The sequence below is a fragment of the Caretta caretta genome, chromosome 25 (genome assembly GCF_965140235.1).
Source record: "Caretta caretta isolate rCarCar2 chromosome 25, rCarCar1.hap1, whole genome shotgun sequence".
Classification (NCBI taxonomy): domain Eukaryota; kingdom Metazoa; phylum Chordata; order Testudines; family Cheloniidae; genus Caretta; species Caretta caretta.
The window spans coordinates 10,947,377-11,088,225 of NC_134230.1; the positions used below are offsets into that span (position 1 = coordinate 10,947,377).

Genomic DNA, 140,849 nt, shown 5'->3' on the forward strand with positions numbered 1-140,849 from the left:
TAGCTATATTTCAAAATTCCACTTCTTTCCTTTGAGGCCCTCCTGCTGGTTGCCCACCAGCTAGTTCTCATTCTCAGGCTTCAGGGAAGCCTCAGGGCATTTCACAACTCCCCTCTGCGAGGGTGGGATGCAGCTAAATCTTATTTTATAGAGAAAGGAGCAACGCTGGCTTTTTTAGATAAGCCAAAAGCCTCTTCAAGGGCTGGAGCCTGTAGCTGCCCTTTGTAACTGGCACTCCTGAGTTACCCTGGGTTTAACCATTGCTTGAATGTTCCTTGATCATTCACCCGCACAGCAGCGTAGATTGCAGCAGTGCCAAAGGTCATTGCATCCCCAGGAAAGACCTCTGTGGCCATTACATTTCATGCTCGGCTCTAAGGCTTTAACTGCAAGGCCTTCCACGTGTTGTGGCCGAATCTCAGTGTCTCAAGAACAACCCAGTCACAGGAGCGGGGGAGGGAGAAGGGACTGTGTCAGCCTTGTCCTGGAATCAGTGTCATGTGGCCCCCTTGCTGTTATAGCACGGAGGAAACTCTCATCTTCAGGAACTGCAGCTTGCTGGGGGGCAAGACCATTTGCTGCAGATGTTTCCTACTGCAGAAGATCTGAATCAGGGTCTTGGGAAAGTCCTGCTTACAAGCATGCAAAGTGCTATGCAAATCTCCTCCCAGAAGCGTGGCAGGGGACTCGGCCAGGGAAGTGGTTTGCAACACTGAAAATCCATTCAGGTTTGTCCAGGGTAGCAGCTCTCAAGTCATCAAATCCCATCTCTATTTAGATCTCATCACTTGTTCCTGGTTTGCTGCTGCAGGCGATCAGCTCTCCACTCACACTGTGCAACAAGCAGCTTCCAGTCTGGGACTTCCCCACTGTCACACGCTTGATACTGAAACCTTCGAATTCTTTCAAAATAGTTTGTGTGCGCACAAGCAGTAATAAATCTGTGCTGCCATCCTCAAAGCATTCTGTACACAAGTGGCTGTAGCCTCACAACCTCATTACCCCCTTCTTATACAGATGGGGAAACTGAGTCACAGAAAGAGGTAACTTGCTCAAGTCCACGGCAAAGCTGAAAATAGAACCCAGGTCTCTGATACAGGGGATAGAATTCACTAGAGGTGAGTTCTATTCCCAGTGCTGGCACTGGCCTGCTAGGTGACGTTTGGCAAGTCACTTTGCCTCAGTTTCCCCCTCTGTAAAATTATGATACTGACCTCCTGTGTAAGTCACTTTATTGCTAAGAGCCAGGGATCATGGCTACCACCCTAAAAACCACACACACACACACACACACACAAAGCAGGGACACTGATTCCGACAGGACGTGGGGCAAAGCTGAAGAGATCTGGCTTGACACTTTCCTGCATTTCCTCCTCTAACACTTCTTTTTTTTTTTTTTTAAATATTAGACTCCCTTTGTCTTATTTCAAAAAGAAAAACCCAACCAAAATGCAGCTGTAAAAAGCAGGGGTGGGGAAGGAAAACCAGGCATATCTAAAGGCCTGGATACACTAAGAGACCTTGGGGGTGCAACACCTAACTACCTAGCCACTCCATGGAATCCACAAATCCTGGGTTAGGCTCCTGGGCTGCCCATTCAATACATGGGGAGAGAGGCCCTACCCCTGGGCTTAGAGTTATCAGGGAATCCTCCTCCTGCACCGGTCCTTTTGTGCAGAATCAGGAGTGCTCAGAGACCACCACCTGTTAGCGTTCCCCTCTGGCACTAGTTTACTCCTGACACCATATCACGTGCACCTTGTACACGCTAGATTTCAGGGCTGCCTCTAGCAGGTCCGGCTTCTGCACCACATATGGACTGGCTACAGAGCTTCCTTCGCAGACAGATCACACCAGCCGTGTTCACTACAAGATCTTTGATGGACGGCCAAGTATGGCCGAGGTTAGCTTCAATAAGGGTTACTCACACAGTATCACCAAGTGGCTGAACCACAGAATACAGTCGAGCCTTCCATTACACCTCTCTGCACCTGCTCTGTGCTGGGAGGCAGGCACTGGGCAGGCATGCCCAGAGGTAGAAAATTTAGGATTCTAGAGAGATTTTTAGAGCAAAAGTTTAGGTGCCAAGTGAATTTAGGTGCCTACAAGGTTAGGCCACAGCTGAGCAGGGGTTTTGTGGACCTCCGCGGTGCCTAGACCTAGGAGCTAAGCTCTGAAGACCCTGTGTGGATCTAGGCAAAAATACCCTTTGGAAAATGGGACTGGACAGCCTGTGGCTTCTGCCAAGCCAGCTGCAAAGGTGAGTCCTCAGCACCCTCTATTGGGTGTTTGTCCAACAGGAGATGAACTGGCTCAGGAGGAGCCCAGTGGCATTCGGGGACGCTGCATCATTGGCCACAGTGAACAAGATGTTCCGAGTCAGAGGAAGCTTAGATGGTGAGAGTGTTGGCTGCCTTTTCACAGATGTAGGGGAAAAATTCGTAGCACGGGACATCATTCCAGTTAAGTGGCAGGGGTTGTTTGGTGGTCAGAGTTGCACAGTCCTCATTGTGATAGTTATCTGGCTGGGGAGAGAACCAAAATCTGGAGGGGAAAAAATAAATGGAACGGTCAGGATCTGCATTTTAGAAACTAACGATGCAGATTTCTCTGCATCTCCGCTCTCCTTCCTGTGATGGGCCCTCCCCCCGGCTGCTGCACCCAAGGAAAAGTACGGCCCTGGCCCATCCTACAACATCAGGGGTGTATTGACTCAAGAGGCCTCTGTATGTTCGCACCCATGGGACTGCACAGACACTGCAGCCTGCCCCATGAGTGGGGATATGCAGAGCCCATCTCAAACAGCTTCAGTTACAGGTGAGCAATCACAATTTTCTGGGTCCAGATCACATGGATTTAGGGTGGCTATCAGGAAAAGCTTTCGAACAACAAGGAGTGATAGTACTGGAGCAGGTGACTTAGGAATGTTGTGGAATCCCCCCCCCCCCACTGGAGGGGTGGGCAAACTACAGCCCGGGGGCCACATCCCGCCCTTCGGATGTTTTAATCCAGCCTTTGACCTCCCGCTGGGGAGTGGGGTCCGGGGCTTGCCCCGCTCCACATGGCTCTCAGAAGCTGAGGCATGTCCCTTCTCTGGCTCCTACACATAGGGGCAGCCAGGGGGCTCTGCACATTGCCCCTGCTCCAAGTGCCGCCCCCGCAGCTCCCATTGGCCAGGTACCGCGGCCAATGGGAGCTGCAGGGGCAGCACCTGTGCACGGGGCAGCACGCAGAGCTGCTTGGCCACTGCCATGCCTCTGCATAGGAGCCAGAGTGGGGACATACTGCTGCTTCCGGGAGCTGCTTGAGGTAAGAGCCACCTGGAGCCTGCACCCCTGACCCCCTCCCGCATCCCAACTTCCAGCCCTGATCCCCCTCCCACCCTCTGAACCCCTCAGTCCCAGCCCAGAGCATCCTCCTGCACCCCCAACCCCTCATCCTCAGCCCCACCCCAGAGCCCCCCACCCCCAAGCTGGAGCCCCCATCCTTCCCACACCCCCCAACCTGCTGCCCCAGCCCGGAGCTCCCTCCTGCACTTTGAACTCCTCATTTCTGGCACCATCCCAGAGCCTGCACCCACAGCCAGATCCCTCACCTCCCCCCCCCCCGCACCCTAACCCCCAATTTCGTGAGCATTCATGGTCCACCATAAAATTTCCATACCCAGTTGTGGCCCTCGGACCACAAAGTTTGCCCACCCCTGGGTTAGACAAACATCTGTCAGGAATGATCTAATTATACTTAATTCTGTTTCAGCACTTGGGGGGGGTGGGGGGCTGGAGAAAATGGACTAGCCGACTTCTTGACATCCCTTCCAGCCTTACATTTCTATAATCATATTCCTACTTCTTCCTCTTCACCAGGATTATTCCAGATTTACACCAACATAGCTGAACAGAATCTGACCTGCAGCATCCTAAGAGATCAGGCTGAAATTCCCCACCCTGCTCCCTCATCAAAAGATAAAAGATGTCCAAAAAACACCCCCAAACCAAAACACACTACTGTTTGATTTTGGCCACATTTTATATTTTTCAACAGAAAAAAAAAAACAAACAAACAAAGACCAAAACCAAAGTGAGCATCTTTAAATTCAAAATGGGCCAATTTTCATTTAAATTTTTTTTCACTCAATTTGCCATAAAAAAAAAAAAATCGAATGAAAGAGTTTTGTTTGAAATTTTTAATGGAAGTGACTTTGGATTTTGCCGCTAGCCCTAGCGTCAACCCAGCCTGCGTTTGGCTCGGGAGCAAGCAGCTGTGTCCCATTCTGGTGCCCACAGCGCAGGAAGGAGGTTGATAAACTGGGGAAGGATCAGAGAATGAGGAAAGGATTAGAAAACCTGCCTTATCGTGATAAGCTATAGACGGAGCTCCTAGAGTCTAACAAAGATACAGGCTGAGGGGTGACTTGGTCAGTCAATATGTACCGACATGGCCAACAAATATTTGATATTGGGCTCTTCAAAGTAGCAAGCAGAGGTAGAACACAATCAAACGGCAGGAGGCTGAAACGAAGTAAGTGCAGACTGGAAATATGGCATACGTTTTATGAGCGAGGGTAATTAACCACTGGAACAATTGACCATGGGTCATGGTGGGTTCTCCATCGCGGACCATTTTTAAAATCAGGATGGGACGTCTTTCTAAAAGATCTGCTCTTATTCAAACAGGAATTGTCCTGGGGCCAGTTATACAGGAGGTCAGACTAGATGATCTGGTGGGGGGCGAGGGCAGGAGGAAGAAAGGGGGACAGGTTATCCTGTTTGTGTAACGCTGACAGACCCCAGTCGTCAGCAGGTGGGATCGAACCTGGGGCTTCTGGAGCTTAGTGCATGAGCCAAAAGCCAACTGGCTGTAGAGCAGACTCATTTTCTCTCTCTCTTGAAGTGGTCTCGGTGCCACTAGATGGGACCGAACGCCACCCCCAGAAGGTGTGTGGGTGACATTTGTCCCCCTTCAGTGCGGCTGTTGAATCAATGCCTGCTCCCTCCTGCTCCGCTCTTAGAGAGCTGCTGTACGGCTGTGTGGGGAAGACATTCAGCGAGTGTCCTTCAGCCAGAGAGAGCACTACGAAGGACCCTGCTGTATTACACTTACTTCTCCATTTGGTTTAAGTCAGTGCCATCCACCCACTTCCAGGAGCCTTCTTGGGCCACATCCGTCAGGCCAATCCAATAATCCGCAAAGCTTTGCTGCTTGCTGAGAAAGTCCTGGAGAAGGTTACAGACAGCGCCGCATGAGGGATGCTTCAATGTTTCTACAAAGAAGCTCCACTCTGCTCTCAGCCACAAATCGCACCAGGCCACTGAACTGACAAAACAGGGCCCTTTCCCAAAAGCAGCAGGGGGAAGGGATCCCAGCTGGCCCTGTTCACTTGGGAGAGGAGGGGTCCTTCACTGTGGTACGTGAGCTCCCCACTTTTCATCCCCAGAGATTTTAGCCCTGTTTTAGTTAGTGGTTTGTTATGGGACACCAGGGATCATGGAAGTCAGAACTGGCTCCTCTATTGCAGTGGTTCTTAACCTGGTCACGGCCACCCTGCCCTTCCCATGTCTGTCAACGAGGGAAAGGGCACGATCTTGGGGGTTCCTGGTATGGACAAGGTCAAGACTTCCACCAGCAAAGTCCCCCAGCGGCCTCAGTTCTGAGGCCATTTTGCTGCTCAGCGCCTGGCCTGGTGCTCGAACGTGGCATCCCCCCACCTATCTCCCTGTGGGGCCTGAGCTGGTAGGCATTGTTAGAGGCCACCTCAGAGCGCTCCGATCGGAGGGGGCCCACAGAACAGTGCTGGAGGAGTCCAGCTTAGTCCCTTCCTTCAGCACTGGGGCCATGTGAAAAATTCAGCTAGAATTTGGGGCCCACAGGAAAAGCTCCTATTCCTTAGGCACACGCCCCGCCATTTGGGGCCATTCACTGCCTTCTGGAAGTGGGTCTGCAGTGTCTTGACCACTACCCATGCACAAGGCAGAATGGCCAACTAGCAAGCCAGGCATTCACCCCCTAGGCTGGAAGGAGATTGAGGCAAGAAGTGAGTCAACCCCTTGCCCCGCAGGGGCAGGGAACAATCCTGCAGCAGCTCTTAAGCGCTATGCAGTAGCTAAGGAACACACAAGCCCTGTGCTAAGGGTCATGGGACAGCTCCGGTGGAAATGCCTTGGGCCAGGGCAATTGACGTGGGGGTCCTCAGCACTTCCCAGAGCATGGGCTTGCAAAAAGAGGCATTAAAAAAAAAATAAATAAAAATCTACGGCCCTAGGAGGCTCCATGATAGTAAGAGGCTCACGTTACCTGCTCCTCCCGATCGGAAATGACCACTAGCTCGGCCTGTTCCCTCTGGCAGCTTCTCCTGCTGTCATTCCATGATAAAGGACTTGGAGAAAAGTAGTAACACCTCCCTTTGTTTGAAATCCATTGGTAGGGGCAGAAGGTACAGCTGATGTCTGAGGAGGGAGGAGAGGGAAACTGAGCACACCTTGGCTCAGAACAGGGGGCCGCGTAAGAACAACCAGCGCCTGGACTCGGCGCTTGTGCCCCTCCCGCCGGCTAGGCAGCTGCCATCTCCGCTCCGGACCTTTGCCCGAGGCAGCAGGAGAGAGCGGCCTTCGCAGCTGAAGCGGGCAGCAGCACATCTGCCCTTTTCTTGAGGCCCATCCGAACAGGTGGGTGTTCAGAGCTGAGACTAGGAACCTGGACTCCTGGGTTCTACTGCCAGCCCCGCCATCTTAAGAGTCACTTCCCTGCTCAGGGCTTTCCTTTCACCCTCTGTGAAACGGGGACAATGGCACCGTACTCACTGCGGGGCTCTGAGGTGTTGGAGGACGGGGACTCCAGGGCGCAGATCTTTGTGTGCAACGCCAACTGCAGTAACTGGGAGTATCTCCCTTCCGCTTGCTGCAGTTTGCTCTTGGCTTGCTTGGATTCCTCTAGAAGCTGCATGTTGCCAGCTAGGAGCCGGGAATCTAGCAGAGGGAGAAGATACCACGTCTGAGTGGGGCGGCCCCTTCCCAAAGGCAGTCTACTTCAGCATCAGTCTCACCATTGACAATGAAAGCTAGGCCAATTGTGGCCTCAATCGATGGTCTCTCCTGGCCTTTAATCAGGAGGCTGCGCAGGTCTGAAAGGTCTGTGTGAACAGTGTGGGGACTCAGGCTGCCAGAGAGGACATTATGGGAGCTGTCTCCAAACCCCAGCCGTCACACCGGCCATCTGGTTTTTCTGTTGCATTAAACTATTTTCTTTAGGTTGATCTAACTGACCCCTCCAGCCTTGGGGATTTGAGGTGCCCATCATGCTAGGCACGGATTGGCCACCCTAGAAGCAAGTCATTAGGGATGAAATTGTGGAGAGTGAGTGAGGGAGGGAGGTGGAGGAGATGCTAAGGGAAAAGGATGCATTTGCTGGAGGTTTAAGATCTCAAATCTAGGGCTCGGGGGCAGAGATCTTCCCGATGAAGTGAGCTGTAGCTCACGAAAGCTTATGCTCGAATAAATTTGTTAGTCTCTAAGGTACCACAAGTCCTCCTGTTCTTTTTACGGATACAGACTAACATGGCTGCTACTCTGAAACCGAGGAAAGGAGGTTCACCTAGAATAGAGGCACCCCACTTTCCAAGTCAAAAAAGTACTGTACAACTATTTCACTACCGACAAGTTGTTCCCACATGACCCGTGTTGAGTCACCGTTGCCAGCTTCTGACACAATAGCTTCCTGAGTACACTGCTCAGAGGCAAGGATGTCCTGCCATCCACTAGCTGACTGTTGGAAACGAGTTTATTATGAAATAGCGAACCAGAGGACTTAGGAGGAGTGTTTCAGGGAGGCCCAGTGGGCTGAGGATCTCTGAGCACACTTCAGCTGGGGAAAGCATTGTTCTCTCCATTTAACAGGGCGGCGGGGGGGGGGAACCCCAACCCTCGTCCTTTCCATCAAAAGTACTTACACAGGATACTCAGGGAAATTAACGCCACTAGGAACAGCACACAGAGAATCACCACTGTTGCTAGCCAAGCCCACGGAGACGTCTTCTGGGCAGGGGGCTTTGATTCTGGGTGTCCAGGGAGAAAGGAAAAAGAACAAACACACACACATCACACTGGTGTGCATTTGGTACAGACCCTACGCAGTATCAGCAGCAGAAGGAAGAAAGTCATAGGCCAGATCCTCAGCTTGCGCAACTCAGCACAGTTGCTCCAGCGGCATACGTTAATTTACACCAGCTGGTCCTTAGCATTCAGAAATAGCTACAGCATCCAGTGTCCTCGTGCAACCGGCTGTGCTTGGAGGCCCGAAGAGAACGTTTTATCTGAGCTTATTATTAGTGTTAGGTAGAGTCTAGAGACCCCCCCCCCCCAAGCCTTGGGGCCCATTGTGGTCAGCACTTTACATGCACATTTTGAGAGGCAGTCTCTGGCCTGAAGAGCTTCCAATCTAAATAGCCAAAATAGGCAGAGGGTGGCAGGGGAAACTGAGGCAGAGAGAGGCAAAGGCACTTGCCTAAGATCATCCAGCAGGACAGTGGCAGACCCAGGAATAGAGCCCAGTCTCTTGGGTCCCAATCCAACTGGGCCATGTCGTCTCTTTATGTAACATGTAACACATGGGGACGTTGATATTCCAAGCCCCTCACTGGGGCTCCCACCTGAGAAGCACCTGTCAGGGTCTTTCTGTGGCAGACTGTTACCTGCTTTCTTCACATCCGTTTCCTGCGATCTGGGAAGAAATTTCAGATCCGCGTAGGTGACCTCAGCTTCCGGATCCATCTTTCCTTTTCCCCACAGATCCGCGTTTCAGCTTCCTCCTCCTGCCAGACACCCGGCCGTGGCTAAGACCAAGCACCATGTATCCCTCCAGAGCAAACAGTGAACTTGAATCAAAGTAAGAGATGCAGTTAAAGAGCTGGGGTTGGTTATTGAATAAAAAGATTGGCCACGTAAATGACTGCGACCTCCAGGCTAACGGGCACTGCTTGGGCCAGGAAGGATTTTCTGAGTCTGGGAGTGATTGGAACAGGCCAGCTGGTGGACCCAGCTGGTGGACCGGTGCATATGTAAGACAATAGGAGAAACAAAGTTAGCTGAACCCCCTAATTGCTCATCCTGGCACATCCAGATGTGTTAGTAAAAAAGCCAGCAAACATCAGAGAACTTGATTTAACACCACCACCACCTCTTAACTAGTGCTTTCCCTCAGTCGATCTCAAAACACTTCACAAAAGGAGGCCAGAGACAGAGCCTCCATTTTACAGATGCGGAAACCGAGGCATAGAAAGGGGAAGTGACTTGCCCCAGGTCACCCAGGAGGCCAGTGGAAGAGCAAGGAATGGGACTCAGAAAACCTGGGTTCTAATCTAGTGATCTAGCCTCAAGGCCATACTGCTTTCCCTAGGACTAATGGGAGGCCAAGTGACCCGGTGCATAGGGAACTAGACAAGGACTTGGGAGACCCGAGTTCTGTCCTGGCTCTGACCTGCTGTGGGACCTGGGCCAAGTCACTATGCCATTCCATGCCTCAGTTTCCCCATCTGAAAAACAGGCAGAATAATATTTACCTACTTTGTAAAATGCTTTGAGATCTCCGGATAAAGAATGCCAGACAAGGACTAGGTAGTATTTCCATGATCTAAAACCAGACCAGAGAAGAAATATTACAGCAAGAATCCCAAATTGCTGCCCCCATGACGGGGCAGGAAAAAAACAAGCCAACCCACAAACCCCCTGCAAAGAAGACACACAGGTTTAATTCTGCACTCCGCACTTCCCCGTAGATCTGAGGAGGGTGGGAATGGGCAGTCCCGAAGGAGGAACAGAAGACCTCCAAATAAAACCAAGGAGGACAATGGCTCCCCTCTTTCTTGAGGGCCCCTAGCAGGCGGCTGTCAGCGGAGTTGCCACCCAGCCACTGACAACCGAAATCTTGCATGTGGCAGCTCTGCCTCAGCAGTGGAACAGGCCGCTGGAGAAGGAACCCTTCTGAGACCAGCGTCACCATCATCGTGGCACCACCGTTAGTAACTGGCTGGCATAATTCCCCCCCGCCCCCTTTTTAAGACGGTATTTCTGGAGTCAGTTGATCTCAAGTCCTGTCACATGACAGGGACATTTAGTCACATGACTGGAGCCAGAAAATAAAGTGTTGGCTTCTTGCCAGCACACCCCAGCCTTAAGTCCTTATTCCACATGGCAAATCCTGCCATCGGATGGTCACTGCTAACTTCGGCTGGACAGGAAGCAGTGAGTTAGCCAGAGAGAGGCATAGCCCATCTACCTGGACACTCTGTTAATACAAGACACAGGAAGTAGCTGTTCCGCGCCACTCAGCACCAGCCAGGCCTCAGCTGTGTCCAGCTTTGGGCACTGCACTTCAAGAAAGATGTGAACGAATTGGACACGGTTTCCGGAGGAGAGCAACAAGAACAAGAAAAGCTTTAGCAAACCTGGACTCTGAGGAATGGTTGAAAGAAATGGACCCGTTTAGTCTACAGCAGTGTCTCTCAACCTTTCTGATACCAGGGACCTGCTTGGTGCCTTCCTAAACTGTGTCAGCGAGATCTCAGGGACCGGTGCCAGTCCACGGGCAGGCCGTTGAGAAACACTGGACTAGAGAAGAGACGGCTGGGGTGGAGGGACCACATGATAACACAGTCTTCAAATATGGACAAGGTTGATATCAAAGAGGACAGTGATCAGTTGTTCTCCATGTCTACTGAGGGTTGGAGGAGAAGGAATCAACTTAACTTGCAGCAAGGGAGATTTAGGTTGATAACAGGAAAAACTATCTAGCAGGAGAGCCAAGCCCTGGAACAGGTTATCTAGGGAGGTGGTGGAATCCCCATCTCTGGAGGTTTCAAAGAACAGGTTGGACAAACACCTGTCAGGGAGAGTTTAGGTTGACTTGGTCCTGCCTCAGAACAGGGGGCTGGACTAGATGGCCTCACGAGGTCCCTTCTAGCCCGGCATTTTGAGGATCACGAAATAGCCTGTGTCTGCCAGGGCGGGAGGCAGTTCAGTGATTGAATCATTCAAGGCAAGGAAGGAAGGAAGGAGGGAGGGAGAACTTTAACTGTCAGTTTCCCTCAGCCCCGGAAACCCCCTGCCACCCAGGCTCAGCCAAGCATGGAAGTTTCAGTGACAATGGGTCACGTTGTGGGTTCCTCGTGCACCGTCTCCACAGCTGCAGCAAGGAGATTTCCTCCTGTAGACCTCTATTACTAGCTAAATAATAAACATATACCTACATTCTTAAAATATAGGCCTTTACAGGCAGGCCTGGATATCTATATCCTAACACCTCTTTCAGGAGAGACCTGTCAGGCTGGTTTGCACAGGCCCTTACCGAGGGAAAGCCATCACATTTCCGACTCTTGGAAAAGTGAAATCTTTCTTTGCCCAAATCCCATCTTGGAGCTGGCTTGGTTGGAAGGTTTCACCTCAGTTTTGTACATTTTCTTCAGGGGGAACTAAAACGTGGTGCTTCCCCACCCCCACGTGTCCTGTGAAGTCAGGTGGCGTGGGAGCATCTCAGACACAATGCCTCTCAATCCTGTTCTGCAGCACCCCACTCTGCTCTTCCAGCCCTGGGCACCCCATGTATGTACAGCTCAGCCCAGGAACCTCAGGCCTGCTCTGTAACAGCCCCTGCTCATCCATCCCCCCCATACAGTTCTGCCAATGCACTTCAGACCTGAGTTGCAGCCCTCTGCTATTCTAGCCTTGACGCCTCTCCAACAGGACCTAAGTCCTGACCCACAATGCCCCCAGCTATCATCCCCTCGACCCACAGAGCTTACATGAAATACCGCCCCAGGCTTCATCAATTTTGCTCATGGGAAGCTGTAGCAGTCTGGGTCCCCCTCCTAACATGGTTCGAATGGAGAGGTGCTACCAGGGAAAAGTTGGGATACCAGGGGCCAGAGCTGCTGCAGGGCTGTATGGCTTGTGTGCACATGGCCATGGCATCACACTGATCCTGGGGCCTCCACCAGGGGTGGGGGTACACACAGGCTGTGGGATACTGCTATGTTCATGGCATACTTACAGAAAAGTTCAATACATAACTACTCTAGCTGCATGGTTGCAACATAACACTACTTTATTTCTTAGAACACGGCACCATTACAGACAAGAACCCCAAAACAGAGAGAGAGACAAAGCAGGCTGTTCCCTAAAATAGAGAGGTATAACGCACCCCACCTTACTAGCCTGGCTGTCTGCAGACTGACTGCTGTTAGCCCAGAACACATGCTTCCCTACAGAACCCCCTAAGCTGCAAGCAGGACCAGGAAAACCCTCTGAAATTTAAAGTGACAGCCTACAATTTTAAAACAGTTTTCAATGCACCTCAGGGACAAATCCCCCTGACAGCTTAAGGTGACGGAATCTGTTTCTTCATGAGGAGTCCTCGGTCACTGTTTTTTAACACAGGAAGGGGCAATTTGGGCCATGGGTTTTTATCTCAAGCCTTAGTGGCAACGCTGTGGATCATCACTCCTGGGTCCTGCCCTGAGCCACATGAAAATACCAGCATGGCCAATCCTTTCCATTATGTTGCCAGGGTGAGCATTAGGCAGGTAGTAAACAGTGCAGGCTGGGCTTTACCTTCACCCTCCTCAGATCTAGGGGGAAGTGAAGAGTGCAGAATTAAACTTGTCTCTTCTTCGCAGGGTGTTTATGGGTTTATTTTTTTCCTGCCTTGAAGTGACACCCAGGTGGGGATCCTTATGCTGACAGCTAGCTGGGGTCTCATGACCCCGTCTCCACCAAGCAGTCAGTAAGACTCTACGTCGGCAATGGCAATCCCCCCCAGACAGCGCTTCCTGACAATAGTTACAACGGGAGGAAGCATCTATTCACTCAACAGCATTAGGAGAACGGTTATAAACATGGACCATTGAAAGCCGGGGCATTAGTATTTAGGTCCCATCAACAAGCTGAACTCAGACTCCATATCTGCCCCTCCCACCCACAATCCAGCTTCACCCTCAAGCTGGGTAAGTCATGCGTCCATCGCCCAGCCTAATTCAGATCCATTACTGCTGTGGTCCAATCCCCACATCCACCGTGGCCCACAGACTTCCCTCCCATCCCAAATGTACAACAGTGCCATCTTTCTTAGCTGCCAGAAGCTACCACAGAATCAACTCAGCTTTAAAACTCCCCAGCCAAAGGGAGTAAATCTACAAAAGGGTTTAAAAGAGGGAACGACTTGGGGGGAGGAGGGGGAAGGGAGGGGCAAGGGGATGGATGGTTTGGTGGAGGCAGCCTTGTCCAGTGGTTAGTGCAGAGGACTGGGAAGCAGGACTCTTGGGTTCTATTCCCAGCTCTATTAGAGGGGGGGGGTGTGTGTGTGAAAACAGGACTCCTGGGTTCTATTCCAGCTCTGTTAGAGGGGTGTGTGTGTGTGTGTAAACAGGACTCCTGGGTTCTATTCCAGCTCTGGGAGCCATGGGTTAGAGCAGGGGTTGGCAACCTTTCAGAAGCGGTGTGCCAAGTCTTCATCTATTCACTTTAATTTAAGGTTTTGCGGGCCAGTGACACATTTTAACGTTTTTTAGACGGTCTCTCTCTCTAAGTCTATACATTATATAACTAAACTATTGTCGTATGTAAAGTAAACAAGGTTTTCAAAATGTTTAAGAAGCTTCATTTAAAATTAAATTAAAATACTGATCTTACGCCGCCGGCCCGCTCAGCCCGCTGCCAACCTGGGGTTCCGTTCAACTAGGCTGGCAGCGGGCTGAGCGGAGCCGACGACCGGGACCCCAGACCGGCCGTGGGCTGAGTGGCTCAGCCCACGGCCGGTCTGGGGGTCCATCCGCCGGCTCCTGCCAGCCAGGGTCCTGGCTGTCAGCCCCACTCAGCCCGCTGCCGGTCTGGGATCTCAGCCCTGCCCACATAGAGTGGGTACCTACCTTCTCCCTGGTTCTAGCCCATTCTCTTCCTCTGTCTCTGCACTGAGCTGGGGGTGAAGGAGCAGGCTGGGGGTTGGGGTGCAGGGGCTGGCCAGGAGCTAGAATGAGGGAGGGGGCTTAGCTTTGGGGCAGGAGGTTTGGGTGTGGAGTGCTTACCTGGGCAGCTCCCATTTGGTGCGAGGGGTCCAGGTAGGAATGGGGAGGGGGGGTGCAGGAGCTTCCGTTTGGTGCTCACGGTGGGGGTGAGAATGTGGGGGGTGCAAGAGTCAGGGCATCGGGTGTGGGGGGCCTGGGTATGTGTGGGGGTGCAGGAGTCAGGGCAGGGGGCTAGGGGTGTGTGAGGAGGGTGCAGGAGTTGGCATGGGGGGCTGGGTATGTGTGGGGGGTGCTGGAGTCAAGGCTGGGGTCGTGGGGGGTGCAGAGGTCAAGGCAGAGGGCTGGGAGTGTGTGAAGAGGGTGCAGAAGTCAGGGCAGAGGGCGTGTGAGGGGGGTGCAGGGGTCAGGGCAGAGGGCTGGGGTTGTGGGCTAGGGTTGTGGGGGTGCTCCCAGCCCCCTGTCCAGAGCAGCTCACAGCAGGGGGCTGGAGGGGCTATGCCCTGATTCCACCCCCCTTCCCCAAGGCCCTGTCCCACCTCTTCTCCGCCTCCTCCCTGGAGCAGCAAGCGCAATTGCGGCTCCACTCCGCTTCTCCCCCTTCCCTCGCAAGGGCCATCAGCTGATCAGGGGCAGGGAGGGAGAGGAGGAGGGGCAGGACTCCAGCAGGCTGGGGGAAGAGGTGGGAGAGTGGGGACCTTGCCTGCCCTGCAGCAGCCGCCGGCAGGACCAAGCTTCTTCACCCTGCCCCCACCGGGGGGTAGAGAAGAGCGGGCCGGGGCGGGCAGGGTTTTTAATGGCTCGCTGCTGCCTGCCGGGGCCCTGGCCTGGGTTCGGCAGCGGGCGCTGAGCGGGGCCGGCGGCTGGGGCCCGGCAGGCCACAGCCTGCCGTTAAAAATTGGCTCGCGTGCGGCCTTTGACAGGCCTGCCATAGGTTGCCGACCCCTGGGTTAGAGCTTGTTATTCTGGCTGGTTCTGCAACCCTGTGTGACCCAGCCCACTTCCAGCCTTGGATGTGCTCAGCCCCAAATCCCCAGCATGAAGATCCCTCTCCTTTGGCAGAGCTCGAACCAAGACCTACCTGGCTTGGACTCAGCTCTACCTTTTAACTGTGGCTAAAATGCAGACAACAGTCAGCCCCTCCTGAGGAAGAGTCCTTCTCCCCATGCCCAGCGAACCCCAGCACTTACTTGGCAGTAGCGTTCTCCTGTCTTCTGCTGTTGTACGAGCCGTGCAGAGCGAGTACTCAGCAGGGCTCTCTTTTCTCCTCGGTCAGAGGAACACCATGGGGCTGCGGCTGGCTCTTGACAAGGGCAGGCCGGTCACCCCAGCATGTGTCCTCCTGCTCATTGAGCTGTATCCAAAGCACTGCGGGGAAGACATTGAAGACAGGAGTTCTTGTTTTTTCAGCAGCACGGTTCCTCTTTTTGGAGGCAGCTGATGTGGAAAAGCCCTTGAGTAACAAGCTCTGTCAGACAGCCCAAACGAGCGCCGAGGCCCCAGAGACCGAGAGGAGAGAGCCAGGGTCACGCAGCTGATCCATCCACCACCAGTCCCATCAGACCAGTGCACATGGTTCCCCTGTGGTCCGTTCCCCCCCGCTCCCTTGTTCCACAGCCCCCCGGAGCTCAGCACATGGAACATTTTCCTGAAGCGCAGCCTCCGTGTTCCCGGTCCAAATTTCAGTGCCTCACTCCCAGTTCTAGCCCCTTCTATGCTCCAGCTCTGATCTGTTCTGGTCCTGGCGTCCGACAGACAGTTCACACGCCCGGCCCCAGCAGGTGGTTACAGCTACTTAGCTCATTTTGTTCTTTTTCTGTTAATACACTGTCAAAAGCGAGCAGGCGGACAAATGCACTTGTGTGGCACCTGGGGACAGAGCTCGCTGACTCGGAATTCCCCTGGCATAGGGATGGGGAAGTCCAGTCTGGCATACAGCGAGCCTGGCTGGCATACAGGCAATAGGGTGCCCCTGGCATGGAGGTATTATCAAGGAAAGAGGGCCTGGTGGAATTTAGAGCAGCCTAGGGGCTGCTCTGACATGCTGGGAGACCAGCCTGGGGCAGAGGATCCAGGGAGCACATTTGTGCCATGTGATTGACACAGGTCAGACTGGGCCCACAATCGGGATTGGGGTTGTGTTTTTTGTTTTTCCCCACCCCCTTTCGGTATGGATTCCATCCCAGGGTTTCCCTCCAGCCATCTGCGCCCAGGACAGGAAAAGGCACCTGGTTCCCATATCTTCACTCCCTGCCCATTAGTTCACACCTTCCCCAGCTGAATGCCAACCCCCCCAGGCAGGGAACTGGTCAAAGCAGGGAACTTCCTGTGACAACAGCATCATCTCAGCTCTAGGAGCTGCACGCAGGCCTGGCCTTTGTAGATCTGGGTAGAAACCAGCTGCACCCAGGTTTTATTTAGGTGGGAGGAGACCCTGCTGGAGCTATCGGAGCAGTGTCAGCTCCACTCCCCTGCTTACACAGCTAGAGCACAGTCCCTGCAGTTTATAGCTTGCCTTTAACAGACGGATAGCTGCCTGCCCCTTTCCAGACAGTTCACGTGCCAGAACCGTGCTCCCACCAGCCCAGGCAAGTGCAAAGGAAGTAGCCTTAGAACTTGGGGTCCTGATTCTGGCTACCAGCCCCTTTCTAGCCTGCCCAAAGGGCAAGAGGCAGCATTTCAGCAGCTGATCTAAATTAGTAATTTTATTATAGCAGGCGATGCAAAAGGACCCCCCAGAAAGTTCTCTGTCCCAGCAGAGTCATGGACAGGGCTCACCAACTTTTCCCTGTCTTGAGCTCAGGGTCCATAACATGCCTACAAAGGGAGAGTTAACTCCGCAATTCACCCACTCCCCCTCTCCCATAATATACCTGATGAACTCCATTAAAAGCCCTGAGCAGAGCATGGCTCAGCTCCCAGGCACACCTGCTAGGAAGCCAAAGGCCTCTCCTCAGGCTGGAGCGCTGCCCGATTTCCTGCAGGAGTCTCATGCAGAGCAGGTGAAGCTGTTTAAACTGAGAACGCATTTCACCTGGATGCTCGTTTGCCTCCTCTTAGCAGCCAGGGCAGCCCCCAAAGCTCTGCTGTGTGGTTTCCTGGGTGGCTCTGGCTTCTATTATAAGCTAGTGGTCTAGGGGATTCTCTCTCTGTATTGTTAGTGGGGCCAGTTTGTGCGCTGGGGGGAGGGAAAGGAAATAACTTAGGGGTCTCCACAATGTAGCAGAAGGAGCTGGTGGGCTCTTAGTGCATCTTCACCTGGTGAGACAGGTAAGCAGCTGGTGTTTGCACCCGCTTTCTCCTGCTCTTGGGCCCAGCCCTTTCCTAGAGCCCATCATATGCTTCTTGGGGTGTAGTGTTGATCCTCGCTGGGGGGAGAGAGGGGATATGTACTGTGGGCTCCCAATTACACTCTCCTTATACTGCTGAACTGGTAATGAAAGAAGTGCTGGGGCTTAAGCAATTGTTTTACATTTATAACTGATGTGCCAAGCCCAGAGGTACTTGGGCTATGAACTCCCAAGCCCAGAGCTGTGGGGGCGTAGCCCTGTTGCTAATTAAGCACTGTCTCATTCAGTAAGAGGCATTGGAGATGCTTGTGACTGTTCTCTGTATTTCTTATACCTTGCTAGATGAAGCACCATGTCGTCCCATGGTTCCTTGGTGGCCCTGGGGCTTGGTTCCCAGCCCAGGTGTAGCACCCCCATGCAAGTGCAAACGACCCCCTTTTCTACTCTGCACTTCCTTCCACACAAGGGCCAGCCTCTCCCCCCACTCAGCCAGGAAGACTTCTTTGAGAACTTTGATGGGTATGTGTCTACTATCTATTTATTGTGGGGCTGCCCCTCCCTGATAACTAGGGCATTATCTCCAGGAATACCTACAGATTCCTAGTCGTGCAGGCAGTATGATGCATCTCCTAGAGGAACCCGCTCTAGAAGAGAGAAGGGAGTTCAGGGCTCCCTTCAATTCTCTGTCTCTGCTGAGACTGCAAACAGAAGGGGCAACTGGTGCCCAATGACAGCTGCTGGGGGTTAGACCGAGACCCCAGCTCACTTTATGTGTGCCTCCAAAAGGGCCGTTGATCTTCTCCGCGTCTGTTGGCCGCTGATCTGGACTCGAGCTAGCGCTCTGGAGTTGAAAGTTCCCCTCTAACCTAGCGCCAACAGGCTGGAGTCAGCTAGTTCCCGGCAGGCTTGGCTCTGCAGTGTCCTGCCACGTGGGTAGCCCTTTACCCCAGGGCACAGCGGGTGTATAATGCTCTCATGCTGAGTTATTATTGGCTTGCGTAGCAATAACACCTTGAGACCATTGGGGGCCTGCTGGGTACTGTCCAAATGCACGGTGAGATGGCCTCCGGCCTGAAGCGCCAACTGTCTAAATGGATGAGAGAGAGGTGCATAGGGGGTACTTGCCTTCGATCCCACAGCAGATCAGAGCTGGGCAAGGGGGACTTGACCCCCTATGACTTTTAACCTGTGGCTAAAATCCATACTCTTCTCTCCTGGCTCTCGCTTGGCTTTCTCACGCAAGCAGGGAGCTACCCGCCCAGTGCAGGCTGGGGGTCTCTTTTTAACGGGACCCACTTCCCTGCACTAGGCCCGAGAGAGGCCACTATGTTTGCAACTTGGAAGCTATCAGTGGAGCCGATTCTCTGTGGGCCTCTGGTCCCCCTCTATTGTATGTCTGCTGGCCAGATGCATGGAAACGTGGGAGAATCCTGGGAGTGGGGAAGGGAGTTGGTATCAAATAGAAGAAACGTCTTCCCAGCTTCTCCCTTAAAGAGCTTCGCCCCACCTTCCCCCAAGGTGTCTCTGCCAGGGAGTTAGATAAAAGCAAAGAAATGGGAGACTGGAAGGGACATCAACAGGTCATCTATTCCAGTCCCCTGCACTTGAGGCAGGACTGAATCTAGGACAACTCTCCCATCGCTAATTAAGGGGCTCTCCTGTTCCCAAGGGTTCTCTTCCTACTACTGCAGCAAAGATTCCCCCCCCCCTGCCCCCCAGTGTTTCAGGGTGAGCACTGTAACGTGGGAATGAGATCCAGGCCTTATCTCATTCCCCACTCTTTCAAAGTGACCCAGCTTCAGGAGATGGTGGGGGCAAGAGGGGGAGTTAATCAGGAACTAGCTCTTCTCGGGATTGTGGAAGGGAGCCTGACTGACCCAGCACGTTGTCCCTCCCAAATGTACCATACCTGGACTTCCTTCCTTTATCACTGTAATGTTTTGGCACCACATGACTATCTTGCTCGCATGGGTATAATTAGTGGGCAGCAACAGAATCGGGGTGAGAACAGGCCTTATGGGTCATACACTGAGTATTTGCACCGCAGCTGGCAAGCAGCATTTCTTTCAAGAGCTAAATGCTCAAATGTCTGGTTAAGCAAAGCTTAATGCTATTTAGAATAGCACCATCTGCTTGCATCCTAATGTTGCAGTCATTCCAGAGACTGTTCCGTACCCTCTTGAAACAAATCCTGGATATCTCTTGATCCCCTGTCTAGGGTGTTTGAACAGCCTTCCCCCAGGTGAGCACCTTGACAGCCAATCTGCACAAGCAGTAATAATAATTGGAATAGAGCCCTGGTCTCTGGTGTCCCAGTTCTGTTCCTCTAGCTGCTGCACCATGCTCTCTTCCTCAGCCTTGTAGCCCAAATAGGTAGGGACTCGTGGGTATCTTTCCATGCCCAGCCAATATTGGTACTTCCAATCCAGAGCTGCACTCCTGGTCTCTAACCCAGCCACCTCCCTCTCCTGAGTGATGCTGACCCAGTCTGCAATGCAGGTCACTTCCAGGAACAGCAGTGGGGAAAGTGCTGTGTTTACCTGCACTGAGGGCTGGAAGCTCCTCTGGGATTTCCTTGTATTGATGAATCCTTAAAGGCGTTGCCTCAATTGCAGCCACACTGGGGTACCTGGGTGTTTGTCTGTAAGTGGGTAACCCAGCTAGTGACTGGTGCCCACTGTAAGTGATCCAGGCCTGGTGCAATTTCCTAAGGTGTGTGCAGACCCAGCTCAAGGCCTGTGTGCTTGTTTATCCCAGCTGCAAGTGCAGTTAACCTTGGGCGGGATCCTGGCTGTCTTGCTTGTAGGAGCTTCTATGACCTGAATGACATTTTTGCGGCTGACTCGTTCGAGTGCGACTCCTCGGTGCCCGACTCCCATCTGATCCAGAGGATTGTGTCTCAAGTGGAGTTCTACTTGTCTGATGAGAACCTGGCCAAGGATGCCTTCCTCCTGAAGCATGTTCAGAAGAACAAATTGGGCTTTGTCAGCATCAAACTGCTGACATCTTTCAAGAAGGTGGGTGGTGTTCTCTTGCCACTAACATCCTGGTACACGTGACTAGAGCAGTGTTTCTCAAATGCGGCCACTGTGGCTGCATGCGGCCACCAGGGGCTTTTCTTGCAGCCACAGCCTCCTGGGCTGTGATTGCCCTTCCAAAGTAGGGACTCCTCTTTCTCTCCCCCACCCCCACCCCAGCCCCCTGTTGCTCCTGGATGCCCCTGTTGCTCCTTGGTGTTGGTTGCTGGGGCCACCATCAGGGGTTGGGCCCTGCCACCCTCTGGAGTCACCTGGGGCACAGCGCTGGAGGAGCAGGCAACCAGTGAGTCCCCAACCTTCCCAGGGGTGGTGGGGCAGCCAGCTCTGGCTGTGGGGCTTTGGGCTCCAGTCCCGGGCACTGGCTTTGTGGTGGCAGGCCCCAGGTCTGGCCCGTTGGCTTCGGCCTCCATCCTCTGGCCTTCTCCTCCAGCTGCAGGACTTCTGTGCAGCCTCGCTCTGTTATCAGTTGTGCTTCACCCCAGAGGTGGCTGCATTTCAGAGGTAGACAGAAGTGGGCGGTTTGTAAAATCCTTTAGGATCTTTCAGGATGAAAAGTGCTCGATGTAGATGTTAAGATTTTAACTGTTTGTTTGGTGCACATTTTCTAAAAACAGGGGCCTCGAATTAGGCTCTTAAATTGTGTGATAGGCTCTGGAAAAGAAAAGCAGTCTAATTTTCAGAAGTGCTGGGAAAGAAGCAACATTCATTGGCTGCTCCTGGAGGTAGTGATTGCCCAGCACTGGTAGAAATGGGGCCCTTTACTTGGGAGACTAACCTTAGGTTCCTATTTTGAGAAATCTTGGCCTAAACAGACACATCAGCGGCCTTTTATGGAATTCTACATATTCAAGCTCTGACTCATGTTTAGCTGTTCTTGGCTTGTGGGAGAATATTGCGTGCGCTCTGACAGTACATGATCATTCTGCTCGAACACACAAAGGCCTATCCAAACTGCTTCAGATTTGGTCAAACCATCCTCTGCTGGCCACAGACTGGACACGCTTCACTTGAAGCAGGAAGGACCTTGCTTTTTAAGGCGAAGTGGTACATCCTGCTGGAAAGTGAGTCTTCACCTTAGCCATACCAAGTCCGCTGTCTGTCCATATTCAAACCAAGCAAAGGCACCTAACAGAGTGATTACCCATTGGTGGAGGCGAGGGGAATCTACCAAGGGAAGTGTTGGGCTCTTCATAGCCTTCAAATGAAAACTGGATAAATTTCTGGAAGACAAGGTTTACCCAAACACATTACTGGGTTCAGTACAGGTGTAGCTGGATGGAAGTTTCTGAGCTGTGTTACGCAAGAGGTTGGACTCCATGATCTAATGGTCCCGTCTGGCCATACCATCTATGAAACCTCTTCTCCCTTCCTCCCCTTGAAAATAAGTGGGAACCAAGGTTCCCAAACTGTGCTCTGCAGACAGCTGAGCTCTTCTCATTTTTGGCTGGTGGGGGGAGCCCAAGTGCTAGCCTGGACTTCTGTGAAAGCAGCTGAGGGCAAAGAGGAGAAGCTTCTTTCCTAGGGGTCACTGTGCCATAATAGGGAAAGGAGACAGATGATGGGCTTTGGAACCTGAGGACAGCAGTAGGAGAAGGGAACAAGGAAAGCAGAGGAACGGGAGCAGGTGGGGGGAAGGAGGAGGACATAATGGTATTAAGAGACCAATCAAAATACATCAACCCGGCACATGTCAGCATCAGGTGGCGTTTCCCCAGAGATGTAACCCGACAAACGGTGGGAGGTTGGGGCAATCCTCTCTTGGGCGATGCATGCTATGGAAAAGTTAGGAGAGCACCCAAGGCTGAATATTTTGTAGCTGGGAAGTGTTCTTCCCCCTGGCCCCACCAACACGGCCTGTTTCCATTACTGGTGTAACCGAAGGGATTTGCCAGCTTCCCAATAGGAGTGGTGGCAAACTAGTTTTAAGATGAAGCTTGATTAAACCTATGGGATTCTATGATGGGGTTGCCTGCAACGGCAGGGGACTGGCCTCAGTGACCCAAGAGGCTCCTTTCGGTAACTCTCTGGGGTCTCCGGCCCTGTTCTGTGGAGCAGCGTGCGCTTGTAGGCCTCTGTCTGAATAACCGAGGGCCAGGCAGCACACTGGACAGCGTCCATGCACGTTCCTCCCACGCAACCCGCTTCAGCTCAGAGCAGGAAGCTCCCCTCCAGCAGGGAGAGGTGAGGAGTTGCTCTCCACAGAGCATTTGGATCAGGGCAATTTCCAGAAGCTCCCACCAGAGCAACATTTTTATTCATATCTTCCCCTGGTGCTTCCCTCCTAGATCTCTTCCATACGCAACTTTCCCACTGCCTGTCTTCTCGGAACTGGGAGTGAAATCCTGCCCAGGGCTGGGATGGGGATAAAGGAGGTGGGAACATCATTCTGACTGGCTGCTTGGGGGGGATGAAAGAAACCGGGAGCATGTGGGGAACTGTGCCCCCTTTCCATGTCCGCATATGGACAGTACCAGAGCTCCTGGTGCATGGGGGCAGAGGGTTCTGTGCAGGTACATCCCAAGAGTAGGGAGAGTCTTTGATATCCTCATGGCAGGAGAATATTGTTTCCCTTCTCTCTTGCTAACAGGTGAAATACCTAACCCGAGACTGGAGGATCACTCTCTATGCCCTACAGTTCTCGGAGCTGCTGGAGGTGAACGAAGAAGGGACTAAAGTGAGAAGGAAAATCCCCATCCCGGAGTCTCTCCTGAGCATCCCACCAAGCAAGCTGCTCCTTGCCTGGAACCTCCTACCCCAGGAACAGGGAATGTCGCCACCGCTCCAGAAGAGCTTCATTGAGACCATCACTAAAATGTTCAGCCCCTTCGGCGCCATCGCCTCTATTCGCATCTTGAGGCCAGGCAAGAAGCTGCCCGCTGACGTGAAGAAATATTCCTCCCGCTACCCTGAGCTCCTGACCAAGTGCTGTGCCCTGGTGGAGTATGAAAACCTAGAGAGTGCTAGGAAGGCTTATGAGGAGCTGAACCATGGCCAGGGCTCCCCCGGCAGAGAGAGCATCAAGGTGGTCCGTCTCTCTGGGAAGGGCTCCAAAAAGAAGAGCGGGGATGACGTAGAAGAGGTGGAGCTGGTGGACCAGCTGGCCAGGAAGCAGCAGGCGTCGGAGAGGCTGGCCTATGCCACGGGAGATTCTTTCTTCTGCAGCTCTTCAGAGTCTGACAGCACGCCGGCTTCCCCTCCCATCCTGATGCAGAAGTATCTCTCCACTCCAGCGTGGTCCGCCTGCAGCCTGGGCATGAGCTTCAAACCCTCCTTCTTCAGCAGCCCTCACGCCAGCCCTCTTCTCTCCAATAAAAGCCTGGCTCACCCCCACTGCCCTTCACCGCTGGCTGCCGAGCTGGGCAATGGTGGCTCCTCCAGCCCAGACACGAGTCCCGAGTTCCGAAGATTTTCCGATTCCTGCTGGGACAGCGGGATTGGCTCTGGCAGCTCATGGGTCCAGCGGCGACGGGTGGCCGCCCATAGCCAGTCTCTGGAAACCAGAGCTCTACCCTGCTGCTCTCTGGAGTTAAGAAAGATGCCAGATCCCTTTGGCCTTCGACCTGGGGTGATGCGCCTGCCCCGTGGTCCAGATGGCACCAAAGGCTTCTACAACAGCATCGGGAGAGGAAAGCTGGTCCTAAGACACTAGAGTGTCTCGTTGTGGTTCTTTTTTGTTTTTGTTTTTCTGTTCTTCTCTCAAGTAAATTAACCTCTTTCCAGGGTCACTGGGATATCTGCTAACGACATAAGCGCTGCCCTGCAGGAAGCTGGAGTCTGAAGTATTAGAAACTTAGGGGTTAAGAGGGATGTTCAACGAATAGTCGGCTTGGGAGGTGAGATGCTGAGGAAGAGGATGTACCAAACCACCGCCAATTCTCTCTCGCTGTAGTGGCCACTTCTGTCCATGTGCTGTCTAGTATCTAGACTTTCTAAGCTGAGCCATGCTGCTGAGATTTTATTGTAGCTAAGGGTTTTATTCCACTAACTCCCAAGCTATCCGCCACCAAATAGTTACATGTATATCTCAGCCTGCACCTATCCCTAGCAAGATTCAGGGACATACTCCTCTTTCTGATCCAGTAATGTAGCCTTCAGTTCTCCGAGCAGTGTCGCCTGGGGTGAGTTTGTACCCTTTCAGAACCAGGCTTTCAGGAGGTGGTACTCTGTAACAGCACGGCTGGGCAGCAGACGATGTAAATAGGTTGTTTCTAAATGGAGCATTATCTGTGTTGACATGAGAGGTGATGCAGGTGGAATGTTAAATAAAGAGAGTTGAAGTATTCCAGGCACCTGTTGTACCATTTGAGCCGTTGCTTTCTCCTTGCACATCTTTCCTGGGTGATCTGCAGGCTGCAAAAATATCTCCCTCTTTTTGAAAACGTTCCGATTTCAGAATGAGTTTCCTAGCAAAGGGATGCTCATTTCATCCTGTACCTAGGCTGTTTCACTGCTTCCTGCCAGGGATTAAATTAAAGTCCTCCTCTCCCCAAGGAATAGACATTTATTCCACAGACTCAGAGAATCTTCACTAGTGGTATGGGTTCTATGACACAATTAGTAGGCCTGCCTCTAGAGGATGGAATCAGGACACTGTTTCATTTCTGTATCCATCCCTGGCAAGGTAATTTTGGGGTGAGAGTCCCTTCCCCACCCATATAGACTTTTGTCTCCAAAGCAGCTTGTTTTGTTGGCTCAATAAAAGGGTGTCATGTTCTCTTCCCTAGAACCCACATGGTTGTAGACACAACTTCTGTGTCTGCTCTGAATACTGGTCTTGGTAAAACTTTAAATAGGAGATCTGCAAAGGAAAAAAAGATGGGGGAGGGATGTATGGGGGGTTAGGCTCCTTGATGGGGATGGATAAGTACTTAATTATCTACCCTCCAGGACTCTAGTAAGGTTGAAATCATTAGTTTTGCAATCAAGGGTTCTGCATCGTTTTACAAAGTGCTTTCTATGGGCTAGTCAACACTTAAAACTTAACTTGCCTGAGCTACATTGCTCAGTGGTATAACAAATTCACACCCCAGAGTACTGTACACCCGGGTGTAGAGGCGGCCAGGCCCCCAGAAGAATTCTTCTGTCAATCTAGCTCCTGCCACTCGGGGTGGGGGGGTGGATTTCCTACATTAGTAGAAGAACCTCTTCCATTGCAGAAGGAAGCGTCTACCCTCTGGTGCTTCAGCATCATAGTGTAGATAGAACGTATGCACAAAGGACAACTGTGCAAATAACCACGTGATTTCCCCATGGAGTCCTAATGCGGGTGCTTAATGTAATGGCATCCCCGGCTGGGATCATCGGTGGGGATCAAACCAGGTCATCTGGAGCATGAGCCTCCACTACTTCTCCAAAGAGGAAAAGTCCATTAACTCAGTGGTTTTCAACCTTTCCAGACTACTGTACCCCTTTGTCTGGCATAGCCTAAGTTTTACCTCACTTAAAAATCATGGGCACTGGAACAATGTGTATTGTGGGGGAGCTGAGAGCCAAACTATAAACCCTCTATATGATGGAAACCACTTCAAGCCAGGGGGTGCTGCTGCACCCCCTCAACCCTGAGTTCTAGCATCTCTGAATGATAGTGTCACCTCCTGACTCAGAGTGAGGCCCCAGGCTGCTCAAACACAGAGAGAAACAGTCCCTGCCCTACCGAGTTTACAGTCCAAAGAAGACAGGCACAGGAAATATTAGTCAAATGGAGCCTAGGCTGGAACACATACAACTGTGTTTACAAACCCACCCTATGAGTGCAGAAGCCAGGGTGCACGACACACGTGCAATTGCTATTGAAATAATTATTGGATTTTTTTTTTTGTTTATCAAAAACCTGGTAAATTATAAACAGGTATGTTTGGGGGAACCAGAACTGCAGCTGTTTCAAAGCCTGCGACTTGGAAACAACTTCCCACTTTCAACACAGTTTGTGAATTAATGTTGTGAGCAGCCCGACTACAAACATGACAGTAATGGGACTCTGTGTATCTGATGCAAATCATACAAAGGTACCTATTTAAGGGGCAGCTGTAGGAGAGCTGGAGAGGGGTAAAGAAGCAGAGGCCATCTGAAATGCAATGTTGGGAACAGGGTTGAAAACAAGTGATTTTATTGTATTATACAGTTTTATCTGGCGTTATAAGGCACCTCTCCAGGGTCCTAGGTGCTTGTAAAGCAAAGCTGTATAATGTACATATGGCTATAGAAATAATCTTCACATAAACACTTGCCCACTGACCCCATCTTTTGAAATATAAATCACCCAGTTCACTGAACTGCCCCAACTTAATTGGCTCCTCCAGCCAACCAACCCTTATCCCTTAACTTGCCCCTCTGGGGAAAAGCTGGGGCACAAGATGAGTCTGGAGCTCATCCATTCTGGGCTGTTTTGGAACAAAGGAGGAGGAGTGAGTACCTACATCTAGGCTCCCTAGATGGAAGATGTCCCCTGCCACCGGCTTAAGCTGGGGGCCTGTTGGCTTCTGGGCCCCTGCAAATTGCAACTGTGATGGCGTAGCATGGAGATGTAAGGAGTAGCGAGGTCCCAAACTGTTCAGGGCTTTATGGATCAAACCTGGCACTATCAATCCCACCTAGAAACCAGTCGGGAGTCTGCACTGGCTTCTGAATGGCGATGTAACAAGGTGTCTGCGTGAAGCAGTACTCTAGGAAGGAGGGAACGTCAGACCTGTGGTCCATCTAGTCCACTATCCTGTCTCCAGCAGGGGCTAGTTCCAGATGCTTCGGAGGAAGGTGCCCGTGAACCCCCTGGAAGTGGACTGGTTCCTTTAATCTCAGAGGATGGCCCAGGAAACAGGCTCTCACCAAGTGAAGGAACAGTCTGCCCATGGCCAGGATGTAACCTCCACCTGCTCTGTGACTGCCAGCTTGTGGCCTGCTCTAAGTGCAGAGCCAGAAAACAGCTGGCTCTGCCCCCAGGTTGTGGTGGCAGCCCTGAGATACTGAACTAACCCCCACGAGTCATTGTTTGCATGGACTGCGAAGTCACCAAGGACAATGATCCTCACTGGCTCCAACATTGCAGCAGAGAGAAGCTGAGTCACCCCGGCCAGGCTCTGCAGTGGGGTGATCTATGCACCAGGCCAGCACAGCGTTCACACCTTAAATGCATGATCGGTTGCACCCCAGAACCAGCTAGTAAGAAGCAGGAGGCAAACTCCGGCAGAGGCACCTGCTGCCACCTGCAGACTCTCCCCCAGCCTCCAAGCAGTAGCGGCCGCAGCTACTTCCTCTTCCTCCTTTTCCCTTGGCCCCCATCTTCTCAACTACCTCTGTCCTGCGTCGAGAGGGGAAGAAGGGATATCCTCTCCCCACTGCACACACCAGACGCTGCCGCCCGGCCCAGCACCAAGGATCTGGGGCCTCGTTGTGTGCCCAGGGCCCATGATGTGACCAGTTGCATCCCAATTGTGGGGCACGTGGGTGAAGGGGAGTCACAGAGGAGGAGATCCTAGGGGTGGGCATAGAGGAGCTGCTGAGAACTAATTTACACTCTGAGCAGAGTGGGATGGAAGTGGGGGTTACATCGTCTCTACCCAGCTCCTCTAAACTTCATTCGAAGGGAGCTCTGTAATAGTTACAGCGAGTCTAGTCATCATGCCCTCTGAGACCATACTACTGTGCCTGGTGCTCCATTGCCATCTCCCCACGATCCGCTTGCTGGATCCACACTCCCATGACCAGCGTGGGTTAGAACCCCCAGCTGGCAATCCACTGCCATGCATTCCGGGCTGGGCAGGACTGCCGGCTTCAGTGCTTTCACTGAGGGCCTCCTTTTCCACAGCCCAGCACCTTGGATGGTCCAAGGGGGTTGTCCAATGGGGGTGTCTAATCTCACCATCCTGCACTGTACTTGACACACCCACTTTGCAGGCGCTTAAGGCACCCGCGACTGGAATAAATCCCCCCTTTGCACTGACTGACGCCGGTTTTTGTTGAAACCTGCTTTCTTTGAAGAAGGAAAGCCAATTAATTTCCCTAGGGATTTTCTGCACTTCTGGGAACCAGCCCTGAATGCATCCCCGAAAGGCAGTTAAAGAAACAGTCTGCATTAGTCATGCACAGATACATATATATATTGTCTAAGAGACCTGTAACTCATTGACCAACTGTAATATCTGGGAATGATGAATGCCTGATGTTGGACTCGGTCTGCGGGTTTTAATGACCCTTGCAGACACCTGGCCCTTTTTCATCTCCTTCCCCTCTACCGCAGTGTGTGTGACACACTTAGAACCTTCTTGTAAATGCGGGCACAGATTGGGGTTCCGGATAGATCGCTTTTAATAGAATAACAGTGGGATGGTCCAGTCACCAACTGCAACCACCTAGCCCTGCTCCAGCCCAGTTGTGCTTCCGCACAGCTGCTCCGAAAGTGCTAGTCAGGTGCCTGTCACCGGGCACTCCTGCCTGTCTGGGGTGCTGCTACCCTGTGTAGAGGCAGGTTTATTCTTGCTGTCTTTCTGCTTTCCTTTCTTAGTGGATGCATTGCTGTGCTTCCTTTTTCCTTGAGGCTCTTGCCTGGGGCCCTGGAGCGACCCACTGGTTTGGGGAGGCTGCAGCACCAGCTCCAAATCCCACTTGGGGTCCTCATTGAAAGTTTTGAGGTCATAGAAATAATCCACGCTTGTCACTGTGTTTAGGATCTCGGGCACGCTATAGTCAAAAGACAGCAGCTCATCAGGCAGGTTGAGTGACCGTATGTCGCTGGACGAGTCGTCACACGGGAAGCTGCAATCTTTGCTTTCGCTCTCGCTGGACGCTAGGGTGCGGCTCAGGTTGTCTCTGGAAACCTCCGAGTCCGAGTTAGCTGGAGAGCAATCAAACAGCTTCATCGCATCTTCCAGCAAAACCTTCTCAGGCAGATCGAAGGGCTCCTCTGTGTCCAGCACTGTGCTGGCTTCAGCTCCGAGGCTGTCCTGCAGAGGACAGGACACTGCCTTCACCATCACCTGCGCGTTTGCAACACTGGGACTGGAAAGAGGGTTTTGATCTTCGATGCAAGTGTCTGGGATCTGTGTATTCAATAGGAGGTTCTGGCTCATGTGATTTTCTTTGAGTTCTTCCCCCTCCACCTGCAAACCATCAAACCCTTCACACTTCGGGTTGTGGGGACTTGGCGTACCCTTAAGGTGGCTGTAGGGGCTTATCTGGAGGCCCTGCTCATTCTGGCTGAGTCCAGGCAGCGATAGAAGGAGCTGGGGCAGTTTGCTGTCATTGTTCTGACCTTCTTCCTGGGGCTGAGGCATCTCAAGAAATGGAGAGTCATGGAGTGGGTGAGGAACCAAATTAACTTGTTCTGTCCCATTAGCAGGGCCCTCCTGATTGAAATAAGGCATGATGTACTGGGGGTTGCTTGGGATCGGGTGGAAGGGTGGGTAGGGGACTGTCTGGACAGGACTCTTGAGGTATCTGTGGGTGTCCAGAAGGTAAGCGTTTGGTGAACTTGATCCACCCGTGAGCTTATAAATGGACGGTTGCACGAAATTGGTCGTTGCCCATTCTATGCGATATATCCGGGGATCGAAAAAGCACCCACAGGGTGCCATCTGGAAACCTGGGCAACGGAGATAAAAACATCATTTGTGGCGACCCCCAGAGACGATGAGTAAATAAATCCTCCGGGAGCATGTGACTCACCCCCGGCCAAGACCTGCCAAAGGCCAGATCCTCAGCTGGTGTAAATTGGTGGTGTAGTTCCGTTGACTTCAATGGGGCTGTGTGTGTGTACCAGCTAAGGGTCTGGCACAAAGGATCAAGTTCTGCTGTGGCCCAGGTAGGAGAATAAGTTACACACAGGGTACACATCTGGTCTGAAACCGGTGCAAGTGGAAACATAGCGTAACTTGCACTGATCTGGGATTTGGGGCAAATGCAGTCTGGAGTCAGAGGTGCAGTTCCCATGGAATCTCTGGGCCCCAGTGAACAGTGTAAGTTACATGTTTGGTGTAAACTGATCACAATGCAGGTGCCGTTGACATCACAGGGTGTGTCTAGGCTACGAAGATGAGATGGGCATAGCTAGGTTGCTGTATCTGTGCCGGCCCAACCCCGTAGTGTAGACACAGCCTACGCTGACGGAAGGGGTTTTCCCATGGGTGTAGGAACACCCCCACCCTGAATGACCATTGCCCATTGGTGTAGCTGCATCTCCACGGGGGGGTTAGGTTGGCACAGCTCTGTTCGTTAGGGATGTACTTTTTCACACCTCTGACTGATATAGCTACCTCGACCTAACTTTTCAGTGTTGACTAAGCCACAGTTTTACACTTGCACTTTAGCTTGCACTGATTTACCATTCAGATGGTGTGTGTGCATGTGCAAAATGAGGGGAGCTTACACGCCAGAGAGGGTGTACAAGAAAGAGCAACCAACAGGAGACCGTAAGGGAAAGCAGACCTTCTCTCCAGATACCAGGTAGCTGACTGCCCAGCACCCTTTGATATCTTTTACAGATGAGATCTGCAAAGGGCATTAGGTGCCTGTGATGGGATGTCCACACCAGCCCCTGAAGGGGTTAAGGTGGCTAGATGGGCCAATTAACTGCCTAGGCAGCACCTGGAGGAGGAGCCAGGGAGCAATGAGGACTAATTAAAAGCTGAAGCTCACCTGAGCAGAACAGCCAGGGCTTATATGAAGTCAGACAGCTGAAGGCAGCATGGGGCTATAGGGAGGAGGTTTGTAGTCACTTTCCCTGAGACTAGGAAGAGAAGGGAGCTAGGCTTGGAGAGAAGGACATGCCTGGAGAAGGGTAGACAAATAGACTGATAGAGGCAATATAAGAAGTAGTCCAGGGAAACAGCAGCAAGGTGTGGGACTGTGCAGACCTTAGCTGCTGAGTGTAGGGTCCCTGGGCTGGAACCCAGAGAAGAGGGTGGGCCTGGGTTCCCCTACCAGCCAGTGGAGAAGTGGCATTATTGAGGCAGTGAACTGGAAGACTGCCTGGGACAGAGAGCCATTCGTCTGCACTCCCAGAAGGGGAGAACCAAGCCATGAGGAGGGAGCAGTTGAGTCCTGAGAGAGAATTGGCAGGAAGAGGCATCCGATATGCAGAACTAATCCTCCTCTGGGACCACAAGGAGGCGCTCCAATGGTGAGTAGTGCACCCCTGGACAGTGCCCAGCTCTTATGAAAATTCCAGTCTTAATTCTTATGTCTTTAAATTGTATGTGCCCTAAACATACCTGCAGGGGGTACTGTGAAAATGTCTTTCTCTTGACTTGGGGGATGGTACAGGTTGGATGGTCCTGAAATAGTAGCACAGAAAAGTCACAAGGTCCCCTTTATGAAGTGATACTTTATTTGATGAATATTTTGAAAGGGTGTAACATTATTAACTTTAAAGGATTAAAGAAAATTGGAAGAGAATGAAAAGGAGAGAACCCAGAAGTATATTTCCTGAAGAGAATACCCAGGACTGATGAATCTGAGGGGGAGAATTTAACAGAGGAATAGACAGAAGAACAGAGAATTAGTTATCTTACCTACGGATACAGGGTTGTCTGGAAGGACAAATGTTTGAAGTGGCTGGTTTGACTGGCTCTCTGATTGATCTGAGGGTCTGGGAACATAAGCATCGTGTTGCTGGTAGAACAGTTTTGGTTGCTGCGTCATTACTGTGTCAGTTTGAAGGACAGTCGGGTTACACGACTGCTCTTTGGATGTATCTAGGACACTTGGCTCTAGTGTTGCCATGGCTGAGAAGTTCTGTTTTGGTGGTTACTCAGGACAGAATTCCAGGTAACAACTGAGGTTCTAAGTCCCCTAAAAGTGCTGAGAGAGGTCACTCCAAAGGTAATGACTATCTGAGTTTTATATTAGGAAACTTTTTTTAAAAAATCCGGGAGTAAAAGTTTGATCCTGGGATTGCCTTGTCTGGGGAGAATGGGTGGTGTTGCCATGAGATGTTTCAACAAGGGTTGGCGAAAGTGTGACCTATGGGGCATGGTGATGAGATGAGAACGGGTGCCTCGGCTTTAATGTGGCACACGCAAAACGCTAGCTCTTGCCGCTCGGCATAAAACGAATGTGTTGCATCTTCATTTAATCCTTCAACACCTCAGCTAGTTAATCAGGTAAAGATCTGCCCCATCTTCTCACTCCGGCTCACCTGCCTCTGCAAGCCCCCATATGCACTCTCTCTCTAGCTTCTCTCTCAGCGGTATCTGGCACAAGCTTGCATTCTTCCCACGGAACTTTTCCCCAAGTTCCCTGGGAGTGCAGGACGCCAAAGGGGTTGGTGGGTGCTAACGATCCTCCATGCTCCCCAAGAGCTCATCTCTAGGGGTGGGATAGTAACCCATGTAGATCACCCCTGCCCTTGGGAGGGAGCAGAGGCCAAAATGGGCTTAAGCCACTTCTGAATGAATGCTCCGTAGCTGCCATCTCCGTTCCTTTGCTTTGCCCAAGGCAGCAGGCAAGAGCTTCCTTCCTGGTTGAGGCCACTCGGCGAAGTGGGCAGTGAGATCAGTGGCCCTGACCCTGAATACCAGGGGTCTGATTCTCCGTTAGTTTACACTGATGCACCCACTGCAGTCCATAGAGTTGCCCTGGTGGGAGTGGATGGAGAATCAGCTCCACCCCCCCCCCCCCCCCCGAGTGTTTAGTATTGCTCTGCCTGAGGTCCAGCAGGCAGGTGGCTCTGCTGTGTTAAGCTGGGAGCTTCCCCACATCCCAGGCCCTCTGGAGACCTGGCTCACTCCAACATCCCATAGACCTGTGACCTCACAAGGGCTCTGCTTATTCTATGGATGGAACTGAATGACTGCGGAGGGGAAGGGTAGTGGAAGATCCTTGCAAGGCTGGGAGATGGTGGCCTGACTGGCCAGGGTGAGAGAAGACTTTGGCATAGGAGGATTTAATATTATTACCTTTATGTCATTAGGGAGTTTTTATGATGTCTTACACACCACACAACAAGACCTTCTACCAGCAGTTCCAGCTTCCTGTGTATTTTGCACAGATAATCGCTCTTATGAACTCTGCTGCAAATGTTCTTAAATGTGTACTCCTACTTGATCCAGCGAGTCTTAGACGCATCCGAGAGCCTGCCACCAGACAGCATAGAGGTTTGTCGTCTTCACTGAGGGCACCTTGGCTTCACTCCCATTGACTGCAATGGGAGGAAGCGATCATCTTAACTGAGGGCAACTTCAGGTCTCCCTCCACTGAGAGCATTGGCTGATGGTGGCCATTACAAAATAAGGTGAGTTTCTCTAAAGGAGACTTTATGTGCCAGCCTCTGTGTAAGGAGAAACTTACTTTTCAGCAATGAAACAGCAGAAAAACCAACCGTTCATCCTAAAGAATTAAAAATAAACCACCAACTACACAATTGCACCCGCTCTACTTAAGAGTCACCTCTCTGTGCAGCTAGAAAATGCTGCAGTGGAAATTACCAGGGACCAAGATCTGATGAAGTGCAACTTTAAAAAAAAATTAATATTCATTTTACCTGACTAATTAATGAACTCAGAAAATCCACTCAGTACTTAGAGTAAGTGGTCTAATTTTAGAGAACATACCCTGTACTCTTCAGACTCTGCAAAGGAAACAAATCCCTGCTCTAAGTGGAAAATAGTTTTAGATACATTGGACAAGTCTGATACGGCTGGTTGGCTGGGAGGAGGAAGAGAGCCCGATGAGCAGGGATGATGTGTACAGTTTGATAAAGTGCCTGACACTGGTATATTCAGAGAATAATGGTTGGAGTTTCATTTCTTTGGCACCCACTGGGGGCAAGTCCAAGGACATCTCGGACTGTGATAAGAGGCTTGGAAAATCAAACTCTCTATCTGGAGAGTAACATTAGCTATAAACAAAGGCATGAAATGGGGGAGGTGAGCGTCAGTCAAATCTGCCCATCCTTCCCTAGCAAGAAGGTTGGCCTCTAGCAAAATCAGGGATTCAAAACTTGGAGGGATAGAAATAAAAAAAATGTATGCTCACAAGTAATTTTTCCCAAGGTTTGCAGACCACATAAACGTATCCGTCAGCTAATCCTGATCATAAATGGGCACCAGTCTAGGAGCTTAGCCACTAAAACGCCCTAAAGAGTGAGATTCAGTATGGTCAGCCAAAGGGCAGATGCTCTCCTATGCTTGAACTGAGCAGCTGAGTTTAATAAACAATTGGGGCCAGAGGATGGCACTGTCCTCACATAAATTCATCTTGCTAACCGCCTTAAGCACTGCAAGGGATTGTGCAAATTTGGGTGTTAAGGATAGATTTACAGCTCCTATTTGCCTTCTTTACAAGTCTTTAAATATGTAAGAGGAAAATTAAAATTCCTTGAATACACGTTGGCTTTATAGCTCAGGCAGCTGGTATTAATTGTTATGCTAGGTGGCTTTTATTGTGCTTTTTTAAAAAAAATCAAGCTCTCAGTTTTTTATAAAGGAGGGTCAGAATCATTATCCCATTTTACAGGTGGGGAAATTAAGGCCCAGAGATGGGGAAGTGCTACAAATGGACCTTTTTTGCATTTCATGATTAATTCTAAATTTGTAGTTTTTCATGGGGATTTTTTGTGAAATTTCAAAACAAAAATGAAACCTTTGAGTGACCTCCATTTCACTGCAAAAAAGAAACTAACAAAGTGAAATGAGTGATTTCACCTGTTTGTTTCCAAATCAACTCTTTCTGCAAATTCCCCTCCCCCCCCCCCCCCCCCCCCAGAAATGAAAGATCAGGGGCATGGAATTGGGTGAAGTAAGATTGTAGATAATTTTGCAAAACAATTAGTTAAAATCTTCTCTACAGTGTCACCCCACTCTGAAAATAACCCTATATTTACAACACATTGGACTACCAAGATTATCCTCGCCCATGGAGACTACTATTCGGGAGATGCCAGCCATGGCTCTGTAGTTACAGCTGAGCTGAATTTTGCATTTAAAGCAGAGATTCGTATTCTTTGTAGGAAAAATATCCTGTATCCTCAAAGTTGCAGCACTTTGAGTACCAAATGCATTTATAAATAAACCCCTTCATTAGTTTGAGTTAAAAATAACTTTTAAATGGGTCCTTTTAGAAATTTGGTACTTTTTTGTCCCAAACGACCTCAGCTCTGTTGTCTATTCCTTCAAAAATTGGCAGAGAAGTGAATCTTGTGCAATAGGTAGATTTTTGAAAATGGTTTTTAGGATTAACGGCAACTTGTTCCTGTTTTTCATAAATAAAAGTTTCTCCTTTAGCAGAGGCTGAATAAAACAGGTCTGTTGTGGAGAAGTCCATGAAGAATCGCCCTATTCCAAAATAACCACCATCCCCCATTGTTAATAGTTGGCCACTCTGTGCATGCATTTGCATCTGCTAAATGGGTGGGATTAGATTTACCTTCCGCGCAAGGGTGGTGTGGCGGTTTCATTAATTATCTAAGTGCTTTGATGGCCTCGAATAGCCATGCCCTCTACTGGACAGGATGAGAACTGCTCAGCTGTGTGTCACAGGCCCCCCGCTGCTAATGTAGATCCTCCTGTAGCTGGTACAGCAGGGTCTTTACTTTTGGAGCAGGAGGGCCTGAGTTCTGGTCCACGGCCTGCAGTTCAGGGTAACCCACAGAGCACTGCTAAGTGGCCTGCATCTTGAGTGGCACTCACGTTTGGCAACCCCGCCTGCAGCCCAGATGGGGGAGAGACACTCCCCCATAGCAAAAGTCTCTGCCATTGGCCTCTCGCAGAAGGTGCCCTCACTCCCCTGCAGTCTCCCCCACACTGGTCTCCCCACTTCTCTCTGCCCTGCACCTCCCACCCGGGCTGGGCTCTTTGCTCAGAGGCTGCTGTACTTCCTGCTGAGACGATGGTGGTTTCTCCTGTGACTCTGCCATGGGCTCTTCCCCAGCCCCCTCTGGGTCCCTCCCTGGAGGAAAGGGCTGAGGGCACAGCGGGCACTGACTGGCTGACTGGGAAGAGGGGAGCCAGGCCTGGGGCTTGGTGCCAGGCCTACCTGTGGTCCGGCTGGGTTAAGTACCTGGCTATGGGAGCCCAGGCCACTGCTGCGGCTTGTGAGGGGTGGTTCCTGGCTGCTGTAGCCTCAGGGCTCAGGCTCCACAGACAGACTGGACCAGGAGGCCTCTTGGAGTGGAAAGAGAGGAGGCACAGCCAGACGCTCCTGGAGCAGAGGGCCCTGTGGGGCCCCTGGATCCCCCTACCCCAGGGGTTGTGTGGTGCTGGTTGTGTATGGGGAGAGGCCCCCATGGCCTGACCTCTCTGTTGGGAACCCCCTGATGGGGGAGACGCGTTCCTACCACCTCTTTCACAGGGCCCCCCTGCTTGTGCAGGGCACCGAGGCCTCCCCAGTCCTATAAGGACCCATGCCAGAGTGTGGGGCATGGGACCGCCCCATCCCATAGGGATCCCTGCCTGCATGAAGGTCGAGCGCAGCAGGGCAGGCAGGAGGAAGGTCCCCAGCCCACCAAAAGGAGAGCGGCAGCAGCAAGCTGGGGTGTCCCTCAGTCAGGGAGGAGGGAGCACTCCTGACCAGCTGGAGGCTGGTGGTCGGCCACCCATTGCCCCACCAGAGGGCTCTTGTGTGGGCAACCCTTGCAATCAACATCCCAAGCAGGGGGTAGGTCTCTAATGGGTGGCAGGGCTCCATACCAAGTGCCTCAATCCGGCTGCGACTGCAGGGGGAGGTAACAAGTGTGGTGTATTGTAGTCCACCAGGCAGTTGTTGATACTCAATACTGTAGTTCAGAATTGCCACTCAAGTCCATGTTCTCCAGCCAGTGATGCTGAGAACATGAATGGATGGGTCATCAACAGAGTAGGTGAGAGGAGAATATGGCCCTACAGGGTACCTGTTACTAACACGTTTCCCAAAGCGTGGGGTGTGCTCCCTTCAGGGGCATCAAGGACTAGCCAGGGGAATTTGGACAGCTCTCTAAATTGTTCTTCAGAGTCTTTGCTTTCGTTTTCTCTCTTAAAGGGTAGTTTCTAGCTGTTATGGTTGCGAAGAAAACCTTTAAAACATGATCTGAGTTTAACCAAGGTAGCGACATCTGCCTGAATTTGCAGAGAGCCTGAAACAAACCTTCTGATGTGTGACTTGCCCCATTCATTTCCATGGATGCATCTTAGATGCCAATGATAATACTTTAAATGACAATACTGACTATTTCACTACTCCTTGAAGCATGGAAGAAAAGATAGGAAGGATCATGTTATGAGGAGCTAAACTCTGGGCTGGCCTTTAACCCTGCATGGCGGGGGCACAATTTGTTTTGCTTTTCCTGCAAAGGGAGCCCATCTTTTTGGGAAACGTATTAAATTACAGTAAAGCCACAAGCAGCCACTGTGGCAAAGCACCACTGTACATGTCCCTTCTGTAAGGGACAGGTTGTACTCAGGCATTTTGTGCTGCTCTTGCAGACACGGTGGGTCCTTCATAATTTCTCCTCTTCCTGCTGCCATGTGAGCTCTGATCTCCCTTAAGAGGGAGGATCCCTTCCTGCAGCTGGAGGTCTGGGTAGAGAGGGAAGCCCTTTTGACATGTTCTGCTGGGGGACCTGTCCATTGTGCCAAGAAGCATCCCTAACCCATATGGGTGGTTTGAAGTGAAGCCCAGAAAGCAGGGAGATTCTTGGCCAATGTGGGGAGGTTTACCAGCAGATATTACAATTAGAATTGGAAAAGGTACAGAGAAGGGCAACAAAAATGATTAGGGAGAGGGAACAGCTTCCATATGATGAGAGATTAAAGACTGGAAAAGAGACAACTAAGGGGGGATACGATTGAGGTCTATAGAATCATGAGTGGTGTGGAGAAACTGAATAGGGAAGTGGTGTTTACCCCTTCACATAACACACAAACTAGTGATCACCCAAAGACCTTAATAGGCAGCTGGTTTAAAACAAACAAAAGAAAGTATTTCTTCATGCAACTCACAGGCAACCTGTGGAACTCATTGCCAGGGGATGTTGTGGAGGCCAAAAGTATAACTGGGTTAAAAAAAGAATTGGATCTGTTCATGGAGGATAGGTCCATCAATGGTGATTAGCTAAGATGGTCAGGGACGTAACCCCATGCTGTGGGTATCCCTAAACCTCTGACTGCCAGAAGCTGGGAGTGGCTGACAGGATGGATCACTTGATTGTGCTGTTTGGTTCATTCCCTCTGAAGCACCTGGCACTGGCCACTGTCAGAAGACCGGATCCTTTTGAATCCCTCTGAGCCTCACCGCTTGCTCCCCAGGATGGCTCATTTCAGCCTCCAGCCAAATCACTGGTTTCCACCTGGTAAAGAGTCTTGGCTGCTTCCTTCCAGCAATGTCATGACTAAACCTGGCTGAGTCCAAGGGTTTCAGACATGTGCTCTTGGCACTGGCCTCTTAAAACCATCCAATCTGAGGAGTCTAAACAAATAGCGGTTGCTTAGTGCTGCCTCACACACACGTGCCAGGTGAGGAGATCAGGGTTTTACTGCTCTGGTGCCTATGAATAACTAGGAGCAATTGGCTTGCAGTGAGTTAGGCCGGTTGGATGAGATTTCTGTAAGTAGGGTGACCAGATGGCCCAATTTTTATACAGACAGTCCTGATTTTTTTTGGGTCTTTTTCTTATATAGGCTCCTATTACCTCCGCACGCCCGGTCCCGATTTTTCACACTTGCTGTCTGGTCACCCTATCTATAAGTTTGAAGTCCCAACTTTCTGGTGTGTTGGAGAAATTGAATTTCATCAGTCTTAGGGGAGGAGACGGAGGTTGAAAGGGTTAAAATCCTGCTGTTTATATTGCTGGAGGGCTGATCGGGTGAGGACCTGAAGGAGAACTTGAATTATTTGCAAGAGAGCACTTTATGGTGTGTGCGCACCACAGTTCCCTACTCTAAGAGCTAGCAGAGAGTCCCCTTCAGTTCAGCTGGTAGAGGCCTGTGCTTTTTGGGAGTAGGAGGATGGCCGTTACATGCAGTAGCCACAGTATAGGGCGTAATGGAGCCCTACAGTGGTCATGAATTTGGTCCAGCCTCTGGGTGCTGTGCTTGGCTGTCAGTATTGACACCCTCCTGTGAAGCCTCCTAAAACAGGGGTGGCCAACCGGTGGCTCTGGAGCCCCATGCGGCTCTTCAGAAGTTAATATGCGGCTCCTCATACAGGCACCGACTCCGGGGCTGGAGCTAAAGGCGCTAACTTTCCAATGTGCCGGGGGGGAGCTCCCTGCTCAACCCCAGACTCTGCCCCCACTCCACCCCTTCCCCTGAGCCTGCCGTGCCCTCGCTCCTCCCCACTTCCCCCCCAGAGCCTCCTGCGTGCCACAAAACAGCTAATCGGGAGGTGCAGGGAGGGGTGCTGATAGGTTGGAGGTGCCGGGGGGGCGGGGGGAAGGGGCCTGCAGATGTATTACTGTGGCTCTTTGGTAATGTCCATTGTTAAAATCTGGCTCCTTCTCTGGCTCAGGTTGGCCACCCCGTCCCAGAGTATAACCTGGATTATTTTTTTAAATGACCCTTTTCGCACCATATTGTTGATCATGAAGAACTAGACACCCATTGCCCTGTTCCTTTATAGGTTACACCAGTGCAAAGTGGTGGTGAAAGGCTGCCATTCTGATGTGGTAGCAGTTCGCACCCCACTTTGCACTGGTGTAAATGACTGCACCCTAGCTGCCCCAACCGTTGGCCTGCTGGTGTAAGGATTCGAAGAACCCTTGTTAAGCATCCCCTGCCCTACTCCGCTGGAACTGGATTTTGACACACAGCTGGTGCTGGCTGCTTCCACTCCATAGACTTCATTTAGCTGCACCACACACATGGACCCAGTGTCTATTCAAGTATCCATAACATGGTCTCAGCCGTGACAGTATTTTTAATGCAACCAACCACCAAGTCTCTAATAGGATCTTTTCCTCCCTGTATCGTTTCTCTGTCCCTCTGGACCCTTGTGATTGTAGTGTTAACCTGAACACGTGCAAACCATTCTTCCCACTTAGAGCAGTTCTCACTGTGCATCCCTCCGTGCTGTCAGGCTTGCTTCAGGAAGGTGAATTCTCATGGTGTAACTTCTCCCAACTGGCTCAACACTTCACAACTCGAGAGCAGGCACACCTCTGCAGGTAGGTTTCCTGGACCTCATCGCTCAGTGACATGGAGATAATGAGGCAAGGGGAAAACAATTTTCCCGTTGACCCGAGGAACGCACAAGAATTTTCATGGCATTCTGTGTCAGAGTTATCGTTCTGCGATCCCCAATGCTACAGGTGTGTCATGCCAGGTGAGGGAGCACAAATTTCACCCCATCGAAGGCTGCACTGGTGACTTGCTAAGACCCTAAGGGGCTGCACTGAATGTCAACTCTCCTCCAGTACAAAGATCCTTCCACCTTGAAGCGGACTGGCTGCATTGCATGCTGGGATCTACTTATGGTCCTGGTTCTGTCTGCACTAGTGCAAACAGACATAACTCCAGAGAAGTCTGTGGGGTTCAGACCAGTGTGAGATCAGAACCAGGCCAGTCAGGTAGCAGGCCCATTGTCCCTACAAGGGTGATGGTGCCCATAAGCCACATGGTAGAACTTTATGGACTATGTTTTGCCAGCTACAACCTACAGTGGACTTTGCATTTGTCGAACTACTTTCCACCATCGATCTCAAGGAAGGTAAATGAATCCTATGGTACTGAGAAACCTAGGCAGCTGGTGGTTCAGGTCTGACAGTGAATTAGTGAGAGTTGGACACAGAACCCACAAATCCTTGTGCTTACTCCCCTGGTCTAGTCACTCGACCGTGCTGCATGCCTGTCTGCATACACTTAAGGCAGGGCTACACTACTGCTTACGTCGATCTGACTTCCCCCGCTCAGGGGTGCGAAAAAGCCCCCTCCCACGTGATGAAAGTTTTGCGCTGTCCACTCCCCCAGCGCAGACGCTCCTTGCCGAGAGGCAGTGATTATGCCAATGGGTGAGCACGCTCCCATCAGCACAGCATGTTGTCACCAGACCTGCTACAGAGGTGCAGCTGTGACGATCTAACGCCGATGTAGATGTGCCCGCACTTAATGTGCTGACACGACATGCTTGCCGTGCCTCAGCCTGATTCTGAACTTGAGATCTGCAATCCTAAACTCGAATCAGTTCGTTCATCATTTTTTAAAGTCAGCCAGTTAGCACATCCTCCTGCTGCAGGAGATACTGCATCAGGGCAAGACAGGTTTCTTTTTGCCACCTTTTTCATTTTCGAAATAACACCTTCAACCCAATTTATATCCCCCCAGCAGTCTGGATCTACCTGACCCCGTCAGGTCCTGCTCTCTCCCCCCACGTCTTTCCTGCTTCCTGTGCACCTGGGCTACTTTCTAGCTTCTGGTTCTGTTCAAGAGTCTATGCTGGGAACTTTCAAAGCTGCTTTCCTGCCAGCCAGGAAGCCAATCGATGTCACGAGTGATGGGAACACCAATCCAGTGGGAGCCAGATTGAGATCCAGCAACGCATTTCACATAGACCATCAAGTGGTAACAACTTCCAGTCACCGCTAATCTGGGCCATGACTGAGTCCGTAGCTCCTGAAGATGGAGCTATCAGTTCCCTGCTGCATGTGTGGGCAGTTCAGCTGCCAGCAAATATGCTTTTCCGTGGAACAGAAGCTGCTAATGCTGAGGCTAATGCAGTCCCTTTCCTCAGCTGAGTAGCTGCATTAACCCCTTCGTCTCCTCAGGATGCCCAGTGAAGGGAAGCTCTCAGAAGGCCCTTCAGACATACCTTACGTTCCTAAACTTCAGACTGCCATTGACACAGTCCTTCTGTGTCAATGGACTCAATGATCTAGAGAGACCTAGGTATCCCCTAGTACTGGCTAAGGTTAGGCCAACATACAACTGTTGAACTTGAAGGAGCTCTCTGATTCCCTCTACGTGGCTGGAAAGCTAATTTGCAGTGTAAGCCATTTCAAATGCAAGGGGTGCTGAAATGTCTTACTGGTTCCTATTCACCTGAATGATTCACAGACATGGTCGAGGGAGGCGTCAAATGGAAACATATGCAATGTGAAGAGCAAATTGCTACCAGATGGAGCGTGCTCCTAAGGGAGGAGACAGACCAAGTTAAAGGATGCCCAACTAGGAGAGGAGCAATTTCTCTTGTACCCTGAACATGGGAGGGGAGTGGCTGTAATGATGCCTGGAAAGAAGGGGAACAAAAGGTCTTGTGGTTGGATGCAAAAAGCTCAGCTTGCATGAGAGTTGTGTTTTTGTTTGTGGTTTTTTTTTTTAAAGGAAGGAACAGAGTTGAGGGTTTCTCCAGATCTCCGTGTGAACTTTGCACCGTTTCAGGAGCTGTGAACCTCTTGAGCGATACTTGGTGTCTGTAGGGGATTTCAAACTATCCCTCTGTGTAATAGGGATGGAAGAGGTCTCCAGACCAAACTAGTACAAGCGGATGCCCCTGTATATACTACAGATTGTGGGCCCGATTCCCCATTGCCCTGTACCTTGTGCAGTCAGGGCAAAGTTGGCATAAGACACTGCCCTGCTGATTTGCTAGCCTTTTACACAAGGTGCAGGGCAACAGACCATCAAACCCCATGTGTGTCTATTTTCATTGCTCCCTTCCTCACAGACTCCCCTGAATGAAATGTGAACCTTGTGACCCTGAGTTTAAGTCTGGAACCTACAATGGTTAGTAGGTAAAACAAGTTTTCCTAGCCTCTACCCCATGGCTAAGGCATGTTAGGGCAGCGTGGGAAGGGAATGCAGACTGATTCCACTTCTGACTCTAAAGAAGCAGGGTCCCTCTGAAGATCCAGGGGAGCCCCTGAAGGCTCACTTAAGGAGCCAAACTCAGAAGGCTGGTTCTGCAGGAGAAAGCTCTTGCAGGCCTACAAATATCTTAGCAGCCAGCAGTGAGTCAGAAAGAACCTTCTCTTCTGGACAGGCCCAGAGAAACAGACGCTGGGATAAGTGGGATCATCTCATTGTTTGCTGGATCAGCCCTTCAAGAGACACCTACTCATCCATGGAATCCTTTGAACTCGCACACAATGGGTCTGCACATGTAAGGATTTGCAGGCTCGGTGCTTTTGTAGTGCTGGAAGTGAGCTGGTTCAGAAGGGATTGGATCTGTGACTCACGATGGGGGCCAGTCAGGCTCTTACAGAAGTACTGTCACAAATGGCCACTGATCTTGAGTGCCTGACTGCACACACCTTAAGGGGTCCCCAGTTGGGGCACCCAAAATCAGAGGCACCCCCAGGCAGTGGTCACTTTGGAAAATGGTAGCCTTAGTCCCATTCACTCCCTTCCACTGCACTTTTTTTCCTGGTAAAATAATCCCCAGAACAGTATTACAATAACGCCTAGAAGCCTTGACTGATATTGTGGCCCCATGGGCTGGGCATTGCACAGAGTGAGAGACCCTGCCCCAACGAGTTTACACCTGAGAGAAAAGACAGGCAAAGGGTGGGGGAAAGGAAGGATTATTATCTCCATATCGCAGACAGGAATCAGAGGCCCAAAGAGGAAGTGACTTGCCTCGCACTGTGGCAGAACCAAGAATTGAACACAGTTCTGCTGAGGATCAGTCCACTGCCTCTTAACAACCCAATCACTGTGTTTGCATCTTGTAAATATTACTACAGAAATCCCACATCTGTGTCCCAGCCAGACCGAGTTCCTGTCTGGGATATGCCTTATTGTAGGACAGCAAAGGAGCAGAGAGCTGGGGTGAGAGGAGGGAGTTTGGACTCCACCTTGGCTCATTTTCATGGGAGAGGGAAATGCGGTTGTTCCATCTGAATCTACTGGGAATCAAATGCCTTTCAGGAGAACCATTCCTTCTGAGCCATAAAAAAATGCTCATTTCCCTGCCATTGCAGGGGGCCTCAGGCATCTCGGTCCTGCCTATTCTCTGCCTGTGGCACAAGTCTAAGCTCCTGTGGGCTGTCATACTTTGGTCACTGGGTTAAGTGTGTAGGTGCTGGGTGGCAGAGGTGGCCTGAGATATATAGGAGGTCAGACTAGATGATTTGGTGGCCCCTTGTGGCCTTAGATAGCTATTACTGGCTCCATATCCTGTCAGGGTGGAGGACTGGATTAGTTCTGTGGATAGCAATCTTTGGCCTCGTCTTGTCATGCCAGCCAGTACGTTTCTACAACCCTTTATTCTGCATTGGCTACTGTAGACCAGAAAGGTGCATGCAGCCCAACCGGAGCCCATGCACTTTGGGGAGCGGCAGAGTCTTGCAAAGGTCAGAGCCTTTTAAGTTGATCATCCTTGTGCATGGTCATCTGCTGTTGGAGTTGTATTTAAAGGGACTTAGGGCAGATTTTAAAAGGTATTCAGGCACCTAAAGGTGCAGAAAGATATGTACTGGGATTTTTAAAAACACCCAACTGTGTTAAGCACCTTGCTCCTATTGATTTCAATGGAAGTTAAAGCACCTAATCTGTAGACTTACATTTACAAGTGTATATCTGCATCTGAAGAGACTTCCACTTTGGTAAGTGTTTACCATTGCACGTTCTCTCTCCTGATTTCTAAGACAAAAAGCTCCTCTCCATAGGCCAAGGTACCCTTACCCACTTACCAAGGCATTTCATGGTTAAAAGCTCAAGGGCCCAGCCAGCAGAAAATACCTCCACAAGGCTCAACCTAGAGCCCCCTGTGTAAAAACCAACATCTCTAAGAGCCCTCGTAGATGCATTAATGGAGCTGTGACCTACCCAAGCTGGCTGCATATTAACCGACCAGCGCAAAGCTGGGTCTGCCCTAGCTTCTCTCCCCTGATGTAAAAGCCCCAACGCAGCTTTGCTGTATTATACGGTATCTGCACTGGTGCAGTTTCAGCAGCATTTTTATGAACTCATTGCCTTCGAGGCAGTTGAGAAATTGACTTTAATAATTTCCTAGTGTTTAATATTAAAAGAGGGAAACCCCCCCTATTAAATCTCTCACCTTTGATTCATGGCAGTAACTTTTCATGCTGCCTCATCGCCTTTTCTTGCCTGAGCTGCTTTTATGCAAGATTTATGATGGGACTGTGAAACGTTCGAAGAGTATTGTGTGTTTTCCCCCTCCCATGAACAACTACAATCTGGTCACCATGGACAATGATTTACATTTCATTTCCTTGCCTGAAAAGGATATGGAAATATGCCAGCTCATAAGCAGCTGGAAGACCCTAGAGAACAGGAAAAGTTTATTTAGACAACTCTACAGGTGAACACAGGGCCATAATTTCAAAGGTGCTAAGTACCCCCAACTCCAATTTAAGTCACTGGGAGCTGCCAAGTGTTCAGCCTCTCTGGAAAAAGCTCACCACTGCTTCACATCTGCATGTGAATACTGTGGGCCTGATTCTCTACTTGCTTGCATGTGGTGTTTATGTCTATGCAAAGCGAGTGGGGGGGAAAACTCCAGTCTGAGTTTGGAGCATTTTTACTAATTTGGCACAGTGTAGCCCATGAAAATAATAATGGAAAAATTGGGTCCACAGTCTAATTCAGACTTACTCAAGGTAAGAAGTGACCAACGGGTGTGGAGCTAATCAAGGTATTGTGCAGCTCTTTTATGGTGTTAAGGGTCTTGGTGGGGATTTTCAAAAGCACTTAGGAGTCCAGGCCTTGAAAGTTAATAGGACTTAAGTGACTTAGGAGCCTAAATGCTTTTGAAAATCCAATTTTTTTATCTTAACAGGGCACAGGAACATTATTAAAATCCAAAGCTTGTTCAGACAGTAGCCATCATAACAGGTTAATTTTAGGTCTTCATCTCTGCAGTGAAGACTGGCATTCTTAAATGTAAATTCTCTGGTCCAAATGTCTCTTCTGTACATAGTGATTAAATATGTACTAAGGGTAATGCATTCAACTGTAGTTCTCCTTGGAAAAGGAGCACGTGAACACCCTTCTAGAAGTAACTCTGGAAAGGCAGAGGAACCCAGAGGGGTCAACACCACTTCCTCAAAGGAACACCACACCTGTATCCAAATTTGTTGCCTTACTCATTGCAATTTCTGCATAGGTATAGCACATGGCTTGTATGGATGAGAGCAGGGGACTAGAACTGCACTCACCTTTCCCACTACAATCCAATCTCCATGCAAGTGAGCCAGCCCAATGCCAATTCTAGAGTGTTTACTGACTCCTTGTACACAAACATCAATGTGAGACTCCTTCACTTGGAAGGGATGTAGGTAAAAGTGGCACCTTCTGAACAGAGAGATCTGCTCTAGATATGGATTTAGGGTCATATGTGGCAAACTGACTGGCTAGAATCAATTTCTATGGCTTTTACTCATGTTTAGAGCTGCAGACCCAATGACAGAGGGGGAGAATGAGCTCGATTCTGTTCTAGCCCACACAACTGACAGATCTGTTCAAATCCCAAGTGCAGAATCTTTATCGCTCTCCACAAAATGCATTTGGGAGAGTTATTTGTATCCTGCTGGGAGTTTGTGCAATGTATTGAATGTGTCAAAATTAACAAATCTGAATAAAACCTGAAGAGACTAAGGGGAAGGCTCTCCTGGGAGACTGAGGTTATTTAATGGTTTGTATTAATCCAACTGCCACTCATAAAACATGCTTTTTTTTAGTACAAATGTAAATTGCCTCAGCTCCTCTAGGTGTCTAATATCAATGTGAAAAAATCTCCTAGAGGAGCTGAGCCAATTTACATTCTTACTGAAAAAAGAACAATTGTGAAATGGCTGAAGGGGTGTGTCACAGCTGGACTAAGCAAGGCTGCATTGATGCTAGTGACCACACCCTCAAGGTTTTTATCAACACCTGCTACAGAAACGATGTACAATATGCAAATGTATAAGAAAGCTCATGTGGTGAAGTGAGGCAAGCCACTGACCACCAAGCACTTTATTTTTGCACCAAAGTCCATGAGAAGGCTTTGGAGAAGACACAAAAGTTACAGAGATGATGGTCCAGTGGTTAGGGCACTAGCTTTGGGCTGGAGAGATCCAGGTTCAAACCCCTGCTCTGCCATGGACTTCCTGTGACAACCTGGGCAAGCCATTTGGCAGCTCTGCCTCAGTTTCTCCCACCTATAAAAGGGAATAAAAAAAGCTACTCACCCTCCTGGGAGCTAAACACATTTAAGACTGAAGTTCTCAAACTAGGGGTAATGAAGACCACAGAAGTATTGTAGCTAGAGAGATCCTCAGACAGAAGATGGGGAGCTTTCTCAGCCAGAACAGGCCAAGTTGTGACACTTGTCCAGTTATCAGATCATATAATGACAAACATTAACTAGACATTAAAAAACAATAAAATTTTATTTAATTCCCAGCAGCCAGAGGCAGATAATCCATGTTGCTATTGCCTTCTCTCACTGTGTCTGTTTAAGGACTCTTCCAATCAGTCCTATCTGTAAGAATTTGCCTTGTGTTTAGGCAGAAAGGTAAAGTTTGCAGGTACAGGCCCCAAAAGCATCTCACTGAAACAAAACAGATTTGTATTCAAATACATTCAGAGTCTGACAATACCTCACACTGACATCCAACCATGCACCATACACTCTGTGGTAGGCTGTGCCCTCTTTGTAGTAGGGACCAAGGGGTAGATTTTCAATTTAGGTGCTTAACTCCCACTGACTTTCAGGTGCCTTATTCTCACTAAGTTGAATGCGTCTTGAATCTCCCCATCCCACCTTTCCTTCTGCTTACACTGAGCTAGACACACTTGGTACTCATATGTTAAGAACCAGATCCCTCAGTTGGTGTAATATGACATAGCTGGTGTAAATCTGTGTAGCCCCATTGACTTCAAAGGAGTTGAGGATCTGGCCTATCAATAGTACAGAACTCAAATGATATATTTAAGTACTAAAAGTTCACATTAAGGAACAGTAGGGTTTGTTTTGTATATAAACTGTTTACAACCAAAATTCTTAAGACCCCCCCCCATGTTTTACTAATGCAGTAGCCTTTTCCACAAGACATGTAGGCAGTGAAATCCAGTAGAGTGAGCAACTACGTACCAACAGACTATAGACCTATAGCATGAATATAAAGCTACCTGAATGCAGAGCAAACATTGTATACATTATAACCACACTTCTGGAAGCAGGCTAGTACTACTATTTATTTATTTTACATTGAAGGTAACAAATATTTTATTAAAGTGCAAAGAGACTTAAAATAACTCTTTTTAAAATGTTTTCGTACTTCCAGTGAACAGTATAGCACAAAGGAGCTAACTGGATACTGAAGCTGCAAGGTTCTGCTCAGAAAACGGCATTCACAAAACTTGGTGGAAATGTACAGAAGTTCTAGTAACTTGAGTGGTTGTAGGCAGCTGTTTCCATTACTAACGCAAAGGACACAGATTAGTGCTGCCGCCCCCCCTCAAAAGAAGCTGCAGCCATGCTCCATTTTTGCTGCTTTTCTGTTTCCACGGGATGGGACAAAGCCGCTGGCTACACACTCAGAATGCCATTTCAGTTGGGGCCTGAAGTCTGCAGAGTCATTTTTTCAAGCAGTGTCTGTAGACTTTTGGATGCAAGAAAAGTCTCCTAAAGTCTGTAACATTAATTCTGGAAACCTACAGGGGAAAGTCCAGCAACTCCCCAAGCTGTGGAATTACTTAGATTAGAAGCTCTTTGGGGCAGGTGCGGTCTTTTTGTTCTGTTATGTGCAGCACCTAGCACAAGGGGTGCTGGCCCATGACTGGGGTTCCTACATGCTACTGCAAGACAGATTAATATACTGGATACTGTGCGGTCAGTAATCTTGAAAAATCAGTTTTCCTCCTTGGTGGTAACCTTCAAATCATTGTCTGGGAAGCATACTGTCAATTCCTCTGGGTTTATATTAGCATCTCAGATAAGACTTATCACAATAGAGGCACTTGGGGGCACATACAAACAAGGAGAGAGTAATATGGCAATACAAGGCTTAACTGAAAACCTACTGAAATGAGGGTACTGCACCATTCTAGTCAGTCTTACTGTGTTGGGGAAGTAGACCATGATCCTAGCCAGCCCTACAGAAGTCTCATGTTGAGTTGGGAGGTGGGCAGAGAAGGCAGGATAAACTAACACCTGAAGTTCCCATGATCCTTCCATGCCAGTATGATTGTGTATCATCTGGTATTTGAATATTAGGTTGCAGGATGAAATCACTATGACCAACTGTCTATTTTATGACAACTGTTTGCTATTTACCTTATTTTAATCCAGTCATCCACATTTTGGCTTGCCATTAAGGTCTCCAGATAGTCTCTCCCCATGTAGTAAGGAGGCCGCTCATTGATTTTCTGAGGTAGGTACTCCAATAAGCCAGCTGGAATATACCTTGCAATGCAAATACATATATTAAATGTCACTGAATTTTATTATTCTACAAAATATTACAGTAGAGGCAGAGACCCGGCAAGAAAAAGCTTTCTATCCAAAGACATTGAGAAAGCAAGTTACCTGCACAAAAAGGACAGCCATTCCAGCATGAACTTCCTGGTTTTCTCCACCCCCTGGGTATCTGAACCCCAGTGTTCGAGGCCATAGTTGGTGAAGTCTTTGAGAATATCTAATCTTTCATTGGAAGAGATGTCCCAGTGTCGCTGTTCTTTAGCTTCAGTGAAAATCCAAGGTTTGATCAATGCTCCTCTGCGGTCAGACAAGATCGGATCAGAAAGGAAAATGTTTGTAACCAAAGAAAGTCTGTCCAGCTATAAAACTGAAGTTTAGCTACAGACTTGTATATGTGAGACACAAGATGACTGCGGCCAGACAACATTTGCGTTACTGAGTTACCTCCCAGTGGGCACAGGAAGAGTGCATTTCATTTTCTAGTTAAAGCCTCCTACAAACACAGCTCTGGCAGGAAGATCTGACCACGAACAAGACAATCCAACCTTTTCAGGGAATCTGCTGGCTTTCACTTTGACCTACCTTTAGAGCTTAATTCTCTCCTCTTGCATGATCAACTGCCATTGATTTCCCTGGATGCTGCACCCCTGCAAGTGAGGGAATAACTAAGCCCTAACTATTTTCCCCTTTGCCCTATTTATTTATACTCCAGGAGCCTGCCTAGAGCCAAGACAGAACATGAAGCAATCCTGTACTAGCATCTAGTTAACTTCAGGGATAACAGGAGGTGTGAGTATATTTAAATTGACTAATACCTTTCATCCCTCAGGCATGTAATTGTATTAGGAAGGCTGCTTCTAAATCCCTTACACCTTTAGAAAATTCCACTCAGAGGTTTCAGAGTAGCAGCTGTTAGTCTGTATTCACACACAACCCCAGAGAAGTTGACTGAGCTAATGTCACACAGGAAGCAGATGCCAGAGAACTAGATCAAGGTTTTATTCCCTGCTCAGGTCTGTTCTTTAACCACAAGAGCTCATAGAAGTGAGAGTCTGGGCAGAGCGAACATAAGGTTAATCATCAGGATTACTCTAAGGCTGGGATCTGAGAAATGAAATTGGAAGTTGCTTCTGTAGCAGGGACAGTCAATTCTCAAACAGATTAGAGAGAGGCCAGTGGGCCAAATTGATCAGGGATAAGAGAAAAAGGCCCCAGGCCCCAAAATCACTTGTGCTGTCATAGAATCATAGAATATAAGGGTTGGAAGGGACCCCAGAAGGTCATCTAGTCCAACCCCCTGCTCGAAGCAGGACCAATTCCCAGTTAAATCATCCCAGCCAGGGTTTTGTCAAGCCTGACCTTAAAAACCTCTAAGGAAGGAGATTCTACCACCTCCCTAGGTAACGCATTCCAGTGTTTCACCACCCTCTTAGTGAAAAAGTTTTTCCTAATATCCAATCTAAACCTCCCCCACTGCAGCTTGAGACCATTACTCCTCGTTCTGTCATCTGATACCATTGAGAACAGTCTAGAGCCATCCTCTTTGGAACCCCCTTTCAGGTAGTTGAAAGCAGCTATCAAATCCCCCCTCATTCTTCTCTTCTGCAGGCTAAACAATCCCAGCTCCCTCAGCCTCTCCTCATAACTCATGTGTTCCAGACCCCTAATCATTTTTGTTGCCCTTCGCTGGACTCTCTCCAATTTATCCACATCCTTCTTGAAGTGGTGGGGCCCAAAACTGGACACAGTACTCCAGATGAGGCCTCACCAATGTCGAATAGAGGGGAACGATCACGTCCCTCGATCTGCTCGCTATGCCCCTACTTATACATCCCAAAATGCCATTGGCCTTCTTGGCAACAAGGGCACACTGCTGACTCATATCCAGCTTCTCGTCCACTGACACCCCTAGGTCCTCTTCCGCAGAACTGCTGCCTAGCCATTCGGTCCCTAGTCTGTAGCTGTGCATTGGGTTCTTCCGTCCTAAGTGCAGGACCCTGCACTTATCCTTATTGAACCTCATCAGATTTCTTTTGGCCCAATCCTCCAATTTGTCTAGGTCCTTCTGTATCCTATCCCTCCCCTCCAGCGTATCTACCACTCCCAGTTTAGTATCATCCGCAAATTTGCTGAGAGTGCAATCCACACCATCCTCCAGATCATTTATGAAGATATTGAACAAAACCGGCCCCAGGACCGACCCTTGGGGCACTCCACTTGATACCGGCTGCCAACTAGACATGGAGCCATTGATAACTACCCGTTGAGCCCGACAATCTAGCCAGCTTTCTACCCACCTTGTAGTGCATTCATCCAGCCCATACTTCCTTAACTTGCTGACAAGAATACTGTGGGAGACCGTGTCAAAAGCTTTGCTAAAGTCAAGAAACAATACATCCACTGCTTTCCCTTCATCCACAGAACCAGTAATCTCATCATAGAAGGCGATTAGATTAGTCAGGCATGACCTTCCCTTGGTGAATCCATGCTGGCTGTTCCTGATCACTTTCCTCTCATGCAAGTGCTTCAGGATTGATTCTTTGAGGACCTGCTCCATGATTTTTCCAGGGACTGAAGTGAGGCTGACTGGCCTGTAGTTCCCAGGATCCTCCTTCTTCCCGTTTTTAAAGATTGGCACTACATTAGCCTTTTTCCAGTCATCCGGGACTTCCCCGGTTCGCCACGAGTTTTCAAAGATAATGGCCAATGGCTCTGCAATCACAGCCGCCAGTTCCTTCAGCACTCTTGGATGCAACTCGTCCGGCCCCATGGACTTGTGCACGTCCAGCTTTTCTAAATAGTCCAATGTCAGAACCAGTTTAATCCCTCTTGCTACATCAGAGAGAGATTATCGAAGCTGGAGCTTTGGAGCTAAAGAGACTTGCGTTTTTTTTTCAACCTGCTAGTTGATTAAGAGTTATGCCAACCCTATCAGCACCAGCTTCTACCCCAAAGATTAAACAGGAGTGTCACCCAAATCATGTGCACAAGTGTCTGGTTTGGCTGCGAATCATTTGCAATACCATGCACTTCTGCTTACACCTCCATCCAGTTTGAGACTTTTCAGCTCTCTGTAAACTGATGTTGCCTCCTTTTAAAGGCTACACCAGAAGTAGCAAATAGATGGAGTTGAAAGCTACACCATTATCTTATACCAGATACACAACAAGCCTCCAAGAACAGCCTTGCCAAGGAGGAAACGCTTATCACTGGCTTTTTTGTTTTTTATTTGTTTCCAATATAGCTCACAAACAAAAGTAAGTAGGAAAGGCAGCCACTTACCTTGCAATCATAATTCCTGAAACGCCAGTCTGCATGGCTCGATTAGCATCTTCATAGGACAAGATATCTCCATTTCCTGTGTGGGAGAGTGAGAGAGGCCAGAGTGGCACACAAGATCAGGTCAAAATGAAATGGCACAGGATGAAACTCAAAAGTGCCCTTATCTGAAAAGTGATCCTGTAAAATGGCATTGGGGGGGCTCCATGTTTATACTCAGGTGCTACAGATTCAATTTATTCCCTTTACAAAAGGATGTGTTGTGTGGTGGTTCCCCCCCTTCTAACGGCCAAGTCTTGAAAATTCAACCTGGGACCTGAGGGTCATGATAGGTTTTTTGCCTTGTGCATCACTGCCCAACAATTCAGAGATGCCAAGCTTCCTTTGAGACATTTAGAATGTTTTTAAAAAAATTAGGGAGGTTTCTTGGACCCCTTCCCTTCCACCCCCCCCGGAGAAACCGGGAACTCTTCCTTCTCTCCTCACTGTCTATGGTCGAGGGGAGGGCAAGGACCCCCTAACCCCCACCCTCAAACAGGGAGAAGGGGAGGATCAACCCTAGGAAAGCTGCCCTCCTATGGCCCTTAATTACCTTGGCCAGTGCTGGGCCTGAACCTCCTTCCTGGATGATCCTCCTCCTCTTCTCCTTCCTCTGGTATGTTCCCTCTCTTCTGTCATTGCCTCCTCCTGCCCCTCTGGCTTCTCTTCCTCCACAGACTGAGCAGTGAGGGTCTGAGAGGAGGCAAGCCACGGTGATTGTTAGTAGGGCTTGGGGCGCTGGCTTCACTGCCCAAGCCCCAGGCTGTGTTGCATTCTGACCGCCCTGCGTGAATCCTGCTGGCTAGCTCTAGATACCTAGAGCATGTTAACGTAGTCCAGCAAGGTCCACATAGGGCAGTAAAAGTGTAGTACACAGCCTGTGGCTTGGGCAGTGAATCCAACAGCGCCCTAAGCCATGGAAAATCACTATGGCTCGCCTCCTATCGGACCCTCACTGCACAGTCTTTGGGGCGGGGTGGGACAGAGAAGAACGCCCTTCACGGCTGCAGCGCTATTTGCCATGTTTCTCAGACCCAAGTGGTGGTGACTGACATGCACACACACGTGTGTGTAAATAATAATTTACAGGTCAAGTTCTACCATCAGTAACTTTCAAATTCAGCTCTGTTACACCTGTGCAACTCTATCTTGCCCTGGGGTTTCAGAAGCATGAGAACAGAATTGTGTTAGACAAAAATTCAACTGACTATTTATGAACAGGAATGAACTACAGCTTGCTCTGCCCAAGCCCTCGTGGCTCCACAACACTAAGAGGAGTTTAATGGTCGATGAGACTTGGAATACACCAGGGGATCATGGAGGAGATTCAGCTGTCAGTTCATTGACCTGAATGGAGTTACACCACAGTAGAACTGTTGGGTAATTTTTCAGATCAGAATTGCACTTTAAGCTAAGTGGCCAACCACTATTGGCGACAGCCGATCTATCGCCTCTCTGACATCACTTTAGGGATTTGTCATTAGTTCTGTCTCTGCTTCACTCTTCTCCCCCCCCACTGAACGTGCTCCTGTGTCTTGTCTTAACTGTGTCAAACAAATAACGAAGGCAATCTCACTGAAGGAGATGCAAGTTTGTGGGGCGGATGGATCTTACATTAATCGGACCAGTAATATTTTAACCATACACAGATCACATTTCAGAGAAACAAGCTCTTTTAAAATTACCTAATCATTAAAAAGCTTAAAAAAATAAAATCAGCAGAGAGAAACATACCAACTAGAGGCATTGGGCTGGCTAATTTAGCACACTCTGCTATGTACTCCCAGTCTGCAACCTTTGTGTAACGCTGTTCTCTAGATCGGCCATGAAGCTAACAGAAAGAAGAGTTACCATTAGTACTTCACCAAGTATCTAAAGCAGCTAGGGTGAGATGCTACAAGAAAGGCAACAAGTTCAAAGTGGATATGAGTGAAATGCATTGATAGCACAGAACCTAAGCAATCTGCAGAGGTCAGTGCTGTAGTGAACAGTAGGGGAACTGGTTAGCAGAATCCAAAAAGACATCATGAACAAACATAACATTGTCAGTGCTTGCAAGCTAGAGCAAGAAGCCACAGGGATTATTAATGTGGACAGAGACCAGAGTGGTATTAATGATAATGTGTCCCTCCCTGAAGCATCTCCTCCTCTCACAATACAACTTTGCACAGATGGCTGGGTTCATGCCTCTATCCTGATGCATCACGCAAAAGTCACTACCAAAAGGATTATTGGACTAGATGTACTTAAATGATGACAGACAGACAGACAAAGCACCAGAGATCCTAGCCAAATTCCTGACATCAAACACAGAAAGGGGCCCATACCGTGACCATGGAAGCTCCCCACTTCCGGATGTTGGGGATTACTTTATGAGCTAGGTTGACTTTTTCTTGCACACCAGTCCTTATCTTCACTGTCAGAGGAACATCGAGTACCTACAGAGAGGGAGGAGTAAAGTTAAACCAGACAAAACAGCTTTGTTTGGAAGCTTGTTCTTCTCAGCCAGGGTATGCCTGGTACTCACCGAATTCATTCCTCTGACTATCTGTTCAAACTTGTTGGAACGGTTCATTAAGGCACATCCACCCCCCTATGGGATAAAACAGGCACAGTCAGAGATCCTTGTATTTTCACCTAACCAAGAACCTTGCTGAAACTAACCAGACAGCTGCCTTTCATTTGTATAAACTGGAGAATATCTGCACTTTTATCTTGAAGTGCAGTCAAGCTTGACAGATAGCAACTGCATGCTGTAGCTTTGGGGGACCGTACTGTAGGACGCACAGGAATGGCTTGTGGGCCGGGGATTGTATGCAACTTGGGGGGGGGGGGGGGGGGGGAGCACTATTACAGTTCCTCCAGGAACTAAAAACCAGTGGTGGGTGATTAAGGCGAGTAAAGCAAAGAGGTTGGACCATCCCTGCAAGTGGCTCACACGTACTGGGTTTTCCAGAGACCAACAGACAAAGAAAGGGCTTTTGGTATAAAAGGGCTGAGTTTAAACTGACACAGGGCCGCCTTTTTGATTCAGCAAATGAACAGGACCTTCTGCACACAAGGGGTCCCCAGCCTTGTGGAAGGGTTAGAAACACTTTGCCATGCCCAAAGAGCCATAAGACTGGTGGCTGACCTCTGGTAAGCTTTTTAGGATGTGGATAGGGACTTATTGTGTTTTTTAATATGTTTTCTCTGTAATGCTTTTGCCCTAAGAATAAATGTCTTTTGCGCTGTAAAGGTTGGTTGCTTTGTGACAGCTGACTGATAACCGGTATACACTGTGGAAACCCCGGGGAAAAGGCTAACCACAGGTGCTGGACCCCAGCCAGATGTGCTGGGGAAATCTCAGTGAAATACAGAGGGACTGCAAGCCTGAACACCTGTCTGGAGGAAAAGAGCCACAGGTGTCCACCTGAGAAAAAGGTTTCAGGCTTCCTAGCTGTCACCTAAGTGGAAGTCCTGGAGGAAAACTGGGGTGGAGGGGTGTCAAAGGTGCAGTTAACCCTGAAACTGTGACAATGATCAGACAAGCCCCTCTGCAAACTGCACCTCTCCAACGGATCTGCCCCTGGTGTAGAATTTAGGGCTGGGGCTGCTGAGGTCACTGACAAAATAAGCTCTCACTAGTGTGTTCGGCCTGCAGCGCAGAAGCTGCATTCTGGCCCGGCTTGCACACCAGCAACAGAACTAACTAGTATTAATTGTTCACACAAGTTACTGGGCTCCCTACAAGCGTAACTGGTTGAAACTCCATGGCCTGTGCGGTACAGGAGGGCAGACTAGATGATCTAAGAGGCCCTTCTGCCCTTATTTTCTATGACCTAGGTTCCAGTTGAAGATTTGTTGCCGAGATGCTGCAGGATTCAGAATAAACCTAAGCTTGACTTTCAGATCCCAGGCTGGGTTTGCAGTGCTGACCGTTAGAAAAGCCATCATGTTGTTTGTAAGATGAACACATTTGCTATGAAGTCATTTGAAACAAGCCCTGGAATCGAGAAGGTTACTCTGTGTGTAGAGATGATGGTCCTTAGACTGAACAGGCAATGGTAACATTTAAGTTGTGTTGTGAACAGACCAGGGATTGGGAGGTAAAGCAAAGGAAAGACACCTGCTCAGAGAAAGGATGGAGGATATTGTTAAATGTTACCTTCTTATACACCAGATCTATTGGGCACCCAACGTTGATGTCTACAAAATCCATCTCAATGGTCTGGTTCAGAAGCTCTGCACATCTGGTCATAGTGTCTGGAAATGCTCCCTCCAGCTGAAAGGGAAAACAGAACCGATTCAGTCAAAATGAGCTGACCTCTCCAAAAGAAATGCCCACGTCTCAGCTCAAAGACAAAAGGGCAGTTCACCCACAGGGAAAGTTACTCCCTGCAGATGCCCAGTGGGTGATGTTTCCCACAAGTAAGAAATACATGAGTTGTTTCTGGATTCCCGCCTTGCTGAAGTGACTATACTGGACCTGCACTCCAAAGAGATCTTCTGTGTAGTGCCGCTTCAAGAGAGCCCATTCAGATGACTGGCCTTGGAGCAAGTTTGTGCACACAGCCATTTCGCCACAGGTGACATCCGCTCCAAAACGCTTGCATATTCTCCGGAATGGGAGGTTACCACACTGAAACCCAGAGCAACCGGAGAGGGTTAGGATACATATTGGCAACATTTTTCACCTGCACCACTCATGTGAGGAACTTGTCCCATCCAAGTGGTTTTACAGCCAATTTTCACAAGTGGGGAAAAGAGAATAATTCTGTTAGAACTATTCTACCTACCGTTGTTAAGGGAGCCAGGTAGAGTTTGCCTTGGATATCCAACTGGAAAACAAAGACAGGAAAGGCATATTAGAAGAGCTCAAATAGCGAAGGCCAAGTGGGGAATTTCAGTTAGAGACTCTGGGAGTTTGGCTTTTACAGAATTTATCATGTTTCCTTTTAGTTTCCATGAAAACTGTATTTTTTTTTAATTTAAGCATTCCTCTGCAGCATTTGAAACCCCACACTGCAGCACTGCCCTAGGGCAGGAGGACTAGAAAATTAAACTGACCCGTCTATTTGCATTGCCCTAGCTGAGTGAAGTGAAAGAGCTATAGAAATGGGGAAAACAACATTTTAGTAATGGTAGATGGTACAAGAGAGAGAGAAAAGAGAGCTGGTTTTTCTGAAAAAAAAAAAAAAAAAAGGATTTTTTTTCTTAGCCTGACAGCCTTTCTGGGTACATTTCCTCCTGGAGATCCTGAGGCATTTGCCAGGCAAGTTCAGATCAGGAAGCGCTAACAGCACCTACAACTAGGTAGTTTTCACATGAGCAAGACAATGTGTTTGTTTTTCTGAAACAGCGGACCTGAAAAGCCTTTATTACAAAATGACAATTAACATCACAACCTTCAAAGATCCAAATCATTAACTATCTAACCACATTTGAGAACAAAACTTGGAGGAAGTGGATAAAGGGGTTTTGGATAAGCAGGAGAGCAACGTATGATGCTTGCCACCGCACATGGGGGCAGCAGCCGTTTTCTGACTCACAGGCTGGATAATTGGGGTTACTCTGTTTATAAAGAGAGAATCACTGAAAATACATTTTAAACCAAAGGCTCGGATGGGAGACCTAGGAGTTCTCTAATCACAGTAGACAGCTCTGTACTGAGGCCTCTCCCTTCACTAGGGGTCTGAGATACCAACCTCCACTGCAATATGACTCAACAAGTTAAAACCCTTTTTCTTGTTTAAATGCAGAACCAGAAATACTTTTCCTCTACCAAGGACTAAGGGCATGTACACAAGGAGTGCTTCACCGGCACCTCAATTACACTCACCTCAGCCAAGATTGCCAGTCACCCTAGCTGAGGCTTTCCAAATGCAATTTTAAAACCACCTGATTGTTGCCCACTACCACACGCACCCACAGAATAGGACCCCATCCTCAGCTTTAGCACTTACTCTTTTTTTCTCACACGCCCGCAGTTTTATAACATCTTCATCTGTCACCGGGCCTATTGTTTTGGGGGTGGAATCCTTTGATGCATCTGCTAGGCAGGAACTCTGCAGGACCACTGATTCAGGAGCTTCTCCCTTCTCTGACACTGAGACACATTCTGGTGCCTCCTCTCCAGGAGGTTTGACCTCAACGCCCTCTACATTCCCTTTGGCTGCTGTGCAGGTTGTCATCCTCTTCTGCCCCGTTGAGTTGCCTGCTGCCTTGTTTCCCACATTGCCTGCGCTGCTGGGCTTGCCCAAGTGACTAAGGTACTTACTGGATTTGTCAAAGCAAACTTTCTTCTTGCGCAGTCGCTGCTGGAGTTCTTTGCTGAGGCTGTTTCTCACCAGTGGTTTCCCTTCCCACTGCTTTACAAGGTCCTCATTAATGATGTTCCTGTAGTCCTCCCCCAGATGCGCCCTAGCAAAGCGGCATGTGACTCCATAAATGCACTTTCCGAAGGTCTTGAAGAGCACACAGCTATCCCCGAGGTCTGAGGGCTTCACAGCCATGTATTCCCCAACATCATGCAGGAAGCGGCACTGTGAGCCAAAGTAGCACTTCTCTGCACATTCCTTAAATGACAAAACACTTTCAATGTAAAACTACCAACAACCATTCTATGTAAATGGGCTCATTTTTACTGTGTGTGTCAGCTTTGTTTCCAGGAAGAGTTCCATGGACTTCAGTTACACACACTCTGACCATTCCTGATTGCTTGTCTAGTTTAGAGAAACTAGCATCAGTGTAAAACATCAATGCAACTTCACCAATGCAAGCTGCTAATGTAGACGCACTGGATCAGTGCAAAATGGGGCTTGCACTCATACAACTGACCCCAGTGACTTATTATGGGGATATGTTGCACTAGTGCATATTCCTTATTACCTTCTTGCAGTGCATCTACACTGGGGGATGCAGGAGTTGTGCCAGCACAAAAACCACAGGACTAGACAAGGCCTAAATAAAGTGCAATCTCTCTGAGGCTTTATAGCTGAATTACCCCCACCTGAGAATAAGTAACATCCATTCCATAGGTAAGTATATGGCTTATTCATGCCATATTATTAGGAATCCAAATGCATGCTAGGTGTTTTACAGCTAAAGAGATTCTTATCTAAAGAACCTGAAGTTGCCAACCATAGCAGGCCAGCCACTTACCTGGATTACTGACTGGCACAGCCTGTCCTTTTCATAGTGATTTGGCTTCATACATGGCCGACTCTTATTCTGTCCTCTGGCTCTCTTCCGTTCCTGGGGTTTCTTCTCCTCCTCTTTTACAACTTCCTCTTGGCTTCCTTGCTTCCTAACTTGATCACCACCATCTAGTTTCATCTGTTTTGCTGGAGGCTCTGTCTGGTCATTGCTACTAGAATCTTCCTCCCCATCATGTTGATTGTTTTCCTGATTCCTGGATTCCCTTTCTGCTTTGAGATATGCATGGAACTGTTCTTTCGAGGTGAGATACCTACAGAGCAAGAGAGTGCTCTCATTAAACTGACTGATCATTTGACATGTGTTACATTAGACAGCAAAGTTTACTGATGAAAGAATAGGCAGACTGAAAGAAGCATATTCTACACAAAGGAAATTAAAACCAGCATTAACTTTTCTGACCACAGGGATGCCACAAAGCAAAACGTGAAGTAGGATCATTCTTGAGCTCGTCTTTTCATCTGCTCTACAGACATTGGGCTTACAAGGTTATTGAAAACCAAGTTAGGGCCCCAGTTCTCCACCACACTGAAGCTATGACAAGACACAGTGGGCAGTTAGAGGGGTCCTACTCTAACTTGCACTGCTGATGCCAGGTGATCCAGAAGATCAGCTACCACAGAACTCAGGTCCCCCTTCCACTGTATTCTTCCCCTTATACAAGAATAGGGGGATAACTGGTGAAGGAAATAGCTCCACTGAGAATCCCCAACTGTGCTGTGTAAGCAAAGTGTGCCATATATTAAAAAAAATACGGGAGTTTATAGCTTGCCTCATGTTCAGTATGGACATGGAATCTGTACACACAAGAGCTCCCAAGCCACTTGGATTAAGCCAGTGTGATGCAGGCTGTGGCCTGTAGCATGTATTCTGAACTCTCCGCATTAAAGATGCGGCCTGATGTACAGTGTATTCCTCGTCTCCAGGGGTAGATCTTTGGGGTTGGAAAGAGGTCTTTACCATTGAAAAACTAAGGAAGCAGGATGGGCACCTTTGTAAGTAGAACAGATTACCTTTATTACTAGCATCTTCTACAGAGAGCAGCAAAATACAGTGAAACTTGTCATAAGTGACCACTTATGCAAGTTGTGCCACCTTTATCGATACTTCCTCCTCCTCCTCCCAGTTTGTCCATTTCTTCCACCTATTATGTTTTGTCATAATCCTTGATTGTGAGCTTACTCGGGCAGAGACTGTCATAGAATCATAGAATATCAGGGTTGGAAGGGACCCCAGAAGGTCATCTAGTCCAACCCCCTGCTCAAAGCAGGACCAATTCCCAGTTAAATCATCCCAGCCAGGGCTTTGTCAAGCCTGACCTTAAAAACCTCTAAGGAAGGAGATTCTACCACCTCCCTAGGTAACGCATTCCAGTGTTTCACCACCCTCTTAGTGAAAAAGTTTTTCCTAATATCCAATCTAAACCTCCCCCACTGCAACTTGAGACCATTACTCCTCGTTCTGTCATCTGCTACAATTGAGAACAGTCTAGAGCCATCCTCTTTGGAACCCCCTTTCAGGTAGTTGAAAGCAGCTATCAAATCCCCCCTCATTCTTCTCTTCTGCAGGCTAAACAATCCCACAGGCTAAACAATCCGTACAGCGTATAGCACAACAGGACCCCAAATCTTTGACTGAGGACTCTAGGCTACACTGTTAATAGAAAAATTTACTCACAAAACTGACAAAAGACTGATTGCTTAATGGAGGTGGGGCAGAATTATAAACCGAACATTTGAGGATACTTTAGGGTGGTATCCTAAAACAGAAGGGTGGACCAAAAATCCATATTTAGGCACCTAAATAAAAGTGGTGTGATTTTCAGAAATGCCAAGCACCTTCAGCTCTTGCAGACTTCAATGACAATTGAGTGCACTCATGACCTCTGAAAATTTAGCCATTTTTATTTAGGTACTGACTTTTAAACACGTAACTTCTCAAAGCTTGCTGTGGTCTCCCACAGGTTCCACTAACTGACTGGTTAGCTGAGGACAGTAACTTAACTCATCCAGGGCAACAGTCACAAGGCTAGTAACGTTTCCCAGTTCTCCCGTATTTGCGCTCTCTCCGTACTTTACAAGGCCTCTTATGAGCCTTCCTGCAAACTCAGATACTGTCTCTGTCAAAGGCTCCTGTTGATATTTGCTGGGTGTTGAATGGCCACTACCTCAACCCACAATGTCAAACAGGATGAGTGGTGGGATGGGGACTGCAGGGGCCATCTGTAATGAGGGCAGCCTGGGGAAAGGCACTGTGGTATTTTAACAACGTGGCAGGTCCTCTGTTGCTGATTCTTTTCTTTTAAGTACCAAGTAACCGAATAACTGATTTTTTTTCCCCCCTCCAGACGAGGTGAGCGATATGGTTTTCCAAGTGAGTCACCCCGGCCTGGGAACCCAGAGCACCCGGCCCAAAGCCACCCAACTTCTGCCGCACCGAGGGCTCCATCGACCAGCGTCAGGCACCCAAAGGCCAGAACCAGTTTGCATGAAGGGAGCAGGTAGCTCCTGGGGTAGTGGGGGAAGGTGGATGCTGGGGATGGGGGGACGGGGACGCTCCTAGGGTAGCACAGGAAATGGGTGTTGTGAAGGAGAGAGGGTGCTAGGAATGGGGGAAAGTCTCGGGGGGGGGCGGGGTTCCCTGAAAAGGGGGAGGAAGGGGAGGTCTGGGGGGAGGGGTTCCCTGAGGGGGAAGGGGATGGGGGGGTTTCCCTGAGGAAGGGGAGCAGGGCGAGGTGGTGCGGTTCCCTGGGGAGGCGGGGGAAGGGGACCCCGGGGGGGGGTTCCCTGGGGAAGGGGACCCCGGGGGGGGGTTCCCTGGGGAAGGGGACCCCGGGGAGGCAGGGTCCCTGAGGAGGTGGGGGAAGGGGATCGGGGGGAGTTGAGGGGGTTCCCGGGGGAAGGGGATCGAGGGGGGTCCCTGAGGAGGCGGAGGAAGGGGATGGGGGGGTCCCCTGAGGAGACGGGGGAAGGAGACCCTGGGAGGTCGGGGGGGTCCCCTGAGGAGGCAGGGGAAGGGGACCCTGGAGAGGTCGGGGGGGTTCCCTGGGGAAGGGGATTGAGGGGGGGTCCCTGGGGAGGCGGAGGAAGGGGATGGGGGGGTCCCCTGAGGAGACGGGGGAAGGAGACCCTGGGAGGTCGGGGGGGGGTCCCCTGAGGAGACGGGGGAAGGGGATCGGGGGGAAGGAGAGTTCCCTGAGGAAGGGGACCCTGGGGAGGTCGGGGGGAGTCCCTGGGGAAGGGGATCGAGGGGGGTCCCTGAGGAGGCGGAGGAAGGGGACCCCGGGGAGGGTCCCTGGGGAAGGGGATCGGGGGGGGGGTCCCTGAGGAGGCGGGGGAAGGGGACCCTGGAGAGGTCGAGGGGGTTCCCTGGGGAAGGGGATCGGGGGGGGGTCCCTGGGGAGGCGGAGGAAGGGGATGGGGGGGTCCCCTGAGGAGACGGGGGAAGGGGATCGGGGGGAAGGAGAGTTCCCTGAGGAAGGGGACCCCGGGGAGGTCGGGGGGGGTCCCTGGGGAAGGGGATCGAGGGGGGGGTCCCTGGGGAGGCGGGGGAAGGGGACCTGGGGAAGGGGATCGGGGGGGGGTCCCTGAGGAGACGGGGGAAGGGGACCCTGGGAGGTCGGGGGGGTCCCCTGAGGAGGCAGGGGAAGGGGACCCTGGAGAGGTCGGGGGGGTTCCCTGGGGAAGGGGATCGAGGGGGGGTCCCTGGGGAGGCGGAGGAAGGGGATGGGGGGGGTCCCCTGAGGAGACGGGGGAAGGGGACCCTGGGAGGTCGGGGGGGTCCCCTGAGGAGTCGGGGGAAGGGGATCGGGGGGAAGGAGAGTTCCCTGAGGAAGGGGACCCCGGGGAGGTCGGGGGGGGGTCCCTGGGAAAGGGGATCGAGGGGGGGGTCCCTGAGGAGGCGGAGGAAGGGGACCCCGGGGGGGGGTTCCCTGGGGAAGGGGACCCTGGGGAGGCGGGGTCCCTGAGGAGGTGGGGGAAGGGGATCGGGGGGAGTTGAGGGGGTTCCCTGGGGAAGGGGATCGAGGGGGGTCCCTGAGGAGACGGGGGAAGGGGACCCTGGGAGGTCGGGGGGGGGGGTCCCCTGAGGAGACGGGGGAAGGAGAGTTCCCTGAGGAAGGGGACCCCGGGGAGGTCGGGGGGGATCCCTGGGGAAGGGGATCGGGGGGGGTCCCTGGGGAGACGGGGGAAGGGGACCCTGGGAGGTCGGGGGGGTCCCCTGAGGAGGCGGGGGAAGGGGACCCTGGAGAGGTCGGGGGGGTTCCCTGGGGAAGGGGATCGAGGGGGGGTCCCTGGGGAGGCGGAGGAAGGGGATGGGGGGGTCCCTGAGGAGACGGGGGAAGGGGACCCTGGGAGGTCGGGGGGGTCCCCTGAGGAGTCGGGGGAAGGGGATCGGGGGGAAGGAGAGTTCCCTGAGGAAGGGGACCCCGGGGAGGTCGGGGGGGGTCCCTGGGGAAGGGGATCGAGGGGGGGTCCCTGAGGAGGCGGAGGAAGGGGACCCCGGGGAGGGTCCCTGGGGAAGGGGATCGGGGGGGGTCCCTGGGGAGGCGGGGGAAGGGGACCCCGGGGAGGTCGGGGGGGGTCCCTGGGGAAGGGGATCGAGGGGGGGTCCCTGAGGAGGCGGAGGAAGGGGACCCCGGGGAGGGTCCCTGGGGAAGGGGATCGGGGGGGGTCCCTGGGGAGGCGGGGGAAGGGGACCCCGGGGAGGTCGGGGGGGGTCCCTGGGGAAGGGGATCGAGGGGGGGTCCCTGAGGAGGCGGAGGAAGGGGACCCCGGGGAGGGTCCCTGGGGAAGGGGATCGGGGGGGGTCCCTGGGGAGGCGGGGGAAGGGGAGGCCCAGGAGTGGGGCGGCGCTGAGGCCTGGCCGGGCGAGTGGGGGCGGGGGCGGCCCGTACTCACGGGGCTCTGATGGGCGCCACGCCGCCTCCCGCCGCCTCCATGCCGCGGGGAAGGGCCCGGCCCGCTCGCTCGCTCGCTGGCTCCACCCACGACGGCGGGCGCGCGCGCCCGCGCGCCGAGCTTCTAGAGCGCGCGCGCGCGCGCCTGGGTCGCGCGCGCGCGAGGGGCGGGGCCGGGGCTGCCTTGAGAGGAAGGAAACAAGGGAGAAGGACCGTACCATGTGGTCTAGGATGGGGGGGGGGGACCCAGGTCATACCATGTGACCCGGATAATAGTAATGGCCTGGCTGGGGTGGGTCAGAGTTCCAGGCACAGGCATGGGGCAGAGGCTGCAGCAGCCCCAGACGAAGCTAAGGGGCTTGGAGCAAGGGGCGAGCCTGGGGCAATGGGCCTGCCCAGCAGCCAGCAGGCGGGTGACCCTGGGACATTGCCCCAGCTGCTGGAAGCGCAGCCCCCACCCTGGGTGTTGCCCAGACTCCCTTCATGACCCTCTGTTTGGGGCTGCACCCTGGCCATGCCGGCTCTGTAATTTGGCCGGTCCTCCGGGTTCTCCAGGCACTGGCTGGCAGGGTCCCCTCTGCCGTAGGGAAGGGCACTGCATTCCTCTGGACTGGAGCCGACTGAGGCCCCACGGTGCTGCCAGCTGGCATGAGCCCGTCATGAAGCTGGTGCGATTTGGGGTTTCTCTTAAGGCCCCAGTCCCTGGAGTCATGTGCTCCTGGGAGACTCTGCTTTCATTCCATTAAAAAAAAAAAAAGTTGTCTAGCCCTTATGGTGGTGGGGGAACAGCGTGAAAACATACTGCCTAGGGACTCAAAAACCAGAAAGAGTCCCCACACTCTCTTTGGGGGGAGGAAACTCATGATTTTTAAGGCAATCTCTTGATTTTGGGAGGCCTGACTCGAGACTTTGGATGCCTGGGTTTGGCAAACTGAGCAAGGCAGCCCTGCATCATCCTAGCACCTGCTGACACCTCGTCACAGGGAGGTAGAGGTGAAGAGCTGAGGGGGCTAACCTGCTCTTTGGGGGCTGAGTGGTTGGATGTGTCCATTCAAGAGGCTGCAGTGTGGGTTTGTGAAAACTCTCAAAAGGTTGATGTCCTGGAAGAGCTGTAGTCCTGTGGAAAGAGCACAGTGGGGCTGTCTTCATCCTTAATGTGGGATGACGGCTGCCTTTGAATGCTGAGAATTAGTTGGTTGAGGCTTAACTCAGTCCCTGGAAAAATCATGGAGCAGGTCCTCAAGGAATCAATTTTGAAGCACTTAGAGGAAAGGAAAGTGATCAGGAACAGTCAGCATGAATTCACCAAGGGGAAGTCATGCCTGACCAACCTGATTGCCTTCTATGATGAGATAACTGGCTTTGTGGCTGAGGGGAAAGCAGTGGTCTTGTTATTCCTTGACTTTAACAAAGCTTTTGATATGGTCTCCCACAGTATTCTTGCCAGCAAGTTAAAGAAGTATGGATTGGATGAATGGACTATAAGGTGGATAGAAAGCTGGTTAGATCGTCGGGCTCAACGGGTAGTGATTAATGGCTCCATGTCTAGTTGGCAGCCAGTATCAAGTGGAGTGCCCCAAGGGTCAGTCCTGGGGCGAGTTTTGTTCAATATCTTCATTAATGATCCGGAGGAGGCATGGATTGCACCCTCAGCAAGTTCGCAGATGACACTACACTGGGGGGAGAGGTAGATATGCTGGAGGGTAGGGATAGGATACAGAGTGACCTAGACAGATTAGAGGATTGGGCCAAAAGAAATCTGATGAGGTTCAACAAGGACAAGTGCAGAATCCCATGCACCGCTACAGACTGGGGACCGAGCAGCTTAGCAGCAGTTCTGCAAAAAAGGACCTAGGGGTTTCAGTGGACAAAAAGCTGGATAGGAGTCAACAGTGTACCTTTGTTGCCAAGAAGGCCAACAGCATTTTGGGCTGTATAAGTAGGACCACTGCCAGCAGATTGAGTGACGTGATCATTCTCCTCTATTTGGCATTGGTGAGGCCTCATCTGGAGTACTGTGTCCAGTTTTGGGCCCCACACTACAAGAAGGATGTGGAAAAATTGGAAAGAGTCCAGCAGAGGCAATAAAAATGATTAGGGGGCTGGAGCACGTGATTTATGAGGAGAGGCTGAGGGAACTGGGATTATTTAATCTGTAGAAGAGAAGAATGAGGGGGGATTTGATAGTTGCTTTCAATTACCTGAAAGGGGGTTCCAAAGAGGATGGATCTAGACTGTTCTCAGTGGTAGCAAATGACAGAACAAGGAGTAATGGTCTCAAGTTGCAGTGGGGAAGGTTTAGGTTGGATATTAGGAAAAAACTTTTTCACTAGGAAGGTGGTGAAGCACTGGAATGGTGGTGGAATCTCCATTCTTAGAGGTTTTTAAGTCCCATCTTGACAAAGCCCTGGCTGGGATGATTTAGTTGGGGATTGGTCCTGCTTTGAGCAGGGGGTTGGACTAGATGACCTCCTGAGGTCCCTTCCAACCCTGATAGTCTATGAACTCTTAAACTCTAAATCTCATCTCCATCCCTGAAATTCATTGTATTCTAACAAGAGCTCTGTATACCTCGAAAGCTGTTCTCTTTCACACAGGCACCAACTTTCCAATGGGCCGTAAATGCTCGACCCCTGGCTCTACCCCGGGCACCACCCCACCCACCTCTTCCTGGCCTGTTCCGCCCTCTCCCCCAAGCGCACTGCATCCTTGCTCTTCCCTTCATGGCCCCAGAGCCTCCTGCAAGCCGCGAAACAGCTGATTGCGGCGGGCAAGAGATGTGGAGGGGGAGAGGTGCTGATTTGCGGGGCCACCGGGGGCAGGAGGCGCTAGGGGGAGGGGGAGGTTTTGATAGGGGTCTGCTGATGGGTGCTCAGCACCCACCATTTTCCCTCTCCGTGGGTGCTCCAGTCCTGGAGCACCCATGGAGTCAGTGCCTATGCTTTCACCAGCAGAAGCTGGTCCAATAAAAGATATTACCTCACCCGTCTTGTCTCTCTAATATCTAACATGACTACAACACCACCTCAAAGAATATCTGATTGTTGATTAAATCCACTGGCCCAAGTAGGAGGTGGATAATGGGTTGCTGTATTGAGAGGTGGCCAGGAGTTAAATAGTTGCCTGTTTTCCAAAAAGTGAGGCAGAATGCAGTCAACCTCATGTTTAAGTCAGAAGGGGTGCTCGGGAGGGTAAGTCCCTGGGTGCAACGTTCTCTCCACAGGCTGCTCCTCCTTATTAAAGAATAATGACATTTTCCTCTTCTCTAGAACTTACCATAGAATCATAGAATATCAGGGTTGGAAGGGACCTCAGGAGGTCATCAAGTCCAACCCCCGGCTCAAAGCAGGACCAATCCCCAATTAAATCATCCCAGCCAGTGCTTTGTCAAGCCTGACCTTAAAAACTTCTGAGGAAGGAGATTCTACCACCTCCCTAGGTAACACATTCCAGTGTTTCACCACCCTCCTAGTGAAAAAGTTTTTCCTAATATCCAACCTAAACCTCCCCCATTGCAACTTGAGACCATTACTCCTTGTCCTGTCCTCTTCTACCACTGAGAATAGTCTAGAACCATCCTCTCTGGAATCACCTCTCAGGCAGAAAGCAGCTATCAAATCAAATCATATAGCCAGTAAATGGCAGAGTGGGGAATAGAACACAGATCACCTGACTCTCAGTGCTGTGTTTGAGCTGCAGGAGTCCTTCCTCTCTATTGTTAAAGAAAACTGCAGCTTCAGACTGTATCAATGAGCTCCACAGGCTGCACCCTAGCTAACCCTGCCCTAAAAGACGCTTTGCTTTTTAAGGTCATTCCCCAAATTTCTAAATTTGCTTATGGTACATAGATCATTCTCTTGAAGGTGGCAAATGCAAGACATACGCCAGTTGCTAATCATTTATTTAAACTGAGGGTATGAACTATCCCACGTTGAGCAGAAAAGTAAATTCAACTCTTGCAAGTTCCCATGGGCAGGATTTCACCGCCGTTGATCTGCTAACAGAATTTTCCATATTACCATTTAGAAACATTTTCCATTTCAGCCCAAGTAACAAGCCGGGAAGGTTTCGTATTTCTGTCCCTGATGGCCAATGGGACGAGGTTGTCTGCTTTCCGCACACTCCTTTCAATGACCTGTATGGCTTAGTGCTTTCCTCCTAGAGATAGCTCCCAAAGTGCTTAGGTAATAGGATACATTGAGAGGTCACAAGATAATACCCCCAGGCCGTGGGAATCAGGATCATCTTCTCATGGAGGTTTGAGCCATCGTGTAAATTGGTTGCAGTTCTGTGTGCTGCCAGAAATCCTAAGGACTGAGGCTCAGATCCTCAAAAGTATTTAGGTACTGAAATCAATGAGAGTTAGGCACCTAAATACCTTTGAGAATCTGGGCCTAATACATTATATAGCTGCCCAATCAACAGGGCAGGAAGGCACTGAGTCTCTTCTCAGACCAGCTGAAGAGTCATTTCTAATATTTTTGGCCTGCTGGTGTCAGTTCAGGATGCAAAATAAAGATGATTAATGCTCTCAAATTCTCCCCGAGCACTGAGTCCCGAGAAAAAGGGCTGGACCTGCTACTGAACTACTGAAATCACATGCTGCCCGTTGCCTTCAGTGAGTGCTGGAAATCAGGCCCAAAACTACAGATTCATTCGTGTGCCGCTGTAGGCACCAGTTCATGGATAAAAAGGAGGCATAAGGACATAAGAGCTGCCGTTCTGGGTCAGACCAGAAGTCCATCTGCCCCAGTATCCTGTCTCTGGCAATGGCCAGTACTAGAGTTACAGGGAGAATATACAGAACAGGGCAGTTTTGGAGTTATCCAGCCCAGTCTTCCATTCCTGGACAGCTGCGGTGTTTAATGCCTATTTTGCTTCACTCTTCACTAAAAAGTTTAATGGTGACGAGATACTCAACACAATTAATATTAACAACAAGGGGGAAGGAATGTAAATCAAAACAGGGAAAGAACAGATTAAAGAATATTTAGGTAAGTTAGATGTATTCAAGTTGGCAGGACCAGATGTAATTCATCCTAAAATACTTAAAGAGACTAGCTGATGCAATTTCAGAATGGTTAGCAATTATCTTTATGAATTCCTGGAGGATGCATGAGGTCCCAGATGACTGGAGAAGGCCAAACATAGCACCTATCTTTAAAAAAGGGAATAAAGAGGACCCAGGAAGTTATAGACCAGCCAGCCTAACTTCAATATCTGGAAAGATACTGGAAAAAAATTATTAAATAATTACTTTGAAAGCACCTAGAAGATGACATGGTTGAGGAATAGTTAGCATGGATTTGTCAAGAACAAATCGTGACAAACAAATCTAATTTCCTTCTTTGACAGGATTATTGGCCTCGTGGATGGGAGGAGGCAGTCGATGCGATATATCTAGATTCTAGTAAGGCTTCTGACACAGTCCCACATGATATCCTCATAAGCAAATTAGGGAAATGCAGTCTCGATGAAATTGCTATTATGTGGTGTGACAGGATGTATAAGCCCCGCACTGGATTTTTTTTTTTTTTTATCCTTTTGTATTCCCCGCACTGGATGGGTGGGGGTTAGGGAGCAACTCTGGGCTCAGGAGGCCCTGCCCCTCTGCCCATGTTGAGCATGCTCGGGTTGGAGGTGGGGTTTAAAAGGCCACCAGACAGCTCAGTTGGATTGGCAGGCCAGAGAGGAGGATGTGCTCTGGAGCTCCTGGCCAGGATGTGACCTCCATTAAGCCAGGGGATGAGGGAGCCACAGCTCCTGGATACTGGGACCAAGGCTGGAAGCCTGGAATGCAGTGCTACCCAGGGATGGACAGCAGCCAGCTGGGATGCACAATGAGGTAGGAACTGATGACCTAGGGAAGCTGACTTGAGGCTGATGCAACGCACCGCTGGGTGAGTGAAGCTGAACCAGCCTCCCAGGGCCCTGGGTCGGAACCCAGTGAAGTGGGAGGACCAGCTAGGTAGAGCTGTTGCCCTCGAGCCTCCAGATCTATTGAGGATGTAACTGCTGCCTTAGGCTCTAATCATTGGCAGGAGATGCTGGCTCCCACCCACAGGTGGGTGCACAGGTGGTCGAAAGGCCACACTCAGAGTAGTTGTCAGTGGTTCGCTGTCCAACTAGGAGGGTGTATCAAGTGAGATCCCCCGGGGTCAGTCTTGGGTCTGGTACTATTCAGGATTTTTGTTAATTACTTGGCTAATGGAGTGGAGAGTATGCTTATAACATTTGCATATGACTCTTAGCTGGGAGGGGTTGCAAGCACTTTGTCAAGGTCATTTTGAATTCTAATTCTGTCCTCCAAATTGGAGAACTGATCTGCATTCAACAAGATGAAATTCAGTACAGACAAGTGCAAATTATTTCACGTAAGGAAGGAAAAAATCAAATGTACAATTACAAAGTGTGGGGGGAAACTGGCTAGGCGGTCGTACTGCTGAAAAGGATCTGGGAGTGATTGTGGATCACCAATTGAATGAGTCAACAATGTGATACAGCTGCATAAAACGGGTGATATTCTGGAGTGTATTCACAAAAGTGTTGTATGTAAAACACAGGCGGTAATTTTCCTGGTGAAGCCTCAGCTGGAATACTGTGTCCAGTTCTGCATGCCGCACTGTAGGAAAGATGTGGAACAAATTGGAGAGACTCCAGAGGGGAGCAAGAAAAATGATAAAAGGTTTTGAAAACCTGACTTATGATGAAAGGTTGAAAAAACTTGGGTCCGTTCATTCTTGAGAAATGAAGATTGAGGAGGGGGACCTGATAAGTTTCCAAATATGTTAAGGGCTGTTATAAAGAGGACGGTGATCAACTGTTCTCCATGTCCACTGAAGGCAGGAGAAGAGGTAATGGGCTTAATCTGCAGCAAGGGAGATTTAATTTAGATATCAGCTAAAAAAACCTTTCCTATGAGGGTAGTGAAGCTCTGGAATAGGTTTCCAAGGGACGTTGTGGAGTCTCCATCATTGGAGGTTTTCAAAACCATGTTGGACAAACATCTGTCAGGGATGGTTTAGGTTTATTTTGTCCTGCATCAGCACAAAGGACTGGACTTGATGACTTCCTGAGGTCCCCTCCAGCCCTACATTTCTAAGATTGTGGTGTTATGATCCTTTCGGTCTTATCTTTTATCCTTTTCCTACTAGTTCCTAACATTCTTTTCAGAGTAAAGAGCCGTGTTAGTCTGTATTTGCAAAAAGAAAAGGAGTACTTGTGGCACCTTAGAGACTAACCAATTTATTTGAGCATGAGCTTTCGTGAGCTACAGCTCATTTCATCGGATGCATACTGTGGAAAATACAGAAGATGTTTTTATACACACAAACCATGAAAAAATGGGTGATCAATTTTCCACAGTATGCATCCGATGAAATGAGCTGTAGCTCATGAAAGCTTATGCTCAAATAAATTGGTTAGTCTCTAAGGTACTAACTAAAGGAGTACTCAAGTACTCCTTTTCTTAACATTCTTTTAGCCTCTTTAACCACTGTTGTGCATTGAGCTGAAGTTTTCATGGAACTATCCATGGTGACTCCAAGCTCTCTTTCTTGAGTGGCAAGAGCCAATTTAGAATCCATCGTTCTGTAGGTATAGTTGGGATTATTTTTTCCAATTTGCATTACTTGCACTTATCAATGTTGAGTTTCATCTGCCATTTTGTTGCCCAGTCACCCAGTTTTGCAAGATTCTCCCTGTAAGACTTCAGTCAGTTTTGGACTTACCTATCTTGAATAATTTTGTATCATCTGCAGACTTTACCACGTCACTGTTCACTCCCTGTTCCAAATCATTAATGAATATGTTGAACGGCACAAGTCTCAGTACAGATCCTTAGGGGACCCTACTGTCTAACCCTCTCCATTGTGAGAAGTGATCATTTATTCCTACGTTTGCTTCATATCTTTAAGCCAGTTACTGATCTATGAGAGGACCTTCCCTGTTATCCCATGACTACTTAGTTTCCTTAAAAGCCTTTGATGAAGGATCTTGTCAAAGGCTTTCTGGAAATCCAGTATCAACTGAATCACCCTGTAACGGTGTGGGACTCACCCCTGTGGCACCTCCTGCTGGTCTCTCAGGGAATTAGCTCTTCCAGCCTCCAGAGTACCCTCTGCAGGCCGGTGTCCCGCTTGCTGCTGGCCACCGTGTCCCTCCCAGACCCCGGTGCCCCTTTTACTGGGGTGCTGCCCCCTGGCAGTGCCCCACAGTCTCTGGGTCTCCCCTCTCCGGGAAACCCCCACCAAGTATCCTCGCCTCAGTCTTTGGCTACTGCCAGTCACCACTGAGCCCCCACACTGGGGTGGACTGCAGTGTATAAGCCACAGACAAGGGGACTTTGGACCTGCTGCCTCTGCCTCCCCATGGGCTGCCCCCTGCAACTCCAGTACCTATCAGGCCTTACACTAGGTCTGCAGCCTGGGAGGTTTCCAGGCCAGAGCTCCCTTGGCCTTCCCCCAGCCCTGCTCCACCTCAGGTAACCTGGTACGCTCCCCAGCAACCAGGCCCATCTCCCTCCACAGCTAGAGGAGACTGTCTGCTCCTGGCCCATGGCCCTCTTATAAGGGCCAGCTGACCCCTGACTGGGGCGTGGCCCCAGCTGAGCCTGCTTCCCCCAATCAGCCTGGGAACTGCTGGTTCCCAGCCACAGCCCTCTCCTGGGCTGTTTTAAGCCCTTTAAGGCCAGAGCGGGTGACCACCCCACTACACATGCTTATCCACACACTTGTTGACACCCTCAAAGAATTCTAATAGATTGGTGAGACATGCCTTCCCTTCACAAAAGCTGGGTTGACTCTTCCCTAACCGGTCATGTTTGTGTCTGATAATCCTGCTCTTTACTATACTTTCTACCAATTTGCCTGGTGCTGAAGTTAGATTCACTAGTCTGTAATTGGCAGGATCGCCTCTGGAGCCCCCTTTAAAAAAAAATCCACATTACATTAGTCATCCTCCAGTAACCTGGTCCAGAAGCTGACTTCAATGATAGTTTATATACTCAAATTGAAAAGGAGGACTCGTGGCACCTTAGAGACTAACCAATTTATTTGAGCATAAGCTTTTGTGAGCTACAGCTCACTTCATCGGATGCATTCAGTGGAAAATACAGTGGGGAGATTTATATACACCGAGAACATGAAACAATGGGTGTTACCATACACACTGTAACGAGAGTGATCACTTAAGGTGAGCTAAATTTCCCCACTGTATTTTCCACTAAATGCATCCGATGAAGTGAGCTGTAGCTCACAAAAGCTTTTGCTCAAATAAATTGGTTAGTCTCTAAGGTGCCACAAGTCCTCCTGTTCTTTTTGCGGATACAGACTAACATGGCTGCTACTCTGAAACCAGTTTATATACCGCGGTTTTGCAATTTCATATTTTACTTCCTTCAAATTCTTGGGTGAATCCCATCTGGTCCTGATTACTTACTACGGTTTAATTTATCAATTTGTTCTAAAACCTCTTCTATTGACACATCAGTGCCGGACACTGTTTCAGATTTGTTGCCCAAAAATGATAGCTGTGGTGTGGGTATCTCCCCCACCCCCCATCCTTTGCAATGAGCACCGATGGAAAGAATTCATTTAGTTTCTCTGCAATGGCCTTGTCTTCCTTGAGTGCTCCTTTAGCATCTGTGAAAGCGGCAAAGAGTCCTGTGGTACCTTATAGACTAACAGACGTATTGGAGCATAAGCTTTGGTGGGCGAATACCCACTTCATCAGATGCATGTGAAGCATGCATCTTTGTTATCTAGTGGTCTCGTTGGCAGCCTTCACACTTTGGCTATACTTCAACCATTTTTTACTGTTAGTTTTTGCATCTTTTGCAAGTTGCTTCTCAAATTCCTTCTTGGCCTGCAGTATTATAGTTTTACACTTAACCTGCCAGAGTTTGTGCACCTTCTTATTATCCTCATTAGGGTTTGACTTACAAATGTTAAAGGGTGTCTTTTTGACTCTAACAGCTTCCATTACTCTGCTGTTTAGCCATGGTGGCATTCTTTTGATCACCTTAATGTCTTTTCTGATTTGTGGTGTAGTTTAGTCTGAGCCTCTCTTATGGTGTTTTTAAATAGCCCCCATGCTGCTTGCAGACTTTTAACTCTTGCTACAGGTCCTTTTAGTTTCCATTTAATAAGCATCGTTATTTTTGTGTAGGTCCCCTTTTTAAAATTAAATGTAACCCTGGTGGGTGTTTTGGAATTATCCCCCCCACAAGGACATTCAATTTAATTACATTATGGTCACTATGACTGAGCGTTTCAGCTATAGGTACGTCTTGAACCAGATTCTGTGTTCCAGTTAGGACTAAATCAAGAATCACCTCTCCCCTTGTGGGTTCCACAATAGCTGCTCCAAGAAGCAACTTGTCTCCCATATGTAGGTATTGGTGGGGGTTGATTTGACCCCCGGTACAGTCTAGGGCTCTCCTTGTTGCATTTGAGAATTAGCATCTGATCATATATAAGGCTGTGATTTGTGTCATGGACATTTTTAGTAAAAGTCACGGGCAGGTCACGGGCAATAAATGACAATTCATGGAAGCCGTGACCTGTCCCTGACTTTTTTACAAAAAATGTCCATGAAAAAATGGGGAGGGAGGAGGGTCCAGCACCCTGTCCTGCTATGGCTGGCAGCTGTGCCCCCTGCCCTTGCCCAGTGGCTGGGAGTGATCCCCGCCCGCAGTGGCTGGGGAGCTACGGGGATCCCCCACTGCCCGGGGATTGGGGAGCTCTGGGGGATTCCTGCCCTAGGCTGGGGAGCTGTGGGGGATCCCCCGGGTGCCCCGCAGCTCCCAGCCACCACAGGCGGTGCAGGTACCCTGGTACCCTGCAGCTCCCAGCTGCTGTGGGCTGAATTCACGGTGGTCTGCAGAAGTCACCGATTCCACAACCTCAGTGACCAAATCGTAGCCTTAATCACGTATTAAAGACAGGTGTACATGCACACAGGGGCAGAGTTAAGGTTGCCCCTGCAGCTTTATCCCTGGTATTTCCTGACTTCTGAGGACTTAATGGGACTCCTCCCTCAATGTTCCATGAGAATTGTATTTGGGATGGAATTTTTGAGGTAGCAGAAAAGCTCTTTCCTTCTCTGAGGGGGTGCGGGGGGTGTAGGTCACATGCTCAGGACTGGCTGCTAGGAGAAGAGGTTTTGGTTGATTGGATCTTAATATGTTTTGGAGAGAAATATGAGAAATGCAAACCGCTATTTTCAGCTTCACTTTGGCTGAGGGAAGGAAGGAAATGGGGCCCTGGGGACTAATGAAGTAATTTCACCGGTGTTATTATGGAGCAGTAAGCCCAAAGTCAGAGCAATCCACTTCCGACTCTGTCTGCGGTTGGCTGAGGTCACAGACCTCCATATTCTGATCCCCTCCAGTGCAGCACAGGAAATGGAATCTAAAGTGACTTTCCTGAGGGACTCTGGTTTAGGGTCTTTGAAAATGGAATAAGGAGCCTCCACATGGCCAGCTCAACTCAAGCCCATGTTGAAAGTGCTTGAAATTAATCAATGGCTGCTTAGTGGCATATGGGAAATGAGACCGTGGGTCTCCATCCATTGCCCCTCTTGCTGGCAGTCTCAACAGGGATGTGCAGAATTGAATGGGCCCCCGAGAGTTAACTCCCCACTCACCCCTACTGCTACCCAGGTCACATTGGGGTCCTGGGGCCGGTGGATGGAGCATATGAGTATCAAGTTTCCAGTACTGCTACCCATTCTGTACTTGTTCTGTGGATAAACCTGGGGCTTGACTCTCCAGGGCTGTCAACCCAACATCATTCATCAGCACTAAAGCCACTTAAGGGTGGGAGGGGGAACCCACTCCACCACCCACTTCATTTGCCTTGAAAGGCCAAGTCAGAAAAGGGAAAGGTCAGTCACCGGCAGATGTGACATATGCAAAGGAAACCAAGTTAGAAAGAGTTCAGCCATTTAAATGGCCAAGTTAAACAAGACCTGTTTATTAATGAAAATACACCTTCCACCGTCTCCCATGCAACTGTCAGATGTTAGAGAGACAAGGTGGGTGAAGTAATCTTTTACTGGACCAATTTCTGTAGGTGAAAGAGACAAGCTTTCGAACTTACACAGACCTGAAGGAGAGCTCTGTATAAGTTCGAAAGCTAGTCTCCCTCCCTCAGCAGAAGTTGGTCCAATAAAAGATATTACCCCACCCACTTGGTAGAATCCTGGGACTAACACGGCTACAACATCACTGCAAGCAATAGTCAGATGTGTCACCCAAAGTTCAACCGGCTACCTGCAGACTTTAGCTGAAAAACAGAATCTGTCTGAACCACGAGGGGGCATCCATACAGCCTAGAGAAGTGAAATAGAAACCTGGATGTGTTACTTTTGTTTTGACATCTACGTGCTACAGGGTTCAGACAAATGGCTTTGCCTAGTGCTTTAAATGTTCGGCATGCCACAGACATGAGATGGCTTTTATTCTGCCTATATACAATCCGAGCAGTTAGGGCATCACGTCTAAACTACAGCAGCCCAGCCTAGGGCACTGCAGCAGGGCTGCTGTACCGTCATAGTGTAGCTGGTCCTCTGGCTGTTGTGTGACTCGGAGCCAAAGAACATCATTTGATGTATAGAGTTGCACCCGGTTTGGTTTAGTTTATTACACGAGATGAGGTGGAATGGCCCCCAGACAGATATGTGGCATTTCCAGTGATGGGGAACCCAATCCCCCACTTCGGAGCGCTCCACATGTGTTCTTTTGGGTCGATCCATTCTGGATGTTCTCTGGCCACAACTGCAGCCCTTGCAATCCCCTGTCCCACTCAGGGCTAGTGATTTCCCCAAAAGAATGGGGAGAAAACAAGGCCGTGACCTTCTCCTTCCCTCACTTCCACACCAGCCAGCTGCAGAGGGGAGCAATCGCAGCACACGCCAAAAGCACTGTTTTTCCCGGTACTCCCCCTGCTTGTAGTTTAACAGAGCTGATAGCCCGTTGTGCCTTAGTGTTCCCATGTACAATCTTTTCTCCTAGGGGCATCCAATATGGAGGGTGGGTTTTGCATTGCCAGCATGAACCTGTTCCCACTGCTTTCGTGTGTAACCCGGAGAATTGGGTCCAGACTATCAGATGGCTTTGATACCCTGCAAGCCGCCTGCACTGTTACATGCAGCATCTCACCCTCCTGCTCCATCTCTCCTATTACACATGATAAAGAAGAGGAACTTGTTAAAATATGACAGGTTTCAGAGTAACAGCCGTGTTAGTCTGTATTCGCAAAAAGAAAAGGAGGACTTGTGGCACCTTAGAGGCTAACCAATTTATTTGAGCATAAGCTTTCGTGAGCTACAGCTCACATCCGATGAAGTGAGCTGTAGCTCACGAAAGCTTATGCTCAAATAAATTGGTTAGTCTAAGGTGCCACAAGTACTCCTTTTCTTTCTGTTAAAATATGAAATCCAGACTAAAGGCTAACTTCATCTCTGGGGTAAGAGTTTACAAAACTAAAAATAAAGAAAAAAATCTCAAATTTTAGTTAGGTTGGAAAAAAAGTCCGAGAGGTGAGACAAACCCAGACCTTTTATGGAACCCCCTCATCTCTGACTTTGTGGGAGAGGCAGATAAATGGAACCCCAGTTGATTTTCTGTCTCCATATTCAACGGAAAGGTGCAGCAGCACAGACCCACAGTTATCTGAACCCAGAGCCACACACGCTACAATCCGGGCCATTCCTGTGGCACCCGTCGAGGTTTTGCCAAACTCAAAACCACCCCCCCCAGTTTTGCCTCTGTCTTGTCATCTCATATCCCAAATGTAGCGACACCCTCTCATCCTATCTGCATTCCATAGGACAAAATAGCACAGCAGGCTAGCCACCTGCCTTTAAAAAATAAAAATAACAAAAAATCAAACTCCGGCTCTGCTGACATTGCTGGGAATCACACCTCCCCGCTGCAAGGGTCGCCATACAGGCGCTAGCTTCCTCCGAGCTAGTACACAAGAAGGGGGCACAGGCAGCCGTGTGGCCCTGCCATCAGCATGCATTCTGATGAACTGGCTATTTCGTTTGTGTCACTACTGCCCTTTCCTGGGTGCAGTCGGAACTGCGCTGCTGTGGGTCATGGGGCCCTTTTGCTAATGGAGATTCTCCTTTGCCTTGCGTGGCCTCGTAGCGGGAGGGTCTCATTTCTCTGCCCCACTTTGTCAGGGGACTGGGAAGAAGTCCGAGGCGGTCACAGATTTATCGTAGCATTTGAAATGATTTCTTGTAAAGGGCCCGATTCAGCAAAGCACTTACGCACGCACCAAATTGACTTCAATGGAACTTAATCACATGCTTAAAATTAAATGCATTCTAAATTAATTCCTTTTCTGGATGGGGGCCATATTCCATATAATGCAAACCCAATGATATGCAAATGCAAAACGAGGATGAGAAGCCAGTGTTTTGCAGTGCACTTTATTTTCACTGAGGCATCAGAATGTCACCTGACCTCCTACCCAGCCCTTAGGAGAGCAGTGAAACTCCCTGGGCTGAGCAGCCCTAATAAATATCAGATGGTAGCTTTAGGATCCCAGTGTGCTTATGTGGGGCGAGCGATCCTTTCTGGCTTTTTGTTCTCCTCTTAAAGCCGCTGGCAGCTTTGCTCTTGCTGCTGGAGGGCGAGGAATTGGCAGCGCTGGGAAACAGTCGTTAGCTTTTTCCAATTAGGCCTTGGCAAGCTGCAGGCTGTAGAAGTCAAGCAGCAAGTAAAAGGGCTTTGGCTGAGGACTTTGAATCTGAACATGAGCTGAGTCACGAGAACTCTTCAGGACCGTCCTCCTCGGCTGTGCTGAGCAGAGGAGTCCATTAGCCACTCGTTCCCCTCCTTCTGCCCCTACTCCCTTCTCGGACAGGGTGCCATTCACAATTGGTTTTTTAGTGTTCAGCCAACGTGAGGCCCCAGATCAGCAAAGCAGTTAAGCCTGTGCTTAATTTTGAGCATCAGAGCAAGTCCCAGAGAATACTCATGTGTTTTAAATGAAGCGTGCATGGAGAAAAAGGGGCATAGACATGAACCCAACAGAGTCTGTTCGGGCCGTGCTCCGCCAATAACGCAGTCTGACCAACCCCCACTGCTCAAAAATCAAGAGTCCAGGTCCCCAAACCGTGAGATTGGCTTAAAAAACACAAAGGTGAGATTTTCAAAGCAACCGGAGGGGAGTTAGAGGCACAATTCCCCATTAAAAATGGCATCCGTGCTCCCTAGGCACCTTTGAAAATCTCAGCCGTCTCTCCCTAAAATGAGAACCGTTCGAGGGGCACATTGCACTGGGCAGTGGTTTCTAAGCTCTGGCTCCAGGGAGTCTGTCTCCCCACAGCTCCCTCGGCTCCTGTGTTTCTGCAAATCGTCCACATGAATGCGTTGCAGTGCTCTAAACCGCTCTGGGCTCAGAGAAGGGCCTGATCCCGCGAGATGCTGAGCTGGAGGAGGAGCAGGGTTAGGGGGCTCAGCGAGCAGTGGGTTCTTTGTTGCCGCAGGCGGGAGCCATGAGCGTAGTGGAGTCGTAAGAGCAGGGGCAGCAGGTCAGGACTGCAGTGTATTGACAAGGCCCCGTAAGAGCAGCTCATCACCTGCACTCAGCAACAATGGAATCAGGCCAAGGCCTCACCTTCACAGATAGCCTAATTTCACAGCCCACGCTGAAGGGCAGTGAGCGGCTTTCCAGCCCTGTTGCTCACATTTTCCCATCAACTGCTGTCCCTCAGCGGGGTGCTGAGGAGGGGCTGCCGGCATGGGTTGCGGAAGCCTCCTTCCCTTATCTTGCCCTGCTGTGGCTTCATCCTCATAATTGGCAATCACCAGGAGTTAAAGGAAGGGGGCATGAAGAGTCACTTAGTCTCCCTGGGCCTCAGTTCTCCATCTTTTTGTTTTGAAGTGGAGGCTAATTGCACTGCCATTCTGCTCGGTGGGTGCTGTGTTTATAAATCCATTGGAGATTGGGGGGGGGGATGCTCAGATGCTGTGGTAACAGGGGCCAAATAAGTACCTTGATGGGTAGGTCAGATCCCAGGGGCATCTGGAAAGATACTTTGGACTGAGCACCCCATTCCATCAGCATAATGAGGGTGGAAAGGGAAGACACTGATACTGGGGCCCTGAGCTTGGGAGGCCCCCAAAACATCTGTGTAAATAAAGTGAAATGGGCAGGTGAGGGGCTGGAGGGAACATGATGTACTGGGGCCCATTTTACTCTCAATGAGCCCAACGCTGCTTTACCTGGTCCCAGTGGGTGCTCTCACATGTGCCATGCTCTTAAAGTGCCAGGCCGGTGGCGTGTGTGATCCTTGCTACTGAATGGCAAGGAATTGGGCACGTCCACTTGTATTTGCTACCCTGTCACCTGCAGCGTGCTTGTTTGTCTCATCCACCTTGTAGCCTGTAAGCGCTTTGGGGCAGGGACATTTATTGACTAGGTTTGTACCGCACCTAGCACAACGGGACCCAATCTTGCTGTGGCCTTTAGGTGCAACCACAATTTATTAAATAACAATAATAACAGCTTGAAAATGTCTGTTTTTGTACCTTTGCCTTGGTATAAAAAGCCCTTATTTCCCCCAACTTATGATATCCTCTGCCATATTTTACAGCCATCCAGTTTGGTATCAGACACTTCCTTCTTTAATTACATGCCCTCTTTCAAAGAGCCCACAACTTCTGTTCATCAGTGACTCTGAAGTTACATTTCTGAGCCATCTAGCTGCCTTGTGGGAACATCGGGGAGTGGGAAACCAAATACCTGGCATTAATTAGGTAGTTTTTCTTGTTGGGGGGAGGGGGGGAAGAAATATGCTATGTACTTAACTTTTGGACTCAATTCTGCAATTCACTTTGATCCAAGACTCTGATTTGCCATTACATGTCAAACCGCTCGCATGCCAAACCACCCAAGGCAGGAGATATTTGAATAAGTGTTACAATGAGAGTGTGAAACCAATTGCATAAACGAAATGTCAATAGAAGACTCTTCCCACTTCCCGTCAACCTGACCGTTTAGTGCGCATTGCATATCAGGGGTTGGAAAAACAAACCACTGATCTCAGGAGCTAAGATCCTGCACAGTTGTTTGCTTTCATTGGTTTGGGGTTAAAGCTAGTGGGTAGGGCTCTAAACTGGGAGTCAGGGAACCTGTGTTCTATTCCTGGGTCTGCTGCTGACCTGCTAGTCACTTTGTCTCTGTTCCTCCATTTCCACTGTCCCTCTGTCTTGTCTGTTTAAATTGTTAGTGTTTGAGAGCAGGGATTGTCTCTTAGTATGTGTTCCTGGGTGTCTCCACCTAGCACGGGGGGGCCTCAATCTCTGTTTGAGCCTACAGGCACTAATGTAATACAAATGATTATTTTAATTATTTAAAAGCATGTCGATTTCCCTTTCCTGCTCTGCCATGACCTTGTGTCCCTTTCTTCAGCGATAGGGCTGGGTTCTCAGGGGGAGATGTGTGGAGTCATTTGAAGTGTAGGAAATGCTAAACAGACTTTTCCTCGTCGTTCCAATTCGGTGGAAGATTGAATGGTTCTGTTGGCGAGAAATGATTTTTCACATTTGTACCTGCACCTTGTACACGTCTGATTGTTCTAGCCTTTCCATATATAAGCTGAGCTCTGTCTGACATTAGTTCTATCCATCTGTGTGTCATGCTTAGACGGCGTTGCTTTCTGTCACCTGCTGGTGGATGGATGGGTATCGTGTGCACAGCCAGAGTACATCCCCACAGAGGTTAATCACGGTGGGAGAATGCAAAACTTAAGAGCTAGATAACATGAAGCTGAACATAAGGGGCTTGACTCTGATCTTATTTACACTGGTGCAAATCATATCTCCCCACTGAAGGCAGTGTAAATGAAGTAATGAGGTGTAAAAGCAGGGTGAGGTCAGAATCCGGTTCGTCATGTGCAGCAGCAGCTTGACCTCTTCTGTAAAATATACGTAATGTTCTGCCTCCAGCCCAGGGACGAATAATAGTCCCCAGCACCAATCCATCAAACATAATTAGGTCTCTTTCCTAACAATCTCTCAAACTGCTCACAAGGGAGACTGAAGTTCTTGTCAGTGGAAGTTCCTTCCTGCCATCCAGGGAGGATGAGGCTTAAAAGCCCCTTTCATTAATGCCTGCTGTTGGCTCCAGAACTGGCTCATAAGGTAGATGCTGAGACCTCTAGAGTTTCCTACTCCCCAAACATCACAAGTGCAAGTGTCTCCCCAGAAATTAGAAAAGCCCATGTCCTTCCAGGATCACAGAGCTCTTGTGCTCCTGGCTTTACAGAGGCTACCTGGGCAGTCCAGTGGGTAGGGTGCTGGCCTGGGAAACAGGTAACTTGGGTGCTGTTCCTGGCTCTGCCACTGATCTGCTGTGTGTTCTTGGGCATGTCCTTCCCCTCTACATACCTCTGTTTCCCCTCCCATATTGTCTGTTTAGATTGCAGGCTCTTTAAGGACACGACTGTCTCTTACTATATGTTTGTACATCACCTAGCGCAGTGTGGCCCTGGTCTTGGTGGGAGCCGCAAGGCACTACTGTAGCGCACATAACAATAATACAGATGGGTAAAGTGAGGCAGAGAGAAGGGGATCCCATTATTTTCAAGCCTGGGTGCTTAAGTTCACCATTGAAAGACATATTGTCACGGTGTCATGGAGTGTATACCTTTGTATACCACTTTTTTGCGTCTTCATTCCTTATACAGACCCAGCTGGGGAGACTCATGTGGGCCAGACCTAGGAGAAAGGGGTCTAGAGTTCCCTTTCCCTGGGAATGGAACCACAGGGAAGCCATAGGAATGGAGTATCTCTGTGCTGGCTCTTCCAGAAGAGGATCAGGATGCTGAGGAGAACCCTGAGGGTCTGAGCTCAAGCTCCAGGCAAAGTGGCTTAAATTGTGTTTGGTTTTATTTGGTGCTCTTTGAGTTCTGCTGTGGGAAAGCTGGCACTGAAGAGGAGTCCTGGAGGGGTGGAAGACGTGGTATTGATGACCAATATTGTTCTGGACACTTTGTTTGAGACATGATACATTGGGATGGGCTTCAGAGTAGCAGCGTGTTAGTCTGTATCCGCAAAAAGAAAAGGAGTACTTGTGGCACCTTAGAGACTAACCAATTTATTTGAGCATGAGCTTTCGTGAGCTACAGCTCACTTCATCGGATGCAGGAAGGGCAAGACTGTATGTGAGTTAGCCGGAAGGCTGAGTCACTAGAACCAGACCACCACAGGGCCTGAGCGGTCATCAGGACAAGGTGACCAAGAGGGAAGGCCCTGCAACGCCACATCCAGCCAAGGTCGGGCATGCTCACCATGGAGTCTTCTACAGAAGGTCATGAGACTTCCTGCACTTCTGCCTCCTTTCTGGGCTCTGAGTGCAACCAGCACAGGCCTGGAGCTTCAGCCTCTTGCCCTTACCCATCTCGGGGTGGAATCTCAGGTTTCTTCCACTCTCAGACCAGGACCTGGGTACAGTGCCCCACGCAGCCAGACCATTTATCACATTATATGTCCGACTGCAGTCTGGGCACCCATGTTGCTTCCCTTTGGGAATCTGTGACCAGTGATATAGTGACCAACAACAGCCTTCTCAAAATGAAGTATTTGTATGCAGTAGTTAGAGGAACACATTAGAGAAAAGATTTTGAACTAACAAAGTACACCTAGCTAGCCTCCTCTGCTCTTATGCATCACTACTGAGAAAGTACGGCAAACAGCTAGTTATCTTAGGTGCCTGAACCCTAACGCAAGAAGCCAGGGAAACAAGCAAGAAGAACTGGAAGTCCTGGCACAGTCTAGGAACTAGGATGTCATTGGAATAACAGAGACTTGGTGGGGTAACTCACATGACTGGAGCACTGTCATGGATGGGTATAAACTGTTCAGGAAGGACAGGCCAGGGAGGAAAGGTGGAGGAGTTGCACTTCATGTAAGGGAGCAGTAGGATTGCTCAGATCTCCAGTATGAAACTGGAAAAAAGCCTGTTGAGAGTCTTTGGGTTAAGTTTAGAGGTGAGAGCAGCAAGGGTGATGTCGTGGTGGGCATCTGCTATAGACCACCAGACCAGGAGGAGGAGGTAGACGAGTCTTTCTTCGGACAACTAACAGAAGTTTCCAGATCACAGGCCCTGGTTCTCATGGGGTACTTCAATCATCCTGACATCAGCTGGGAGAGCAATACAGCAGTACACAGACAATCCAGGAAGTTTTTGGAAAGTACTGGGGACAACTTCCTGGTGCAAGTGCTGGAGGAACCAAATAGGGGCCGTGCTCCTCTTGACCTGATGCTCACAAACCGGGAAGAATTGGTAGGGGAAGTAGAAGTGGGTGGCAACCTTAGCAGCAGTGACTGTGAGATGGTCGAGTTCAGGATCCTGACAAAAGGAAGAAAAGAGAGCAGCAGAATACGGACCCTAGACTTCAGAAAAGCAGACTTAGACTCCCTCAGGGAACTGATGGGCAGGATCCCCTGGGAGGCTAATATGAGGGGGAAAGACAGCCAGCTCTCCTGGACTCATTTTAAAGAAGCCTTATTGAGGGCGCAGGAACAAACCATCCCGATGTGCAGAAAGAATAGCGAATATGGCAGGCAACCAGCTTGGCTTAACAGAGAAATCTTCGGTGAGCTTAAACAACGAAAAGGAAGCTTACAAGAAGTGGAAACTTGGACAGATGACTAGGGAGGAGTATAAAAATATTGCTTGAGCATGCAGGGGTGAAATCAGGAAGGCCAAAGCACACCTGGAGTTGCAGCTAGCAAGGGATCTGAAGGGTAACAAGAAAGGTTTCTACAGGTATGTAAACATCCAGAAAACTGTTGGGGAAAGTGTGGGACCCTTACTGAATGGGGTGGGGGGCAACCTAGTGACAGATGATGTTGAAAAAGCTGAAGTACTCAATGATATACCTTGACTTTAGCAAAACTTTTGATACGGTTTCCCATAGTATTTTTTCAAGCAAGTTAAAGAAGTATGGATTGGATGAATGGACTATTAGGTGGACAGAAAGCTGGCTAGATCGTTGGGCTCAACGGGTAGTGATCCACAGCTCCATGTCTAGTTGGCAGCCAGTATCTTCAAAACCGGCCCCAGGACAGACCCCTGAGGCACTCATGCTTGAAATCTCAGTTATTTGTCAATAATGATCTGGATAATGGGATGGATTGCACCCTCAGCAAGTTCGCGGATGACACTAAACTGGGGGGAGAGGTAGATATGCTGGAGGGTAGGGATAGGGTCCAGAGTGACCTACACAAATTGGAGGATTGGGCCAAAAGAAATCTGAGGTTCAACAAGGACAAGTGCAGAGTCCTGCACTTAGGACAGAAGAATCCCATGCACCGCTACAGGCTGGGGACCAACTGGCTAAGCTGCTGTTCTGCAGAAAAGGACCTGGGGATTACAGTGGACGAGAAGCTGGATATAAGTCACCAGCGTGCCCTTGTTGCCAAGAAGGCTAATGGCATATTGGGCTGCATTAGTAGGAGCATTGCCAGCAGATCGAGGGAAATGATTATTCCCCTCTATTCGGCAATGGCAAGGCCACATCTGGAGTACTGTCTCCAATTTGTCCATATTCTTTCTGTAGTGGGGGGGCCGAAAATTGGACAGAGTCCAGCAGAGGGCAACAAAAGTGATTAGGGAGCTGGGGCACATGACTTATGAGGAGAGGCTGAGGGAACTGGTCTTATTTCTTCTGCAGAAGAGAAGAGTGAGGGGGGCTTTGATAGCAGCCTTCAACTACCTGAAGAGGGGTTCCAAAAAGGATGGAGCTCAGCTGTTCTCAGTGGTGGAGGACGACCGGACAAGCAGCAATGGTCTCAAGTTGCAGTGGGGGAGGTCTAGGTTGGATATTAGGAAAAACTATTTCACTAGGAGGGTGGTGAAGCACTGGAATGGGTTACCTAGGGAGGTGCTGGAATCTCCATCCTTAGAGGTTTTTAAGGTCCAGCTTGACAAATCCCTGGCTGGGATGATTTAGTTGGGGTTGGTCCTGCTTTGAGCAGGGGGTTGGACTAGATGACCTCCAAAAATCTCTTCCAACCTTAATAGTCTATGATGATCTAAATTAGACAAAAAGAAAAGGAGTACTTGTGGCACCTCAGAGACTAATCAATTTATTTGAACATAAGCTTTCATGAGCTAAAGCTCACTTCATCGGATGCATTCAGACTAACACAGACTAATAACAGACTACAATACATACTAACATGGCTGCTACTCTGAAACTTGTAAATTAGACAGGCTTTTTTGTTAAGTTACTGGGGCAGATCAGAAGCCACTTACATTCTCTCAGCCAGTGCTCATCCTCCTTGTCTACATGGGAAGATTGACAGGCACAGCGACAGCAGAATAAGCTATTCTCGTGGAGGAATGATTCTGGAATACGGTGACTTTTATTCAAGAACAGTGTCCACATGAGGAGTTATTCCAGCAGAGCTAGAGTGGAATAGCTTATTCTGTAATAGCTATTCAGGCCAATTCCCCTATGTAGAAAGACAAGCCCTCAATCTGGTTCTTTCTTGTTCAAACTCATTTGGCAGCTCCCCTTGAGGTGGCTAGAGCCATTAATGCTGTCCACTTTTGCATCGTCTCTTAATGACCCTTAAGGGTACACTGTTAGACAACTATTAGAAAGGCTTCCTCTCTTCCTAGGCTCTGCTACCCAGACAGACTGAAATATCCACCGGTGTTTATGCTACAGTCATCCCATGCTAGTAACAGATCCAGGTACAGTGTTAATCACCAAAGAGCACCCCTAGATTTGACACAGGCATCTAAATAAAAGTGGCCTGATTTTTCCAAGGTACCAAGCACCCACAGCTCCCAGGGACTTCAGTGGGAACTGCAAGTGCTTAGCACCCTTGGGAACCATGACATTTAGCTGTTGACCTTAAGGCCTCTGGCTTCGAAGATATTTAGGATTACCATACATCCTTATTTTCCCGGACGTGTCCGGCTTTTTGGTTCTTAAATTGCCATCCGGGAGGTATTTTTAAATATCTAAAAACGTCTGGAATTTTGCCATTATTATTTTTCCCCAAAGAAGAGTTGATCATTCAAGAAAGAAAGTGAATGTCGATCACTCTAGAGAGTGCCCGCTTTTCCCCCCTAGCTCCCAACGCTTGCGCTGCGAAACAGCTGTTTCGCACAGCTGGGAGGGAGGGGGGAGGAGGGGGAACGGGGCGCGCTTAGGGGAGGAGGTGGGGCCAGGGCGGGGATTTGGGGAAGGGGTCCAATGGGGCAGAGTTGGGGCAAGGACTTTGGGGAAGGGGTTGGAATGGGGGCAGGGAAGGGGTGGAGTTGGGGCAGAGCTGGGGGACGTGAGCAAATACCACCCCCCCACAGAGTGTCCTCTCTTTGGAATGTTCAGATATGGTAACCCTAAAGATGTTGGCCTAACTTAGCTGTCCAAGCTCATGTGGCAAGTCAGTGGCAGACCTGGGAACAGAAACCAGGGGTCTTGACTCCCCAGTCGTAGTTTAATTGCTACATTACACCCTCTTTTACATAGCAAGTTGCTAGCAAGCATCCCCATTCTTGGCCTTTGGTCTCTCAAGGCTCTCGCTGGGCGAGATAGTTAACAAGGGCCGGGTTTGTAATTCCGAGCACAAAAGCCGCATTAATGGATTTGCGTGATTCCCTTTTATCAGCCTCGCCAGCCTGCTGCTTATCTCCTGACTCTGGGGAGGTCTGGGACGGGATTAAGGGAATGCAGAGCCCTGATAAATGGAGATAGAAAACCAAGAGCCAGGGGCTGATCGATACAGGCCCATCATCAAGAGCCTCAGCAAGCTTCCAGGGCTGTCTAATTGAATGGACCTTGTCCCCCCGGGAGCAAGGCTGTGATGGAATGACATTAGTTGAGCACAACGTTCCCACCGGCTTGCGGTTGGTGCAGTCATTAAACCTGTTGAGCTGGGTGGAAGGGGAATGCTTGCAACGGCATTAAGTTTTTGGCCTCTTGCAAATCACTTGAGTTTTCCTGACTCAACAGTTTATGTAGGTCTGATTAGTGTCTTGGCTGGGCTAAACTTTCCCATGCTTCCCAGCAGTGCTAAAAGCTGCCAGGGCCTCCTGGGTTTAAAGGATCTGGGTGTTTTATTTGTATTTCTTTCAGGGAGTTTGAAGAATATTTTCTGAACACATCGATTGCTGCCTAGTAATGCAACCCATGCAGAGGTGACCATTTAGGAATGCAAGGCGATGGAGGAGTTTGAAGTTTGGCTTTGGATAAATATCCTGAAGTCTGCAGTCTCACCAGACCATCTAGAGCACCCGAGTTTGCAAAATGAGCTGAAAAAAAAAAACCTGAGAGCAGATTCTCTGTATCCAGCACAGTACCGGGTGAATCCGTGTATTCTGGGCAAGTCATTCCATCCCACTGTTATGGGTATGTCCTCACTGCACAGTTAACCCAGGTTTTAGTCCAATTCCCCCCACCATCCACACAAATAAACCTCTGACCCAGTGTCACGGGGTGTCCTACTCACCCTTGGAGTGTATCCAGCCTAGGGTCTGCACTGTCCCACACCTTGCTGCTGTTTCCATGGACTGCTTCCTACAATGCCTCTGTCAGGCTCCTTTTCCACCTTCCTTCAGATATACCCTTCCCTCTAGGCCTAGCTCCGTTCTCTCCCTACCTTCCAGGAAAGTGACTGCGAAAACCTCCTTCCTGCAGCCCACTTCTGCTCAGTTACCTGGCTTTATACAAGGCCTGCCTGTTCCTGCCCAGATGAGTTTCATCCTTTAATTACTCTTCATTACTTCCTGGCTCCTCCAGGTGCAGTATAGGCAGTTAATTGGCCCTCCTAGCCACCTTAACCCTCTCAGGGGCTGGTGCGGGGTGAACACCCCATCACATCCAGGTTTGCACAAGGTTTAAGGCCGGGCTTCTGTTTAACTTGGGCTAGATTCTCTCCATTATGCTGTGAGGTTGCAGGCTAAATCACTGGAGTTCTGATAGTCCTCCAATGCCTTCCCACAACCTGGAGGACAGACAAGTTCTCCTGCAAGTGACTGTGGAAGGATCCTAGACAAGCTCAGCACAAAGAACCATGGGATATGCCCCCAGACACACCTGGGCGGATGCAGGAAGGGTAAGGACACCGTAACATGGGTACGGCTTTGCTCAGCCAATCACCTGAGTTAACTGTGCAGCAAAGACCTAGCCTGTGTGCTTCAGTTTCTTCTCCCACCTTGTCTGCTTAGATCTTCCGTTCTTTGGGGGGAAGGTACTGTCTTTTACTGTGTGTCTGTGCAAGGCCTAGAACAACGGGGCCAGGATCTTAGCCTCTAGGTGCTACTGCAATGCAAACAAAGATACCATTTAATATCTGAAAGCTCTGGGTCTTCTGCACCCCACTTCTAGCCGGAGTTTTTTAACTAAAGTTCTGGCCTGTCTGCATTTCCACCCAACTCCTTGGACTAATGGATCACACTCCTCCAGCCACTCATTCGGGTCATTGTCTGGGCTGTGTGACAAAGGCAAGTTTCTTGCAAGGGGATTACCCCCTGCTCTGCAGTGCTAATGAGCAAGCAGCCCGCCTGTCTAGATAGTTCCCCGTTATGCTGTAGCTCACGAAAGCTCATGCTCAAATAAATTGGTTAGTCTCTAAGGTGCCACAAGTCCTCCTTTTCTTTTTGTGAATACAGACTAACACGGCTGTTACTCTGAAACCTATTTAACCCATGTATTTCTGCAGCTCATATAGAGGCAAGGGCGCAATCCCCCAGTTCAGCATAGGGACTTCACACAAACTGGGATTCTGGCTTTTCCTCCTTGCCAGTTGCAGTTCACTGTGGCTGTCTAACCAGGATCATTCTGGGACACAGGTGCCCATTTGTTGCAGGGCAGGGTTGTAGATTCCCTTGTCTGGAGGGCTGTCACTTGCATTAGGCATGGTGAGGAGACCTCTCCTTTAGGAAGGCCTGGGGGGAATATTGCCCCCAGTTCAAGCATGTCTGGCAACCGTACAGGAAAGGCTTCTGGTTAGGCTTGGTGCTGACTGGCTCCAGGTGACTGCTCTGTGTTCCCACTGAACAAACCCCACTGGAAATGAACCCAGCAGCAGGTCAGAGTGAAGACCAGACACCAAGCCATCTTCAGCCGCATCCTCCTAGTCTGATGTCTGGCAGTAACCTGTGTCAGCTTCTGCTGGTTTATGGCTCCTTGGTTCACCCACCCAGCAGGGAAGCAGTTAAGAACCTCTGTGCGGAACTGTCTAGCTCCTCATCCATGCCAGCACGTGGGGCCCCTTCACACTGGAGCCCTTCACTCATTTCCTGTGTTCTCTCTCATAGGCCCCGCTAGCCATTTTCAGGCCATTTCCCATTAATCTCTTGCAAACGCATTGGAAGATCTTTCTTTTCACCTGAAAGGGTTTGCCGGTCTTTGTTCGGTCCCACTCCCTCTCGCTGTCTCCATTCCCCTGGTTCCCCTTTTTTAATTTGCCTTTGCTTATTTTAAATACAAAGCTCCTCCACGGCAGAGTGTTTATAGTTTTAAAAGCCTTCTGCTGATTGCTTATGCTGCTCCTTATATCCCTACTTAACCGCCTTGGCCTCTGGTGCCTTTTCCTCTGTCCTGAATGATCCAGGATGGATCTCAGCCCCAGTCCCTGTTTGCTGTTTGCTAGATTGTTCCCATATCTCTGGACCCCTTTTCCCAGACACTAAAGATCTCCAGTCAAAATTCCTTCCCTAGGGTGTTTCTCATCTCTTCAAAGTCACTGTTCCTGGAGTCAGAAAGATACGTGCCGCCCAGTCTCCCTCATTACCAGATGTTTCCTTTCCCTGCCCCTGCGTAGCTAGTGCCTCCTAATGCCAGAAGCAGGGAAGTACCAGATGCCTGTGGAGTGGCAAGCAGGACTCTTTGGAATTCCCCCTGGGATCGTCCCTGGATGGGGCTCTCCAGCTTTACCAAACTCACAAAGGGAGTACCCGTTAGGTTTTATCCTGCCTGTGGAAAGTTCATATGGACTCTGAGAGGGCTTCTTTCACCCAGGCCTCCTCCATATCCTTTTCACTGCTTCTCTCACTCTCTCACTCACATGCTCACTCTCTCAAAAGCTCCATTTCACACATCAATGCCGATCCTTTCTTGGCCAGAGGAGTCGCTACTGAGTGACGCGAGATGCTCCTTCTTGGACTCCCAATCCAGCAAGCAAGACGAGAAATGAGATCCAGGTTTTCTGGGCTGCGTACATAGACGCTATAGTCATCAGCAGGGATCGAACCCCGGACCGTCAGCACAAGCTGCTCCAGGAGTGATGCCTTTAAGAGTGAGTGGAGCTGATCAGGCATATGCCATCAGATGGACTATGGCCCCCAAGATGTCTCTTCTCTGGCTGAATCAAAGTAGTGCATCACTGAAGTCCATGAGACCCTGGTGTATCACGGGAGATTCAGCCTAGCTGGGGAGCTGCCCAGAGTGGAGAACAGGGGCCTGAGGCGCTGGAGCTGTACCTGGCGTGCGGCACTCAGGGGGGACACAGATTAATGTCGAGCTGAAACGAAAACATTTTGATTCGGGGCATGTTGAAGCGAAGTGCTTTGAAGAGAAATGTTTCCAGAACTTTCAGAAAGCTTTCAACAATTCCACGGTTTTATTCCAATTTGGGGCAAAACCAAATTCGGGAAATAGCAGAATTTTCAACAGGAGGGAATTCTGATTCTCCCCTTCCCCCAGCTCTGACTGTGAGTCCGTTGAACCAGCCACCAGGGGGAGCGATGCTCAATGACACAAACTCAGTGAGCTGCCTGGAGCCCTAGCCGGCCCGAGCCATCCCTCTCTCCATCCCCCTGTGCGTTGCCTTTCTTGGTTGGTTTCGTGGATAAACTAAACTGAGCTGTGTTGGCTGCCAGAGCAGGTCCTGGGATTGTTATCGATGCAGCCTTGCTGATAGGGAGCATTGTGTAGTGCAAAACAGCCCGCCCACGCCTGCCCCATGAGCAAAATCTGCCGCAGCCTCTCTGCCTGCCTTGGGAGATAGCTGGTTTCTGCACTGCAGTGACACTGTGGCCTGGGAGTGACATCTGGCATCTGGCTGCAGCAACCACCAGTTTCTGGGCCCGTCACGCTGGCACCTTGTAAATGTTGTCAGCTCTCTCATCCGGCATCCAGCGTATCAGCTGTTATGATTGTTTTGTTTTGTTCCCAGAATAGGCTGCGCTGCTCTGTAGCAGAGATGCCCCAATTTCCAACCACGGAGGAATGTGACAAGTGAGCCCTGGCTAAATCCCAGCCCCTCCTTTCCCGCGGTCGGGAGCGTTTATAGTGACTCACCTTATTACTGATTCCAGGCACCGCAACCTCTGGGATCCCAGCGCTGCTCAGGTTTGGCCCAGCCCTCATGGCAACAGGAGTCCGGGTAGGCCAAATCTGAGTGAGGGGCACCGCCATCTCATGGGTCGGGTCACAACTCCACTCAGACAAATTTGGTCCACTCGGTGGGCGTGAGGGGCAAACCTGAGCGGAGCTGCAATCCCAGAGGTTGCAACACCCGGAGCGGAGAACCAAGCCCAGCCAGCCCCCCGCACAGGAGCTGCAGAAGCCTCCACGGTGAAGTAAGTGCCAGGCAGGACTCAACACCCCCGGCGGGGGGCAGGATCCGACTGAAACCACCCAGGGCTTCCACCCCAAACTGTTTACTGTGTTGTGGCCCCCCACATAACCATTTACAAATGGGTCCTGAGCCCCAAAAGATTGAGAACTGCTGGTCTAGTCTGTCTGCATGCATGACCTTGTGCAAGTCATATGCCACATCAGTGTCTCTGTTTCTCCCCCTCTCCAAAAGGCACAACTGCCCGGCCTGTGTAAGATCTGGAGTAGCTGGGCAGATTTCAATAGAGTGATGCTGGATTTATGCCTGCATAACTCAATTTACACCAGTCCGACTCAGAACAGAACGCAGGGCCCGAGTCTCCTCTCCCGTCAGTGTGCATCTTGCAACACCCCCACTGGAGATGGTAGAGTTACTCCAGTGTAAAACTGGGGTCAGAGGGGAATCCTGCCCATTGACTCACCTGGGTGAGGATTGCAGGGTCAGTAGCTCATGGCGTCTAAAGAGCTTTGGCTTCTTTTGAGATAAAAAGAGCTTTGACAGATGTCAGATCCCATTGCTTTAACCTGTTTCCCGAGCTGGGAAAAGCTCTGTTCCCTTCCCTCTCTCGTCCCCAGAACATAAGATTCTGACCTCGGGCTGGGAATGAGCCCGAGGAACAGATGGAACTCTTGAGAGGCAAGGTCCTATTTATCATGTGGTTATCTTCAGTAGGAAGGGGAGGACAGAAAGCAGCAGGAGAGAAGAGCCAAACGCTCCCTAAATAGAATGTTTGTCAGAGTTTTCCATCAGGCAGTAAAGGCTCTTGATCTGCCTCCTCCTGATCTGCAGGCCCATCTCTGCTCTGACACTGTACACATTGCAGATGGAATGGCCCTGCCTTGCCAAGTATTTTCAGTAGCCCTGAAGCTTTACAGTGCTCGAGCCATGATTAAAGTACAGCTGGGGGAGTGAACAGCTGATGTGTGCACGAACAAGCCTGTCCTTAGCAGAAGGACGAATTGGATAAAGTCCATATGGGAGGAAGTGATACCTGCTCAGCAAATGGGTGGAACGGAGAGATCAAGAAGGTGATGGGAGCTTTAGCAGATCTTTGGCATATGGGCTCCTTAAGCTGTTCACAAAACACTTTATTGGCTGGAATTAGAGGGCGGTAATCTCACAGAATGTTTTGCCTTTGCCTCTCGTTTGGGCAGGGGAGCCATAAGTTTTCCCGACATGTGAATCCTAGACAAGGGGAGTATTTGGGGGAGGTGGGAATTTCTTTGGAAAATATTCCTTTCTAGACTATTGTATACCGAATAGCTGCTCATAATCTTCCTAATTGCTCGAGTATCTGAGCTTTCTGGTCGTGCATTATGCGACGTGACTCGCATCTGTTGTGCGAGGCTTAGTCTTTCTCTCATGCTCTCCCCAGAGAAATAAGAAAATCTTACCTAGGAATCAGACAGAACAATTGGTTCCCTCTTGTTTGACATCCTGATGAGAAGACTAGATCCATGGTCTGTCTCTTGGGTTCTCAGTCGGGGGGTCACGATGATCCCCAGGAGTGTTGCAAACAGGTACCAGGGGGTTGCTGCTTCTTTTGGTAGGTCAGGGTAATGGCAACAAGGCCTCATTGAGAAGCCACAACACAGGCCTTCTGGTTCCCAGGGCACAGAGGCCATCTTTTTGTTCTGTGTCTTTCCAGCACCTAGCAGAGTGGGGCCCTGGTCCATCACTGGGGTATCTAGATGCTGCCGCTGTACAAATCACCATCGTTGTCCTCCTCAGGGTTTGGTTTGACTTAGCTAATGGCAACTGGAGAACAGGGTTGGTGGTCCTGGTGTTGTGGGAGCACCTAGAGGCCTAGATGGAGACAGGGCCCCCTTGTTCTATGTGCTGACGAACATGCTGTAAATGGCAGACCTTGCCCCCAAGAGCTTATTGTATAAAAACACTATGAAAAAACCTAAAACTTTTCCCCTGCTCCAAGCTCCAGCAGTGGGCCCCTTTCATTTACTGGGTGGCTGAAGTTTTGAAGACTGATTGCTGGGAGTCTGGGATCCCCGGTGTCTGCCGGCCGTCCACCCAGCTGAGCTCAGCAGAGCACGATTTCCTGCGGTGCATCTGCAAACCTGCTGGGAAAGCCCTGAATTAAGGTGATGAAATAACCTGTCAGGGTCCATCAGACCTTTCCTTGCCGACATACGCTGAGGTCTGGCTGTACATGAGCCCCTGACACCTTTCTGCAAGCAGACAGAGTTTCCCCCCTTCTCTTCCAACTTAGCAAATCATGAGGTTCTTAGGAGCATGGGGCTTTAGCTCCTATGTACCTTAGAGATGCTGTCCCAGTGCACAGACCCAAGACCAGGAGCTGAATTAGGTAGCTCTACAGAGGGAAGAGACTTCTCTCCAAGGCTCCTGCAGCTCTAACATGCCCCCTTGCATTGGGGAGGGGGGCCATAGCATCACCTTGCTTCCCCTGCCCTCTGCATCTATGGAGGAAGGGGTTGGTCCCTGATTCTGCAGCACTTTCCCTCCTGCTGAAGGATTGGGTCCAGTGCTTGGGCTTTCTCCATCCATTTGGATGTCTCAGGCGTGTGCAGAACTGGGCTGGGAATCTCTCTCTCCCTTCACACCTAGTGCTTCCTGCTTCCAGCAATACTGTGAAGGCAATTATCCATGAGGCGATTTTGTGATCAGCCGGAGTTGCAGGGCACAGGCGGAGAATGAGAGTGAAAACTGAGGGTGGGAGAAACCTTCTGGAGCCTCCGGAAGGTGGGACGGAGGGGATCACAGGGGCGGGAGGGTTCTAGGGTATCCCAAGTGGTTCACTGAGCTGTAGCTGCATTCAGATTTCCGCAGCAGTGTTGGGGGCCCATGGAGCAAAGTAGAATTCAAAGGCCTCCTCTTCAATCTCTGATTGAGAGATTATTCACTGAAGATCTGTCCCTCACGGTGGCCCCCAGGCCTCTTGCATCTGAAGGCTTCTGTAAGGAAGGAGTTCGTGGTGTCTCCTTGTAGCAACCAATGGCATGATTTTCAGCAGTGACTAGTGATTTGAGCTGCCCAACTCAAGACACTTTACAGGGCCCAGGTTTCCAGAGGCTCAGCGCTTTCCGAAGATCAGACCTTCCCATTTCAGTGGTATCCAGTTGGGCCCCCAAAAAATTGTTTGCTGATCACTTTGACTGCACAAGTTGTAAGTCCTGATGAGGGAACCTCCAAAGAGGGACCTTTCCGATAAGCAGGTGAATGTTTAAATGCTGCTGTGGTCTTGGGGCAAAAACAAAGGCTGGGGAATCAGAAGATCTGTCTCTGTGACCTTGAACTAATTGCTGTGTGCTACCTCCTGACTAGTAAATGGGGAAGAATTTATAATTAGATATTGAATTGGGTTGGGGTTGCATGTAAGCAGACTCAGCCCCTTGGAAAGGACAGTTTGATTTATAGAATATACATTGATGTCTGGGTGTTTGAGCGCTCACATGACCACCTTTAAGTATCTCCCTAATTCCTGCAAAACCCATGGGAAGCTTTGATCCTCTCAGGAATTCTTGAGGGCTTGATGTTTGAACCTCTTCCAGAGACAGGATGAGCTAGAAAAGAGATTGGTAAAGCCCCAAATCTTGGAAGCTCCTTGTCTGATACAAATCTACCTTAGGATGAGATGTAGCCTGCAGCCGTTAGGGGGAGCCATTTAGTTTGGGTGAAATTGGAATAGGCAGTGGTTGACAACCACAAAAGCCAGTGTCTCCTTTAGCTGTGGAAGGCCCAGCACCCCTTTACAACGGGGCCTAATTCATCTTTCTACCTCTTCACTGAATGCAGCGGAGGAATTTGACCCAGACAGTGTAACACCTAGGAAGTGGCATTTTCATGATCCAGCACAATTTCTTTATTGCCTTATTCAGACAATTGCAGCTGTTTAGTTTGTTTTATTACATTTCCTTCACCGCTTGGTTCGCCCCATTCAGCTCCGCAGCCTGGAGCCGCTATTGATTCTCCAGCCACCTCTTTAGAAGCTGGCAGGCAGCAGATTTCCTTCGCAGAACATCTGTGCAGAGCATTGTTGATTTCCTTCGCTTCTCAGTATTTCCCCTCTTGTTAGGACCTGATTCTCTGCTGTCCTATGCCTCATGAAGTCACTTACACCAGTGCAAGCCAGGTGTGAAACACCAACAAATCAGAATGGTGGTATCATACGCCCGCTTTGCGCTGGAGCGACTGACTGCCCATGATGCAAGGCAACGGAGAATCAGTCCTGTTGAGTCCAGTCCTGCCGAGATCTGGGAGGGTGGGGCAAGGGGTGCCATTGATTTCAAATGGAGCAGGATTTTTCACCAGAGCTTCCCTACAGTTCTCTGTGGCAAGGGATTACAAGGATGGGCACAGCGGGATGCTGCTGTCTAACCAGTTTGCTTTTGCTTTACGCAGTGAGGAGAAGCGATCAGATGCGATGGTGCTTGGCGGTCTGTAAAAACCAGAGCCGTATTACCAACCCTAAGCATCCAAAAGTGGGGAGTCAGGACCCACCAGGAGATTTAAAAAAACCAAATCAAATGTGGGTCCTTTATTTGCCTTTTGGTTTTGGACCCTTCAAGGTTGAGTTTCCAGATGTTTCTCTGCAATCACAAGGGCTAGAACCCTTTTTTAAGAAAAGATAAAGGCTGAGAGTCTCACAGATTACCATGACTCCGGGAGCTGGGGCTTTAAGAAAAGACACCACAAATCATGAGATTTGTGCTGAAATCTTGAGTCTTTGCCTCACTGTCCCAGATCAGATAAAACCTGGAAAGAGAGGCTCTTTAACAGAGGTGTTTAACAACATCCTCTGGAGTGAGCTGCCAGAGCTTCCTGGTTGAGGCCCTGCCTGCATGACAGAAAGGTACCTCGACATAAGGACATCAGTGCCTACCAGCGGGCTAGCTGAGCCAGCACAAGCGGGAGCTCACATTAGGTGCGGGTCACTTTGGGATGTTACTGGATGAGGTTGCAATGGTGTGTGTTCTGCTTTGTGCCCTCGTAGGATGCCTTAGGGGCGCACACTGTGTGATGCGGTTACAGCCAGTGCACATTTCCTGAATGGGGGTGAGTGAGTGTGTTTGATACATCTTCCCTCTGCCTGATCCACAGAGATGTGAGTCTGTTCTAGCCCCCAACTGTTTAGCCTGGGTGTCTCGCTCAGTTATAATAATCCCTAGTTCTTATCCAGCATTTTACATCCTTATCCCCATTATACAGATGGGGAAATGGAGGCATGGAGAAGCAAAGTGACGTGCCTAAGGTCACCTAGCAGGCCAGGAATAGAACCCGGTCTCCTGTGTCCCAGTTCAAGGCTCTATCTATTAGGAAATACTGCCTCAAGCTATAGCATCTTAAGCTTTCAAGGCTGGAGGTTCAATCTCTGGTCTGGTGGTCGCCATATCAGACTGGAAAGTGTCAAAAGAAAAAGCAGATGTCAAGCAGCTGTTTAGTCCTCATGATGCAGAAATGTGCTTTTAATTTTAGGTCGGTTCAGATGATCAGACCGTCTAACTGGACAACTGTTGTGCAAATCTATGGAAAATATTTAATGCATTAAAAATACCTCACGGGGAGGGCTGTTGAACAATTTCACTAGAAACGGCAGCTTTTTATGGTTTGGTGACTTCATTTACCCTGCTAATGTATTTTGCTGACAGAGATTTATCAGCCTGAAGTTGCTTTTCCTGGCCTTGGAAAAATAAAAATCTTTGCTCCTGGCTCAGCTAAAAAACCCAACCCAACATCCCTGAATGAGTTATGCTGAAGCTCCATCCTTCTCCTGACATCACAGCTCTGGGAGTCGTGACCAGGAGAAGGGAAGTGGCCCAAACTGCTGCGGCTATATTGTACTGCCTCAAAAGCAAAGCCAACCACGGTTAAAAACAAAAGGGCCTGGGGTTTTTTTAGCCAGAAACACCTTGTGTTTAAGCAGCTGGCTGGCATAGAGTGCTCACCGCTGCTCTCTAGTGCCCTGGTTCCCAAACTATGTTAGCCCACAACCTCCTTTGGGCTCACCACTGTTAACACGACTCACTGGGGCCTAAGAGCCCTGCAACCTGACCTCAACCCGATGGGACCCGGCAACAAGTGTCTGCTTGGCTTGGGTCAGACCACAACCCGACTCCCTCGGGCTCGGTTTCGGTTTCGGTGGGCTCCCCTCCTGCCTATGGGGTCGGCATGGTGGTGACGGCAAGCCTCAGTTGGGCCAGCCCTTGTGTGTGCCCCAGCGCCTTTCACCACATAATATGGCAGTGGTGGACGGGGTGCACCGCTGCTTCTCACTGCACCCCATGCATGTCCCGTGGCCCTCCTGGTACCCTTTGGTCACAATCCATGGCTAGGGAATTGCTGCTCTAGTGGTTGGGACCTACACTTCTAGAGCAGGAGGATCTGGGATATCTTTTTATAAGAATCCACTTACCTATGTACAGATACCACTGACCCTTAGGAGGGACAGAATCCAGGATCTTCAGCGTCAATGGCACGAGGCCCTATCCCTTGAGCGAAAGGAGATGCCTTCTACTTAATGCTACCAGTAGATTCTTTGAGCTTTCTGTGGGTAGCAGCCGCTAATAAGTATGATTATACTTATGCTTCATCCTGCCTTGAGTGCAGGGGACTGGACTAGAAGGCCTCTCGGGGTCCCTTCCGGTCCTATGACTGATTGTCACCCACCAGGCCAATACACCGCCGGCATACAAAATGCAGCAGATGCAGCATTGCAAGCATAGTTTCTGCGTGAAAAGATAAAATTAACCAACAAAATTAAATAAATAAATAAAATTAATCAACAAAAGAAGCAACACTCTTTGTCCAGGTTTCAGAGTAACAGCCGTGATAGTCTGTATTCGCAAAAAAAGAAAAGGAGGACTTGTGGCACCTTAGAGACTAACCAATTTATTTGAGCATAAGCTTTCGTGAGCTAAAGCTTATGCTCAAATAAATTGGTTAGTCTCTAAGGTGCCACAAGTCCTCCTTTTTCTTTTTTTGTCCAGATTGTCCACCAACAGCCCCATCACACCTGGATGTGTTCTTTCCCCTTTGTTGTTAATATTAATTGTGTTAAGTATCTGGTCACAATTTACCTTTTTAGTGAAGACTGCAGCAAAATAGACATTAAACACCTCGGCTTTGCTGCTGTTATCTGTTATTAGCTCTCCTTCCCAGAATAACAGGGGACCTACACGTTCCTTCCTCTCTCGCCTGCTGCTAATGTCTTTATAGAATCTCTTGATTATGGCCTTTTATGGCCCTTGCTAGGTGTAACTCAGTTTGTGCATTAGCCTTTGTGATTTTTATCCCTACGTGCTTGTGCTATTTTTTTTTTAACTCATCCTTAGCAATTTGTCCATGCCATATTTCCACGTTGGATAGGATTCCTTTTTGATTTTCAGGCCATTAAAGAGCTCCTGATGGAGCAACACTGGTGACTTCTTCCCATATTTCCTTCTCATTGGGACAGTTTCCTGTTGTGCCTTTCACATTGTCGCTTTGAGAAACGGCCAGCTCTCCTGAACTTGTTTTTCCCTTAGATTTTCTTCCCATTGGACCTGACCTACCAATTCTCGGAGTTTGTCAAAGTTTGAATTTTTGAACTCCATTGTCCTTATTCTGCTCCTCTTGCTTCTTCCTTTCCGTAGAATCTTGAAATCTGTCACTTCATGGTCACATTCACCCAACTTGCCTTCAACCTTCAGAGTCGTAACCAGTTCCTCCCTCTGAGTCAGAATCAAGTCTAAAATGGGGCTGTCCCTCTGGTTACTTCCTCTGAAACAAAAAGTTGCCCCCAGTACGCTCCAATAACTTATTGGACATTTTGTGTTTTGAGGTATAACTTTTCCAGCAGATGCCTGGGTGTTTAAAGTCACCCATTACTACCAGGTCTTGTGTTTTGGATATTTCTGTTAGTTGTTCTTGAAACACCTCATCCACCACCTCCTCCTGATTTGATGGTCTGTAGTAGACCCCTTGCCATCGTAGGTGCTGACTTACTCAGATCCCTGGGGTGCTCAGCTCCCGCTTTTGTCCCAGGCCCTGCCCCCCACTCCACCCCTTCCTCCAAACCCGCACCCCATTCCACCTCTCCTCACCCCCTCCCCCTCAGCACCTCCTGCATGCCACAGAGCATGCTGATCACAGCGGGCGGGGGGCCCTGGGTGGGGGAAGTGCTGACCCGCTGGGCACCCACTATATTTTCCCGTGGGGGCTCCAGGGCCGGAGCTCCCACGGAGTCGGCGCGTATGCCTACCATGACATTGTCCCTGTTTTTTCCTCCCTTTTTTATCTTCAGAGACTTTCAGCTGGTCTGCCTCTCACCTTCTCCTGGACCTCAGAACAAGTGTATATATTCTTCACATATAACACACCACTTCCTCCTTTTTCCCTCCTGCCTCTCCCCACAAGCTATGCCCCTCTCTACCCATATTCCAGCCATGAGATTTATCCCACCAAAGCTCTGTGATGCCAATTAAGTCATAATTTAGCTTATGTACTAATTCTTCCAGTTCCTCCTGTCAAGTAAGGTGAGTGGTGATAGGTCAGTCCCTCTCTGGAAGAGCTTACACACTAGGGACAGGAGCAGGTGCTAGACAGAAATGAACAAACCCATTCTAATGTGGGATCATTGGAGCTGGAGTGCTTCCGAGGAGATATTTCTCTAGCAAGAACATTCAGACTCAACGGATGATATTGTGCCCTAGGTATGGTATTCCTCCCCAGGTATACTCAGATCTTGATTCTGATCTCACACACTCTGGTGTCAATCAGGAGTAACTCCACTGAAGCTAGTAGAAGTCTCTAGTATAAAACTTGTTTAGAGACCAGAAACAGACTCATAATTCTTTTCACTGACGTATGCTCCCGCTGCTGTACCTGGCCGCTGTATATATGTCATAGGTCTGATTCACCTCTCATGTGCACGGGTTTTACAGCAGCATAGGAGACAATGGATTTACTCCTGACATACACCAATGTAGAAGGAGAATCAGCCCCATATCTAGTCTTTAGGTCTGACTATTTTACAGACTAGGGGCCATATTTTCGTCTAGGACAAATCAATGGAGCAGTGACAATTTGCACTAGCCAGGACCGCAAAGTAAAATATCTAATATGCACTGTTTCGTGACATTAGATTTATTATCAAGGAAGCAATCCGTAATCTGCAATAGTCTGCGCCCTATCCTAACCATGGAGTTCGCCATTCTTTCCAGTGCTAATGGAATGGAAGGTTTGTATGTTCCCCTGTCTCCTTCGGTTATGCCAACGCAATGTAAGAGATGTTTTTGAGGGCTCCAGGGTGCTAAAATGTACTCAAGTGATATGTTGCAATTAGTGCCTGTTGGTTTAAAATTTTCATACATCAATGGAGTCCAAGACGGTTTTATACACACACATACTGAAAAGAAATCGTCCCCTATTCTGCAGGACAGTGATCTGCAAGTTCACTTGGTGAGTATTTCGTGCCAGCTATTAACTGTGAATAATACTTGGAATAATTTTTTTAATTAAATTGGCGTTTCTGAGCTGCCGGATTTTGGCCACCGTCTTGCAGGGGAAATAAAATGACATCATCTGTGAGAGTTACAGTGTGAAATAAACCAGTTTCCATCCTGCTTCGTGACTAAAGCACCTGCAGAAGAGCTCAGTATTTCATAGGGTGTGGTGAAGTTTTCCCTGTTTACCCAGAATGGAAACTGGGTTCAAGCTATCTGACATCACTTCCCATAACGTCCAGGGCAGAGGGCTGTCTGGGTCGAAGCCAAACTGAGCGAGTTGAATTGCTTTTTGACCCGAACCTGAGTCAGCATCACCTCAGGCAACGGTGAATGCAGTCCCCTGCTGCGCTGGGTTTCTGCCGGGCAGTGAGAGGATCTGTGACTCCCCTGTGCACTAACTCTGCTGCACACGCGGCGTAGCAAGGTGTCAGCGGCTGGCAGGAACGGGGTGTGCAGCCCCCACACCCACCCCAGGGGTAGGAGGAGGAGAACTGCCCCAAACCAAGCCGGAGAGGGTTGGGTTGTTTTCTGATCCTACTCAAACCTGACACTTGTCGTTGGGTCCTGTTGGGTTCAGATGGGGTTGCAGGACATATAAGATGGACAGTGTCATGTGGTCCAATAGTTAGGGCTCTGGAATGAGACTTGGAGGAGTTGTGTCCAGTCCTCACCGTGATCTTGGGCACATCACTTTGCCTCTCACAGCCTTTGTCTCTCTTGTCTATTTAAACTATAAGCTCTTTGGGGCAAGGAGCGTCTTTCATGATGTAGAAGTATAGTATGCCTAGCACTCGGGCTGGCCAGCAACCAAGAATTGGGTTTCATGAAAAACATCAGAGGCTCTGTTCGCGTCAGGACCAACCCAAGACCTGTGGAAATTTTTAATGAAAAACCAGCAAGAGAAAGATCCCATAGTCTAGGCACTCACCTGGAATGGGAGAGACCCAGATTCAGGTAATAGAATCTCAGGGTTGGAAGGGACCTCAGGAGGTCATCTAGTCCAACCCCCTGCTCAAAGCAGGACCAATCCCCAATTTTTGCCCCAGATCCCTAAATGGCCCCCTCAGGGATTGAACTCACAACCCTGGGCTCTGATGCAGGCAGAGCAGGGTCTCAAAGCTGGTCTTTTCCAGCCCACGTGAGCACCCTCACCACCAAGCGATTGGCAGTCTGGAACTGGGGTGCTCACTCACTTCCATCCTGGGCCCGAGGAAGTGTCAGTGAGACATAAATAGCCATGAGACGTTTTCGTTTGGATGAATCAGCATTTTCCCTCGAAAGAAATTGTGTCAAAAAATTCCCGCTGGCTCCACCTCGCCCCGTGGGGCTCTCATCCTAATAGGTGTCACTTTTCCATCAGGGAGGCTCAGAAAATGCCCATCCCAAATGAAAATCTCTATTTCCATATTCACCCAAGAGATGACGAAGGGTGAGAAATGGGCTTTCTCAGCCACTGGGTTGAGTAAATGGGAACACCCCTGCTCCAAGCCATTATAGAGTGAGGACTTAAGTGCGGCTCATATGGTGCATAGCTCTCGGGCTGAGCCTGTTCATTGGGGTGAATTTCCTCTGTAATGGGTACACTTAAAAAGAAGCTGCCAAGAGGAGGTGCTCTCTAGGGGAGAGGGCACTGGACTGGCCTGGGATGCAGGAGAGCTGGGTTCTATTCCTGGTTCAGGTACGGTTGGGCCAATCACTTTCCCTCTGTTTCTTCCCCCGCTGCCTGCTTTGTCTGTGTAGATTGTAAGATCTGTCTCTCACTAGGTGTCTGGGCAGTGCCTGGCACAATGGGGTGCCTGCTTGCAGCGCTAATGCCATCTATATGGAAATAGGGCTTGTCCTCGTCCTCATCTAGTGTAAACTGCCCCAGCTTTACCGACTTTTGATTTACACCAGCTCAGGATCTGGTCTGAGCACCTTATCCAGCTGTTCTTAAAGTCAAAGTAGGCAATGTTTCCCTCTTAGCCTTGTGCAAAGGCAAGAAGGAGAGATCGAGATCATAACCTTTTGTTACTTTGTTAAGGATGTCAATAAAAATTTTCATCTAAAGGAAAAAAATAAAATAAAAAAAAACAAACCACATTGTTTCCCTTTAAGCCTACGAGTGTGAAATGTTCCCGTCACCATACAGCCGTTATGTAACAGACCTCATTGGCTTAGATCCAGGCAAAGACTGGCATGAAGAGACTATTTTCCAGATGCATCCCCTGGTAGCTCTGAAAAGTGTGTGTGTCACAGGACAGGGCAAAGCCGACGGGCTTTGCTCAGACCGGGTGCACACGTGCAGCACGTCAGCCCGGAAAAAGAAAGAGTCAAGGGGAATGGAGCTGCAAACGCCTTGGGACGGCCAGGACCCTAATGCGTGGTGGAGTCAGTTCTCTGGTTACACACAACCAGGAAGAGCCCCCAAGTTTGTTCAGTGAAGCTTTAATCGAGCCAGGGCGGGTAACGTAGTAGTGAAGATACGGCGGCTCAGGGGTCAACATGGGCTAGAAACTCGACTTCCTGATGGGCTTGTACTCGGGTGCCAGCCTGCACTACGCTTGTGACCTCTGCTAGCTAGATTCAAGCTAGTTATGGGTGTGCCTACCAGTGTACAGTGACTCTGTCAGTGAGTAGCATAGACAGACCCACAGACAACTCTCTGTTAACAATGAATAACTGCCCCCTCCCCCGTCCTCGGGGAGCATATCAGCGTAGCTCCACTGAACGCTGGCAGTTTACACTAGCTGGGGACCTGTCCCATCGTCCCTGGAGATAATATAAATAAGCAGGCCCTGGGTCGCATTCACACTGCTCTGGCAGTGGAAAGTAGCTCCAGTGTGAATGAGAATCGGGCCCAGTTGTGGATCTAGCACATTTTTCTTCCGGCACATGAGCTGTTAGGGCCGGACGGCACCTGGCCTGTGTGGGTGCACAAAGGGGGTGGGGTGTGTGAAAGGGGTGCAGCTTGCTTGCAAGGCTGGGTAAGGACTCTGCCCCGGGGGGGTGGGGCGGGGGCTTTTGCAGGGATGGGCCCTCTCTAACTTGAGAACAAATTGTGCCATAATGCTCAGCCGTTTGCTATACAACCCCTTGGGGCCTGATCCTGTGTGCTGCCCTGCCCCTCCGCTGCCCCCTTCATCTTCCTCACTTTCCATCTACCACATCTCCTCTCCTCTTCTTGCCCCTTCCTGCTTCCCTAGGCTCCTGCCCCTTAGGGGATGGGGCTCCATGTTCCTGTCCCTTTGAGAACAGCCCCGCTCAGGCAGGAGAGGTACTCCCTGGGCAAGTACCAAGGCCCCTCCCTGGAGCCGATCAGAGCTCCCCGGACAGTCTGTCCTGTCCTGGCTGAGCTTGCAAAGCCACTGATGGGACTTGGATGCCCAAATCTTGTCCATTTTAACGGGAACTGGGCACCCAAACCCCGTAGGCAGCTTGCACCATCTCAGCTCCCCCGTCCCAGTGTAACTGCAGCCAGCTCAGTACAGTGACACCGAGGATGAATTTGGCCCTCTCCATTCGTTCCATCCCTCCCCTACCCTCTGCCCCCCACCATAGTGGTCTAGTCTCTCCCAGAATCCCCAACCGTCCACAGAAACGACGAGGGTGTTGTGCCTGAAGATGCCGGAGGAGTCACGGCTGCTGTGGAAATTCCCCATGGCCTCACTGGTATTTCTTCTCCCTGCTCTGCCTCTCTTCTGGAGGAGGGAGCTTGGACTGGGCTCTCCCCTGAGCCCCCTCAGTGCTGCTGCAGGGGTTGTCGTGACGTGTGGGGCGCTCCCCGCTCTGGAGGGGCAGAGCGGGTGGCCTCTGCAGCAAGCCCACCCCTGTGGGGCACGACAGCGGGGATGGGTATGGAGCTTGATGGGGCCAAGTATCAACACCAGGCCCTTGGGCTAAGCCTAAGGCTGACCCCTCATCTATCCAAGCTGCAGCCTGGGGCAGAGTCAGGTTCTTAAGGGCCTGACTAACGCTGCCTGTAACTCGTGCAGCCAGGACCACGGCTGCTTTGGCCAGTGGGGCACTGGGTATGCCTGCACTGCAATGAAAAACCCGCCATGCCAGCTGAATCGCTCTCCTGGGGCTCGGGCTAAGGGACTGTTTAACGGTGGTGTAGACGTTTGGGCTTCCGGCTGGAGCCCGGGCTCTCGGACCCTGCAAGGTGGGAGAGTCCCGGAGCTTGGGGGGGCTGCAGCCGGAGCCAGCAGGTGATTAAACAGCCCCTTCGCCCGAACCCCACGAGCCAGAGTCAGCTGGCGGGTTTTTCATTGCAGTGTAGACCTACCCTCTAAGTTCAAGTGAGCGCCTGAGACTTTGTGGCCATGTAGCCTGAGACCTTCTACCCCGACGGCCTGCTTAGGTGTCTAATATGCACTCCTCCTGTCGTTTGTGCATGGAGCGTGTGGGGCGGGGGGAGTTCAAAGCCAAGGAAAATATTCTTGGGCTCTGGCTGGGGCGCTAGGAGAACAGAAAGCGCCGTGAGTAATTTAGTTAATAAGTTTAGAAACACAGCATGAGCCGGTTGGCACTTCCGGCAAGCGAAGCGTAGCCAGCCAAAGCTTGGCCTGCAGCAGCCGAGTCACACTCGAGGCGGGGTTTCAAGTGCGCGGCGCGAGGAATGAAGGGCTGTCTCGTCCCCGGGCCATTCAGTCAGTGTGACAGGCTGCGTGAATGGCGACTCAGCGGCGTCCTCCCCTAGTGCCTGCGGCCCCTTGCTCCACGGAGGTGTGGCGGCTCTTTCAATGACGCAATGCATTGCTTCCCCCGCAGTGCCATTGGCTGGCATCCTGGGGGGCTGGAGCCAAGGGCTTGGCCACACTCTTTCCCTGCCTTCCCAGTTCCTGTCCGTCTGTGCCAACGAGGGAGGAGCACCCTGTTCGGTGATGCAGGTAGTCTCGAAGGGACTGGAGGGGCAGGCCTTTCTCCCCCAGCCAGGTGCATGGTCAGGGTCGAGGTGGGAGAAGTTTTTCTGACACACAGTTCATCAGCTGAAAAATGCACTTTCGGTCGACCTGGAATTAGTCACAAATTTGATATGAGTTTGCGGACACGTTTCAGACAATTTTGTTGTTCATAAGGCAGCAGCTAGGCAGGGGTAGCCTTTACCTCCGGGGTTAAGGCATTAGCTGGGCTGTAGCAGACCCAAGTTCAATTCCACCCCTCTCCCTCACCTAGAGGAAAGATTGGCATGTGGGTTTCCCATGTTCCAGGAGAGTATCTCGCCTCTGGGTCTCCCTCAATCTTTCCTGCTGAAGCTGTTTCACTTTTTGTAAATAATTAAGTAGTCACTGGGGCAGGGACTTGAGTCTCCCACATCCTAGGTAAATGCCCTGATCACCAAGCTGTAGAATCTGTCTCACACTCTTTCCTTGGCCCAATGACTATTCGTTGTCACTAGGAGTGACTCTGAATTGCCACCGTGAATTGCCCTGAGCAGCCACGCGGGGTGAGATCACCGAATACATGTTAACGACCTACCAGAGAAAATGCAAATACGACGGTGCCAAGCCACTGCGTAAATCAGGGGGCAGCAGCAAAGGACAAGCGCCTCACTTCAGCTCCAGCGAGCGAGTTATCAGACAAACAGCAGATGCAGGCTGCGCGGCAGCACGTGGGGTTAGCAGAGCGTGAGCACCTCTCCCCGCTGTCTGATAAGAGGGCACAAGAGGCCTGATGCATGAAGGAAGAGCCCAGCTGAGTGAGTGCTAATCTCTGAAATGCTTCCAAGAAGGGCACTGGCAAGGTTAAAGCGTGTGGCAAGAGAAAGAGAGAAAGGAGCTTTCAGTAACAAAATGAGGAGGTACAGGGTAGCCAGGATACAGCTCTCCCGGGAAAGAAAGAAAACTTTTGCAGCAAAGCAGTTAAGATTTCCAGACAGAAGAGTGGTGCAGAGTTATGGCTGTCATTAGTTTCAAGCAAGGGTGTCAAACTCCTTTCATGTGGCGGGGCCTGCTCCAATACCCTGCCACATTCAGCAAATGTTATTAAAATAGAAATAGATCATGTTTGTCATTATTGACATTTATTTTTGATTTTAGGGACAGCTGCTCCCCGATACCTGGCACATCTTAGCATGAACCAATGCGTCAACATTTGGAGCAAACCACTGGGCTGAGGCTATCTTGAGTATAGAATTCAGGAGTAAGTCTGTGGAGAACATAGTTTAAATGTGTGGATATTTATGATTTGCGCACATATGTGCTCTCAACCATGGAAAGAATTCTTGATGCAAAGGACTTCAGTTTGAGATCATTTGATCCCAGATATTGATAAAACTTGGGAACACTAATATTGGAAAACTTGCCATTCAGGGAGGGATAGCTCAGTGGTTTGAGCGTTGGCCTGCTTAAACCCAGGGTTGTGAGTTCAATCCTTGAGGGGGCCATTTAGGGATCGGGGCAAAAATCGGGGATTGGTCCTGCTTTGAGCAGGGGGTTGGACTAGATGACCTCCAGAGGTCCCTTCCAACTCTGATATTCTATGATTCTATGAATATGTTTGTGATGATCTGTACCTTGGGGGAATACCCTGCACCCCCATATTCATCCTTATAATATGATTATGTGGTATCCAATGCAAAGTTTATCATGTCGGGTGTCTTCAGAAGGCTCATGATGCACTGAGCATTGTTGTTATAGTGATGGTATAGTAATTGTTGTTATAGTAATGTTATGTTATAGGTTGTAATTTCATGTATATAGTTATGAGGCTGAAAATGTGTCCTCATGGCTTAAAACAAGCCCAGAAAAATACTCTTCAAGAGCAGAGGGGCAGTTGGTATGTATGGGACAAACTCAGTCCAGCGTCACAGGAACAAAGGACACTGTCTAGGCAGCAACAAAGGATCTGTTGGACTCTTGAGTGAGTCACCCCACTTCCTTTGGACAGTTTGGAACAGCGATGAGGTAATGCTCACCTGACTCTGAAGGGTGGGGGGCAAAGCCAAGAGGGAAGAAGGAACATGATAAAAGGGAGAGACGTTTGCCATGCTCGTCCTCTCTCTTCCACCTCTATCTACAGACATCACCACCAAGCGACTGAAGCGCTGATCAAAGGGGAGAGCCTGGCTGAAGGGCAACCAGTCAGCCTGTGGTGAGAAGCATCTACGTTTGTAAGGGCACTGAAAATGTTAAGATCAGCTTAGAATGTGTTTTGCTTTTATTTTATTTGACCAAATCCAACTTGTTTTGCTTAGATTTTTGGTGAATATAAGTCAATCTTTGTATTTAATACATCTGTTTGTTTATTCTACCTGAAGCAGTGCATTTGGTTTGAAGCATGTCAGAAATTCCCCTTGGGATAACAGGCTTGGTACATATCAGTTTCTTTGTTAAATTGATGAATGCATATAAGCTTGCAGCATCCAGCGGGCATAACTGGACACTGCAAGATGGAGATTCCTAGGGTTGTGTCTGGGAGATATTGGCTAGTGTCATTCGGTTGCACAATCCAAGGAGCATCTTACATGCCAGAGGCTGTGTATGAACAGCCCAGGAGTTTGGGTTCTCACAGCAGAGCCGGGTAAGGCTGGCTCCCAGAGTCAAGGACTGGAGTGACCTAACAGATCACCGGTCCGATAACACCAGGGGAACATCCAGCTACTCTGGCACCAGCCGGCCCATTCCACCGGCTGCAAGAGACAGACTTTGGGAGCAGTCTGTGAGATTTTGTTCTCTGGCATCTTTTGCCATCGGATCTGCCATTGTTCGCAGGTTGGAGCCAGTGGGAAGCTGATGCTTCCCTAAAAAGTCCTGCACCTCTGGATCCATAAACAACATTTGGCAGCTACGAAGAAATGAGTGCAATGAAAGAGAAGAGGAGGGCGCCAATTCTGTAGGAGCCAGTACAGGAGAAGCCATTGTCCTGGTAGTCGGTGCTCCTCTCCCAGCTCAGCCATGTCATGGGTGTGCCATCCAACCACCCTTGGTAGTGTTAGTACACACTCACAAATGTTCAGTGTCAGAGTAAGCTGCAACTGTTGGTTTCAGAGTAGCAGCCGCGTTAGTCTGTATCCTCAAAAAGAAAAGGAGGACTTGTGGCACCTTAGAGACTAACCAATTTATTTGAGCATAAGCTTTTGTGAGTTACAGCTCACTTCATCGGATGCATACAGTGGAAAATATAGTGGGGAGATTTTATATACACAGAGAACATGAAACAATGAATGTTACCATACAGACTGTAACAAGAGTGATCAGAAAAGGTGAGCTATTATCAGCAGGAGAGCGGGGGGATACAAACTGGATACAATTAACTTAGGCTTGAATAAAGACTGGGAGTGGATGGGTCGTTACACAAAGTAAAACTATTTCCCCTTGATTATTTCCCCCCCACTGTTCTTGTCAACTGCTGGAAATGGCCCACCTTGATTATCACTACAAAAGGTCACCCCCGCCCCCGACTCTCCTGCTGGTAATAGCTCACCTTACCTGATCACTCTTGTTACAGTGTGTATGGTAACACCCATTGTTTCATGTTCTCTGTGTATATAAAATCTCCCCACTGTATTTTCCACTGAATGCATCGGATGAAGTGAGCTGTAGCTCATGAAAGCTTATGCTCAAATAAATTGGTCGGTCTCTAAGGTGCCACGAGTCCTCCTTTTCTCTCTGCAACTGTTGGACTGTCAATGGCACCAACTGACCCTGGCTTCAAAACACGGGGGGGGGGTGGGGAATGTCAGACTCTGCCTAGGGTGAAAAGTCACAGTTACTCAGAAGAGCAAGTTGGGACCAAAACATCAGCTGGTGCAAATAGGCATGGTTCCATTGACTCCAGTTGCCTAGCTACACCAGCTGAGGATCTGGCCTTTTATTTTCTGGCTTCTAGGAGGGTTTTGCAAAGGCAAGAAGGTAAAACACCAATTCAATCGATCAGAAAGTGAGTAACCAGCACCTTTGAAACCCCCTAATACTGCACCATCAATTACACTGGCAGTCAAATCCCTAAGTCTCAGCATATACAGTGGGACACAGCAGTTCTGTGTCATCAGCTCCTCTGATCCCGTGTAGGGAGCTGTAACACCATGCCCCTTGGGGGATTATCAGCAGTGGCGCTGAACCTAAGATCTCTGATTATTAACACATGAGCCTGAGATGAAAGACACTGCTCTGTTAGCCAAGCCTGCAGCAGGTTCGTCAACCTCTCTCTGGGCTGCAGGTTCACACTGTGTTCATCTCCATGATGCCGGAGAACCTGATGCCACGTGATTAGATTCCACCACACTCTGGAACTTTGAAAGCACTTAGCAAGCTGGGCCCATGAGGATACGCTGGAAGGAAATTCAAGATCTTTCCATACACAATCCTGTCTGTTGGCTTCTCTTTCAGGGTTTGGGCCAGTGGACAGGCCTCTTCTTCTTCTGGCATTCCAGGGAGGACTAGGTGTTTTTCTGAATTTCTTAGATTGAGTTCAGAGGCTGAATAAAGCCCCGGATGGAGAGTTCCTCCTTCTTCCGACCAACTGGAAAGAGGAAGACCCTTGGGGAAGTCCTCGTGGCCCCATGGAGCTCGGTGGAAGCTGTGCTGCATGAATTCCTTCTCTTGCAGCACCCTCGAGAGCCATACAGTTATTTGAGGGCTGACCCAACCCACGGTGACGTTACTGGCAAAATCCCCATTAGTTCCAACCTGAGAATCACCCCATGCCCTAAGGGACTGATCCAAGACCCATTAGAGTTAATGGAAAGACATCCATTGACTTATGTGGGCTTTGAATCCAGCCTGTGAAAATCAGACCCCTGGAAGATGTCTCAAGTTGGACCCCCAAAACACTAATTATGTTTCACAATCTTGGTCCATGTAATTTTGGTGCTTCTTCAGTCCATGTTCAACTGGGCTGGCTCCCACCAGGGAAATGTGTCCAGTGCGTTTCAAGCACTGGATAGCTAGTGCAGGGATATGCTTTTCTTCCTCTGGAGGAAACCGGTGTCCCTGGCTGCACAATGTACACCTGCCTTTGGGAAAATTACTTCCTGTGGCAGGACTGGGTTCTGGCGCTTATATTCTGATACTGCTCTCACTGACCCCAGTGTAAATCTGGAGTAACTTCACAGAAATAAATGGAGTTGCCCTGGTGTAAGTCAGATCAGAATCAGACTTATCTACTTAGGGGAGTCACTCTGGATTGACACCAGCATAACCTAGCAGAATCTCTGTTCTGTACATTTGTCCACCACATCACTTCCTAGCAGAGCTGGGGCCTGTGCTTTGGAAACACGGTGACACTGCGGGGATGTTTACCCTGCAGTCACGGGGTGTGGGGGCAGCTCTCGTAGACATACTCGCATTCGTTTCCTTTTAACCTACCTAGCTCGGATACTGGTAAATGTGAAGCCATGGCAGCATGGGTTAGCTGCCTGAATAATAACCTGGGGTTCTGGGGACTTGTACAGCCTATACTGACGTGTGTGCTACGGCAGCTTCACCGTTCCACTACCTGAGTGAACGAGAGCAAAGCTAGCTCAGTAACATCCACCTGAGCTGCAAATGCGCCCCGTGACGGCAGGGTAGCCTTACCCTGAGACGGCCTCAGGGTTCTAAATCACAGGTTAGACACGGTGGATGCTGGACTCCATTCTCTCTCGACAGAGATTCCAGCACCAAACTGGGGAAGGAGCAGGGATACTGCTGCGCTCAGCACCTGGTGTCAATCCCAGCAGTGTCTTGACTGCAGACATGTCCTATCAGGGCCGGGCTGGGTTCCATTTGTGCACACAGTGGTTTTCTCTGCATTTTGTCAGGCAGGATCGCAGGGACTTTCCCTCGTGCTTTGCCCATGGAGCTTGACTGAGGCTGTGACGTGTTTCCAAGTTACAAAGAACAGTAAAACCCAGGCCAAGGGTGGCTGTTTCCCAGTTCTTTCCCAGCTGTGCTGAAGGGGCTGCGATTCCACAGCCCTGTCACATAATCATGCACAGTAGCTCGAGAGAAGAGATCTGCAGATTCTGTTTCCAGGAATTGGCAGGACCTGATTCTTTGGAACTGCAGATTTACCCGCTTATAAATAAACAAAATTATAGCTGGTCTGCACTCAGTTACAGATGATTTTTATCTACACCACACTTACATTGCAAATGGAAAGAGCACTCAGCTGGATTCACTCTCTTTCCATTTCCAGTCCTTGTGACATACTGAGAATTTGGAAAGAGAACATCAACACTTGGCCTCTGTGAAGCGCTGGCTGCACTGGGTTTCTCCTGCCCATGCATTAGCTATGCTGTTCAGTTCAGTTTGTTTTAAGGCCTGGAGGGACCATTGTGGCTTCCTGCTTCTGCTGGGCCTTGACCCCACAGGATATTCTGTATGCAAATCCAAGCCGAGAACCACTACACTCTGGAGCCGCCCAACCAAGGGCAATGATCCCCACTTTACAGCTGGGGAACTGCGGCATAATGAAATTAAGTCAGCTGTCCAAGGTCATGCAGAGCTGGGAACTGAATGAAGATCTCCTGCAGCCCAAGTCAGTGCCTTAACGACAAGACCATCTTTAAACTAAGACCGTTTGGTTTCCATGCTCTATTCCAGCCTTCACTTCTCTACAGTGACTACAACGTTAGTGCTAATTATGATGGTGGATACTTGCCTAGTAGGAAATGAACCAAAGACTACACACACATTTCCTGTAGGCCAACAAACTGCTATGACATGCTACCAACCTGGACTGGATTCCAGCTGGTAGCCTGTAGAGGAAAAGGCTCTGTGGGGCATTGCCAGCACTTTGAGCCACTCAGCTGCCCCACTAGGAGGGCAGCTATTAGAATGGAAGGCTGAGAACGTGTGGGATGGGGCATGTGAGCTAACTGGACCAGCCCCTCCTCTAAGATGGAAGTTTCTCTTCCCACCAGCAGCAGAAGACTTGGCCTATATCCTGCATATCCTGTCACTGAGCCTCATCATCTCCCAGGGTTCACTTTGTTCACAAAGCACTTCAGATAAGCTCATTGGCAGAGGCTCTGCTGAGGCATTAAGAACTCAGGGCAGTTTTTCCATTAACCTCTTGAGACCCTCAGAAACCAGAGCCCACATGCAGGCCACGGAGCTGGGACAGCAAATACAGGGCCCTTTTCCCTGGAAACATAGGTGGCTGTCTAGACCAATGTCAGAAGCCGTCGCCATCTTGGCTGAAGAAAGCAGCTCATGAGACGTTAAGCCAAATACAAATCCTAGCCCTGGTTAAACCTCAAACCTCCAGCTAATGAATAACGGGAACCAAGCCCCTGTCCTTAGTTTATCTCAAGGTGAAAGGGATTTCACATACCCCTCCTCTCTAGGGCTGGAGGACATGCTGTTTGATGGCAAGAGGTTGACTGTGTGTTTCGAGTTTGTGAAACTTCTGGGGAATTGGAGGCATTTTTAGAAAGTTTTAAAATGAATCAACGGGATCTTGTGCCAGATGTTTGCTCCTCTCTGGGTGGGTGGTTTGTTTTTTTTTTAATTTGAAAAGCCACCTTTGGCCAAAACCCCCTCGCACATCAGCTGTCTGAAAAAACAGCAGCACCAGCTGGGGCTCCACATAAACATCTCACACAGTGAGCTACCGTAGGATCCTATCACGCATCCTGGAGAGCGACGGGCATGTCCTGAACTTCACGCATGAGATAAACATGGGACTGTCATGCATGGGACATGTCACCTATGGGACAGCTATGGAACCATCTCGGGTCCTTATGCTTTTGTCCCTTGATTGGATGTGGCTGGAATGGAGACCTCACGAAGCTAAGAAAGCCCAGGATGCTGAGCTGAGGGAACATGTCCACTGAAAGAGTGAATCTTCCCCCAGCTGTTTCTTGTCTCTGCTATTCTCCGTTGTGCTTGATGTCCAAGATTTTAAACAGGGACGTGTGATTTTGAATATCCAGCCTGAGATACCTGCAAAGGCCTGATTTCCAGGCCATGCTGAGCACTTGCCTTGCTCAAATCAGGCCCCTTGGAAAAAGTGCTTGAAAGAAAGTGACGTGGATTCATTTCATGATGCCTTCCTGGCTGGAAGCTGCTCCACCTCCTACTGCCACTCACCCAGAGTTCATTTGCTTTCATTACCCCTGCATTAGCCCTGCATGGCGGCTAAACAAGATGGAATTGGCCAGAGGTGCTGGCTTCTCCACCTGCTAAGAGAGAAAGCTCAGGCTGAAGCCCTGAATCTTGCTCTGGTACCTTGACCAAGAAAGACCATCCCTCTTCTTGACTGTCCATCTAATCCCCATGGGCTCATGTGTGTGTTTGTCCATTTCTGATTTTCAGGCCTCACTTTGCTTTTCTACTTCTTCCACTAGCACCGAGAAGCCTCAGCTGAGACCAAGGCCCCATTCGGTCAGGTGCTGCACAGACACTGTGAGAGCCAGGTCCTGTCTCAAAGAGCTTCCAGTCTAAATGGAAAATGGGTGGGGAAACAGACAGAGAGAGGAGGTGACTTGTGCAAAGCCACATGACCGCTCAGAGGTGGCGCTGGGAGTAGAACCCAGGTCTCGTGTTCTGTGCTGTACCCACTCAACCACGCTGCCTTCTAGCTGTATCTCTTTAAGAGCTGATGTTATGTAGCTTGATCTGCGTTTTAAAAAAAAAAACACAAAAAAAACAACAACAAAAAAAAACGTTGAAGAACAGCTGGGCCCCCGGCTGCTGACAACAAGCTGCCTCAACCAGGGAAACACCATGCGCTTTCCAGCGTTTGCCAGCAGCATTTCTCTTAACAGAAAATGCATTTTTCCTGCTCTGGGAAAGACTGTTTGTTTGATGTAAAGTTGTCATAGGGGAAAAACGCATATGTTGCCGTTTTGAAGAATGTGGGAGATGCTCTGGGGACAGTGTCATCTCTGAAGGCCTTTAAGAGCCAGACATCACGAAGAAAGGAACCCCAGACCTGGTATGTCTGCCTTGGCATCGCTGCGTTCCACAGCCAGCAGCTTCCAATAGCAAATGGCTGTGCCAGGGCATGCCCCAGACCCGAGCGGATGTGCAGGACAGACTGTGCTTTGTGAGTTGCCTGGCCCAGGCTTGCCTGCAAGAAGCAACACGTTCAGAGTATGCTGGAGCCTGACGTTCCACATGGTTGGGGTGTGTGTGTGTGTGTGTGTGTTGCTGGGGCCAGCCTGTTGGAATGGGTCCTGGTGAGCCTAAACAGGGATGGAGGACTGGTGATGAGCCAGCCCAGGGTGCTTCTGTCCCAGTGTAGCTGGCCCCTTTAAGAGGAGATGGACCCAGCCTCTCTGGGGACAGAACAAACTCTCCTTCTGTGGTGTGGCGTTCTTAAGGAGTCCTGAGCACAAGGGGAAACTGAGGCAGAGCATCGCAGAGCCATCGCAGGCCACAAGGGTGCACTTGGGAGAAGACTGACCCAAGCACAGTTCCCCTCAGTGAGGCTCTGCTGTGGGAGGGAAGGGGTGGTGCTTTGCCTTCCCACTTGGCTGTCGCACGTAGCACACATGCACGACTGCAGGGAACCATCACACAGGCCTGAGAGCACAGAACCCTCTTGAAGACGTGAGAACACAGAACCCTCATGCACACCTGAGAGCACGGAACTGCTGTGCGTGCCTGAGGGCGTGGCACCATCGCAAAGTTCACACGGCGGCCGTTTACATAGGTGGGACGAAACAGAGCGCCAAGCCACGCACGTGGGTTGGCGTCTTCCTTGCTCCACCTGCGCTGGGGAGAACAGCCTGCTGCTTACTCAAGTTAGCCGCTGCTCTTGCATTAACGTGCCAGGGGCTTGTGTGGCTGGTGCTGAGGTTCTTGGGTTCTCTATCCACTAACGATCCGTGCTGGCTTTCAAAAAGATAGCTGTGACATTCGCTACCCTTCCATCCCCGGCGTTGTAGCCGATTCTAACGAGAGATGGCACTTTATTGCTACCCGCTTGGCCACTTCGTTCTTCGTCTTGGTGTGCGCTTTAAAGAGCTATCGGCAAAGATAGATCGGGAATGTGAAAACCCACCACCTCCCCACCACCCCCCCGCACCCGACAGCTATGTCAACAAAAACCCTACTGTAGATGCAGCTGTGTTGATGGAAGAGGGCTTCTGTCTTCATAGCTAACATCATTTGGGGAGGAGGTATTCCTACACGGGCAGAAGAACTCCTGTCGATATTCCCTCTGGATTTCTACCACCCAATCCTGAGGACTTGTTCTTATGTCACTTAGCCCCTGTGTTCCAGCTCCATCTCTTTTGACAGCTCTCTCTGACTGCATTTCAGCCGATTGCCTCAAGGTCTGGCAGGAGGGCCCCAGATCATGGGCTGCATTCAGTGCAGGAAGCGGGGAATTATTCTGCAGTGACTGGACTGGCTGGGGCAGGCACAGATTCTGTTAACTAGCATATGCGCGTTCAGCGTTTGATTGTTTGGCTCTGGCTCCCTTCCAGGCCACGTGGGGGATGCCTCACAGCTGAAGGACACCTCCAGGTCCCAGGGGAGTCACTCGGGAACACTAGCTCCTCTCACACCCACTTTCCGGGTGATGGGGAACAAAGGAACCCAAAGCATTTGAGCTGGAAGCCAGGCTCTGTAATCTGTCAAGGAATGTATTCTCCAGCGACGAGATTTCAGTCTGGCTCCAGGCCCGAAGGAAAGGTCGGTGCTAGCGAAAGTGAGAGTCAGAGAGAGCGAGGTGAGGGTGGGTAATGCAGGCTGCTGCTCCATGTTACTCTCCTAAAGCTCTCCCAAACCTGAAGCTGCTTCCCCCCTGCTGCTCCAGCAGCCCTTAGCCGAGGGGTTCCCAAACTTTTTGCTGGCACAACCCCCTTTTAATGAGCTATTTCCTCCCAGGACCCCGGACAGCACCAAGGACAGCGTTTCGTGGAGCAAAATGGCATCCATCCTCCATGCATTGTTGTGATAAATAAACGGGGGGAGGGGGGGAGCTCCCTTTTATGGTCACCCAGCCAGCCAGTTAGCTATAAAACAGTGGATGAGAAGCTGGATATGAGTCAGCAGCTTACCCTTGTTGCCAAGAAGGCCAACGGCATATTGGCCTGCATTAATAGGAGCATTGCCAGCAGATCAAGGGAAGTGATTATAATCCCTCTATTTGGCACGGGTGAGGCCACATCTGGAGTATTGCGTCCAGTTTTGGGCCCCCCACTACAGAAGGGATGTGGACAAATTGGAGCGAGTCCAGCAGAGGGCAATGGAAATGATCAGGGGGCTGGGGCACATGACTCACGAGGAGAGGCTGAGAGAAGTGGGGTTATTTAGTCTGCAAAAGAGAAGAGTGAGGGGGGATTTGATAGCAGCCTTCAACTGCCTGAAGGGGGGTTCCAAATAGGATGGAGCTAGGCTATTCCCAGGTGTAGCAGATGACAGAACAAGGAGTAATGGTCTCAAGTTGCAGTGGGGGAAGTCTAGGCTGGATATCAAGAAACACTGTTTCACTAGGAGGGGGGTGAAGCACTGGAATGGATTCCCTAGGGAATTGTTGGAATCTCCATCCTTAAAGGTTTTTAAGGCCCAGCTTGACAAATCCCTGGCTGAGATGATTTAGTTGGTGTTGGTCCTGCTTTGAGCAGGGGGTTGGACAAGATGACCTCCTGACATCCCTTCCAACCCTGATGTTCTATGATTCTAAAACCCCTGTTAGTAGCTGTTCTCTACTTGCTTTACCTGTAAAGGGTTAACAAACACACAGGTAAAAGGAAAGGAGTGGGCACCTGACCAAAAGAGCCAATGGAAGGGCTAGAACTTTTTAAAATTGGGAAAAAACTTCCCTTTGTCTCTGTGTTGTGTTTTTCCAGGAAAGAGGGGAACAGGGAGCAGTTATGCTGTGAGAAGCTGAAAGCCAGGTATGAAAAACCATCAGATCATACCTAAAGATTGCTTATCTAAACCCTCCAAAATGTAAGTAAATTAGTGAATGTGCAGGATTAGGGTTATTTCTTTATTTTTTTATTGGCTTGTGGACTCCTCTGTGCTAACCCCAAATGCTTTTTTTGTTTTGCTTGTAACCTTTAAGCTGAACCTCAAGAAGGTTATTCTTGATCTTTAAATTTTGTAAGTGGGTTTTTTTAACCCATAAATTCCAGATGTATTTTCTTTTTTTGTTTGTTTTTAATAAAATTTACCTTTTTTAAGAAAAGGATTGGATTTTTGGTGTCCTAAGAGGTTTGTGCAGATGATGTTTAATTAGCTGGTGGCAACAGCTGATTTCCTTTGTTTGTCTTTCTCAGCTCTTCCCCCAAGGGGTGGGATGTGTGTGTGTGAAAGGGCTTGAGGGTACCCCACAGGAAGGAATTCCCAAGTGCGCCTTTCTGGTTTCAAAGGGGTTTTTTGCATTTGCGTGGTAGCAGCATCTACCCATCCAAGGTCAGAGAGAAACTGTAACCTTGGGAGTTTAATACAAGCCTGGAGTGGCCATGTCATAAATATAAAGGGAAGGGTAAACACCTTTAAAATCCCTCCTGGCCAGAGGAAAATCCCTTTCACCTGTAAAGGCTTAAGAAGCTAGGATAACCTCGCTGGCACCTGACCAAAATGACCAATGAGGAGACAAGATACTTTCAAAGCTGGAGGGAGGAGGAGGGGGGGAGAAACAAAGGCTCTTTCGGTCTGTGTGGTGCTTTTGCCAGGAACAGAACAAGAATGGAGTCTTAGAACTTAGTAAGTAATCTAATTAGATATGCGTTGGATTCTGTTTTGTTTAAATGGCTGATAAAATAAGCTGTGCTGAATGGAATGTATATTCCTGTTTTTGCTTCTTTTTGTAACTTAAGGTTTTGCCTAGAGGGATTCTCTATGTTTTGAATCTGATTACCCTGTAAGGTATTTACCATCCTGATTTTACAGAGGTGATTCTTTTACTTCAATTAAAATTCTTCTTTTAAGAACCTGATTGCTTTTTCATTGTTCTTAAGATCCAAGGGTTTGGGTCTGTGTTCACCTATGCAAATTGGTGAGGATTTTTATCAAGTCTTTCCCAGGAAAGGGGTGTAGGGTTTGGGAGGATTTTGGGGGGAAAGACGTTTCCAAGCGGGCTCTTTCCCTGCTATATATTTATTAGACGCTTGGTGGTGGCAGCAATAAAGTCCAAGGGCAAAAGGTAAAATAGTTTGTACCTTGGGGAAGTTTTAACCTAAGCTGGTAAAAATAAACTTAGGGGGTTTTTCATGCAGGTCCCCACATCTGTACCCTAGAGTTCAGAGTGGGGAAGGAACCTTGACAGGCCAGTATTAATTTTTAGAATCCTTGCGGGCCCCCAACTTCTGCACTCGAAGTGCCATAGTGGGGATTCAGCCTTGACAATTGTTATCTTACACACACCGTACATGCGAGGTAAGGCTGTGCAGAGCAAAATGGCATTCTCTGCACACTAGGGATTGCCGTGAACCCGTCCGCTGATGGCGTGACCCCTTTTGGCCCATATGGAATCAGAGCTTAAAGAAACCAAGGAGACCACAAAAGAGAGGCCTAGAGTCACCAAACCTCTTAGTAAAAGTACCTCGTAGCTGGTCAGGAGAATGGAAGTGCTTGAGAACTGAGCCAGGTTTCAGCATGTCCTCCACATCCTTGGAATAGGGGTGCTATTGATTCTGAGCCCCAGGCCATAGGAAAGCTCCATCCTGATCTCCTGCAACTGGCCAATGAGTGATCTCACCCTGTGATGGAGTATCCACCCCCCTCCCCCCTGCTTGCCCTGAAGGGGTTAATGGAGGCCAGATGGGCCAATTAACCTACTAAGCAGCAAACGAGGGAGACAGAGCTGGGCAGAGAGCCTTGATTAGAAGGAAGCTCACCAGAGGTGGGCTGGGCTCGTATAAACCTAAGAAACTGGTAGCAGCAAGGGTGGCGTTTGTGGTCACCCTCTGCTTAGTAGAGAGGGAAGGAGGGAACCCAGGGAAAGAGTAGAACCCTGGGGGCTGGCCCAGAGGCAGGACAGAGAAGAGAGCCCTTGGGACGTGGGGTAGGAAGCAGCTCAGGGAGTAATCAGCAAGGCTGGGGACTGAACGGACCTTGGCTGCATGTTGTAGGGTCCTTGGGTTGGAACCTGGAGTAGAGGGCAGGCCCAGGTCCCCTTACCTGCCCCTGGGGAAATGTTACCGGTGGGGCAGTGAACTGGAAGGCTGCTTGGGTCACTGTGGGAGACAGAGACTTTGAAGGACTGTACCCCGGAAGTGGGGGAACGCTGAGCGACCTGGCTGGAGGGCCGAGTCACAAAGAGGACACTGTGGTTCCTGGAGCGAGAGAGGAGCCGCAGGTTGACAGGGAGACAGCGTGCAAGTGCAGGAAGGGGTGTTGGCCATGCACAGCTAATCCCCAGAATGGCAAGGAGGAGGTGCCATCCCTGTGGTGAGTGGAGGACCCCGTCACATACCCATGCAGGGAGCCCTGACAGGATCATGCCATGCAAACGCAGAGGCAAGTGTTGATATAATTACCCTGCCTGACATACAGGCCGGGGCAATTCCTCAACGTGGACGGAGCTCTCACCAGAGCCATAAGATTGTGTTCTCCTGGGTCAGCTGGGCACTGTCACAAGGATCCTGTCCTTTGTGGTGCGAGGTACGGCTGTGTTGGAGATCCTTCCTAAATGTAAAACACCTGGCAAATGAATACACAAAAACACTGGCTTCTCCAAACCTCAGCATCCTCTGGAAAACCAGTTGAGATTATGGAGCTTTCTCTGAAGTTTACCCAGTCCTGTCCTCACCTGTGTACCTCTGGGCCAAGTTGGCACAGAATAGTGGCGGGGAGGGGAATGTTTTTTAAGCAGTAAGTGGCAGGGTAGGCGGAGCTGGCTGAAATTTTCAGAACAGCAAACTTGTTTTCTTTGCAAAATGGCCTTGTTGTCCCTAACACATCCCTCCCATTCTGTCCCACCTCATGTCACCGGGGACAGCATCACAACCGACTGGGATGCACCCAAGCACTGCAGGGAGGTGGGCATCCAACGCGGACCAAATTTCAGTGGGCGTTGGGTGCCTAATGAATGCCTTTTCCCAATTAGGTTAATCCACTTTGGAAGCAGATTAAGCTAAATCGGGAGAAGGAGGTATGTACTTCAGGTGACCTTGAGTGGGGAGGTGCAGCCTGCACATGATATAGGGCATAAGGGGGGAGGGATAGCTTAGTGGTTTGAGCATTGGCCTGCTAAAACCAGGGTTGTGAGTTCAATCCTTGAGGGGGCCATTTGGGATCTGGGGCAAAAATTGGGGATTGGTCCTGCTTTGAGCAGGGGGTTGGACTAGATGACCTCCTGAGGTCCCTTCCAACCCTGGTATTCTATGATTCCTTTCTATGTCTGCATCACAGCTGGGTACATATTTCCCAGCATGGATAGACAGACCTGATCTAGCACTGCTCGAGATAGCATGCTAAAAGCAGCGTGGCTGTGATGGCCCAGACTAGCTTCCTGAGAACTTACACAAGGTTTCAGGAGGGTTTGTACTTGGGTGGCTAGCCCAGACCATTGCCCACGCTGCTGTTTTTATCGCGCTGGCTTGAGCAGAGCTAACGCATGTCTGTCTACCTGTGTGGGGAAGCACGATCCCGGCTGCCATGTAGACATATCCATTGGCACCAGCTGAAGCATCCCAGTGACCCAGGGAATTCTAGGTGGGAGGGAGAGCGAGAAGTAGGAGAACTTTCCTGGGCCCCCCCTTGCTGGCCGCCTCTGGGTCCAGGGCCAAGTACAATATTCCCAGTCACTCAGGATGGCAAAATCTTCAGTGACTCTGCTGTGGGAGCAACTGTGGGCTTGGAAGGGTAGCCATTTCCCACTTGCCCTTGGCCAACTTGAAACCTACAGCCCGCCCCGTCTGGGTTTCATCAACCCATGTGAGCTGTCAAGGCTTTCATGTTAGACAGAGATACACTTCTGAGCCTACTGGAAGGTCGTGAGCCCTTCAGAGTGAGCGCATGCTTGACTTCCAGAACATAATTGGGTGCGGATGCATTCAAGAGCAACGTCCGAGATTCCGCGTGTCCCTCTATCGCAGCCATCATGTCAGCACTTCCCAGTGTATTTAGACCGCTAGTTCAACTGGACGTTGTATTGATCAGCTGAGTAGCATGTTACCGACGAGCAAGGCAATGCAGTCGGAGTTTTCAGACATGGGAGTCTAAACTTAGACACCTAAAACCTGCCTTCAGGCATCTCAGTTTGAACATTTTGGCCAGGATGGTTCAACTGGAGCTGATCCTATAACTGGCAGGGAATTATTGGATTCCATTAGTAGGTCAGTGGGGGCTAAAATTTGGTGCCCTTGTGGAGTGAATTGGCAAGGGGAGAGTCATTCCAGTTACCAGTGGACAGATGGCCACCTCACTGGGTCCAAGGGCTGGGATTCTCTGGAGAGTTGCAGGGAGTTAGGCGCCCAACTCCTACCAGTGCATTTGGTTTGAAGCATGTCAGAGGCTCCCCTTGGGATAACAAGCCTGGTGCATAGCAATTTCTTTGTTAAATTGATGAACTCATATAAGCTTCCAGAGTCCAGCGGATGGAGGTTCCTAGGGTTGTGTCCGGGACTGGAGATATTGGCTAGTGTCATTTGGTTGTACAATCCAAGGACCAGCTTACATGCCAGAGGCCGTGCGTGACCAGCCCAGGAGTGGGGGTTCTTACAGCAGAGCAGGGTAAGGCTGGCTCCCAGAGTCAAGGATTAGAGTGACCTAGCAGATCACCGGTCCGGATAACACCAGAGGGGAACATCACAGAGGCATGCAGTGTTTGTACCCTGCATGCCTCTATAAGTGAGCAGACAAATCCATCGTGAAGAGATGATGAGTGAGAATTTCAGATAATTGAGATTTTGAAGAACGGGGTTTGACACTAGTCCTAAAATAATGATCCATTAAGACTAGCAGTAAAGGCTGTGGCTAGATTCTACACTGTCCTGCACCTTGAGCTGTCACTAGAGCCCCGGGTTTTTCGTAAATGCAAAATAACACTGCAACGCAGAGGCCCACGGGTGGTTCGCTACCCAGGGCCAGCAACTCCTATCAGGCCTGATAAACTCACTACACCTAACACACTGTTTTCAAAAGTGCTTATCCCCAAAACATCTTGTAAGGTAGCGAAGAGAGCTGGTGACACACTGGTTGCTAATATCGTTGTGAAATGTGTGTGTTAATACTATATGTGGATCCCTGCTGATATGTTTGAAAGTCTGTCCTCAGACACCAGGGGAAACAGGTTTTCTTTCAGACAGGCTACTTCTTTGCCTCCGATGTACATTGTGCATTGGGAAACCGACACAAAGGAAGCTTCATGTGCATGTGAGTCAACAGGAAAAACCAGGTCGAGGAGGGGATGTGAAATCAGCCGAGACTGAAGCTGCAGGGATGGTCTTGTCTCTGGGGTCAAAACAGGCAGTTTTGGGGAAATATAAGGAGAAGCAAAAAGAGACTTCGGTAGCCATTTCATTAGTGAAAAACACAGGGCTGCAGTAATAGAGAATCAAGTCCTCCGTCACAGTGGAGTAACCCCTTTTTAGGCCAGCTCTGTTACCTGGGACTGGGAGTGGCCCCTTCCACTTCAGTAGGATAATTTGCAGATCAGATTCCTTTTCTGAGCAAAGGTTGTGTGATTCAGGTACGATACAGCTCAACTTAAGGTGATATTGAAACTAGGGAGAGTTTTGCTAGGTCCCACTGTGCAAAAGCCTGACCCAGGCCAGCTGCTTTCCTAAGATAGGTTTCAGAGTAACAGCCTTGTTAGTCTGTATTCGCAAAGAGAAAAGGAGTACTTGAGGGACCTTAGAGACTAACCAATTTATTTGAGCATGAGCTTTCGTGAGCTACAGCTCACTTCATCGGATGCATACTGTGGATACTGCAGAAGACATTATATACACAGAGACCATGAAACAATACCTCCTCCCACCCCACTCTCCTGCTGGTAATAGCTTATCTAAAGTGATCATCAAGTTGGGCCATTTCCAGCACAAATCCAGGTTTTCTCACCCTCCGCCCCCCCACACACAAACTCACTCTCCTGCTGGCAATAGCTCATCCAAAGCGACCACTCTCTTTAAAATGTGTATGATAATCAAGGTGGGCCATTTCCAGCATAAATCCAAGTTTAACCAGAACGTCGGGGGGTAGAAAAAAACAAGGGGAAATAGGCTACCTTGCATAATGACTTAGCCACTCCCAGTCTCTATTTAAGCCTAAATTAATAGTATCCAATTTGCAAATGAATTCCAATTCAGCAGTTTCTCGCTGGAGTCTGGATTTGAAGTTTTTTTGTTGTAAGATAGCGACCTTCATGTCTGTGATTGCGTGACCAGAGAGATTGAAGTGTTCTCCGACTGGTTTATGAATGTTATAATTCTTGACATCTGATTTGTGTCCATTTATTCTTTTACATAGAGACTGTCTAGTTTGACCAATGTACATGGCAGAGGGGCATTGCTGGCACATGATGGCATCTATCACATTGGTGGATGTGCAGGTGAACGAGCCTCTGATAGTGTGGCTGATGTTATTAGGCCCTTTGATGGTGTCCCCTGAATAGATATGTTGGCACAGTTGGCAACGGGCTTTGTTGGTTGGATAGAACAGGATAGGTTGTAGATCCTTAATAATGCGTTGGAGGGGTTTTAGTTGGGGGCTGAAGGTGACGGCTAGTGGCGTTCTGTTATTTTCTTTGTTGGGCCTGTCCTGTAGTAGGTGACTTCTGGGAACTCTTCTGGCTCTATCAATCTGTTTCTTCACTTCCGCAGGTGGGTATTGTAGTTGTAAGAAAGCTTGACAGAGATCTTGTAGGTGTTTGTCTCTGTCTGAGGGGTTGGAGCAAATGCGGTTGTATCGCAGAGCTTGGCTGTAGACGATGGATCGTGTGGTGTGGTCAGGGTGAAAGCTGGAAATGGCCCACCTTGATTATCATACACATTTTAAAGAGAGTGGTCACTTTGGATGGGCTATTACCAGCAGGAGAGTGAGTTTGTGTGTGGGGGGGCAGAGGGTGAGAAAACCTGGATTGGTGCTGGAAATGGCCCAACTTGATGATCACTTTAGATAAGCTATTACCAGCAGGAGAGTGGGGTTGGAGGAGGTATTGTTTCATGGTCTCTGTGTATATAATGTCTTCTGCAGTTTCCACAGTATGCATCCGATGAAGTGAGCTGTAGCTCACGAAAGCTCATGCTCAAATAAACTGGTTAGTCTCTAAGGTGCCACAAGTACTCCTTTTCTTTTTTCCTAAGATAGGATATCAGGGTTGGAAGGGACGTCAGCTAGTCCAACCCCCTGCTCAAAGCAGGACCAATCCCCCAATTTTTGCCCCAGAACCCTAAATAGCCCCCTCAAGGATTGAACTCACAACCCTGGGTTTAGCAGGCCAATGCTCAAACCACTGAGCTCTCCCTACCCCAAAGATGCAAACACCTATTCTCCATTCCTGGGCAAGTTAGCTCCAGGGGAGCTGGCAGAGCAGAAAAGTTTTTAAAAACTCCCTAACCACAGAGCAGAATTTAAAACTATTGCATTATTAATGTTTTCCATGTAAAGTAACAAAGACTCCCCCCCCCGGCTCCCCGAAACCAACAATGCAGTGAGCAAGACATTGAAATTCATACAATAGTCATTATTAGTAACATCGGGAGAAAGGAATGCAAACATGCACTTCTGCGTGGGGTTGGGGGGATGGATGGTTTTGTGGCTAAAAGGCATTTATCTGGGTCCAATTGAGATGAAGGTTCAATTCTCCTCATTTTTACAATTTTCTTCTCTTTGGGCGAATCACTTACTCTCTCCGTGCGTCTGTTCCTCATCTGTAAAACAGGGAAAACCACGTTTCTCTTGTCTGTCTAGTCGATTGAGCCAGGAACTCCTGTTCTGACACTGAGGCTGCGTCGACACTTAAAACGCAACAGCATTTCACCAGAGACACTCGCTACAATGCCAAGAAGGCTTCTCTCATCGCTGTAGTTAATCCACCTCCTTGAGAGGAGGTAGCTTGGTTGACGGAAGAATTCTTCTGTCGCCCTAGCGCTGTCTACACCTGAGGTTAGGTCGGCAGAGCGATTTCTCTCGGGGGTGTGGATTTTTCACCTCTCTCATTGCCGTAGTTATGCCGATGTCAGTGTAGACCAGCCCCGAAAGTACATCTACACTCTGGAGACTACACTGGCGGCCCTAGGTTGGTGCAGCCCCCTTGTGTAGATGCAGCCTGCCCCAACAGAAGGGGTTTTTCTGTCTCCGTAGCAACACCACCTCCCCGAACAAAGTGAGCTACGTGGACAGAAGCCGTCTTCTGCCAACACGGCTGTGTCTACACTGAGGGCAATGTCGGCGTAACTGTATCAGTCAGGGACATGGGGTTTTTCGCACTCCTGACCGATGTGGCTATGCCGATATAACCTTTCAGCACAGCGCAGGCCTGACTCCCTTTGTAGCCATTGGCAGGTCATTGGACCCCTCTGCCTTCATTTCCCTGTGACTGTGGGGTAATGATACTGACCATAGGCACTGACTTTGCGGGCGCTCTGGGGCTGGAGCACCCACAGGGGGGAAATGGTGCGTGCTGAGCACGCACCAGCAGCCCCCCAATCAGAACCTCCCCCTCCCCGCAGCACCTCCTGCATGCCGGCGGGCCCCGCCGGTCTGCGCCTCCCGCTCCCTCCCAGCATCTCCTGCCCACCGCAATCAGCTGTTTTGCGGCGTGCAGGAGGCTCTGGGGGGAAAGGTGGAGGAGCGAGGACCTGGCATGCTCGGGGGAGGGGCAGACTGGGGTGGGAAGAGGCAGGGCAGGGGTGAGGCCTTGGGGGAAGGGGTGGCGTGGAGGCAGGGCCTGGGGCAGAGCCGCAGGGGCCGAGCACCCTCTGGCGCATTGGGAAATCGGCACCTGTGATGCTGAGCTATCTAACCGGACTGTTTTGAGGATTAATTAAATAACGGGCCAGGTTCTCCTCTCGTGGGATCTTTAATGGCCACCTGGATTTGGCATCTCCTCCAAAGCATCCCGATCAACACTGCCCCTGGCACCGTGATGGGAGAACAGGTCAGTACAGATCTGGAAGGAGCCAAGTCAGCTATCGAATTTCCATTACTGCTTACAGCAGCACTCGGGGGTTTCTGCTCTGCTCTGAGGGCTTTAGCATACCCAGTCCAAGGGGATCGGATCCCAAGAGTCCCGACCCCTCTCCACTCAGACTGACTTGTTCTAACCTGGACCTCCCTTTGCCCTCCCATAAGAGCATCAACAGGAGCGCAGCTCAACTTCACGGGAGTGTCCCTTTGCATAGAAAATGCTTCGTAACTGTCCGTACAGATGCTTGGGCCTGGAGGTGTTGGGGAAGTGATGTCGAGAGAACAATATGTCCTCAACATCTGGTTAGCATCACTCCGAGTTTGACATCAAAGGTAACAGCTGAATAGCATCATGTTCCATGTGCTCAGCTCTTCTGCTCAGCGTGAGGTTGCGAAGGATGTGGGACAACTGTTAGCATCCCCTGAACCCTTTCCAGCTATCGCTGGCCAGTCAAAGCCCCACACTTTGGCTGCTGACTCATTTAGCGTCTTTCTTCTTAGCTTTGTCCTAGACACGCAGCAAAGAATAAACAAGCCACTTGGGAGCCCTTAGGTGAGCAGACCCCTCCAATGTCTACAGACTGAAAGATTGATTTTTAGCAGGGGAACTGGCTGCGCCAGGGGTTTGGCAATGGGATAAGAAGCGGAGGGCAACAAAAAGGATTAGGGGACTGGAACACATGACTTATGAGGAGAGGCTGAGGGATTGTTTAGTCTGCGGAAGAGAAGAGTGAGGGGGGATTTGATAGCTGCTTTCAACTACCTGAAAGGGGGTTCCAAAGAGGATGGATCTAGACTGTTCTCAATGGTAGCTGATGACAGAACAAGGAGTAATGGTCTCAAGTTGCAGTGTGGGAGGTTTAGGTTGGATATTAGGAAAAACTTTTTCACTAGGAGGGTGGTGAAACACTGGAGTGCGTTACCAAGGGAGGTGGTGGAATCGCCATCCTTAGAGGTTTTTAAGGTCAGGCTTGACAGAGCCCTGGCTGGGATGATTTAGTTGGGGATTGATCCTGCTTTGAGCAGGGGGTTGGACTAGATGACCTTCTGGGGTCCCTTCCAACCCTGATATTCTATGATAAGCCTTTTGTTTCCAATCAGCTGTTCAAATCCAGCCCAAATTGGTCATTGCTGTCTGGTAGATGTGTGGTGACCTGCGGGGAATGAGTTGGTAGGTCTCAGGCTAGTTTCCACTACAGCAACCGGAACTAACTTGCCCCCTGCTTGGCAGACCTGGCAGTCAGGCCGAGGACTGATTGAGCATTGAGAGAAAACCCTCTCTTGGCCCCAGAGGGCATAGCCAGTCAATAGGGCTGTGCAGATACTTCTGGTGCCTCATCATAAATATCTAGGGTGCTGGCTGCTTTGCTGGCAAACTTGCATTCCTGCTCCACCGTCAGCGATTCCTGCATGTATATATAGGTTTACCATATTTCAAGCTCCCCAACAGAGGACATTTCTGGGGTGGAGGTGGAGTAGGAGGGGGTGTGGAGGTACCAGGCCACCCCTACTTCTGCGCCGCTTCAGGGCGGGGATCCCGGCCCGCAGCCGCCGCTCTCCAGCAGCAGCGCGGAGGTAAGGGTGGCGATACCAAAATCACAGACATGTTGCTCATATTTCAAAAATGTGGCCAGACAGAGATCGGAGGATCAAAAAAAGAGGTCATGTCTGGGAAAACACGGCTGTATGGTAACGCTATGCATGTATAAGAGCATGTACAGTGACCAGGCAGCCTTCTTAAACCATGGTATTGATTATTTTAACAAAGCGTTTTGAGGAAAAGGGTTTTAAAGCAATAGTCTACAGGCATGTCTGTCTTACTTAAAGGCTTGCCTCATCCTCTGATAGTTGCTAGGCAGGTCTGTCTTCTTCAGACCTCCCAGCAGGCTTTCTCTGCTTCCCAGCAACAACCCCCGACCCCCACCTTTATGTGAGTCCCTTTTTAAACTACTATCGTCTGTATGATCTTCTGTATAAAAGGTCCCTGGCCTTTTCCCATCCTGGCATTGTCTCTTAACAACCCTCCTGTGTTTGCAGAGAAGTGGCTTACCTTGAGCCATGCTGTTTCTTTCCAGCTTGTTTTCCTTCCAGCCCCTCTATTAAGCTACCCCGACATATTCACACAGTAAGCATCCCAATAACCAGGTCGTCACCCAGCATTCATAAATGACTACTGAGGAGCTGCACTTCCATCACGTGGGAATCTGAGACCCAGGGCACTTAAGTGACTTGCTCAAGGTCTCCTCAATCCCAGAACACAGGTCTCCTCAATCCCAGATTTCTGCCCTATTTGCTAGACCAGCAGTTCCCAAAGTGGGGTCCCCGGACTGCTGGGGATCCACCCTGGGTCGTGCAGGGGTATCCCTTGAGCCAGGGCTGGACCAGTGTTCTGGCACACTTGAGAACAAAATGGAGGCATCCTTTGTACAGCATGACCTCATATCCACTGTGTGCGAGAGGTCACACTGGCTGGAGCATTCCCACGATGACGGAGGTGTTCCAGGAGTATTGGAAATGAAAGGGGCCTGGCGCATCTAGTCAGACACCAAAGGGGGGAAAAGTTTGGGAACCACTGTGTGAGAACAGGGTAGCCTGCAGCCTTCTGCGAGCCCCATTACTTCAGAGGATCATCTGGGTCCGCTGTCGGAGCTCAAAGAAATATTTCAAAACCGAGGCAAAGTTCTGAGTGTTTCTAGGGTGCCTTTAGGGTTTTGTCTCTGCTGGAGCGATCTATTCATTGGCTGTCATTGGATAATGAGAAACATACACACACAAACACCATTGTGTTAGAGCAGTAACAGGACAAGTACATGAGATTGTGATCATGGCATTTCTTTGGTATTTACCTCCCGGGATCCCAGCACCCAACAAATGGGCACTCTTATAATTTCGCTCAGGCCCTGTCTCATGCTGTTGTTCCCATCCTTGTACTGAAGTCCGTGCCCACCTTGTTGTCTATTGGAAGATATTTTATTGACTGGACACCCGTGGAAGTGCCCATGTGGTAACTGGATGCTAGTGAGCTTTAGCTGCTGGAATTGGCATTTTTCTCTTGCTGGTACACAGGCAGCCAACTGGCACAACCCACATTGGCGTGGGTGTCTTGCCTCTCTTAGCCTTAGTGGGGCGTTTGGTTGGCATCATGGCAGAGGTGGGTTTGGAGGAGAGGGTCACATGGCAGAAGGGAGGACTCTGGGGTTTACTGCAAAGGGAGGCTTTTTGGGGATCCCGATGGAATTTGATTTTTTTTTTCTTGCAAATTCTCTGAGCTGCTGTTGATAAATCGGCCTGGAAGAGGTGGAAAGGTGTGAAGCTTCCCGGGGTCCCCAGCATTGTGTGGCACCTGCCTTTAGTGTGAGGTCAGCTCCCTGGCTCCACCATGTGTAACACAAGCACACACACCCCTCAGCCTATGCGGGCTCCGCCGTCTCTCTGCTGGGAAGCAATCGGCACGCTCCGACCCCTGTGCCCACCAAGTGCCCCCTGGAATGTCGGGCCCCTGGTCAACTGGGCAGGCAGCGATTTCACAGATCTGCTACTCCCAAAGGAGTCGCTTACCAGTGTTACGGCAGGATCGCCGCTCCGCTTAACACACTGCACTTAGATATGTTTATTTAAGAATGAACAGAGCTTCAAGAAGGAGCGAGTATAATTGATGGCAATGAAAGGTGACCTATAAGAACGGCCATACTGAGTTATTGGCAGTTGGCCACGGTGCACTTTTATGTAGGCATCAGACCCGGGAGAGCCCTGTAGTCCCTTATGCACCCCTTATGCCCTCTGCCAGTTGGCATCAGGAGGTCCTTGGGTCACAAAAGCCACAACAAGAAGAACAAACACTCTAACCGGCTGGATGCTGAAGGGCAGAGACGAACGGGTGGACTAGTCATCAGAACTAGGATTTAGTGGTCCTACCCCATCCTCTGGTGGGATTTCAGCAAGTCTAACCCGAGGCTTGTGCGCCGCGCCCCCCAACGGAAGAGCCAGTCTCTGCTCCCCGGCGAGGAGACGAGAACTGAGGCTGGAGGACCGAGAATGCGAGGCATTAGGTGGAGCGGATGCTGCCGGAGAACAACAGCACTCGTCGGGGCGAGCCGCCAGGGCAGAAAGGGACGGGAAACGGCTCATGTACTCCTAGTTCTGCGCCTGCGGTTCCCGCAGCACCTCCAGTCCCAATGGCACCGGGCAACAAAGGAATCATCAGTCGGAACAGGCCTGCCTGCTGCCTTCGGGCCCCAGCCCTTCCCTGTTCTCCGGCTGCAAGCTTGCCCCACTTTCACCACTGGCTCAGCAAAGCCCTGGGAGCTCTCCCGTGGCCCTGCTGGCTGACTTGCACAAGGGCCACTAGAAGCTGGGGTGATGCACAGAGGGTGGGAGCTCTGAGCCACTATAGGAGGAAGGGGGAGCTCCCACGCCCCGGGGAGAGGCGCAGCAGAGGGAAGTGGCAATGCAGCAGAGGGGGAGCCGAGGGGCTTTGCTGCAGCTCGGAGTGGTGCTGAGCGGGCAGTTCTCACCGAGTGCCGGCAGCACAGAGGGGAGCTGGGAGGCAGTGGAGGGGAGCCCTGGAGGAAGGCTCAAGGCAGAGGCCAGGGTTTGTTAGCAGGACACAGTGGTGCTGAGCCCAGTTTGATCCTAGCGGTGGAGGCTGTGAGGGTTCGGGGGACTTGAAAGGGGGAAAGAAGGAAAGGGCCACGGGAGCTGAAAGTGAGCTACCGAGGCAAGAAGGCTGGGGCTGGGGCCCGGAGTCAGCTGGTTTCATGTTGGCCCAGGTCTCGTATTACAAATAATCGTTGTCCCTCCTTCCCTGGGGAGGAGCTCTTATCTCGCTTAGCTCCTTTTGGCGCTGGGTTCTCACCACCCCGGGGGCATTTATCTTCCCAGCAGTGGGTGCTCTGGGGCTCCCGTGCTAAAGGCATGAATTGCTCCTGCTTGAGCCAAAGAGTCAGGGTCTCTAGCCCAGAGCCGCAGCAGACTCATATGCTCTGTGAATCGGGCACCTGGAACACACTGACCCATGGGTGCCATATTCCTGGGGACCTGGGCAGGCCAGCCCGAGGGTCTGAGGCTCCCAATGGTTCAAATCCCAGACGAGCCCTGCTCATGTGATGGCCAGCCTCTGGACTGCCACGAGAAACTCCACCCGGGATCTCCAGGGCTAAAAGCGTGAGTCTCCTATAACTCAGCCACAAAGGGGAACGTAAAAAGAACAGGAGGACTAGTGGCACCTTAGAGACTCACCAATTTATTTGAGCGTGAGCTTTCGTGAGCTACAGCTCCCTTCATCGCACTCTGGCACAGACCTGGCAAGCCCACCTTGGTGCTGGTGCCTGTGGTGGAATTTGACCCGGAGCAGCTCGTTAAGTTGGATCTGGCTGGCAACTCTCTTTCCGCTGGCATTAGCCATCGCTCACGCGTCGCTTGGGTTTTGCCCCGTTGCACTGGCGCAGCCAGTTGCCCTCCCACTGAGCCCTGTGCTGGACTGCCAGCTCTCCGTCACCATCACGTCTCATTAGCCGCTGGTCAGAAGGCCCCTGGGCTGCAAGGGGTCAGCTAGAATTGCTCGGGACGCTCAGAAAACAACCTTTACATTAGAAGCAGTTGCTGGGAAGGCACATTGGAACCAGCCGCACGGTCTCCAAAATCAATGCACCTCTGGCTACATGACCCCACGCCCCGGGGAGCCCGGGTTTCAGCTCACCCTCCATCCTCAGCCAGGATCAAGCCCTCTGACTCTCACTGCCTCGCCTCCCCCCCAGCTCTCTGTCCTGGGGGTGGGGTGGGGGGTACCACGGCACTGACTCAGGTTGTAGAGTGAGTCACCACCAGCCCTGCCTTACCTCCCCGCCTCCCGTCTCACCACCAGTCTGGTCACGCTGAGCTGAAAAGAGCATTGCCCAAGGAGATGTGGCCGGAGAGCAGCATGTGTTTGCAAGCCAAGCGCCTTCTCATCATTCCCCAGCAAAGGTAAGCCGGCGGGGTAAGCTGGCCTTAGAAAACGATGGGTGCTTTAGGAATAGATACCTAGACAAGGGCATTTAGTAGCAAGAGCTCTCTGTGCTGACTGAACTGGCATGAATCATAGAATCATAGAATATCAGGGTTGGAAGGGACCCCAGAAGGTCATCTAGTCCAACCCCCTGCTCGAAGCAGGACCAATTCCCAGTTAAATCATCCCAGCCAGGGCTTTGTCAAGCCTGACCTTAAAAACCTCTAAGGAAGGAGATTCTACCACCTCCCTAGGTAACGCATTCCAGTGTTTCACCACCCTCTTAGTGAAAAAGTTTTTCCTAATATCCAATCTAAACCTCCCCCACTGCAGCTTGAGACCATTACTCCTCGTTCTGTCATCTGCTACCATTGAGAACAGTCTAGAGCCATCCTCTTTGGTACCCCCTTTCAGGTAGTTGAAAGCAGCTATCAAATCCCCCCTCATTCTTCTCTTCTGCAGGCTAAACAATCCCAGCTCCCTCAGCCTCTCCTCATAACTCATGTGTTCCAGACCCCTAATCATTTTTGTTGCCCTTCGCTGGACTCTCTCCAATTTATCCACATCCTTCTTGAAGTGTGGGGCCCAAAACTGGACACAGTACTCCAGATGAGGCCTCACCAATGTCGAATAGAGGGGAACGATCACGTCCCTCAATCTGCTCGCTATGCCCCTACTTATACATCCCAAAATGCCATTGGCCTTCTTGGCAACAAGGGCACACTGCTGACTCATATCCAGCTTCTCGTCCACTGTCACCCCTAGGTCCTTTTCCGCAGAACTGCTGCCTAGCCATTCGGTCCCTAGTCTGTAGCTGTGCATTGGGTTCTTCCGTCCTAAGTGCAGGACCCTGCACTTATCCTTATTGAACCTCATCAGATTTCTTTTGGCCCAATCTTCCAATTTGTCTAGGTCCTTCTGTATCCTATCCCTCCCCTCCAGTGTATCTACCACTCCTCCCAGTTTAGTATCATCCGCAAATTTGCTGAGAGTGCAATCCACACCATCCTCCAGATCATTTATGAAGATATTGAACAAAACCGGCCCCAGGACCGACCCTTGGGGCACTCCACTTGATACCGGCTGCCAACTAGACATGGAGCCATTGATCACTACCCGTTGAGCCCGACAATCTAGCCAGCTTTCTACCCACCTTGTAGTGCATTCATCCAGCCCATACTTCCTTAACTTGCTGACAAGAATACTGTGGGAGACCGTGTCAAAAGCTTTGCTAAAGTCAAGAAACTTTATCTGAAGTGCAGATAGAGGCTGCATGGGGTGCTGTGGCCCCCCATCCTAGGCAGCTGGAGGCATTCCTTACTAGCTGCGCAGTTTAGGACACTTTCTTTAATTGCTTGGTGATTAAGTGACTTTTAATTTCCTCCTGTCAAATATAATCCTATTTGCTTTTTTCCCCCTTCTTCTTTCCCCTCCTGGAAATTAAGTTCACGTTCCACCTAATTACCCAGCTGCTGGATAGCACTTGAAGTCCAACATGTCTCTGAGGCTAATCATGGCTATTTCTCTCCAAGTTGCCAGCTTGAATCCAGCCCCAGGAGACAGCGATCGTAAGGGCCTGTCTATACTGATCTGGCTATGCTGATGTAGACCCACAGGGCAAAAGCTCTGCGATAGTGTGGTGCTAATTGTGTTTTACACTATCAGCCCAGTGCAGTGCACACACATACACGACTATCCTGATGCCACGAGGCTATGACGGAGAGGAGCAATCCTCAAAGGTGCCTTCTAGAGCAGGCCCGGAGGAAAGGTTTTCTCTGCACAGCTGTAAGCAGACGGCAGATTCCAGAGCAAAGGCATGAAGCCTATTTCATGCTTCTGTTGTGGGAGGAGAAGGTGCTTTGGCCAGATATTCCTGGAGTCCTGCAAGTTTAGGGAGGGGAATAGTGGGGGATGCAAGTTATAAAGCCAGAGTAGGCGACTCCTGTACAAAGCCTTGCTAATTCACTCAGAAATCAAGAGCATTCTCAGTGATAGTTTTCCGACAGTCAGAGGGCACTGGCAGCCTGACTTGGACTCCCCACGGTCAGTTGGACAAGGAAGGTCAGGCCATGTGTCACTGGAAAGGGAACTTCTCCTACTCATCCAAAAGGTTTTGGGAGTTGACTTTCGACCCCATTTTCAGGAGCTATTCACTGTCTCCCCTCCCTGGCCTCACACAGGCGGTCGTTGGGCAAACAAAGGGAGATTTGGGGGTAAGGTTGTTAGAATTTGACTCCTTCACAAGGATGCACTCCGCTCATAAAACTGTTGACTCTCCCTCCGGAGTGGCTGAGCCAAAAAACCCCAGATCCATCCAAGCAGCATGCCTCCCGGAAGATGGTGGTGCCCAGAGAAGCCACCCTTCTGGCCTGCCCTGCACCCAGGGCTAATTCACACTGCTCTCCGGCCTGCGAAGAGAGAGTTTGCTTGGGAGATGCAAGACTCGTAGAGAGGGGCTAAGTGCACTTATGCTAACCACCATCTTGCCCTACACCTCGGGGTTTGAACTTGTGACCTCTAGACCTGGAAGCATAAGTCTTCACACTGTGAGCTAAAGAAGCGCCCCCCCACTCCACAGCGCTGGAATAAACTGATATCCACCAAGGGGGACCCACAATGTGCTGACCAATGGGTTACGCGCTCACCACTCAAAGACGGCGCTTGATCCTGCGTACCGTGCGTTGACACCAGTGGGAATTTTGCCCCAAGGCCTGGGGATCCTGGGGATATTTGCACGGCGTGTAATACACCAACCCCCTGGAGGCGCCCAGATGCGCTGGTGCTTGCTTTCAAACTGGGGCAAGGCACAGCAGTGTCAGCCCCTTATCACACCTGGGCAGAGGGACAGCTATATCGGTTTGGTTACAAATATGCCAGGTGTAGACAGTCCCTTGGTAAGGGCTTCAGGAGCAGAGTCCCTGGCCTTTGCACAAACCCCCCCTCAGCAGCAGTCTCCTCCCCAGTGCCTCGGTCCAGCCCAGTGGGGAGGCCCTAAGGGGGAGGACTGGCGAGCGAGCCTGGCCTGCCCTCACCCTACAGCGGTGGCTCCTGTCCCATGGGGTGAGCCTGGCTCCCCACTCCAAGCATTGCAACCTTGTAGGGCTGCATGGCTCGCCTGCCTCTCTGTCTTGGCTCTCGCTCTCCAACCTGACCCACGGCACACCAGCCCCAGGACACATCTAGAACCTTCCTGCGACCCACTGGTGGGTCACGACTCACCATTTGGGAGACGCTGCCCTGGGGGGCAGTGGGGTTTTTTTTTAAATTGTTCTTCCCCCGCTGTGCCACAGACCTGCTGGTAACCATGGTCAAATCCCTTTCCCTCTCTGCGCCTGTTTCTCCTCTCGCCCCGTGTCTGTTTAGACTGGAAGTTCTGGGAGCAAGGACAGTCGCTCATGGGCTCTGCGTCGGTGCTACAGACGGGAGGTGTAGATCCCAGCTCCGGTAGACGTACGCAAGCTAGTTCTGCTTGAGCTAGTGCACTAAAAATAGCAGTGGGCCCGTGGCAGCATGGGTGGCAGGACAGGCTAACTGTCCGAGGCCATAGGTACGTCCTCCAGTGACTATCTCCACAGTTTAATGTGAGCTAATGCATTACATTTACCGGCGCTGGGAATTACAGCTCCTAACTGCTGTGGAGATGCACCCTATGTATGTGTCCTGTGCTTGGCAAGACGGGCCCCCGATCTCAGCTCGTGTTTCTAGCTGCCACCCCAATATTAATAATAAAAATGAGCGATGTGTTCTTTTAAAACCCCAAAGGGGGTGAGTTGCAGGTGGACTCTGGTTCCCTTGCAGACCCCTTTGGCATGTCTGAATTCCATCCCTCTTGCTCCAGGTGGCAAAGCGCAGTCCAACCCTGTTGACTAAACACCGTCCTTGCTCGGCTGCTCCCAGGGCAGCGAGGCAAGGCTCAGAAACCTGACCAGGTATTGTGCTTCCACAGGACCCTCCAGTACTGGGGCGTCTCAGGGTCCAGCTCCTCCAGTGTCTTGGGGGGGCCAAGGTGCATCTGGAAAAGCCAGTCAGGATACTCGGAGTCGTCCTTCAGAGCCTCTTCCAGGCACTGTCTGTAGAAGTTCACTCCCATGGCGTGTGTGGTGAGCAGCACGGGGTCCTTGCACACCTCCGGGCCTTTCAGTTCCTCCTTACTGAAGCCTTCCCTGTTGGCCTTCACTGCTGCTTTCTTGCAGGCAGGTTACAGCTGCGAAAGCTCAGCTAGCGCCGGGCTCACAAGGCGGGCCAATAAAACAGGAAGACAGCATGTTCAAACTGGTTGTGCTTTGTTACAGGGATTAGCCGTGGGGTGGAATGTAAACCGGGGGAGTGAGCGTGGCTCACGGCGTGAGAGGATCCTGGCAGGGCCACCCAAAGGGAGCGTGTCAGGTGAGCCTTTCACATGTTGCTCTGTTGGAAGCAGCGCCGGGCCAAGCTCCAACATCCTTTATCAATGCGAGAGCAAAGGCTGGAGACTGGATGCTGCAGTGGGAACAAGCAGGGTGCAGCTGGGGTGGTTTTAAGGAGACTTCTTTTGTGAGGCTGCTGGCCACAGGCAGACCCTGTGGGTCTCTCTGGGTCTCTAGCTCCCCACCTCTGCTGCCTGAGGTCCGCACTGGGTTTCCCTAGCTCCTGGCCTGGAGGAGGCAGACCTGGAAGGGCGTTATGACTGCATACATGCAACAGGGACATGCCCAAGGTCCTCTGCAAAGCCAGTTCGGGGAGTGGACTATCTGCTTCTCCATAGTGATGAGGTGTTCTCCCCACACGTGCAAACTGAGGGGGGAGGGATAGCTCAGTGGTTTGAGGATTGGCCTGCTAAACCCAGTGTTGTGAGTTCAATCCTTGAGGGGGCCATTTAGGGATCTGGGGCAAAAATTGGGGATTGGTCCTCCTTTGAGCAGGGGGTTAGACTAGATGACCTCCTGAGGTCCCTTCCAACCCTGATAGTCTATGAGAAGGGGGCTAATTAACCCAATCAGGCCACAGCTGAGGGCCATCAGGTGGCTAAATAATCCCCTGGCTAAGTGAGGGAGCCCAGCTGAGGAGGAACAAGCTGGGCTGAACTTATAAAGGCAGGAAGTCAGCCGCAGAAGGGGGGTGCAGCTGGGAAAGGTTGCTATGATTCTCTGGGAGGAGGGAGGTGTGTTTGGAGCTACAGAGACAGGGTAGCTCGCATTTACTCCCACGGAGGAGGCTGGCAGACCCATAGTGCCAGATGGTAAGGAAAGGGCTCAGGGAAAGGGAGTAAAATCCAAGAGGGAACAGACCTTGGCTGCTCATTAGATGGTCCCTGAGCTAGGACCCAGAGTAGAGGACAGGCCCTGGTTTCCGCACCAGCCCCTGAGGGAGTGGCACCGTGGGGTGGGGAAAGGGAAGACTGCCTGAGGCTGCTGGTGAGACAGGACTTTCACACGTCCCTGGGGATGGAGAAACCAGGTGCTGGCCTGGCCTGTGGACTGAGTCATGAAGAGGAGGCTGGAATGAGAGAGAGAAAAAGACAGAGTGATGGAGTGCAACCACCAGAAGGGATGTTGGCCTGGCAGAGCTAATCCCCAGAACTGCCAGGAGGAGACGCTGTCCAGTGGTGAGTCGAGCTCCCCTCTCGATATCTGATGTGGCCCAGGTACAACGCTGCCCCATGCACGGCACTTGTGGCAAAACCACGATCAAGGCCTAATTAAGTCGGGCCAGATGGGGGATACCATTAATCACACTGTCTAGTAACTTCCCCGATGAGTAGATCCCCTGAATTCATGGGGCTACTTGTAAAGTAGGGTACTGCTCACAGTGAGTAAGGGTGCCAATCTAGCCCTTTATTTTTAACTATGGCAGGACTCAACAGGGAAACTATT

At 50.1% G+C, this 140,849-nt stretch overlaps 4 protein-coding genes and 2 long non-coding RNA genes across 8 annotated transcripts; 2 read left to right on the forward strand and 4 right to left on the reverse strand.

Moving 5' to 3' along the window:
• Positions 1–1,215: 1,215 nt before the first annotated feature.
• LOC125627265 (CD209 antigen-like protein C) lies at positions 1,216–15,381 on the reverse strand. Of its 2 annotated transcripts, none has more exons than XM_048831190.2 (7): positions 15,193–15,381; positions 8,684–8,866; positions 7,943–8,047; positions 6,798–6,962; positions 6,292–6,443; positions 5,101–5,213; positions 1,216–2,544 (listed from the first exon to the last, which is right to left on the reverse strand). In XM_048831190.2, exons 2-7 carry the CDS (start codon positions 8,760–8,762, stop codon positions 2,391–2,393), a joined length of 768 nt encoding a protein of 255 aa, XP_048687147.2. In that variant the 5' UTR covers positions 8,763–8,866; positions 15,193–15,381; the 3' UTR covers positions 1,216–2,390. The 2 variants fall into 2 exon arrangements, with proteins under 2 accessions (XP_048687147.2, XP_074979217.1); XM_075123116.1 differs by lacking the exon at positions 15,193–15,381 and adding an exon at positions 14,542–14,602.
• Positions 15,382–17,594: 2,213 nt separating this feature from the next.
• Positions 17,595–23,979, forward strand: LOC125627262 (la-related protein 6-like). Its single transcript, XM_048831186.2, has 3 exons — positions 17,595–17,811; positions 20,099–20,309; positions 22,918–23,979. The coding sequence occupies exons 1-3, from the start codon at positions 17,645–17,647 to the stop codon at positions 23,977–23,979; spliced, it is 1,440 nt and encodes a 479-aa protein (XP_048687143.1). The 5' UTR covers positions 17,595–17,644.
• Positions 23,980–26,418: 2,439 nt separating this feature from the next.
• Positions 26,419–29,900, reverse strand: PRR22 (proline rich 22). Its single transcript, XM_048831188.2, has one exon. The coding sequence runs from the start codon at positions 29,894–29,896 to the stop codon at positions 28,730–28,732; it is 1,167 nt and encodes a 388-aa protein (XP_048687145.1). The 5' UTR covers positions 29,897–29,900; the 3' UTR covers positions 26,419–28,729.
• A 17,186-nt stretch (positions 29,901–47,086) lies between these two features.
• On the reverse strand, positions 47,087–65,130 carry DUS3L (dihydrouridine synthase 3 like). 2 transcript variants are annotated; one of them, XM_075123155.1, is made up of 13 exons: positions 65,006–65,130; positions 60,054–60,360; positions 58,856–59,467; positions 57,689–57,730; positions 57,379–57,531; positions 57,058–57,174; positions 55,438–55,503; positions 55,238–55,348; positions 54,645–54,741; positions 52,875–52,950; positions 49,701–49,889; positions 49,449–49,577; positions 47,087–47,328 (listed from the first exon to the last, which is right to left on the reverse strand). In XM_075123155.1, exons 1-13 carry the CDS (start codon positions 65,044–65,046, stop codon positions 47,193–47,195), a joined length of 2,076 nt encoding a protein of 691 aa, XP_074979256.1. In that variant the 5' UTR covers positions 65,047–65,130; the 3' UTR covers positions 47,087–47,192. The 2 variants fall into 2 exon arrangements, with proteins under 2 accessions (XP_074979256.1, XP_048687141.1); XM_048831184.2 differs by lacking the exon at positions 47,087–47,328 and adding an exon at positions 47,541–47,720.
• Positions 65,131–107,495: 42,365 nt separating this feature from the next.
• Positions 107,496–108,616, reverse strand: LOC125627266 (uncharacterized). Its single transcript, XR_007353965.2, has 2 exons — positions 108,529–108,616; positions 107,496–108,062 (listed from the first exon to the last, which is right to left on the reverse strand). It is a non-coding gene; the product is annotated as an uncharacterized LOC125627266 (long non-coding RNA).
• Positions 108,617–108,665: 49 nt separating this feature from the next.
• Positions 108,666–110,301, forward strand: LOC142070119 (uncharacterized). Its single transcript, XR_012666086.1, has 2 exons — positions 108,666–108,748; positions 109,089–110,301. It is a non-coding gene; the product is annotated as an uncharacterized LOC142070119 (long non-coding RNA).
• The last annotated feature ends 30,548 nt before the right edge of the window (positions 110,302–140,849 follow it).

What these genes read in the sequence shown, in the direction of transcription:
- DUS3L (XM_075123155.1), bottom strand. Translation starts at nt 65,046, where the DNA reads ATGGAGGCGGCGGGAGGCGGCGTGGCGCCCATCAGAGCCCC. An exon ending in TAGATCTGGTGTATAAGAAG is followed by an intron (nt 55,504 to 57,057) that starts GTAACATTTAAC and finishes TTTATCCCATAG; the next exon opens with GGGGGTGGATGTGCCTTAAT. An exon ending in GGGGAGCTTCCATGGTCACG is followed by an intron (nt 54,742 to 55,237) that starts GTATGGGCCCCT and finishes TCTTTCTGTTAG; the next exon opens with CTTCATGGCCGATCTAGAGA.
- LOC125627262 (XM_048831186.2), top strand. Translation starts at nt 17,645, where the DNA reads ATGTCGTCCCATGGTTCCTTGGTGGCCCTGGGGCTTGGTTCCCAGCCC. An exon ending in TTCTTTGAGAACTTTGATGG is followed by an intron (nt 17,812 to 20,098) that starts GTATGTGTCTAC and finishes TCTTGCTTGTAG; the next exon opens with GAGCTTCTATGACCTGAATG. An exon ending in TGCTGACATCTTTCAAGAAG is followed by an intron (nt 20,310 to 22,917) that starts GTGGGTGGTGTT and finishes TCTTGCTAACAG; the next exon opens with GTGAAATACCTAACCCGAGA.
- LOC125627265 (XM_048831190.2), bottom strand. Translation starts at nt 8,762, where the DNA reads ATGGATCCGGAAGCTGAGGTCACCTACGCGGATCTGAAATTTCTTCCC. An exon ending in CAACACCTCAGAGCCCCGCA is followed by an intron (nt 6,444 to 6,797) that starts GTGAGTACGGTG and finishes CTCCCTCCTCAG; the next exon opens with ACATCAGCTGTACCTTCTGC. An exon ending in GACTTAAACCAAATGGAGAA is followed by an intron (nt 2,545 to 5,100) that starts GTAAGTGTAATA and finishes TTTCCCCTCCAG; the next exon opens with ATTTTGGTTCTCTCCCCAGC.
- PRR22 (XM_048831188.2), bottom strand. Translation starts at nt 29,896, where the DNA reads ATGGCACCCTGTGGGTGCTTTTTCGATCCCCGGATATATCGCATAGAA.